At 39.4% G+C, this 127,022-nt stretch overlaps 3 protein-coding genes and 1 non-coding gene across 5 annotated transcripts; 2 read left to right on the forward strand and 2 right to left on the reverse strand.

Annotated features, from left to right (window-relative positions):
• Positions 1-17,039: 17,039 nt before the first annotated feature.
• LOC135474115 (ETS-related transcription factor Elf-3-like) lies at positions 17,040-78,272 on the reverse strand. Of its 2 annotated transcripts, XM_064754130.1 has the most exons (10): positions 77,955-78,272; positions 63,065-63,185; positions 57,609-58,104; positions 30,692-30,823; positions 24,644-24,724; positions 23,879-24,010; positions 19,480-19,608; positions 18,878-18,937; positions 18,337-18,529; positions 17,040-17,693 (listed from the first exon to the last, which is right to left on the reverse strand). In XM_064754130.1, the coding sequence occupies exons 2-10, from the start codon at positions 63,152-63,154 to the stop codon at positions 17,585-17,587; spliced, it is 1,422 nt and encodes a 473-aa protein (XP_064610200.1). In that variant the 5' UTR covers positions 63,155-63,185; positions 77,955-78,272; the 3' UTR covers positions 17,040-17,584. The 2 variants fall into 2 exon arrangements, with proteins under 2 accessions (XP_064610200.1, XP_064610201.1); XM_064754131.1 differs by lacking the exons at positions 57,609-58,104; positions 63,065-63,185; positions 77,955-78,272 and adding an exon at positions 36,011-36,713.
• Positions 78,273-78,541: 269 nt separating this feature from the next.
• On the forward strand, positions 78,542-78,613 carry Trnaq-cug (transfer RNA glutamine (anticodon CUG)). The gene has a single exon. It is a non-coding gene; the product is annotated as a tRNA-Gln (tRNA).
• Positions 78,614-79,194: 581 nt separating this feature from the next.
• On the forward strand, positions 79,195-95,149 carry LOC135472769 (probable phosphoglycerate kinase). Its single transcript, XM_064752437.1, has 12 exons — positions 79,195-79,339; positions 80,101-80,151; positions 81,129-81,281; positions 81,769-81,913; positions 82,375-82,478; positions 82,759-82,878; positions 84,277-84,391; positions 84,696-84,875; positions 85,849-85,925; positions 91,122-91,222; positions 92,526-92,624; positions 94,073-95,149. The coding sequence occupies exons 1-12, from the start codon at positions 79,278-79,280 to the stop codon at positions 94,111-94,113; spliced, it is 1,248 nt and encodes a 415-aa protein (XP_064608507.1). The 5' UTR covers positions 79,195-79,277; the 3' UTR covers positions 94,114-95,149.
• Positions 95,150-98,527: 3,378 nt separating this feature from the next.
• LOC135472741 (uncharacterized) lies at positions 98,528-106,365 on the reverse strand. Its single transcript, XM_064752402.1, has 2 exons — positions 106,252-106,365; positions 98,528-103,748 (listed from the first exon to the last, which is right to left on the reverse strand). The coding sequence occupies exons 1-2, from the start codon at positions 106,337-106,339 to the stop codon at positions 100,966-100,968; spliced, it is 2,871 nt and encodes a 956-aa protein (XP_064608472.1). The 5' UTR covers positions 106,340-106,365; the 3' UTR covers positions 98,528-100,965.
• Between the last annotated feature and the right edge of the window lie 20,657 nt (positions 106,366-127,022).

A 127,022-nucleotide genomic window follows, 5' to 3' on the forward strand; every position in this document is an offset into this window, starting at 1 on the left:
TTGATATCCTTCGCTTTAATGTCTATATTGACATATTTTGCTGAAGGTAACAGATGTGAAAGCAGCCAATGTAATTTTGGCTATAATGTTGGCTTTGACTGCTGGCAACCACATTACTTTTGGTTGATTCGTGCAAATGTCATGGTTATTTTTGACCCTATTCTGGAGAGCATTAAAATTCAACCCTAATATTCTGGTCATTTTGACAAGTCTTATTATGACTTGTCAAATTAAGGGGCCTAACGTTACGCCGGCCCAATCACCATGACGCGGCATACTGACCGCATACACCACATTGGCATTTGTGACCAGCGTAACGCTACGATCCCTTTGAGAAACAGCCCCCAGGGTAGTAAAATAGATTCTACCACCTACTGCCTTTGTTGAGACCGCGACCTTACCGTTTCACCGGGCCGTCTTATTTTTCATCTTTTGAATCACACATTCCTGCATGTCTGTCATTGGTCATACCCGGACCGAGGACAGCTCATGAAATCAAATGCATGGACGCCCTTTTTCTATGTTTGAAAAGCATGATAAAAGTGTACATATCAGTCAATTTGTGGTTTTGAATTAAAGACATCTACATGCCTTTATATCGATTTACAGGCTTGAATGTTCCTACATGTGGCAAATGTCGCTGATAGTCAACGAATCAGCACGCGCCTAGCCAAAACTTTGCCTGGCATGGCTCATAAATGGACTGCTCATAAATGGACTGCTCATAAATGGACTGACAAATGTGTGATCAGATGCTAGAAATTCCCTTGGAAGTAGCTCATGCAACTGCTCACAGGATGGCGCTAACTCATATCAATAGATCACGCCTGTCTACGTGGGACTTGTGGTTGAGGAATTCTTTGCTTTAAATGGAGTTCACTTTCACAAGATGGCACTGGCTAGATTAACACCAAGGCTAGTCGTTTGGCCTGCCATTAAGGATTTAACCTCATAGCTTGAAATTGACCAGTCTGCTGTTTACAGTATCCCTCGACATCCCTATCCAGCCTTCGTTAACAACTTACATTATTCTTACTTCAGATGAGATCGGAATTGGCTGCTACATTATGTTGAGAGATTGGTGGCTTGGGAATGGCAGGGAACAGTTTACCAATCATTGTCCAGCAATGGTTATGACATGTTAATTAAAGGATCTAACTAATGCAAGTCCCTTTTCAACTTTATGAGATAAATCCGTTCGACCTCATGGGATGAATCCCTTAGGTCTTAGATCTTAGATAAAACACTGTGGAACAAGACCATATAATTTCGGAAATCGATTTCTTCAGACCATCAGGTGGCCGAAATGTAAAGGATAACACATTTTATTACATTCTATAGCCATACTGGACAAAAAGGACGCACGTTGCTAAATAACACACACAACAAAACAAAAGTTCTTGGGATATAAGAATAGAACGAAACGTAACAGTAGATTATGTGTACATATTAACCTTCCCATTGTTTTCGACGGAGGATAGCAAGCATGGCACCGCCCTACTATATTACTATTATAAGAGGATTCCATCGCAGTTTAACGGATATATAAGTCTATCAATACCTTTAGAATCGAAAATCAATTGGCGATAACTATGAACAAAAAAGTATATTTTTAATATTTCACATCTTCTTAATTTACCTTCGGATATTAAATCAATGAGATGTGTGGTTCCTTCTGCAATTCCCAAGAAATGTCTTTTTATTTTCTGCATACATGGTAACATTCCACGCGAATTCTAGAGGAGAAAGTACGTCAGAATTGTATCGGCAAAAATGCTATAATGGGTTTGAATCATAATGGCCACTGTATTGATTTTCAAACGAACTGTAAACAAATGATAAGTGAGACAGAAAAATGGCTTCACCTACTGGATATTATGATGAAAACCAACAGCTGCGTTGGATATTTTCCCACAAAAAATAGTACAATGGATTTAATTCTGAAGTTTCAGGAACAAGAAGTCAGCGAATTTCTTTGTAACGAGTATTAGAAACCCAGGACTTAAGACTCAAACTGAACGACCTCATGCACAATCTGTAACGCCAACATAGGACGAAGGGCCAATCACAGAAACTTTCAATGAAACCTTGAAGGGATAAATTTCAACCAAAATAATGGTTTGTTGGACAGCAAGAAGTATGGCTACCAAACCGCCAACGACCACTCCTCAATATAAACAAATTTACATTTGGCAGCCAACATGAGTGGCCTCAGCCGCCCAGTAATGAAGTCATCGTTATACACGCACCTGTGTTTATCACACTGCGATATCAACTTGCACAAGAAGAATTTTAACTTGGCTGCTTTGCCAACGTATTCCGATAGCGCAATTCATCTTCTCGCGCTTCTTTCCACCTCTACAACACTATCTGCTTTCTGGAATGTTGTACTGAAGTATTGCATAACTGTTTCCTCAGCTGATATCCAATGATGCTTAAAGCTATCAGATAAGGAATGAGCGATTAAGGTTTAATGGCACTTCACCAGTACTGCGTCCGTATCGCGGCGATGGACCAGGTGATGACATTGTTACACAATACGCCCACCGGTACTTAGTGGCAGGTGGACGTGTAAAAGGGTATAGCCGGAGAATATATCTGAATGCAAGAGAGCAATCGTGAGGGTAATAAACTGTGTACATGTGAAAAGGGAGCATTTCTGTAGATAATAAAGCATGTACCTGCTGGAAGAGAACGTTCATGTTGATGATAAACCCAGTAGGTCTACATGGTTTTAAGTATATGAATGATGTACTATGTACGGGTGGATAGTGTAGAAGAACAAGACAGTGGAACGGAATTTTTGTGAAAATCCAAATGTCGGTGTTGGCAAAGAAACAAACGCATTTGCAATATGGAAACTAGAGAGTGTAATCTAGGAGTAAGTCACCTTACAACATTTGGTAAAAAGAGTAGGCCTACAACGTAACTATTGGGAAGCTTTTTAAGCCTGTTGCATGGGGAGCCTTAATAGCGAGTTCCAAAGCACAGTCGAACGTCTTTTTAAATACGACAGCCACGAATCTGAGAGCCCTAATAAATTTAGGCGGCATTGTGTAGGATATACTGGGATCTTGTCACACTTTTAACATTCCTCGTGTTAATTGTTACTTGTTTCATGACACATTATGTGTGCATACACAAGATGTAAAAGTTTGGAATATGCCGTGACAATGAGTATTCCCCCTGAGGTTACTTGTGACACTGTGTGTATACAGGATGTAATACTGTAGATAATGTGAGATTGTACAGTTGCTTGTATGGCGATATCTTGTGTGTGTGTGTGCGTGCGCGTGTCTGCGTGTGCCTATACACAGAGAAATGATAGACTTCAAATGAGCCTTCTACATCTTTGTAATCTCTGAAGTAGAATGCATTTTGCATTGAGGAAAGTCATCGTCCACGCCGGAATAAATAGGTATAAAAGTAAGATTTTTCTCATGTGGAGAAATGATAGAATAAAAAAAAAAACAAATAAGCCTTCTTAACTCTGTACATCTTTGTAATCTCTGAAGTAGAATGCATATGTATATCGATAGACAGACAGATAGACTGGCCCAGATCTTATCTGAAGCTGATTGTCACTCATGTAGTTACTTGTACAGCTAGATATCGTGTGCAAAAGTGTATAATATTCTGTTCTCACATCACAACCTCGATATTTCCACTCCCGAGCGATACGCTATTGTTGTCATAATCAACTAGTGAAATTATGGGTTCTGACTTCAAGTATCCAATCAAAACAAAGCTTTCAAAGTGGCGGAGTTATAATTCTGACCTACATTATGACCTCTATTCCACACAGCAATGTTAATTGGTATATGTCATAAAGTGTTAATCAATGAAAATGACGTTTACAAATTAGGACTTTTTCATGTAAAATAGCAGGCCTTGACCTTTCCGCTCGGAGTCACGACCACGTCGCTTCCTTTTATAGTAAATGGTTTCACGCGCTCTATTCCTTACTTGGCAATAATACTAACGCTATCGCATAAAACTTAAACATTGTTTGTCTGTGTATCCCCCACTGATTTCGAGGACTGAAAACACTATTTTATTTGAAATTGTGGATTTTAAAAAGAAGATTCAAAACTTCAAGAAGATAATAGGTGGTCATTGTATGAAGTGTGAAGTGAAATCATCTCTGAATTTGGTTATTATCAAATTTAATGGAATGATTCAAACCAACATTACTTTGCATAAGAAATTTAAAAAACATTATATAGATAAAAGCAACTCAAAGATTGCTGAGATTATCGTTAGTGAATGTCTGCACAAATCAGTAGGCCTACTATCAATGAAAAAAAGATGTTATACATTCATTCAAGAAAGCAGATTTCATGAGAATAAAACTGAACCTCATTCAGTAGCCCCTCCCCCTTCCATCTTGAAAAAAAATTATGATTATTTAAATTATTCCAAATAAAATTTTCACAACTGACTACATAAAGTAAGTCTTGTATGCTGTTACCATGGGGACTGCACGTTCAGACAAAAACAGGTCAGACAGTGTACAAATTATAAATTAACAGTGAGTGTACACAGGTTGTAAAACTTTTGAATATGCTGAGATCTTACCATGCAGATGTTGACACTCTGTGTGTGCACAAGATGTAAAACTGTAGGATATATATGCTGAGATCTTACCATGCAGATGCTGACACTGTGTGTGTACACAAGATGTAAAACTGTAGAATATATATGCTGAGATCTTACCATGCAGATGTTGACACTGTGTGTGTACATAAGATGTAAAACTGTAGAATATGCTGAGATCTTACCATGCAGATGCTGACACTGTGTATGTACACAAGATGTAAAACTGTAGAATATATATGCTGAAATCTTACCATGCAGATGTTGACACTGTGTTTGTGCACAAGATGTAAAAGTGAAGAGTATGCTGAGATCTTACCATGCAGATGCTGACACTCTATGTGTACACAAGATGTAAAACTGTAGAATACGCCGAGATCTTACCACTCAGAAGCTGGCGCCGTGTTTGTGCACAAGATGTAAAACTGTGGAATATGTTGAGATCTTACCATGCAGATGCTGACACTGTGTGTGTACACAAGATGTAAAACTGTAGAATATATATGCTGAGATCTTACCATGCAGATGTTGACACTGTGTGTGTACATAAGATGTAAAACTGTAGAATATGCTGAGATCTTACCATGCAGATGCTGATACTGTGTGTGTACACAAGATGTAAAACTGTAGAATACGCTGAGATTTTACCACTCAGAAGCTGGCGCCGTGTTTGTGCACAAGATGTAAAACTGTAGAATATATATGCTGAGATCTTACCATGGAGACGTTGACACTGCGCATGTACACAAATTGTAAAACTGCAGAATATGCTAAGACATTACCTGGTGTTGACACTTATGTATAGGCTAAAGGAGTCGTAAATATGTAGACTGACTATGATGAGATGTTATACCTGATGCTCGATCTGTGATTGTGTACTTGTACATGAGATGTAAGCTTGTAGAACATGCTAAGATCTTACCGGATGCAGGACAGTGCACCTTTAACCAGCTGTACTTGTTTTTTTTTTATTTACTGGTCTTCTTTATAAAGCAGTATACACGATATGATCACGTGTCTCATGGGAAGCTGTTTTTTTCCTTCAAACCTAAATTGGGTCAAATATAATAATGGAAGATGTCATAAGTAGCCTACAGCATTGCGTTTACATATGACTCATTCGATCTGCATGACCTACCTGGAATGAAAAGAACGTTTTGTTAAGTGGAGCTGGTATATTATGTAAACATACTGTTAGTTTTGCACAGTTCTAGTGAGCGTTTCTTGTTCAAGCACACTTAATTCACAGTTAGTTATGCATCTTTGATATATATTATTTATACGAAATATTGTATACTATAAACCGTATAAAAGTGTGATCATGGTTTTAAACCCGAACCATATATAAATGTGATCATGGTTTTAAACCCGGACCATATATAAATGTGATCATGATTTTAAACCCGTACCGTAAACAAGTGTGATCATGATTTTTAACCCGGACCCTATATATGTGTGATCATGGTTTTAAACCCGAACCATATATAAATATGATCATGATTTTAGACCCGTACCGTAAACAAGTGTGAACATGATTGTGAACCCGGACCGTATATAAGTGTGAACCTGATTTTAAAATCGGACTGTATATTAGTGTGAACATGATTGTGAACCCGGACCCTACATAAGTGGGAATATGATTTTAAACCTGGTTGGTTGATTTTGGTTTATTTATTTATTTGATTGGTGTTTTACGCCGTACTCAAAAATATTTCACTTATACGACCGTGGCCAGAATTATGGTGGATGGAAAACGGGCAGAGAGCCGGGGAAAACCACGACAATCCGCAAGTTGTTGACAGACCTTGGCACTCACCACCGGAGAGGAAGCCAGCATGAGCTGGACGAACTCACAGCGACCGCATTCGTGAGAGGCTTCTGGATCAATACGCTGCGCTAGGGTGCTAACCAACTGAGCCACGGAGGCCCTAGCATGATTTTCAACATGATTTTGAACCCGGACCGTATATAAGTGTGAACATGATTTTATATCCGGACTATATAAGTATGAACATGGTTTTAAACCCGGGCCGTATATAAGAGTGAACATGATTTTAAGCCCGGGCCGTAAACAAGTGTGAATCTGATTTTAAACCGGACCGTATATAAGTGTGAACATGATTTTAAACCCGGGCCGTATATAAGTGTGAACATGATTTTAAACCCGGGCCGTATACAAGTGTAAACATGATTTTAAACCAGACCGTATTTAAGTGTGAACATGATTTTAACCCGGATCGTATAAAAGTGTGAACCTGATTTTAATCCGGAGCGTATGGAAATGTGATCATAATTTTAAATCCGAACCGTATATAAGTTTGGTCACGTTTTTAAGCCAGGGCCGTACACAAGTGAGATCGCGTTTTTAAATCCCGTCCATATATAAGTGACATCACGTTTTAAAATCCGGACCACACAAAATGTGAACATGATTTTAAATACGCAAGTGTGATCGCGATTTAAAGCCTGACTTTAATAACTAAGCTCACATCCGTATATATACATATAACAATGCCTTCGGATCACATGCTTATATACAGATATGGCCACGTTGTTAACTCAAAACATTGCATAATTATGACCACGTATCTGAATCCAAGAACATGTAAGCAGGATCAAGTGTTTAAATCGAAACAGTGTAAGCTTGAATCCGTCTTTAAATTACGTCATGGTCGCCATATGAGTGAAAAAACTTGTTAAGTACAACGTTAAACACCAAGCACTCACTCACTCACTTAAGTTACATCGGCAAATAAGGAAGATCACGCGTTTAAATTGCAACACTGTATTAGCATAACCCAGTGGTTATATAAGGCACGTCCAATTATAATTTGTGCATCATACCCGTGGTTAAGCAGGAGCATGTCTTTAAGTCATCTATGTATATGTAAAATCACGGCATTAGGCTGTTCATGGCAATTTTTGTTCCCAAAATTACCTTTCAAAATCCTTAGCAATACTTGCAATGTATAAGGCACATAGCCTTCGTATATACACGTATTCCATCCCTACTTTTACATTCCCATGTATACAGTTTTCCCAAAACACATGATAAATTACGTATCTACATCTGTATAGCCCTCACTATTATATCCTCGCCCGCATGCAGGTTCGTCACTAACAATGAGAAACTACACTTAATATCGCCCTGTACAATTTAATTCTCAGTTTCCCCTATAACACTCTAACAACTTAAAAGATCATTTATGTCTTCATCATTAAATTAAGGCAAAAGCGTCTTGTTTACGGTTTACAATGGGTCTGTTCCATTGAAACTTTTTTCGGCAGCAATGGAAACGACTAACTCTGTTCGTCATATATCCTATGTCCCCGTGAGAGGAAAAACGTGCACCAAACAAGTGAAAATTGTCTCCCCTGCACTGTACACATGGGGCCGTGATAGGCATATAACAGGCCAATGTTTATGGTTAGACCAGCGAATTGATGATATTCGTTATGATTTATGATGTAAATTTGTCAACTTCAATCTCAAAATATATACGCCGTAACTTGCACTTTTCTCTACAAAAATCTAGCATGACCACCATTTTTGACATGTGGTTGCTTAAGTGAAGTCATAACATTTTGTCACCTTGGTAACGTCCAGATGAGTTGGAAATAACAAAACAGACAAAACTCTGATATATTTTAACTAGATGCAAAATAGCAACGCAGAAGTCTACAGTGTATCAACAACCTGAAATGTCTGTGTGGCAGTTTTATCCATTCAGTACTCTTTTACTGTTCAGTTCAGAAAGCAAATCTTGAAGTCCAGCTCCTCGGCCATTGTTACTTCCCCTGTTCTGACAACATGTCGCGTGTGGACTAGCAATTCTGCCACCCAACTGCCCGACTTGCGCATGTGTAATTTCTATGGTACATGAGCGCATTGATTTTCATTACTGTTTATGTAGTAAATTTGTCAACTTCAACACCCACTTAGGCCCTATCCCCAACTTTTGAGCGGTGCCATATCATACCACAACATGCAACTTTCACTTTTCCCTATAACATATCAAAAAAATCAACCTAACATGACTTTCATATCATGTCACTCGGCAAAACAGACAAAATTCTGATACATTCTAACTAGGTGCCAAGGAACAGTGCAGAAATTTATACTTATCAACGACATATGATGTCTGTGTCACCGTATATCAGTGCCCCAGCTCTCTTACTCTGAGTTCGGAGGTATATCTTGCATCCCGCGCCACCAACTGCACATGTGTAACCTAGTTACATGTATGCATCACCCATACTCCTTACATCGCTTCCGTGGCCTAATGGTTATATTAGAGTATCCGATCGAAGTAAGGAGACCCGGGATCAAACCTGTTGAGTCGGATGAAACCAAAACGTGGTAAAATAGCACTTGTTGTTGCCTCGCTTGGTCCTCAGCACTGAGGGGGTTAGAGCAAGGAAAAAGGACTGGTTGGCCTGGCGTCACTGTAATATGACTGGGTTGGGTGTCATGTCTGGTGTCTTTGGCATGATACTTCAGTGGCGACGGCATTTGGGCGGCATGGACTCGCCCTGACAGAAGAAGACACATTATATGTACACACACCTAATGACTCTTCGTCGTCAAATATGACTGAAATTGTTAAGTGCCATGTAAAACCCCAAGCATTCATCATTCATTACTCCTTACAGCGCATGCTCCGCTCTCTACATTCGCTTTACATCACTGCCACCACTACAAAATTTTGTACAGAAATGTTGAAATGTAAAGGTATCTTTTTTATAAGAGTCTTCACAATTGCCATATGCCATATATATATACTTTTGTCATGCATGTACGAATTTCGATGAATCTTAATTTGTGCACAGATTGGTCCAATCTATTTTTGATGTTGATCCGTATCCATAGTGCTTCTTGTTTATAACTAGGGTATCTTCTACTTTTTTATGAAGAAGAAAATTGGAAAAGAGTAGAAGGACTGTATAACTATAATTAATTGCCAACAAACACCTACAAACTCTGGGGATTGATTAACGCCAACTGGAAAAGAGAAACTTGAACTTGATGAATTCAGTTTGGATTTGGCTCTATGTTAATCTGATATAACGTTGTAAATTTCAAGCAAACAAAAAACATCGAGCTCTTTGAACAGTGGAGACGAGTTTTGAATTCGACGATAAAATACGAAATATATGAATGCTGTTTCAACGGGTCTGCTTTTTCTGCATAAAGACCTACATGTACATGTATGTGACGATATTGCATATACATGTACGTAGGGCCTTGTTTACTCTCAGCTGCACGCTGTGTAAGGCCGAGCTGTTTATTTACGCCCGCAACAGGCTTATGTAGTGACGTCATTTCCTCGTGCTTCCTCATACAAAAGAGCGAAGTAAAAATATAGCGTCTGTTATCACTACCAGAATGACGTCACAGCTAAACAGGATCATGATATGGTGGGCCTTTAATGAAACTGGACAAAGTCATTTTCTGTATCACATGGTAATTACACGTCTACGTGCCCTGTACCCGGTGGAAAGGGCACAGTGACATTTGACAAAAAGCATACATACAACATCAGTGGATATAGACAAAGCTCTGGCCGATTTCACTGTTTGGTAACTAAGGCTGAAGTTCAAATCCTGATCTCGAAGCGTTTTTTATTATTATTACGGTATTATTGCATTTATATACGCTTGTGCTACAGCTGTAAAAATGTGAGAGATAACCTAATAGTAGAATTAATAAGAATCCACGCTTTTGCTGCAGACAAACCGAATTACTTTTATTCTAATTCTGCACTGCGACTATTTTACATCAGGAATGCATTTTTCGGAATATATTCTGAACTTTCTGTTACCTTAGCTGGTAAATTTAAACCATTTCAAAAAAACCTTGAACACTCATTAGCCCGAATTACTCCCATATAGCAGTTTTTTTGTTTTGTGTTTTTCTTTGTATTGTCACCTGTATGCTTGTCGCGTGATTGCTTTAAAAGAAAAAAAGGTTTGGTTTTTTGCAGCACAGTAAAATGCCCTCAATGCATGTATGTAGGAAACACCAGCTGAAGGTTTTCACTCGAGAGCATTAATTACAGTGCTTTATACCACACATTTTGTCAATATAGTTCATAAAAATACCACCATACACTCAAGACATTTAACTGTATTTAAAAATAAAAATAAAAAGAATTATCATGAAAAATACAAATTTGAAAACATAAGTAAAAGTATTTTCTTACGGAGTTTTCCTTTGCCTTTCTACTGAAGCTTACTTCATTTTCATAGTCTCTTTCCCGTTAATGTATGATGTTACATATTCGAACTTAGGCTCTTCAGTGGGAAGCAGACCTTGCACCTCACCGAACATTATGTAGTGCCCTCTACATAAACGATTTTTAATAGCAATATATACAAGTGATCATGAATAACCATATAGCTGAGATGATTATTCAGGTAGGCAGATGACATTCTTGATTTTGGAGTTACATTCTCTAACTTTTTAGGGGGCTGGTCACATTATCATTGGGAAGAAAATTTATATTTTTTCCAAAACAAGTCCCGAGATATTTTAAACGCATAAAAGACTAAATGGAGATTTATTCTGATAGTTTCTGCTTGTAGATGTTCTATACAAGAACATATATAATCAGACATTTCTGTTCTCGTCAGCAAAAAGTTTTATTTCTTTATTTTGCTTTATGTTTAACGTTGCATTCCAGTGCAGCAATTAACAGTAACTACATGGGCCTGTGAGCTGATCATTTTTCACAACATTTGGTATATCGATCACTCCCTCACGTATTGTCATGAACAAAAGGGGCAAAAGCCCTGGCCGACGGATGCATGGAAGGAACAACAGTACAGCTTGAGACTTGCTCTGTCGTAAATTTACAAAGTATGGCAAGCTAAGGGGAGCGGAACGAGAAAAGTGCACTTGCAACTGTCACGATTTATTTATTTCAATAGAGTTTTACACCGTACTCAGCATTATGGTGAAAAGAAAAAACCCACGAGCATCCACAGGTTTCTGGCAGACCTTCCCACGTACCACCGCTTCGCTGGCCTAGTGGTTAGAGCGTCCAAAGACTTTAAAAATGGTACTTCTTGCTGCCTCGCTTGGCGCTCAGCACTGAGAGGTGACAGCAAGGAAACAGGACTGGTTGGCCCGGTGTCAGTTAAAAGTGATTATATCTGGTGTCTTCGACATGATACTTCAGTGGCGGCAGCACTTTGGCGACATGGACTTGCCCTGCCACAAGACACAGTATATGTACACACACCTAATGACTTCTCGTCGTCATATGATTGAAAAATTGCCAAGCATAACGCTAAACACCAAGTTTTCATTCATTCATTCCCAAGGTACGACAGGAGAGGAAGCCAGTTGTCAGGAGCTATAGTGATGTCAACTGACTCCGCTTCAGCAGTTTTCGTTTAAACTGACTAAACGCCTAATAAAGCAATTTGTATTTATCACGCAAAACAAGCGCCTGGACCATTGAACCATGACTAATGGGGACTCGTTCCAAGTCGGCACACGCCTCTGGAGTGAGTGCTGTCCCATGTCATCAGGATGTTTGTCAGACCTGTCTACAATGGGCGTTGATGGTCTCCTCTGATTTCTGACATGTTCCCCCATCCATTAACCCGTCACATAAATGAAATAACTTAAATGTAACATAGACTAAAATTAGTATTCCTGAGTACTATTCCATGAGTTTATCCATTGATAAATTGATCATTTTTCACTGAGTATTTCAATAATTTATTATGTAATAATCATGAGTATACCCCTGAATGTTCGTGATGATGACATAAGAAAATGTTGAAATACTGATTTCAATCGGTTACATTTTTCTGAATAAAATTCTTGTGTTTTACATTAAGTTATAAGAAATAAAATCAAGATCTGTTCAGGAATGCCACGCACGTGTCGGTACGTCAAGACACGCAACATATAAACAAATGCTTCCGCACGTTTTAAATTATATTTTTATATATATATATATCTGTAGATGTAAATTCCAGGTTAATTTATTTCCTGAAGTTTGTGTGTTATTAAAGGGCAAGTCTTAGTAGCAAAGTGTGGTTCGTCCGGAAACGTCGGATTCATGGAGCTGTATATGTTGAAACCTCTGCACCACTGAGCCTACTCAGGTGTGACTTCAGCTCTTCATTACACAGTGTACTGAAAACGCCAGAGTAAGGTCGAAATAAATTATATTTCCACATATATATTTTCATACTTCTTTAGATTACTATATTTTTGAAACCTAACAGTTATTTAAAACAGTATAGGAAGAAAATTACAGATGAGTCATGGATCTTTTAATAATTCGACTGTTGTTTCACGACATGAGCATTATCAAAACTTTTTCACTTGTATACTATGGTGATCAGTATAATGGGTTGAGGACGAAGTAAATCAGCTACCTTAGGTGCGTTACTGAGGAACTTTCCCATGTGTGACAGGCTGGTACGCCATAGTCATATTGGAAGACGATTGATTTGCAACCTAAGTTGCACAAACGGACATACCACCGCCATCGATCGCCTCCTTATCAAAACAGCTACTGCGAATTTTAAAATCGGGAGAATCTAGAAATTCTTCGTCCAACTTATTAATTTATTTACTTGATTGTTGTTCTACGCCGTGCTCAAGAATATTTCACTTAAAAGACGAGAGCCAGCGTTATGGTGGGAGGAAACGGGTAAACCCACGACAATCAGCAGGTTGCTGGTAAACCTCCCGACGTACTGCTGGGGAGGGAGTCAGGATGAGCAGGATTTGAACTCAGAGCGACCGCATTGGTGAGAGGCTCCTGGGTCATTGCGCCGCGCTGGCATGCTAACCCCATCGGCCACGGAGACCTCCCCCTATCCAATGCCGACACTGAACCCCACGTGTCCGGCATGTGACTAGACCATCTGCGTATATACATCGATGAAGTATTCTATACAGAAAGTTTAAAAGGCATAACTTTTTATTTTTGTGATGTTCCACGACCCAAATATCGCAGTTCTTAGTGAGCAAAATCACACACACAGACACAGTCGAAAGCCTTGCCATGTTATCCCTTTATTTCGGTCAGGCGCGAGTTATTTCTATAACCTGAACATGTCTGTTTCCGCTTAAGTCATCCGATTCCTGTTTTGTCTTTTAACCATATGTGCGTGCGGCACGAGTGATGCGACATTGTGTTTTCGGTTACATGGCGCTTCCCATACACTCGTAAAAGTGTCTTATTAGAAACTGATTTTCAGAGTTACCAAGCATGTCAGAAAAAATATCACCATTTAGATCTGTTTTCTCCCCTCTTCCGAAATAACTCAGGTTATATTATTTGTTGTCTTTTATTTTAAATAATTATTGCGCGCGTAAGCAATTGCCTTTTTGCATTTCCATGGACGAGAACGGTGGACTAATCAGAACCGTTTTAATTTAGGCCACTAAACGTTCCCATCCCAGAGCCATCAAAGTTTCCTTAAGTAGCAGTGGTTCTAGCTTTCTGTGAACAGCCAATTACCTCTTACGAGCGTGATTCTTCGGTCGACTGAACCAACGAATGTCCTCCCAACTGCACTGACGAACTTTCTCCAAGGTTCACACGACGTATCTTACATAAAAGTCAAATTTCAAACTTAGACTTGGTATCAAGGCTACCAAAGAACTCGACCCGTAGAAGACATTAGGATAGTTCAGCTCAATACATGAAGTACTAATGTCATGAATTATGCACACAGCGCAGTAACAGTGGACACCCCTCCCCACCCCTCTAGTGTCACTGCGCTTTGTATGTATGCAAAAATGAGCTCAATACATGCAGTAATTTACGAGATACCACCCCTAACATTCACATTATTATGGCTTTTCCTGTTATCGGAAGCCAACAATGGGGGCATGACATAAGTTACGTCGACTGTACCAAGAGACGGTAATAAAACAAAGACAATTTTTTGTCAAAATACGGCTCTAACTTTATTTCATAAAGTTTTGCTTTCTGGTATATCAGGTAACAGTATCTAGGAATTGACAAATGTTGCATATATACAGGCCAGTATATAAATACATGAGAGAGATCATCAGTGCGGGGAGCCTCATACCGCTGGAGATGGGTCCACGCTATCTTTACAAATCGTATGTACGGTCACACACAAGTCACAGTTAAATCAGTTATTTAACGTAACACAATCTTGGCTTTGGAATATCAACTAAAACGGAGCTTTTTGTATATTTTTTTCTTTCTTACAGATATCCTGAGAGTCCATTGAGAGGTCTTCTATATCGCCAGTTTCTGGGCATGCATTCACATGGCTATATGTCAACGTTATACTTTTACTTACATGGTCGGACAGCCAACATAAAAATAACTGAGCAATCCAGGCATTCATGGTATCCGTGTGTAAATTTAGTATTAAATACATTACAGTAGCCCGCAAATGTGTGCAAAAAAGAAAAACATTAGAACGTTGACTACATTTTCCTACATGGTTAATGTAGGTGTGACGAACATCCTTTCCTACTACAAAATTGTGCGCATGCGCACTGAGACATATTTACTGGAAGTTGAAAGTTGAATCAGAAGCACCGGATTCTAAAACAAAACTGAAGGACAAATCTAAAATATGAATCAGGTCGTACATATGCCATATGTCGGCCTCTAATCCATAATAATTACTTATTAAACTATGCCGATTAAAAACACTAAACTAAATACAAAACAAACCACTACGATATATAACGTTTAAAGGGCTTGGCTATAATAATGTGCAAATTATTAAAACTGGGGATTTGCAAGCTCTCTGGTGTGTGCATTGTGTCTGTTTCGTCATAAAAAGAAAATGATGTCGCTCTTTTTTAGAAAGACGGGTAGTACATCACATAAGAAAAAAAAAAAGACTGTCTGCTACAAGTCAATTCCTGAAATCTTCTGCAGACTGTATTCCTCATTCAACTGACAGAAAGAAATGAATTGCCTAAAAAACAGAACTTCTGATGAACACAGCTGCTTACTTCATGTTAGGTCAACATAAATGTAGCACTTAACAGTCAGTTAGGTTGGCAATATACACGTAGCACCTCCTGTGATTGTAGCACCTCAATAATGACACTATGTCCATATTTCGTACCTATCCAGAATATTTCGTTTCTTAAAAAGAAAAATTCCGCATAACTGACCATTTGAACAGCTTGGTGACTTGAAAACAAGCTGTTTTCTGTGTTACTTTGTTGTACTTTTTTAGTTTCGCTATAATGTTCTATTTGCAACGTAATGGAAGCATTACTGACATGCGAGAGAGACTCTAACCTAGATGTGCAATCATCTGCAATTTCCCGAAAAGGTTGATTTCTAACACTAGCATCAGACATGCATAAAACGTTCACCATATTACATTGTGGGTTTATTATGTAGTTAAAATAAAATGAATATCGAAATTTTCTATTAACAGTTAATTTGTGTTCCAGATTATTACAAAAGTCAACATAAATTTGGTGGCTTCAATTAAAATGCACTATTAATGAAGTGATATTTACCTATTAAGGGAATAAGCGTTCCAAATGACAGGACAGCAGAGGGGGGAAACGTCTAGATAGGTCAGGTACATAACAGGTGTACCAAGACTCAGCATCCAACCAACTGAACTTATTTTAGTCACATCATTGTTATATTTTTTCTAGCATTTAATCAGGACACTGTTACTTGATACACAGTTTAATAAAATATCCCTGCAATATACGACGATTAAACTTTTTCCTTAAAACGCTGTATAAAGTCTATATACACAATGTTCAGCATTTGTCTTTATTAAAATAGAGAGGAGTTGTGCAACTCAGATGATACAAACTTCATTTTATATAAATATACAACAGCTTCAAACATAACAGAGGAAATAGATACATATATCTATGTAAACTTTAACAATAAAACAGGCACATTTATTCATTCACGCATGCCTTTGATACAAGTACAGTACATCTGTGTTAAGCTTGGAAAGAAACATCAGTACTCACCACACACTCTGACTGCAGGATTCATTTGGTCAACCTTATTCTCAAACTCATTTGATCAACCTTTTTCTCAAACTCATTTGATCAGCAATTCATTTGGTCAGCCTAACTCTAAAATTCATTTGATCAGTTATACTCTAATTCATTTGGTCACCCTTACTCTCGAACTCTTTTGATAAGCCTTTTTCTCAAACTCATTTGATCAGACTTATACTCTAATTCAGTTGGTCAGCCTTACTCTCGAACTCATTTGATCAGCCTTTTTCTCAAACTCATTTGATCAGACTTGTACTCTAATTCATTTGGTCAGCCTTACTCTCTAACTCACAAAGCCAGCCTACACATCACTGCACGTGTTTATAGCAAATGCAGCAACTTTCTGACTGAAACATTTTAATACAGATCAGGGCAGAAAACATATAGTTAGTAGAACAAAAAAAACGTCAAAACACACCAAAAAAAAAAAAAAAAAAAAAACTGGTGACTTGAAGTTGTACTGGCCTCCAGGTGATATACAATTGAGTCATATCTGCCCAATATCTGCCCAATCTTGTGTACAAGGACTTCTACACAAACTGGCATACTGATGCAGCGTTAGGTGCCTTTAAAATTGAAAACAATTTTACTGGCACATTTTTAACCTGTGTTACGATCACACAAGATACTGATTCTGAAGTATTCAGGCATATATACAATTCACAATGTATATACATAGCACTAAAAATTCCTCGCTCGTTCACTGTAGTAGCCTAGTATCACACTCACATGCTTCCACACTAATCATGAGTAATGAATCTGCTGCCCATAGTGTGCCATGGCCTTGTAAGTTCAGTCGTACAGAATATGGATGTGAGGGGGGAGGGGCGGTGAGAATTGTGGGGAGGGGCGGTGAGGGTTGTGGGGAGGGGGGGAAAGGCATTATGACATTGCTGTGTCCACAGGCCTAAGGCACTAAGGGTGATATGATGAAGTTTATGTACAATGACCAATGAAAACTTGAGGTAAGGAGAGTTTCTATGCATTGCAGCAATCAATTTCTACTATTCCTTGGGGTACTTCTGCAAACTGATACACCAGCCGCTGGCCATCCACCTTATTCAAAATTCCCCGCGCGTAGTAGTACCTGGTAAAAATAAAACCCAATCATCAGTCATAGAATACATAACAGATTCACAACATTGGCATTCTTCAAATTATCAAACACTTGCAAAAATCTATCCTTCAGTGGTACAGAAAGTCTCCAAGAAAAAGTACTCTCCATGGACAAATGATACTTTAATAAACCATTAACCCTTAAAAAAACAAATTCAAAATGGCTGGCTGCCATGTTAGTGGGTCTCTTTGTTGCTTTTCTGCACAGTGACAGCCTGTGTGTTACCGTTAAGCTATAAACCTATCACAAACTCATTTGACACAATGCAAAAGGAACTCATATCCTTTGTATGAAATTGGTGTTTTCTCATGAAAAGTTCTCATAATCTCTTAAACACTTGTACCAATTAACCATGGTATAAACATGAATGTATTGTTGTTGTTATATAAGAAATTGTGGCTCTGATAAAGACATTCAGAAACTGACCTGGCTGGCTACTTTTTGTTGAAATATGTTGTCAGCATGTTAATTAACCATGATTCTTTAAGAATATGTGACTGATTATGGCTTTAATAACGAGATTCTTTAAGACTAACGAATCTTAAACAAAGGGTGCTAGTAAGGCATGTACATTCACATATATGGTATTCTTCTAAACACAATCTAAACTTACCTTAACGCCCTGCCCATTGTTTCGTAATTCATTTCAGGTTTGTTTTTATGCTGGCCCCACAACTTAGACACAGCTTTGGAGTCAACAAGCTTAAAAATTCCCTTCTCCCTGTTTGTCCACTTGATATACCTTGGGCAGGTGTCTCTGTTTTGTAAAAGTTGAAGCAAGAACTCCCACAAATAGATGGTACTACCTGCAAGACAAAAGAAAATTTGGGACTGTAACTGTGGTGTACAAGATAACAGTTTATAAATTTTTGATCACCAAAGCAGTTTGTAATTAGATTAAACTGTGGCTGTATTGCAAAATCTACATGTATGTAGCAAGGCAGCAATTCGCACATATATGTGCAAATAACAGAAGTTTCATGGCATGTAAGCATGTATTATCACTGACAGCACAACTGTCTTTCTCTGGGGAATAAAGACATCGAGGGATCACTCCATTCTACCAATCCGACATCTAACACCCAACATTCTATGAACACAGCATATTAATATTATTGTGATAAATATACATGTATGTAAAAATGTGAACTTACTTTCTCGTTTCCTTTTAGGTTGATTTATTGGGCAGTCTAAGAGGTCTTTGGGTTTTCGACCTGCAAGAGAGAAAAGATATGTCCATGACCACTAGCTCTCAATGCTGTTATTTATTTATGTGTAATTCACTGGTGGGTAATGACATACTTTACATGTTTTCACATCTACTAGTATGGGCCAGAGAAGGCCTTTACGACATGTTAAACCCAAATGTATCAGGTATTACACCACATGATGTACACTGATTGTATCAGCAATGCACTTCACAAATTGTTGAAATGCTAGGCCTTTCTGCTACTACAGCAGTATTTCCAGGCCTCTTTAAGAGAAAATAATGCACTGATTTTTTCTAACTACATGTATCTCTTAAGACACTGTATGTACTTTCCAAACATGAGGTGAAGTTCTTAAAACTTCACCTTGTTTATTTATTCAGCACGTATTTCTTACATATTGAAATGCTACCATATATCAGAATAGTTTTTTTCTTTTGGATGTCAACCTAGAATAAAAGAATATACAGCGCATCAATCTTAATGCCTCCTTTCGCTGTTCAGATGATGTGCCTGAAAACCTGAAAAGGTTATCATTGTGCGTTTACCTTTTTTACTCTTGTGCTTAAGTGGTGAGTCCGAGGGTGAACCTGGGCCTGACTCACTTCCACTACTGTAATGCATCACAGAGGAGGGAATGAGGGGGGTAGTGCCACTGCCACTGAACACTGTGTGTTCTGTCAACAGAAAACACATTCATTGTATTTCAGTATATTTGTTTCATTGGTGTTTAATGCCGTACTCTTTTCACTTACTTGATGGTGGCAAGCATCATGGTGGGAGGAAACCTATTTCAGTATATTGCCGATGAATACTGCTCCCATATTTCATAGTTTGATCAGTACTCTCTATGTACCTAAAGCGTACGTAGAGAGTACATGTAGCTGAAATAGATGTCTGTGATTGGTGAACTCTGAGCATAAATGTACATGCTGATTACTTCTTTACCTGCGTTTTACACCTTCTTTCTAGACCTGGAGAACAGGTCAAGAGCATTGGGGTCTAATGGTATCTTTATATTGTCCAATGCTCTAATATCAAGCACGGCTGTTTTACTTTGACTTTAGAAGAAAAATAACACTACATTCTACTTTACCAGTAACACCGAATGTACTCACAAATGCATGAATGTATGTGGCTGTGAATGCAATTTCAAATTCATGACCATACAGTTTCCTCACATATAAATATATGTAGATATGTAGCCTGCAAAAACTCCAATAAACTAAAAAAAAAAAAGAGAGAAAAACTTAAAGGAAAGCCTCTTTGAATTTGATAGATGCTTTATATAGAAAAGAAAAGAGAAATTCACCAAAATCATAAGGAAAGCTACAGAAGACCTGCAATGTTCAACAGATGTTCCACTCTGCATATGCAGCTGATTCTATGAATATGTCAATCTGGATTTGAAAGCTAGTGACAGCTAAATGCAATATAGCTAAAGGTTCCTTTCAGTGACAGTATTAGGCCTTTTGAAAAACTGTACCTCTACACCTGTATATAGGTAAACCAGGACACGTCAATGTCTATACAGGTAAGGACTTGTGCTATTCAGAGCCACACCTATGTTTGCTGTGTTCAGTATTAGCTGTGGTTATCTAGTTCCTTCCCTGCCCACTGTCCGTGTCCTATGTAGGGATATGACTGTCACTACAGGCAGGAACTTACTCCTAAACATGTGCACACAGCCACAAAAGCAAAGCCAATCCTGCTAAGCCTTTAACTTTTCACCCATTATGAACTACAGGAAATACGCCATACACATTGGAGAGTCGGAAATGAAGCATATCCTTCAGTAATGTAACACTCAGGCCTTTTGCCCATCAAAAAAAAAAAAATTTATTTTACTGTAGCTACGTAAATAACCCTACGACTGCTACTGTGGAGTTTACACAGGATTTTGTTTTTAATTTATTTTTGATTTATGTGCACAAGGAAGTAAATCATGTACATGTAGGACTAAACATGAAAGTGACAAGTTTGTAATTACTCCGATTCATGGTAAATCATTCTGTGTACTGTATAACACAGAATAGGTTACATTGTAGTATTTTAACAGCCTTCATACATCAAGTATAACTACAGCATTAAGTCAGTATTCAAGGAGAAGCTAACATAACTGGTTTACTCAGAAATTTAAATCATGGTGCCAAACAAAGATTTTCATTAAGTTTTCATCACTCAGAAATTTAAATCATGGTTCCAAACAAAGATTTTCATTAAGTTTTCATCACTGAGATGGGTTCTTAGGAGATCTGTCCATGTTAGACCCAGACAACTTCACCAAATGCAGCAAATCTAAGAAATTACTGCTTTCTAAACTGTAATGATAATTTTTTTTTATTTTGTCTGTTTTATTTTTGTATGTTGTATCATGTGTACACATCTACCTGGACTATGAACAATAGTTTCACTACATGTAGGTACATGTACATGTGCATCTTCCGCTGGAATAGAGACAATATAAAGCTATCCACTATCTGATTGGGCATCAGTGTTTTTCTTGTGTTCGTTTTACACAGGCTAGGTCAGTTGTGTTTCTCTATCATTAAAGCGGCTAACAGTGAGGCTAACATTCAATTATAACACCTATGTATTTGCTGCTGAATTTATCTGTCTTGTGTTTTATGCCGGCCTCTTATGGTGAGAGGAAACCGGGCAGTGCCAGGAGGAAACCCACAACCATCTGCAGGTTGCTGCTTGCCTTCCCACATATGGCTAGAAAGGAAGCCAGCATGGACTGGACTTGAACTCACAGCGAACCCATTGAGAGGTGACAAGCTCCTGGGACATTTCATTTTGCTGACACTCTGATCACCTCAGCCATGGAGGCCCCTATTTGATATTGAATATAGTGTGATTTTCTGAGGACAACCAGCCAGAAGTAAATGTAAATGTATTTTATAATCCAACACGACACCCAAGAGCCTAAGATAGAGAGAGGTTTTTATCAAATTTGAGATTAAAATCAACACAGAATTGAAGCCAGAGTGGGGCTGATAATGTTACACCTCATTCCCTTTCCTTGCGTTATCAGAGTGCCTGGGAGATGTCAAGGTCTAGTCCTAGATAGAATACAGGTAGTCAGTCACACAATGACTACTCGGACTTTACCAAGCCTACTTCATCATATATGGTCACTAGTAACTGGGGCATGCCGTTTATAACTATAACCAGCCGTCAGATTTTAACACTTAACATATACATGCACAAACATGATTAGGAATGTCATACACTTTTACATGTACAAACCTAGGCTCTGTCCCACCAAGCCACTGAGCACTATTACACTAACAGTTGATGTTACATGCACCTTAATTTTATTTATCTATTTATTTTATTGATGTTTTACCCCATACTTAAGAATATTTCACTTATACGAGGGCAACCAACATTATGGTGGATGGAAACCGGGCAGAGCCAGGGGGAAACCCACAACCATCCAAAGGTTGCTGGCAAACCTTCCCACGTACGGCCGCAAGCACTTTAACTACCAGTGCCCAAGTCTTTAGCATGTGTTGCCACTGTACATGAAGGTACAATCAATGATGATAGCTATGATACCTCAGCGGATTATGGCTGTGTACACAGGCATTTTGTCAGAAATGTAGCTCTGTCCATTCGAGACCAATACATGCGTGTATGAATATATTTACATGTCTGCACCACTGGTACAATTCATGTATGCCAATTATGAACAACGAGCACATACATGTGTTCATATATATATATATATATATATATACACACACACAGTTTATATATCACGTGAGTGTACTTTATACACCCATATACACACATATATGGAGTTGTCCAAATAATAGTGTTATACCCGGTCAAAAACAGGTATTCTTTTTTGAGCGATATGTGCAAACGAAATCTACCGCTACACGTCACATGTGACGTGTGTTTCAGCACCCAATACTTTTGGGCCAAATTTCAAAACAGTTGTGGAATTTCACATTTTAATCTTCAGTTATGCATTTTTCTTTAAAAAGGGCATTACGTATCAAAGCCCCTGGGTCATGTGTACAAGTGGTGAAGCTTTTGAGCAGGAAGAAAAGAAAATTAATTATTTCAAAACCTGTATCCATGTACATATATGAACATGTGTATGTACTTGTTGCTCATAATTAGTCGACCTGAATGATAAAAACTCAACAAGGGATAGGTGACCCATAATAAACGTTTATCTCCTCAGGTAAAACACGAAGCTTACCCTGCCTCAACGTCAACAACACCACATCGCTTCGCTGCGTAATGTGCAAGTACTATCAGGTGATGCACTAAACGTCATGGAAGAGCACCATCCCTGTTTTCTCAAATCCTTGTTATACATGTATGCAAATCACATTCAGTGCTTTGTCAAGATATGAAAGATTATATACATACTTCTGCCAGAGCCCTGGGGAGTGGCAGACATAAAATCGAAACACAGATGTGTCGCTTGTGCCTTCTGGAGCACCTAGGTGAACTAACTGTTAACAACATCTACCACACAAACTCTCTCTCAACCATTCTATCCTTCTAAACAGACAGTGTCATTTCATACAAAAGAAAGTACACATTTCTGACCTAGTTTAATAGCGTGGCAGCTTAAATGCTGCTTCAAAATGTTTCGAATATCATCTCCAATATTTCCCAAAAATTTTAAAAAAATAAAAATAAAAAGGGACCAAAAATGTTGGTTGGTTTATTCAGTTTTTTCTACACATTCCAACACTAGTGTCTGTAGGTTTTACTTGATCCACACTCAGCATTGTGCATGTGTTTTTTGATATATAGGCCCAGTGCTGACATCACACCTGGTCAGATCAAAACATTACAGTTTATGTCCAAAATAGGCCAAGAAATTGAATGTGTACCTGCCTTTAACACGTGCTAGAGGGTTAAGAGTGGGGTCTAAAATGTAATGACTGTGTATTTTAGCTTGAGCTGTGTGCTTACCTGGCCTCATGGCTATGTGTGTGGCTGTGTTAAAATGAGCAGGTAAGGGTTGGTGAGCCGGTGGGGGCTGACAGAATGGTGCAATGAACGGTCCAGGGCTACCATGAGCCACAGGTGAGATTGGAGAGATAGCTGAAACAGGAGTACCATAAATCTTCATACAAACACATCACCAGGTAAGCTTTTATACACAAAATGGTAAACACAACCGCATAAATAAGTAAACCTAAAACATCACACTATGTATTCCAGAGCGAAGACATACATGTACACGGTGCAATGGTTATCTCACACCCAATAAATACTGTACAGAGTCGTGAATCAGCTAAGAGTGAGAACAAAGTCTAAAAGTACATGTAAATTTACACAGTAAAATTCAAACAAGTTTACACACGTATTGTAAACCCTCACCCTTTTCACCCACTAAAGCACTTTTTGTAGTGGAACTTATGTACACATTTACACAGAAAATGATGCTAAAATTGATCTGTCTGTATCACTAAAGATGCAAGCTTCATAAAACTAAGCAAGTTATTTCTCTACACCTCCTAGTTCTCTCAGAATGTTTCAAAATCATGGTTGCAGGGGTGGTTGAAAAGGTTGAAGAAGTAGGGTATATAAAATTTGCTAATACTAATGCTAATGAGATTTCGCTGCAAATGTACATAACACCTAATCTGTAGCATGTAATGTCCATGTTTAATTATAATATGAAATTATGCGGCAGTTGGTAACAGTAAACCTGGGACGTAAGACTGGGTATACCTTGTAATCGAAGGCGAGCATCGTCAGAGTTGCTGTCCAGATCTGACACGCCACTGTCTGCGGGACTTGGTGGTAAACATGCTGAAAGACAACAAACACAATCACAGTTAGAAATGTGTACCTGTCATACATGGTGCCTTTATCCCATCATTAACAGATGGACATGGGCAACCAATGAAAGGCTCCTTTGTATTTAACAGCAAAGAAACAGCCTAACCAATGTTCAAAGATTACCAAGCCCCAGAGAGAAATGTGAAGAAAAGAATTGTTATACATCTGTGATGTTGAGTAACATGCATATATGTACACGTATAACCAGTACTTATTTAATGGACAACCAAGTTCTTCACAGTTTTGAAACCAAGGTATTCCATTTTTTTTGCAAAATCTTCAGATTTTTAACAGAAGAATATTGATCTGAGTGTTTAGATTTTTTAACAGAAGAATACTGATCTGAGTGTTTAGATTTTTTAACAGAAGAATATTGATCTGAGTGTTTAGATTTTTTAACAGAAGAATATTGATCTGAGTGTTTAGATTTTTTAACAGAAGTATATTGATCTGAGTGTTTAGAGCAAAATAATGACTACAGTATTAAAAATACACTTAATTAATTAATTAACTGTAAAGAAAAAAGCAGGCATTATTAAAATCTGTTAATTGAACATAATGGTTAACAATGAACACTCTGACTTCATAATATTCTACTTTTATGTTTTGCACGTTACTTACGCTTTGCTTGATGATCACAGTATATGTACAACATTTACATATAGCATACATTCTAACATTCTATATTGTACTATATACATGCTGTACATGTATTAATAATTATCCCTCTAAACAATAATTATAAATATTTTCTTAAGGTACATACACCTGATTATTATAACATGAACAATATATGAGCAAAGAATAATTGAGATATCTGGGAATCTGTGACTCCATGTTAAGACTATTAGTCTCAAGCAGCAACTTATATCGAGAAAACGTTTTAATTTCCAGGAGCAAAGCAGAAAATTTGTAATTTGTTGTATTCAAACATCTCAGCTCATACAATTACTCAGTTACTTAAAGCAAGATACTGGATTACTGGGCCAGGTGTTTAAGCTTTGTCGTATTCATCATTTATGATTCTTCAATTTACTATGAAATATGTACATGTAATTGTACTAGTTGCATACATTGTGCGTGTCAGTGGTGTATTCAAATAAGTCATACGAAGGTGTGTACATATCGCTTCAGGGGAAGTGAGCATAATCAAGATGCCTAAAAAGCTTCCTTTTTTGACAAATGTTCAACGTAGTGTTAATAAATGCCCGATGTTAACTGATGAGATGTACCACAGGGCCTCAGACACAGAAGGTGATAAGCTGGAGCAAAGAGGAATCCATCCTGAGCTCATTAAATGTCTATCCATGCTGAAAATGTATACAGGTAGTACTAGTTCTGTTACAGGTGAATGTCTCACCTGGCCTACTTCAACTCAATGAAGCCTGATTAATGTAAATAACACCTATCATTAGAAGAACAGGATCTCTTCACCACAAAAACAAAAAAATTCACTAACATCAGCAAGATGTATATCTCCCTACATTTTTTAACTGTTTTTTCCATTCCTAAATGAGGAACTCAACCGTTTCAATGTAAAAGTACCCCGGAAAAAATTGTGCTTACTATTTCAAACATTTGTTTATAATTAACAAAAACTGCATAAAAGATTACAGAATGCTGCATCCCTTGGGCTGTTCCTTTTTTTAAAAAATGTAATCAGGGAATAACGTTAGTAGACTAACTGTAAATTACATCCATGATGTATGTACACATGGTTGTGTAGTTGTACATGTGCTTAAATTTCCCTTCCCAAATAACCTTGTCTGATGGTATCACCAGGATCTACTTAAACAGGCCGAAACCCTGCAGGCTATGAACACATATGTACATGTACACTGTAAAATTGGATCTAGGCCGAACTGTCTGCCTCCCTGTGCGTTGGTGGGGGGGGGGGGGGGGGTGGAAGATGGGGGTGGGAGGGCACGGGGCTGGGTTGGGCAGGGTGGTGTGTAATGTTTTGGTGATCACTTAATCAATACGCCCACATGTACATACACCTGTCTATTTGCTGCTTGTGCAGGTAGTCTACACGTAGGAGCCACATATTCACAAACAGGAACTTCTAAAACTGATACTACATGTTCTTTCAAAAGTGACCACAGCAGAGGACTCCAGACATTACAAAAAAAACCAAAAAAAAAAAAAAAACCTCTAGTGTCAGTTCATAGGTTGAAGCTTCAATCTATGCACTGAATATAAATGTTTCATACACTTTTGATATTATGTCAGTCTATGTACAGGTATATGTACCTTGGCAAGAAGAACAGAGAATTAGCCCACATTGCACAGTCAGCAAATTAGATTATTATTCATGACACAGGTAATGCTTGCATTGTAACATATTGCTTATAATGAATGAATGATTTCAGCTTAACAAGGCCATATGTCAGCAATACTTCAGCCATAGTGTGGTGAAATGTTGTTTGAAAGATTTGGCGATATGTAGATCATATCCAAAAAAGCTTAGTGACAGTACAATTTCTGATATATTTCCTAAGGAAGGAATCATTCCAACACTAGCGCTCAAAATGGAACATGAAGATAAACACGTCCCTAACATATGTGTGCTAATGCAAAATGCAGTTGGTGCAAGTTTTTAGGTAGAGTTCATATGTGACACTGTCTGACCAGTTGCTTCCTCTGCACGCACTGTCTGCAGTGTACTCTCTGACCCAGAGCATCTAGCAGACATAGCAGCATCCAGCAGTCAGCTGAAACACACTGCCAGCACTCTGAAGGAAGTCCACCTGTGTGTGGGTGATAGAGTGCTTCCTTCCCTCCCTGTTCCTCCTGATGAGAACAAATACCTTAGCAGGGGACAGTTCACTTTGGCCATACAAGGAAAGGGGAAGCACAAACAGCCTGGAGTACAAACAGTGTGTCTACACTCCGCACAGGTGTGTGCTGTCTGACCTGTCCATCAGTATCACCTGGATACCTGGACTGCTCTGACAAAGTGTACCTAGTCAACAGACTCCCACTGCCCCTACTACCTGGCCTCAGCAGAAATACAACCAATATAAAGCTGCTTATCTAAACGCCTTGCTAATAAAGACAATTCGACTTTTGACTTGTCTCCGACCAAAGAAATATTTTCCTGATAATACAAGCAAAAATTATTTACATAATAAAACATTGGAGAGGAGATGGTTGGAGTAAAGCAGTTTTTCCTGAATGATTGTTTTTCTGGCTATTTCAGGTGAAAAAATACACAGAGAACATACAGCTCATCCTATAATTCCAGAATACCCAGATGAGCTGTCAATAAGGGTAGCCTGCTGCATACTGAGTGCCTCTGAACGCATCCATACAAACATAACTTCCATGATAAATATGCCTGGTCAGATGCCCCCTGTGAACTTCAACCACAGACTCGACGTAGATTTCTAATGCACCTCATGTACTGGGGTTACATCCTGATAAAAACTTCTCCGGATATCATCATTATAGCCCATCAGCATACAGCCGCTGTAATCCCACGGAAATTAGTTCATCACTTGTATATAGGCAGTGTATGTAAACCACTATTCTCCAGCTAAGTACACAAAGCGCTTCTCAAAGAAGACATAAAAAATAAAACTCATTCATATTTTTAATGAATTAATAAAAAGGAAAACAAAAGAATATAGAAAAATGTGCTTTCTTTCAATGTTGTATTTATAAATGAAAGAAAAAATATGAGAAAAATGTATGTTGTACCTTGAGGGCAACCAAGGGGGAATCTTAGACAAAAATCATGCAAACTAAGCTAAACAAAAACTAATCATAAAAAATAAAATATAAAATACATGTAGATATATGTACGTGTAGAAGTGTATTGACATATACATGTAACTACACAACTACCAATTCTGTCAAATAATTTATTATACACTGTAAACCTTTCCATAACCATTTAAATTCTCTGCTGATCATCAACTTTTTCAAGCAGAATTAAATAAGACAAAATCTTTCCAGGGGGTTTGAAAGCATAAATATAAAAATATTTTGGCATATAAAAATATTAACTAGTGATAATGAAAAAGAATGATAGCTTAAGTTTTTCTTTCTTAAGTTAAGAAAACAAAAGAAAGAAAAAATGAAACAGCCGTGAAGCCAGCAAACAGAACAATCAGAGCAGCGTATCTTGAATGAGCTACTTAATACACATGTCAACAAAGTGTATGTCATGTGGCGCTCCATGTGCTATTGACAAGAGCCATTGACAAACAAATAAAGAGCATGACTTGCACTTCCTTTAAGGCTGGCTTCCTGACTGGCTGGTTGACAGAGGCCGGTGATACCCAGGCAATTCACGTTTTGGAAACTGTTGATTGTTGACAATGGCACGACACGTGGTTTGCTGCCTGGCCTGGCACTGACATAGTTTACCCTTCCGTAATCTTGACATTCAAACTCAAGTGTATACAGAAAAACACTTTTCACAGAGTTAAGCAAAAATTACACTTACTTTAGCCTTTGATATTTATTCCAAATCAAGCAGAATTTTTTTATCAGGCACACTTTTGCCTCAATCAAAAAAAACCATATTATCAAAAAGTTTTTATATAATTCTTATTAACTATGTGAAGTTTTATCCTGCTCCAAGCATGGCGCACTAAATAAAGCCACATCATGCACAGCTATATATTGTGCTCTAGTCTGATACATACATGTAATTCTGCAACAGGAACGGCTTTGTGCACAGCAGGAAAGCTAAAACAAGCTAACAGCACCTGTTCACCATAAAGGAGAAAAAAGTCCTTTTTTTCCCCCCCACAAGAACAGACAAAAGCATGGAACTATGACGGCATAGACTCATTCTTAGCATATCCTGACAAAAACATGGCTTGGTGAACAATGGACAAGGCATCTAACAAAACCACAAGCATGAAATTCAGCAGATGTAGCCATGCATCGAGCAGAGCATCTACCGCCTTTCTATATATTCATCATGGCACTATGGGTATAAGGCCATGCATGCTGCTATGGACAAGTGGTCAAAAGTGGATTCAATCCCAAACACTACAAAACTGCCAAGATTCCCAGCCCAAATCACGACACAGAACATATTACATACACTTGTCAAGTGTAATACCCAGCATGAGGACGATCTTTTTCTTCTAAATTTATCAGTGGTTACAATATTAGTTCATTGCACAAAGAGACACGTCGACCCACATTGGTCAATAATGGAAATGGACCAGTATGATTACTCAGTTTGAAATTTTAGACTAGCTTCCATCCTTACTGAAAAAACCTCCTAGCACAACCAGAGGCCAAACAAATATTACATCTGCTCCATGACTTGTTGGTACATGTACATGTACATAAGGTTTTAAATACAGTCTGAAACACTGTACTAACTGAACATGGCACTGTTCAGTAGGTATTTACATTCCTGTTCACAATCACGGACACCTGAATCTTTGCCTTACTTGGACAAGTTGTGACCCCAAATATGAACACTATGTAAATTAAATGTTCACTAGCAGGAGCTGAATGCCGTATGCTTACGCATGTGTGTGTGCGTGTGAATGTGTAGTTTGATATGAGCGTCATAGAAAACTGATGCAATAGTGAAACATAGCACCAACATGTAGCATTAATAGGAACAAACATGCAATGTCATGCTTGTCATCCAACAAACACGGGACACAGATACCGTCATAGTGGTCAGCTGTCCTAAGGTATTTAGGCCTACTACAGAGACAAGAGACCAAACCGATCTACACAGTACATGTATACTCTAGGTACTTGACTAGAAAATTACCTTTCCTTGAAGCCAATTTTAACACTGATTCAGGATCATATGTGTCCAGGCTTATAAAAGTGGGTACATGTACTTTTATACTTCAAACCTCCTTTTTCGCACACCCGCCACCCAGCCAGCAAGGGGAATTAACTAGCACCTGGGGTAAAAATACATGTAAATATGCGGTGAGTGGACTATACCTTGGTGATGTAAGTTTAAGATGCCTTGTAAGAAGGTTTTGTTTTCACTACTGGTACTGGGACTGTCCATACTAAGAAGAGCCTCTGCTGCCACTTGTCTCCCATTGGTCTGCTGCTCCTCACATGCATCCACTGCAACAGACAAGTATAGACATTCACATGTCAACAATGAGCTTTACACAAGATCACCATACATATACACTATAAACTGTTGATACATTCATGTCTCTAGGCCCGATGGTAGCACTTGAAAAGTGTATTACAAATATGTATTCTTCGTAATAAATTTATATATATATATATATATATATATATATATATATATATATATATATATATATATATATATATATAATTTATTAACATTTGTGGTTAAACATGTTCAACTTATATGCAAAATTATGCTAAACTTTTATGTCTATGCATCAAAAGACATTCTACGGTGACATAACGTAATGCTTTGAGGATTGTTGCCCACATTACACCAACAATGTGCATATGTTCTGGTTGCAACCAGATAGGCCTGTTACCAATGCTGACATTACACCATCAACATTATTCTCTGGCTGCCACAGCATGCCAGCTGTATTTCACACAGTAGTTAGACTGGTTACCAATGCTAACATTACACCATCAACATTATTCTCTGGCTGCCACAGTATGCCAGCTGTATTCAGCTGACCAGACAGGCTGGTTGTTGACACTGACATTATACCACCAATGTGAATACCCTGGCTGTAATGTCAGGCTTTTCATTTTTATTATTATCCAAGCAGAGCTGTTGGTCTGCTGACATTACACCACCGGTGTTATCTTCTGAATGCATGGTATGCACAGTGTTATTTTAAGTCTGCATCCTGGCAACTTTCCCTACTATAGAGGGCATGTGGTGAATAGTTAGTGGTGTGTATGTGCACACCTTGGCTTACAACCACCAGAAATAGACCAGTGTAGTAAGGGAAAGTTGGCAGGGTTTAGAGAAAGAGAGAGAGAGAGAGAGACAGCTTCGTACATTCAATACTGTCACATCACCACAACCTTGTGTGGCTGGCTGGCTGGCTGACTGACCCACACTTCTATTACTAGACTGCTCCACACCTACCTGTATCATCACAGTCATACACTGGGGATATACATGTTAAAGGCATGTATCTCTATCTTCTAATACTATATAGTCATGCAGAGTTTAATGTCACAGGTATAAAGCCCTGTCCTGTTCAGGGGTACATGTATGAGTGAGCTGACATGCGACAGCTGTAATAGTTACCAAGGTGTGCTCCCTCCAACCACCCCTTGATTACACACATGTTTATAGCACACTGATCCTATCAGCCCGGCACATCAGGTCATCCTGTACATCTACATTTCCTCTTCCTGCCCATCCATTAGAATATATAATCAATACAACAGGAAGTATGTTCATGAAGAATAACAAGCAAAGTCATCTCTAGGGATAGGCATAATACAGATACAAAGGGCAAGATGGCTGCCCGATGAGGAAGTATGACTAAATATCATGGGACTCACTCGATTAATAAAATCAGCATTTATTTCAAATTATACCAGCTAAAGTGAAAACTTTTTATACACTGTATCAAACACTGACAAGTCGTGATTAATGTGTGATTTTTAGCTAATCTTAAAGTACAATGACAACCTGAAATTCAGAAGTTAGCTAATGAAATTTTCATTCAAATGAAAATCCAGTAGTTCTTTTAGTACTGAGAATATCTGTTTCCTGTGTATGAGAATTGATATATTTGCTTTTCCTGCATAATTTCTCAAATATTCTTTTGGAAAAAAAAATCACAAGTTGCATTTAAAAACTGGAAGAAGGAATTTCTTGATGTATGTACATGTATACCGTTCAATTTTTCTTCACAACCGTTTATCCAATCAAACAGACACTTGCCCAGTGTATTGCTGAAGAATCAAGGAAGTGCAGTGTGAAGTATTTCAAAAATTGTACACTGCATACGCAAATAAGGCAATGATAGCATCACATATGGAAACCAGACACTAGTACATGTAAATGTAGTACATACATGCTGTAAATGTATACCACGTTAGCACAATAGTTATGAAGAGTGACTTCTTCTTTGTAGAGAGCTATACGACAGACGGAAATAATTATAAGGAAGGAAAAAGTACAGTATATTATGCATTTATGTATCCACTACCTGTCTGGTGAAAAATCAAGAAATGCTTTGATGACAGTTTTCTGTAGGTTAGTTTTCCTCTTTCTCCTCAGATGCTATGTGACATGTGTAACTAGAAGCCCTTCAGTCCCCACAAGGGACTGGTCTTGTTATGTTCGTTTTGTCAAAGCAAAAGAAAGGCAGAGAGGAAATAGAAGTGGCTTGAATTCATGGTTCAAGACATGCCCCATGGTTCGCTAAGAAGCTCGTCTGGACGGTATACAAAAGCTGTGACATGCACAATGTACATCAAACAGAGCTGGCTTGAGCGGATGACAATTGGCCGGGTCTGTTTGGTCACTGAGAACAGTGAACAGCCTTGGAAGCTACGCACAGGCTGACAATTGCTCACTATTATACCATACAAATATCTCTCTACAGGCCAAAAACTACCAGGACTGGTTTTCCTACTTCCTTGACATACATGCCTGGGTATATATGTTAATTTTGGTAGTTTACCAAACAAGGGTCTCCTGGCTACCAATCTCCAGATATGGGCATGGAGAAAGGGCCTAGATACCAGCCAGTTATCTCAAGGCTTTAGGCTCAGGGCTTGCAGCTCCAGGGGAGTTGTCACTTAATGTCCAGGTACACAATGTAATTGTACCTACGTGGACGGCCACCCATACCTAAAGCTTAAGATGCTCTAGTTCACATATTTACTTCTGCATCTTATTACAGTATTTTTTCTTTTTTGTTGTTGTTGTTAACATCTTTTTTTTTGCATCTGCTCTAAAGCACATTGTATAAACATTAGGAAACACAAAATTATTAAGGAAATATAACTAATCAGAGGACAAGTAAAATGTTGGCCACTTAACAAATGAGGAAGCATGTTTTCAAAGGGATTTTTTTTTCCTGCTGGCCAAGCAATGTTGTTCTGATCAATATTGACACAGTATTGCAGGCTGCGATCATTAAACATTGACCCTAGTCACATGTTAAAGCACATGGATGAGACTGAGGACTCGACCCAGCCTAATCTATCTTCCCACTCTTCTAGGGACTTTGGAACAGGCTTTGTTTATACGACACCAGCCAGTATTTTACACATGACAATGCCCTGATACATCACTACATTACCTTCTATCCCAAGTGCCACATCGTATTTATGACACACATACTATGTATCTATAGCCCTGGCCAAAATACATGACTGTTTGCAAGGGAGGGGTCTTGTAGGGATATGGGGTATGGCCTACCAGACACATATATGAGCATCAATAGATCACCATGGAGAGATGATATTATGTTGCGCTGACAGCAGCTATATCCAGCTATTCTAAAAACCCTGCCAGACGCCGGCTTCAAGGCTGCCACCATTGACGTCACAACTATAGCCTGAAAACAACTGTTACATCTGCATTTTTCATCGTCTACATGTGTACACAACGTGCCTCGGGAAAACAGGTTCTACCACAACAGTCAGGGAAAATGCCAGGCAGAAGGGATCAAGAGGGAGAAAAATCTGCTGACAACATTTTGTTGTTTTTCAGAATAAAATGAGGCTATACAAATCTCCTAACAGTGCTACTCATTAACATCACTATCATTTAGAGCATCGATATGTGTGAGGAACACAGTGGTGAAGGTGACAGCTGAAGCTGGTCATCAACAAATTTGTCAAAATCCAATTATATAATACACGTAATGTATTTCACCTAAAACTATGTCCAAAAGTGCTTTTTTGGAGAAAAATATGTGTCACAAAATATAAGTTTTGTTGGTAAAGCTTAGATGTTTCCAGTAGAATATCATATTAACCTCCCCACACAAACCTAAAAACAGATTTCCCAGAAAAGATGAGAATCACGCAAAATGATAAACAAGTCATGGACAAAATTTGGGGTCAAGAATAGCAGTTGATCCAGACCCAGATGTACATATATGTTCTAATGAGTTATACTATAATACTTCAATTGCATACTGGATGTCACGCATTAAACAGCTGGCAAAACCACACCCTTTATAACATATCTACGTACTAACAGAAGACCGCTAAGGACTGTGGTCTATACAGCTGTCAAGTAACAAAGCTTTATACAGCCAGATTATTATGGATCTATAGATATGTGCGGGTATCAAATCATCTAAGGTTATTACACATACTACAGACAGCAGACAGGATATAGGCAGGTCATTTGCCAGCTAACATGTACCCCAGCCCTCCTAGCAGGACAGCCTGTGGCTCTGTGTACAGGAAATCAGTGACATTTTGCCTGGTCCACATGTAGGAGTGTAGGAAGTACATCCAGCCTCAACTTAACACATCCTGTTAAAGCTCGTTCTGATATAAGATATGTACAAGGTACATGTAGCTAGCTCCATGGGTAAGGGAATGCATGTCCTTAGCCAGGAAATCCAGGCCAGCACAACAAGCCTGGGCCGAGTGGCTGACAAACACTTACATGTAATGTAATGTAATGTAGATATCGGGTCCAGCAGGACCTAGTTCCCTTGTAAGGGAATCCTGACCATACAGGCCCAGACAGTTCTGATTCTGGTTTATGCTCACCCTAACCTACACAGCTATAAAGCCTCTAGTCTAACAGTAGTACTGGCTGCTCATCCACCTGTTGATCGGATGTCAATCTGAACTCACTACTCTGACATTAGAGCTGTACAGTTATCAGACAGTCTCACAAGTGTACACGAGTCTGGCTGGCTTCCATCTACAGTTGTATCTGTTCTGGTTTCACATATTAACTACATATACAGTCCTATACACAGACAGCATAATATACCTTGAGATACATTTGTGAACATGTGGTGATATTGAAAACAAAGATCCTAATACAGGGCCAAGACTTCCCAACAACTATCCCAGAAAAATACCCAACTGTACGTCCTGATATATTCAGAATATGCAGCTCCTTGTACTCTCAACTGAGCTCTATATGTAGAATGTATACATGATATTAGTAGACAGCGTATCACTTCCTGACAAGGATTTAACAGTATAATGATGATCCGAGTCTTTAAGTCAGAAGAGAGTCAGAACACATGTAAACAGCTTTCCTCTTCCATGCTGTAACAGCTCATACGCCATTACAAGGAATACCAACACATTCTGAATGTAGGTGAGAAAACCTTTGAAGGTGCTTCTATAATATATACTTACAGTATCGTCTCATCATGGTTTTTTTAAAAGTGGTCGGGTAGCCGTTTCCATTGCCTGTACTGGCGGAGCAGCTGGAAGTATCGCTGTACGAATCCTCTGAGTCTCGCCTTGGTTTTTTCATTGACAAGTCTAGTACTGGTTCATCCGTGTCCATTTCCATCTTAATGTTGAGCTGTGGGGTGGTGAGGAGGTGTCTACTCTGAGGGTAATACTCCATTGGAGATAGCAGCGGGGACACCGGGCCCAAATGTTCCCTGTCCACCCGGCCTCTCTCTACTGCTAACATGGTTAACATACTGGCTCAGCCACCACCAACTGTTTAACACAAATCTGGGTCACACTATATAATATGTCCTGATGTACCCCTGGCCAAGGGAAGTCTGGTGGGTAGAATCTGCTCTGATTAGCCGGAACTTGACTGCCTGTCAAATACACAGCCTTATACACACAGCGGTCCTCAGTCTTAGCCGCTGCAGTCTGGGGCTTCCCAACTGTCACATTCGTTAAGGTAACCTGAACAAAATGTTTTATCTCTGGTCCTTTTCCCCATGTCCATCAACCTCTAGTGACGCTGGCCATCTGATCCTGGCCTAGAGGAAATCCAGACTGTCACTCAAAAAATGTGTGCTGTGTAGGCCAGGGGGGGGCTATGGAAATGCAAATAGATCAACTAAATAGAAGTGCCCTGGCTTCCAGTGTTGGAGCATGTCATGCTGGGCTAGCATGTGACTAAGGGTCATCCACTCAGAGGTCAACCTTCACTGTGATGTAAATCAAGATCCTCTTTCATAATTGCTAACACTGCTCAATAGAGCTTTTGAAAGCACTGAGCTCCTGGTGTTGTGGTCCACTATAAATAGACTCAGGTTTACTGCCACGGAAGTCAAACCTGCTCTCAAAGAAGCTGTACAATGAACGCTGGCAATCTGCATATACCTGGAAGTCTTGAGTAGCTAATAATGCAACTCTGCACATACATTTACAGCTGTGGAGGCCTCCAATATGTACATGTATACTTCTGATCCAAACAACCTGTGTATATAGGGAATAGAATGGCAGCATAAAGCCTAAGCGGTAGACCATGTACATGGATGCCTACACTCTGTTATGCTGCATGCAGTAGGGTATAGGGTGGTACCAGAGCCTGGGGCTCAGTCAGCATGATCACTACACCTGTGATACTACTATATGCAACACGTGGTTACAGGTGATATTAAAAATTATAGCTTAAAATATGGATGCTAGCAAACCATTTCAACTAATTCAACTAGTTCAACAACTAATTCCTGGACTGATAATTTCCTGCATGATGTGCAAAAGACAAAAAAAAAAACATGTCAGAATTATGAATATCCACGCATACATAACAATGCATAATGGCTATTAATAATTTCTTCACATCTACAATACACCACCATATGTCACTGGGAAAATGTCATAAATGTACCTACATGTATTTGATAGCTATACTGCAGAGTTACACACATGTAGATGTACATCAGTGTAAATCCCACATACAATCTCCACAACTGCTAGTCAAATGGATACATATACCTGCAAATGTTGCATTAAAATGGCATCAGTAACATTTAGCGCCAGAGGAAAATTAAGGCATTAAGAAAACTGCATGTATTCGAATTTCAACAGTAGTTGCTATACTACCACACATGTACCCATGTATAATTCTGGCATAGCCTTAAAGCAAATTTAACCTAAATTTACATTCATGTACCTATTCATGTACCTGTTCATGTATCTGAAAGATCTTTTGAATGAATGAATTCTTGGAGTTTAACGTTATACTTAACAGATTTTCAGTCATATGCCAAAGAATTGCTGCCTCAACTGAAGTATGATGCTTAAGACACCAGATATGACATCCTACATAGTCTTTCGTATGACCTGGCCCAGGTATGATCCCAGGTCTCCGGACTGAAAGACCGTTGAAATATTCAATTACCATTATATACAATAACAATGTATCAATGAACAGTTGTTGTTGCATGAAATCTATTAAGTTTTCAATGACATACTGCCTCAATGACCTTTCCCTCTCCCCCTTGTAATATATTGGCTTCAACACTTTTCCAGTTGCTAGCAACTAGGCTCAACACGAAATTGTGCATGTGAATATCTCTGAATTTGCTCGTTTTTCAGACATACTTGTATGTACATCGTAGCTTTAATATGAAAGTCATTTCAGCGATAGGAAAAGAAAACAGAAGTGTGCATGAAGGTGTCTATTGTCAAGTGTGTATGACGGATCCATGGGTAATTAACCTGGAGATGATCAAGCAGGTGGGAGGCTGCTAGACTTGGGGGTTTGGGTTGGGGGTGGGAGCATACAAAATGGAGTATTGCTTATCCCTGCACAGTTTTTGTGTGTGTGATTCTCTGAATGGTGTGGTCAAGAAAAGTAAACAGTGTCCAGGATAAGCCCTGTCTCCTCAACATTGTAGCAGACTTGTGGGGCTATAACAAGCAGCCTGACAAAGTGGATAGAGCAGCCATTCAGGCTGTCCTGGCCACTGAGCCTTATCCTCTGACACCGTACATGTACTGGGAAGATATGAACTGTCTTATGCATGTATATATCTTGATCATATCTTGTGTCTATGCAAATCCTAGTCTTCATGCCAAAATGGAACAGTTGCTAATGGACATATTAAGAGATTATTATGAGCCAGGTTATTTACTATCACTTCAATAGTTATATTTAACTTGTTCTACAGTCTAGTGTTGCCTAGAATCCACTGAACAATCCCGAATTAACAGAAGTGTGAGAATTGGACACTTGGCTATAAACAAAATCCTATAAACCTGTGCTTATACATCAAGACAATGCTGGAAAGATGAATATCTGGTTAATTACATAACGCTGGAAATATGTACATCTGGTTAATTACATAATGCTGGAAACCTACACATCTGGTTAATTACATAATGCTGGAAAAATACACATCTGGTTAATTACATAACGCTGGAAACATACACATCTGGTTAATTACATAATGCTGGAAACATACACATCTGGTTAATTACATAATGCTGGAAACATACACATCTGGTTAACTACAAAATGCTGGAAACATACACATCTGGTTAACTACAAAATGCTGGAAACATACACATCTGGTTAATTACAAAATGCTTGAAACATACACATAGGGTTAATTACATAAAGCTAAAAACATACACATTTGGTTAATTACGTAATGCTGGAAACATGCACATCTGGATAATTACATAAAGCAGGAAACATGCAAATGTGATAACAACACTGGAAAAATGAACACTTAGTTAATTACACATAGTCGGAAACATGCATACCTGGTTAATTGCACAACAATTGAAACATGAACATCTGCTTAATTACATAAATAATGCAAGAAATGTGTGTACACCTGTTTACAGCTGCATGATGCTGGAAACATGCTTAAAAATGACCTGGAAACATGCATGTACAATGCTGGAAACATGCCCACCTGGTCAAATAGACAACACTGGAAACATGCATGCTTGGTATTAACACAATGCTTGAAACATGCACACCTGGTCAAATAGACAACACTGGAAACATGCATGCTTGGTATTAACACAATGCTTGAAACACGCACACCTGGTCAAAAAGACAACACTGGAAACATGCATGCTTGGTATTAACACAAGGTTGGAAACATGCACACGTGGTGAACAACCCAGCTGAATGGATGGACAGATAGACTCCTCTCTTTTTTCCAAAGATACGACGATATACAATAGGAATAAAATGCCAGGTTTTCATGCACTAGCACCAGGAAATGCATTTACATAAAGCTTTATATAGTGGGGCTAAATAATTGTGCTTCCTCATATTTTACATGGAAAACTTAGGGATTTGTTTATTCTACAGGCCATTGTTTGCAATGTGTTTATTCAAGCATATTCTGAAGACGTTATATTGTGAAGATTGATAAATTATATATATTTTTTGCTGAAGCCCTGAAATGTAGTTTTGTTGCCAAAATCAAATTATAAATGTGTATAAATTGCTCTTTCATCTGCAAAAAGGTTGAGGAATTAGGGTATATACATGTACTGTACACTTCCAATGACGGCCCAACAATTATTAACTACTGTGTTAGTCAAGAAACATATCCATGAGGTTCTAACAATTCTGTATCAACTTGTGCAAGCACTTGCTCATGGGGATATATTCTTAATGTATCTGAACTGGTTTTCTGCACACAGCACAGAAAACCAGTTTTACACTAGATAACAGAATGATTTTTTTGCTTATTTCGCTGTTGTTGAATGTCACTCTCAGGAATTTTTCACTTACACAATGGTTATCCCGTTTTATGTGTGGAAGGAACCAGAGTGGTAAACCATCAACCATTGGTAAGTTACTGCTGAACCTTCACATGTGTTATATATTTGCATCTGCTGTACCAGAGTTGTTGACAAGTGATCTATCCAGTTTTATGTGTTGAGGGAACAAGAGTGGTAAACCATCGACCTTTGGTAAGTTACTGATGAACCTTCACATGTGTTATATATGTGCATCTGCTGTACCAGAGTTGTTGACAAGTGATCTATCCAGTTTTATGAGTGGGGGGAACCAGAGTGGTAAACCATTGGCCTTTGAGAAACTACTGACAAACCTTCGCATGCCTGACATCCGAGATGTTGACAATGGTCAACTTCATGCGAGACCACACAAGTGAGCGCATTTGACCACTCACATGGATGTAGAAAATGTGATGTTAATTTGTCAGTTTGAAATCATTATTAAGATCTTTGCAGATGCAAACCTACAGCAGGACTTTAACAGCCAGGACATGATGTACATAGAAACACTTTTGAAAAATCTTACGTGCTGCTCAGAGATGCATCAACATCGAACATGTAGATACACAGGCTTAATATCAAACAAAGCAGTATAATGATTTGACACAACACATAACTATACATTAAATTTAATACGCACACAAAAGAATATGAAGAATTTGCAAATGTGCAAAATTTTTACATCGTGGATTGTTTCTGAGCTTGCATGTCCTGCGCCAATAAAACTGAACTACTTGGGAGTCTATGATAGCGAGAGCACACCTGAGTAAGTTTGTGTGGGCAGGTAAAACTGGGTTAGTGATCTCCGGATTGGTTCCAGATCTCGGCCAGTTCACTTATACCAGGGTATATACAAGCAAAGTATAAGAAATACCAGTAACACTATCTAGTGGAAATCCGAAACCACCAGGCACTTGTTTGCTTTTCTACTAGATATCTCTTCACGGTTCAGTCACTTTTATAGCAGCACATGTACAAGAAGAAGCCTTTTCTAGGATGGACAGAAGAACACCAAGTTTGCTGTTTCTTAATCTGGTGATACATACGCATGCCTGGACATGTTCTACAGTTCACTTCCCATAACTGTTTCAAGTGCAAATACTCTATGACAGCTGACCGAGTTTTCTACAAAGGTAGGACCTCAGGAGCTTACTTAACGGAAATGCACAAGTCGGAGAGGACGTAACCACAAAATCATATGAATTACACCATTTTTTTTTCAATTGGTGGCAGATGCAACAGAATAGTATACAGTTTATATAAAAGATCAAATTTTGTACTTATAATTTAGTTATGGACACTGTGACCTGTTTGTATTATATACATGTAACCACATTTACCACCTTCAGCCTAAAGGGTAAAGTACATCCAGCGTTATTCAGTGCATGCAGTCATTCATGTACATCTTAAACAGGATATACATCAACAATACATCCTGCTTTCTTCATGAACTGTATCATTTTTTTGTCCTCAATTAGTAAAACTGAGACGTGCCTTTTACTTTAAATGCAAAGGGAGTGTCTTATTCAGGATGTTGTCTATAACTATAGACCAGATGTAGATGCTGAACAAGGTGTTTACAAAACACATATCCCATCCCCCTTTCTGTGTTGTAATGGGAAATATCAAGATACACAACCAGGTGTATACTGAGTGTAGCTCACACCTGCACACCTGCTCATTCAAACCTTAAGTCTAAAATAGCAAGGTGGGTATTGTATATATATAAAAAAAAAAAAAAAAACACCATCTGGAACCTAAGATCATTTTTAAGAACATAAGACATTCTCAAATTTTTTTCATTTATTTGATGATTCTTAAATTTAGCATGTTTATAAGTGGATGAAACAAGACAGAGCCTGCAGTGATAACCATGCATGTGCCCGATTGCCAGAAAAATTAGTGATCAAAAAATTGTATATGACACCTCTTTTTACGTCTTCAGAATGTATATCAAACAATGCTCATCAATATACGCCATAGCATACCCCCCTCCCCCATCCCCCCCACCAAAAAGAGAATAAATATGTGTTTGTTTATTGACATAGACATGATGTGTGTTTGTGATAGTGAGTTAAGGATTGAGTTAGGTCTGGGGTATCGTGTCAGTGACATTGTCGTTGCCGCTGCGGCTGTTTGCCTAGATCAGCCCCCAGGTAATAACAGCTTTGGCTGTTTTCTGGCCAGGTGAGAAGAAAGCAGTGAGGAAGTGTCTGGCAGGCTGCCCTGTATCAGCGCCATCACATAGCTGACGTGGGGGTGGGATTACTGTCACACATCACATGGCCGGCCGCATGGAGGAAGGCTGTTAAACTGACCCCACTGCGCAGCAGCCACACTGTTTGCCTGGATCCTGAGCCAGGATTTCTCAAACACTTCAAGTTTACCTGAAGCACTTCATGTGGGCTAAAACAATCAACTACATGTACAATCCACTCTCGTCTATAACCAAACTATACAGGAGGGATCTTTCCAGGAATGATGACATGGCTTCCTTATAGGAAGGTTTAAACTAGTTTATATAAAGGACACTAACTTCCGTAAATCTTCACAAGATGCGTATGTCAACAGAAAAGCACTTAGCAAGCACGTACAATTCAGCAAAAAATTTCATCTCTCTATCCCCAAGTGCATTTGTATCTCAAACATGTCACAGGGGGGGGGGGGGGGGGGGAGCTTCAACCATAAGTCCCAAAGATAATCATGGTATTGCTATTTGGTTTCTTAGGGCCATTACTGATTCAATATTACTTTCAATAAGCACATAATGTACCTGCAGGCATAAACTGGAATTAGACTCTCTATAAACAGAAAATCCGTTTTAAAATGATCTGTATAAAAATGAATAATTCAGCAGCGTTTAAAGCTCAGAATCAGGTTTTTAGTAAATGCCATGCTACACATGGTGGGGCAGAAATTTAGAGCATATACACGTATAACTCGTCTCAAATGCCAGGTACATGAGACATTCTCAATGGCCTTTGTGAAAACGTGATATGCTTACATGTGTAAGTATCAGTATTGAAATTATATACACAACTATTTCAGGTAGAACCAGTCCTCTCGAATGCTCTCTATTTATACCATGCAATATACAGCAGCCCCTGAGGTATAAACTGACATGATGTTACCTTCCCATGTACACAAATACACACCTTTGTCCACTGACCGGGGGTTTACACTGATGCTAAATTCATCATCCATTTCAACAAAGTCATCTGCATTTATAGGGAACTCTAAGCTCTCTTTGTATCATCTTTTTACCCAGATACTTTTAACATACCATGCAGTTTAAGGCAGTTAAGAAATTGAAACGGAGTATTTGTACAGGTACATGCATAGATTGAGCTGTCAATGATTCTAGAGCTAAACACGACCTCAGGCCAGATTAAATGTTACACAGCTTTTCTGGGGGTTCTAGACAAAGTCAGTCTGTATCTACAGATTACATGTATGACCTGTAATACTACATGTACATGTGGCATAAATACCTCAAATAACCTCACCTCAAACATTTTCCATTTTCACAATTGCAGTCAGTTATTTATTTATTTATTTGTTTGGTGTTTTATGCCATACTCAAACACATTTCCCTCATATGACAGCGACCACCATTACGATGGGAGGAAACCTAACAGAGTTCAGTGGGATCTACCAGTTTACATATGGATGGGGGAAGTGACCAGGAAAATCCACAAACATTTGGCTATTATTAACATTTTGATTTTAATACCTTACATGTATTGGTGGAACAACAGTGTTCTTAATGCTAAGGGTTGAAATGAAGAAATTTAGAGGTTGGTCATTCTTACATTAGGCTCCCAAATGTCTAAACCTTGACGGAGAAACCACCATTTACATAAACACGTCATTGGAAGTGGCCCAGTTCTATGGTTTATTTTACTTACAGTTCTATACTGAAATCAAGAATTTCTAACTGGGTAATGTACCTTTACGAACCTTCACAATCATAGTTGTAACTGTGCCAGCTAGAGCTGGATTTGAGCACACAACCTCATTAGTCTAGGAAGGACTGGATGGAGAAAGAAAAGATTTGGCACAATGAGCCACAGATAACCCCAAAGCTCTATCATACAGAGATTCTTACTCTACAGTTCATGTACATGTATGGGGAAATATTTTTAAAAAATCTAATAAACTCAATATTATGAGTTTCAAAACAGAAATAATCAATATCTTGAAATAAAATAACTGTGTTTTTGTCCCCCAATGAGCAGGTGCATTTGGCATTTGATAATGGTACATGTAAGCTACATCTTTCAATAAATAGATGTACCCTAAATCCTTGTACAGTGTACTGCAAGAACTGGCGTATTATACGAGTAGTATCTGATCTGGATATGTCATTTTATAATTTCTGTGGAGTTCAAATATGCCCCAACATGACCAATAAATCTATGAATTATATTTTCAAACTGCATCTGAAATTTTAGTTTAGAGGTTGAATTTGCTGAGGATTTTGGGTAGTTAAAAAAGACACTGAAAATAGCTATCAGACCTTTGAGGTGATTAGTATATCTGTAAGAAGGGTGGTAAAATGTAATTTGTCCATGGGGTCATTATAACTGTGACTTCTATGAATCCCTTAATACAGTGATGATGGCCATAAGATGGCATTACATGTATTATTCCAGAATGCTACGGCCAAAACAACGATGAAATTCCTTACAGCAAAAACAAAGGCCAGTCAATAGCTAGTCAGAACAAAACATGTACATGTAGGTACAGAAAACAATGCAATATACCATTTGTACTGGCTTTGTTGATCAGTATACACAAGGGAATGGCTGGCAGCTGAGGTAGCCATGTTGGCCAACCATTCTCTACAAACGACTATTCTGGAGCAAGATTATTGCCATATGGGAAGAACACGAAGGAGGAGAATATATCAAGAATTGGTGCCCTTGTTACCTGACCACCTCAATTGTTCTACTGATTAACCATTGTTCTTAAGGCGTAAAACAAGTTTTTGTTAGCAAAACACAATATTATATGTAAATATCACAAAGGTGAGTATAAAAGTCAGTTCCAGATTGATGTTTATCTCCTTGAGAGAATATAATACAACCATTTGAATATACTCTCCATTAAACCTTGTAATAAATAGGTACAGTTACCATCAGCAGTAATCTCATTCTTTCATTTTGAAAATGTTTGATTACATTTATCTAACAGTCACAGCTGGCCTCAGTTCCCTTCCACCATGATCTTGGCCCCTATGGTGTAAGTGAAATAGTTCTCAGTACAGTGCAGAACACTAATCATATAAACGAAATAAAAATAAACAAACAAAAGACAGCTACAAAGTACTGCTTGTGCCAACACTGAGAAGAAAGCCCTTGTAGCCACTGCTTCAGGCACATTCTCCTTACAGAAATAAAAAATTTAAGACAATAATCATCAGATATACATTTTCATGTTCACAATAAAACTATTTCCATCTAGAAGTTGTATCTAAGGAATCTATTCTTGAATAAATTCAGCCCTTTTGATAAATGGCTACATGTAAGGACAGTTCTAGTTTTTTTGCCATTGTAGAGAAAAAAATGCATAGTGACATGTAATTTTGCTAAAATTGGTATGGAAACTGCAGTACATCCAGTTAGGTCCCGTTATTTACAATGTACCCTGTAGATCTGAGCAGGGAGAAAGCCAGGATGGCACGCTTGGGGAAGCTTCCTCTGGCCCCCCACACCACTAAGCTTCCTCTTGACATTTACTGTCACACAGCAAACCCACTCACTCACAGGAAAGGCTAATTGTTCACAATTTCAGAAATTGCTCTTCCTGTTGTGTTTTTTGTTTGTGGAGAAAGAGAAGGGCACAGGCCTACTGTGCTGATATTCATAAAGCTGATAATGTGTTGTGCATGTCTGTGTTTATACACGGACATGTTTTCCATGCCACTGGGGACATATTTGATGCAAGTTTTGTCATGCATGCATCATGAATTTTGTACATTTCTATCATCAGAGATGGGCCAACTAATGACTCAGATTCCAAGAAAGCAATGTATCCAAACTATATCATTTAGGGTTGAAACTCAAATAAATGTACCCCAGAATGCTAAATACACATCTGTAAACACAAATGCTTTTATCTATGTACAATGAGTTGTAGGCCACATGACAAGCTTAAAGGAGAAGAAAACTTAACACAATGACATTATAGCCTGAAAAGAGCACATTTTTTTTCTATCTGGTGGTGCCTGCTGCATAATTTTGCGATTTTTCCTCGCCATACACGTGAAGTTTGAAAACGAAAAAGCTGGGATAAATCAATGAGTTCATCTTTAACACCCTGTAATTTATGCTGGAGGTGTGTTGCCTATCAGCCAATGAATGTTGTTAAAACTGCCGGCTTGTTCGTATAAACTTGGAACTTACGTCCAACATTCCGGTTCCCCGGTTGTCAAATGGAAAACAAACTGTACTGTTCGCTATCTTCTGGGAGAAAGAGTTCTACCAGAAATGTACAAACTGTACATCGGCAGTTTCCGATGGCTATTCTCCTCCTAACACAAAAGACTTCAGGACTAGTTCTTAGGGAAAATGGAGTCCCCCACAGGCGACTATGGCGCAGACTTTATTTATAATTTATTAACTTGAGGTACTTGAGAATATTTTTTTATGGCATGCGAGGCAATACATACTCTTTTTAATGATATTTGTGTGATATTTAAATATTCATCTCCTTCAACTTGAACTATGAAAATGGCATAAAACTAGTATACAGCAAAGTCAACACAAATAGAAAACTTTGCCTGTAATATGCAAACTATATTTTTCCATTCCATTTATCCACCTATAATGGACAGACTACAAGTACAGAGCAAAAATCATTACAAGAGTAGGTCCAGGCACTGAAAAGTATTTATACTGAACAGGGCATTAAGTTTAGCTATATTTCTAATATATATAGTTATATATCCTTTCCTTTAATGTTGGATGATGTCTAGATACATTAAACCTGTGAACTATATACATGTATAATTATAGGATTTTAAATGAAGTTATTTGAATATCTCTACCTGTCATACCCATCCTCAAAAACACAGTGTTGGTGAAGTCAGGTGGACAGGTAGAAAGCACTTTAAGAAAAAAAAAAAACCCTTGGCACTAGTGTTGAGATTTTATCATACTGTCATGACTGCACAGTACAGATTATCATTTGCCATATATATGTTGCAAAAGGGAAGTGGTAAATCCCCTTCCTACATGTATCAAGAAGGGCCAAATCTGTGAACTCATGCAATTATCAGTGCACGTGTCCTCATAAAAAGAACATTTGCACTGCAAGGTCACAGAAAAAAAAAGGTTGTGTTCTACTGTCATTTGGGCCCTCTGTGTAGCTCGTCCTTAAGTCTCCTTTTAAAATAAATGATTTTAGTACATCCCTTGCCTAACATCTAGACTGTTATGTTGGCAAATTTGGTGTTTGCCATGTTTAGCAGTTAAAGCTTTATGGACACCAATGTCCACAACAAGGTTCTTGTACTTCATAAAGAGTACTCCTTAAAAACATGTGGTGTGATCTTAAAATTAAAGTGATACCTTAGTTTGAGGACAAAGTATGTGAAAATATATAAATGGTATGAATGAACCCCTATGAAAAAGAACTAGCACCATCATTGCATGTTTCAAAAGAATTTACGATGAATAACACTATTTAACCGTTACATATATGAGCAGTCTTCAAAAACAAAATCTATTATATTAAGCTAGTTTACGTAAAATCTTCATGTAACATGATAATATTCTGTGTGTGATGTAGAATAGGAAGACGTGACATTGAGTCAGGCAACTTTGCTGGACACTGAAAACACAGCATCCTTTTGGCCGATATGTCAGAAATTACTCCAGCCAAAAATGGAAATGACAGAAAACTTTTACTCCATGTGATTCTATGTTAATTTGGCGATTTTAATGCAGTGAAATTTTTTTTTAGCAAAACATCTCTGATCCTTATCATTTGACCTTGCTTTTCATAGGATGCAGAGAGTCTGACACTTGTCAAGCTCTTTAAAGCACATTTGCACATGCGTCAGCAATAAACATCTTCTAGGAACATAAACAACACGCAGACATAAAATGTCGCGAGTGAAATTCCTTCTGGTTCTTCATCAATAGCCAAGATGACGTACAACAATTTCATTCCTTACTGGGTGTTGACCGTTTCTAAAACTGTTCAAGGATCAAAACTGTAGCATTCCTATCTACCAGACCCAAGCAACTAACGATCAAAGCCTACAAGTTCTGTGATGATTACATGCCCCCAAGGCCAAATCACCTTAGGCTATACATGGCTTTATTACATTAACAATAAACACGGTTGAAAAGCTAATACCTTCAACAGATGGTGGCTAGACGCCAGGGCTAAATATAAAACCAAATTTAACACGAGTAACACTGACCATGCAACTACATGTACTTGCTTAAGATCTTTTAGAGCTGCCTTATTAAAAACACAGGAGAAAAAGTTGTCTTGCCCAGGTTGAAAGCTGCACGTTTTCCTTCATTTCCTGGTCATGACTTACCAGCTGGGTAAAAAGTTCGCCATCACAACAGCCGGATGAACAATGGTGGACTGTCCTCCATTGTCTAATGGCCATTGTCTTCAAGACGCATACTTCTGTAATTAATATTAAGCCTGAGCACGGAAGCTGAAAAAAGGCACCTTTCTAAAATCAGAACATCTAAAAGGAATTTGTAGCTATTGCTAGGTGTAACTATAATACCACCTTTGTGACTGCATGACAATGTCTTCATCATTATCTCATGCTGCGCTTAATCTCCTCTAGGTAAACCCTCCCTTAGTAATGATTCACGGAAAATGTGTTACACAACCTGGACTTTCACCACAGGTAGGGTCAGTCATATCAAAATGTCCAGGTGATGAGACTCTAGACTATACTGGTGCTACATGTACTACTAGTTTCATGCAATAGCTGTGCAATTTTCGATCTTTGTGCTTCATGGATATGTACATACATGTGGATCCAAACTTTTAAGTTTTGGAGTTGTATTTGATAACACTACATGGAAATACTTACCTGCTAACTACTACATGCAGGTTACCTGATGAAAAGTAAAATATGGATGTGTACACATTCATGTATTAATTTGATGTATTATTTGCGTCTCTCAGTACAGTGTTGATGGGAGACTCAAGGACGACCTACACAAACGGTCCAAATGACAGTAGAATGCAACATTTTCGTATGTGACTTTGCAGTGCATGTGAACTTCATACATGTTTTACGAGCATATGTGCACTGATAATTTTTATGTAATAAAGGAAAGAACAAATGAGTTCACAGCTTTGGACCGTCTTGATAGAGGCGGAAAGAGTTTTACTAGATCTCTATTACATGTACAGTCCACGACCCTTTTCCAAAAAGTAATGCTAGGCTAGTAAAGTTGACTATACATGTAACTGGAATGACAACTAAAGGCTCACTGGTACATGTCTGCCTTCATGATCATGACCTGAACTGAAGCAACCAGGTGGGTCAGAGAGTAATTAATACCATTGTGGATTATAAATGTTTGGACAGTTCATGCAAATTTAAAAAGACACTTACAACGTGAGACAAAGTTTTAAGTAATGGTATTTATTGGTGGAATTGCCTTGTTATTTTGATTGAAATCTGAATCTAAGCCACTCTGTAAGACAGGTCTGAAGTTGGGGGTCACATGACCACCCTTTCGTGTCTAAAACAAAATACCCATCCATTGTTAAGGCATTGGGGAAAAGGTCACTTTTTGCCACGTCACTTTTGTGGCCTCTAGCTTCCGATGTCTTACAGAATACTAGTTTACTTTCTGAAACAAAAATTCAAGGGGACATAACCCAAGCCACTGACAGGGAACAGTTTCAGTTTACTTGAGAGTTACTCCCCTTGAACTGGATATAAACGGGAACACACACACACATATATATATATATACACATATACATATATTTATTAACTAGTGTGAAATCCTTCTTTAGCCCCTACTTACTTTACATTCTGTTATAGTGATGTCTATTTATTTCAGAGATAAAGTTTTCCAGATAGGGCACAGACTCATTTATTTCAATACATGTTTCTCTGATAGCTAAAATTCACTTTTTGATATCTCAAAACATTCCGTCCTGCACATACCACGAAAAAAAAATCAGATGTGTAAAAATGATTTATAGATACATGCATTGTATATCAAAATTCAGCACATCTGAAACAAACAATAATTAGACAAATGTGGAATTCTTTTTTGTGATATCCGCCTCTTATGAAAAAAGGTTCTCCCTAAATTTATAACTAGGTGAAATGGTTTTCTAGGACAGTATGCATACATGGACTACTTCTACTTCCACTTTAATGTAAAAGAATGATAACTGCAATTTCTATAAACCGCATAAATTCTAATACATGTTGCTCTTTAACAAATATGTTGATTACAATAGTTTTTCAAGACTGTTCAAAATAATTTCAGGTTTCTGAAAAAGATTTAACGACAGCTGAAATACATCATCCATATATCCATGAAAGCTTGCCATTTATTTTCAGTCAAAAACATCTGGGAATGTATTTGACATACCTGAAAAGACAAGATATCTTTAAGGGACTTCCTAACAAACGAAATTCAGAATTTTTCAGTTGGTTCACTTAAATAAACAAAAAATATGAGCTGCATTTGCCTCGTAAATGTTTAAATACCCTGGGAACATATTTTCCAAAAAATGAACCTAAAGAACTAAAACGGGAATCTGTCGCAAATCTAAACTGTCAGCATGATGAGATAACATGCCAATGAGGCAGCACAAAGATTCCCACAATGCGCTGGTTACTCAGGAATTGCATATAAAACCATACGACAGAGTCAAAGTAAATTATAAATCTACTAAATCAAATACGATCTTCATTTCTACTGATCGCGTATTATAAAGTACTCATAGTTCCCAATGATCTGTACAAAAACCGTGATCGACACTACAAGGGGAGGAAACCAAGGCAAAAAAGTCAATCTCTGCCATGTTTCTAATATAATGACCTGAGTGTGTCAATAGTCAACAGGAAAACACTGCGTAAAACTGAACATTTGATTGTCCACTTAAAGTTGGACACATGTCAGTAGACATCTAGAAGTGTTAACTTTATGTACAACTATTAAAATGGAATTAACACATTGAAGAAACAGAGGAATTAATAATACCAAAAAAATAAAGCGTGAATGAAATTTGGAATTATTAATATGGGGAAACAAGATGACCATGGTAAATGTCTGAGTCACTGCAGGTTGATCCTACTCAAGAATCTTAAAGCTAGAAATGTGTTGAGAGTTGTCTCCCTTGTCTAACAATGCATAAAACATGAAAGTTATGGAACAAACAATGGAAGTAGGCATTATGGTGGGAGTAAACCTGAAGGAAACCCACGACCATCCGCATGTTGCTTTTGGGTACTAAACCCACATTTGACTGAGACACTGCTCATTAGAAACAATAAAGTCAGGTTCAGCAGTCCACACCTACAAATATAAATCTGCATCTTGCTCACCATCAAATATTAGGTCCATTTAAGAAGACCCCAAACTGGTTGCAAGAGAAACCATTTTAAATTAACTGTAGAGCATGGCTATATCTGACCAAACAGCATTAACATCCCAACTTCACTGTTAGTACAGGACATTGACTGTACAAAGTATGTACTAGCTAGATCACTATCCTTAGTGACTACAGGCAAACACGTACTTCAATCCTTTTGTATATAAATTTATTGATTTAAAGGACATTCTTATGAAAGAAAGAAGAATACATACAACGTAAAGTTTATACAAGCGATTAGTCTCAGATTTTGTATGAAGCAATTAACCATATCCCCTGGTGAGGAAATTCAACTGAAATATTCTAAAACATATGTAGCAAGAAGATTAGGCTGCTGGTGAAAGTGAAAAAAACTGACCACTATTTAGCCCGTAATTATGAGAATTGACTGTCCCACAGCATTAAAGCAAGGACAAATAATTCAATTATTGTTTCATTCTTGCATTTCTGTGGAGGGTGGGGGACTGGTGTTAAGAACTGCAATATAAGAATTTTTCACTGGTTCACACAGAAAAAAAATCTAAATATGCTTAATGTATGAAAACAAAAAAAATAAAATGCTTAACTAAAAAAATATTTCTTCGACCTTTTCACATACAAAAGAACAACTTTCAGTGCAATTTATGCACATTTTAAATTTGATTTTGGAGACAATGGCTGAATTGGCCAATTTCAAGACTTCACAACAAAATAATATTACCAGTGTGCACAGAACAATTCATTCATAATATGCTTGAATATATACCTTGGAAACATGCGATAAGGTTGAAGTAATACCATAATATAAACAAATAATGTAGCACGCATTACTGTATTTTTACACATCATCAATCACCGTGCACAGTTATCCGTTTTGTAAATTGAAGGCTTCAAATACCGAGTAAAAGTTTGGAAAATAATGTTGGGAGCATACTTGATAACACAACACCCCAAAAACGGTGAAGAAGCAGTTATTATAAAGATCAAAGACTGCATCATAATGTCTGCTATGGAGATTGTGGACGCCTCCTCCCCACTAAACAACAAACGGAATGTGCTTTCACTGTATTTTAACATTTCACACCTTCACAACAAAATGTGCTAATAAATATGTTTATGTTTTTCCTGAATGAGCACTTTGTGATGACCCATTATGACTGACAGTGAGTGACATTGACAAAGGCGGAAATGCCTTTCGACTTTTCGTAGGCTCTGCCATCTAACTCACCGCCAGTTTTAATGAACATTTACTTATGTCATCGAGCTGTCAAACACAATAGTGATACAAATGACAAAATTTGCTTTATTATAAGTAGCTATTAATTCGCAGCAGTCATCAAAATCCATTCGTATAATTACAAGTTTATATCAGTTCGTTCCTAGTGCAGACGATGGTTCAATAATAACAGGAAGTGAGTCGAAAACCAGCATGTATTGTCACTTCCTGGTATTGAGTACTCAGGAGCGAGCGCTTATCTGCAGCTGGCAATCCTTGATATTTTTCCGATGTGTTAGGAAAAGAACTACAGACCTTAGTTGCGACCGAAACCCTATCCTAAATTGCTTGCATTTACCTGCCTGAAGCAGAACATCGAGATTATTCTGCCGCTTCATCTTCGCCTTCTCGGCCATATTGGGCATCTCCCGTAACCATGCGCACGAATACTACCCTGGTGAGAAAGCCGGAAGCGATAGACACAGAAAATCTAGTACGCTGAACTATCTCGGTTACACGACAGAAGTAGGTCACCATTGATAAACCGTTCACTCCATGTTCGCTCAAAAGTATTAAATTCTGACAAGAAGACTTGCTTTATTGAGAACTTCTGCGTATTGTTACTGTGCAGTGCGAAATCACCTAGGTTAAGTGGTACAGGGTCGATGCGGAAGCGCTTGGAATGTTTACCACATGTGAGGATTCCCCTGGCACGTTGCCAACACAGCGGGCGCTGTCAGTACTTGCACGTTTCACTGGATTTATAGGGCACGACTGTGTAACGGGTTAACTTGACGGGGTTATGCGAATTTAAGAAATTAAAAAAAAGGTTTTTTTTTTGTTTGTATTATTGTTATTTTTTATTTTTATGATTTTTTTTTCTTTACACTGGTTAAATTAAGGATGAATAATGTTACAATGAATGAAGTATATACGTAATGGTTCAAACCAGGACAATTAGAGAGTATTTATATTGAGAGACCCATTATTGTACACTCTCCATGGCAAGCCATTTAAATCCATTAATTCCATGCTCATCAGTGAAAAATAATGAAATTCGTGTTATCCAATGAATGCTCTGTACGAGCAAAATAGCTTGAGTACATAAGTTAGTACATACACACAAATTCTTCAAAAGGTTTTAAGTAGCTTAATGTGCATGTAAGACAGCTGAACTTACTAACCTTACATGTTTTCATCCATGTTACAAGAGGTGGTTAAGTTTGTTTATATATATATATATATATATATATATATATATATATATATATATATATATTTTTTTTTTTTATATGGGCAGGGTGGGGTGGGGGTGGGGGGTTGCTTTTGTGGTGAACTACTGGTTCAAAAGCAGGTGTGAAACCCATTGTAGTTCTTACAAATTTGTATTTAGGTAACTCATCATAGGCTAACCTTCTGCCTGTCTTCACATATATTGCTGGGTAAACATGGCAAACACTCTCATTCAGCTTAAACTGATTTTGTGAACCAATAACTGCCTCAACCATTCTTCATATATTCATGTACCTGCACTCTTTTGGAGTCAATTACCAATATTTGTTATTGTAATGTAGAAAAGGCATGAAATGTTTCATAATTTTCTGTTCATTGCACCAAAGTATACCCTATTAACTCCACTTTTTTCAGACATGAAAGAGCAATTTATGCACAATTTTAATTTGATTTGGGAGACAAAGCTACAGAGGTTGGATTGGTCAGTTTTAGGGTTTCACAAAAAGTAGTTTGATCAGTCACACCGAATGATGCCTTCAGAATATGCTTGAATAATCAACTTGCAAACATGTGAAAAGGTTGAAGAATTACAGTATATACCATTATGCTGCCTAGTTTCTGCCAACCACAAAGCTGGCAGCCTCGAAATAAGTGAAATATTCTTGAGCATGTCACCAATCAAATAAATAAATAAAACATGCCATTATGTCATCTTCCGGTTTAGTAGAAAAATGCTGTTTTAGCTTATTACTTTTTATAAGCAACCTCTGTTCTTGTTCATGCATCTCATTCCAGAGGTAATTGCAGGGAAATTAAGAAAAGGGAATTACCTAAACTTTAAGGTGTTAGTCAGGTCATACAACAGGATCAACACATAACTGATTCAAGGGAAGTAAGTCTCTATTTCATAATGAAGGATTATCCCCCCTTATTTATATTGCGTGAGTGAGTGCATAGGGTTTAATGTCATACCTAACAATTTTTCAGTCATATGACGATGAAGGAGTCCTTAGAGTGCATGTATGTGTAATGTAACTCCTTGTTACAGGATAGATTTCCTGCGCTCTTTTATCTAGTGCTACTTTACTGAGACAATTTACTGAAGGCAAAGTAAGTTGCCCCACCAGTGGTTGCACTATACCCTTAATGCTGAATGCCAAGCGAGGAAGCTACATCTTCCTCTTTTAAGGTCTTAGGTATGACCCGACCCAGGACTGACCCTGGATCTACTGCCCCCAAAGGGGACACTCTACCAACTGAGCCATCAGGACTGGTTACCTTAATTACTGAATACTACCATGTACAGTGCCTAATCTCACAATATTATCACACAATATTATCACACATGAAGCATCACTAATTGTGACTTACATGTAAACATTAACACATTAAGTTGCATTTCTGCTTCCCACCATGTAGTAAACACTACAAATTTTCTTCCGTTCTGTTTTGCCTGATTTCCAGACAGCTGTTTGGAGTACGCAAGTACTCACACTGAACAGATCATATGGCAGAAAAACAGAAGCAAAATGTTATTTTCCTAAGTTTCTGGGTTTATTGTCTCTTGATTTAAACATGCCCATGCCATAATAAGGCCGCAATATTGCCAAGTGATATTAACCCTCAGTCAACCATTCATTCTTTTTAACTTCAAACTACTGACACAATTCAAATGCACGAAATTTGTTAAACCGTTTTTGATCTCAAAGGGTTACAATGCTTTAAACTTGAGAGAGTATTACTGTTTAAATACTTAAGACTGGCATGTGTCATGTGCCCCACTGTCTGACTTCTTCAGTGGGTGTCTCCCTGGCCAATTCAGCGAAGGTACTGTTTTTGTCACACTGATAAATCCCTGACCACTGGGATCAAAGACCTGAATCCAGCTCTCCCAGGTATGTATGTATGTATGAATGTACGTATGCTTTGGGGTTTAACGTCGCACATAACAATTTTTCAGTCATATGGCAACAAGCAGTCATTAGGTGTGTGTACATATATTGTGTCTTCTTGTGGCAGGGTGGGTCCATTCTGCCAAAGTCCTACCAATACTGAATTATCATGCCGAAGACATAACACCCCACCCAGTCACATTACACCGACACCGAGCCAACCAGTCATGTTTCCTTGCTCTAACCTCTCAGTGCTGAGTGCCAAGTGAGGCAGCAGCAAATACCATTTTTGCTTTGGAATGACCCGACCTTGGTTTGACCCTGGGGTCTCCCGACTTCGAGGCAGACGCTCTAACCATGAGGCCATTGAAGCTGTCCAACTCTCACTGGTTCAACTCTAACCATGAGGCCATTGAAGCTGTCCAACTCTCACTGGTTCAACTCCAGTTAAAAATCAAGATGTTTATGTGGTGCTTGATAAGGGGCAGTCCTATGATATTACCCAGATTTAGCACCCTGAGATTTGGAGACCCCAGACCAATTAAACACTGTTATAACAGACTTTCCTGGCTCCACATATACCCACAATCCGCTATACCACAAAAGATTAAGGGAAGGGTTTACAATCTGAGAATGATCTGTAACAGGTAATAAAGGCTCCATTCTGGAAGGATATTCTCGGGCATACATGAGGAAGACAGAAGAGTCCTTTTAACAGTCGCATATTTTTTAGTTGCTTATTCATTCAATTATATGTTGATTATGTTTATTCCCTCTTTTTGTTTTTTCCATGAAAATGGCTAGAAAGTTATTTCTGGGGACTTCAATACCACACAGACCATAATCACATCTTTTCATCAAGATCACAGATCACAGTTCACAGACATCCTTTACCATGTAAGCATATAGACTATGGGTAATTTCAGAGTGTTGAACTCAACAGTCAAACCCAGACGATCTGATATTATCACATGCGGGAAATTTCAATGGTGTCTTACCAAAGCTAAGTGGCTTCCCAGGACATACCAGCATCCTCCAGCCATAACACTGACAGGTATCATATAAGTAAAACAGCATAACTGTAAATCTTCAACCTTTTTAACCTCTAAAGCAATTTTTTGTGGAATACATGCATACAGTTAATATAGAAGTGAAGATAAAATGCTTTCTTTGTGTCAATGAAGGCGCAAGCTTCCTAAAGCTATGCAAATTACTTCTCTACACCCAATAGTTCACTCAAAATATTGGTTGCAGACGCGGCTGAAAAGGCTGAAGAATTAGGGTAAACAACAATCAAATGAAGCAAATAAATAAATAAACAAGGAAGCACAACACCTACCTGACTTTGACAGCAGGAGTTGTCTTTTCTTTTTGAGTTTTTGCTTTCTGCGTTGCTGGTAGGACATGCCTGGTTTCTGAAGGGTGTTTTGAGGTGGGGCTTCATTGTTCCAGGTAAGCTCGTCCTCCTCACCTTCCTCTGACCCAGCTTGTGACAGGCTGTCGTCTAAGATCACAGCAGGCAGGGAGAAGTCTTTATGGAATGTGTCTAGGGAATGTGGTTTAGTGGAGAAGGAGCAATGGTCCAGGTCGGAATGGGGCCAGCTGTCTTCCTCCAAGTCAGACAGTCTCTCGCTGACATCCATGCGTAAATCCTGGTGAAATCTCTGACACGGCTGGCTTTCTCCAAACTCATCGCAGGGCAGATTGAGCGAGGAGTGGGCCACCTCACTCCAGTCCATGTCCCACTCTCGATGAAGACCATGCAGTTGGTCTGTAAAGTTAAATTCGGCCAGGATCTTTGGTTGGTGAACAACGATCACAGATGGACCTGAATTCTGTAGAGAGAGAGAGAAAAAAAATTACAGTGAGCGACTTACAGCTCTGTTGAAATGACAAATACCACCATTTCAACCATTTTGAATGTTATGTATGATTCGCTGGCATTCAATGTACGTTTTGTTTTATACACAGCTGTAGATGTCGATGTAGCTAAATCTTAATTTTCGTGTGATGAATTGCGTTTATAGTGTCTTCAGGAAGACTTTGCCTTAATTATTATGACCAGGAGACCTGCACTGATCACCATTTGTTAATAAGTCTACTTGCTCATTACAATTAACTTGTGTTTATATTTTATATCATTCATACATTTTTTCAATGTTAATTAGTATTTTCAATCCATTTTTTGTTATACTGTAGCCTTTGTGCAAACATGGTCAGTTCACGTTGGGAGTAGCTATGGCAACTCTGCCAAGCAATCCAAACATGGACTAGTATGTAAACCCTTTTTAGACTTCACTCACACTAGTGAAATATGCACATGAAATAAACAGACATACAACTGTCAAGACATGTATCTTGAGTCCTTATTTGATATCATCAACAATTTGAAGACCGGATCCCCTGGTGACAATTGTCACACACTAATAGAGACTAATCACACATTGTTTTTAGACAAGGGGATGGTAATGCAGACTAAGCTCTTTGTATTAAGGTTATAAAATCTGTTTGACATTCTAATTTATTCACTTTAAATTGATCAAAATTACTCAAGTTCATCACAACATCTGCTGACAAGAACAGTGAAAAGTTTCGAAAACTAATACGGGCAATAATATATGTCCTGAGATCAGTTAGCCATATTCCCATCTTTCCTTCCACATTAACCCATGCATCTGAAGGCTTAGCCGCAGGGAAGTATAAAGTAAATCTCACATCTAATGGTACAACAATATGCAGCCTCGTACAAACATCATTTGGTTCTTTTCTTGATTTTGTTTTCAGGCAAGAGGTATTATCTCTACAAATCAAAGTCACCTTTATCCGTATAGTTTCTGGACTCGGGCATTTGTGCTCTTTACGTACATTACTATCATTATCTTTGCAGATATTTATCATTCTGTTGGCAAAGAAACACTATTGGTACTTGTCTCGCAATGCAGAACAAGAGCATAAGGGGGCATAGCTCTCCACACACAAATTACTGCTAATCCTAGACTAGCACAAAATGTGGTTATTCTCTTCATTTAATGAAGAAAGCAATTTATTTCATCTGAACATTTCTATCAGTTCATGCTGTTTACTGGTTCAGCATTTCTATGAAGTCAAAATTCGTTCGCAAATGGGTATATGACTGAATGACACCACCAAAGATAAAATAAGATATGTTTAGTAAAACAGACATGTATGTCATCTTTGTTCTTTACTATTTTCACCATAATACAAATAAGTAGGCCCCTATTATTAGGCTTCTATAGAAAGGTTTCCAGAAATGGTTACCATGTCAACAGAGCATGTATGTCTTGGAAATAACATGGATTCAGATGGAAATAGCTGTTTAATGTTCAGTATATTTTTAAGCCAATTTATTTGAAGACACTAACTAACCAATAAACAGATATATCATATTACACATATTATATATATATATATATGTGTGTGTGTGTGTGTGTGTGTGTGTGTGTGTGTGTGTGTGTGTGTGTGAAGTCAGATTTCGCACTGATCATGAATCATGAAGACTCTGTCTCAAGAATATGAAAACATCTTTTCTTTAAGGTGATTGCATTAATTAGCATGCATGTCCAAAGCAATGTATACTCTTGTGAGTGTTGTCATCATGACCTGGAGCTACCATTATCTGATCAACAATCCATCTAAGCCTCTGTCTGCAGGCACAGTCATTTACAATTACCTGATAATAACTACAGCTCAAAAATGTACCCGATACTAAAATATAAATAATTTGACAATTACAACATTAGCTGATCAGACATACTCACACAGACAATGCAAACACGCAGCTTATTCAGTACCTAGAGGTGGCAATGATACAGCATTGCACGGAGATTAAATGTCCATACACGCACAGTGGGCAGTTAAAGCTAACTCGCTGAGCAATAAAGTCCTATGTTTGAATCCAGTTCTCACTACTTTGGCTGAGGCTTTAAGTGAAGTGATTTGTCAGGTAGTACCTGGTAACAGTCAGTGGTTCACTTCAGTTTCTTCTACCCATAAATCGTCTGATTGCCCATTATAGGTCAAACACTCTAGCTTCCCCGTCACTGCCCACAAATCATTTTATTCCTCTTCTGGGCATTCATTATTTCATTTTGTGCCAGAAAATGACACAAAAGGTGAGAATTTCAGAAAGGAGAGCCCTAATAATGATAATGAAACTGAAAATTGTTCTGCTACCCGCACAACATTTTCCAAAATATCCTGCAGGGAATTAAGGAATCAAATGTCATGATACGTATGATGCAATAATAAACAACTGAACATATGTGACAGCCTGCAATGACATAGCTGTGATATATGTCAGCATTATTCAAGTTACAAGCTAGGTTTCAGTCATACTGCTCTCACACACGTTCATATTTGACTCCAGTAAGCTCTCACATTTCACTGTTTCTGCGGAATACTTGTAAGCTAGGAAGATAAAACTGAGTAAAAGTCATAAGCAAACGTGTAAACAACAACTGAATGAATTCAGATTTCTTGACTTTTGGAAAATTATTAAATAAGCAGATTTGAAACCACATATATGCATGTAGTGAATGGGTCTGTCCTTAGCAATGCAACCTTAAAAAATATATCACATTAAAATTTGGCCTTATTCGCTATGGTTTGTTGTTTGTTTCTATCCAAATAATTCCCCATGAATGAGCTGTTCATCAGGGTCTACTAGCCCAAACCAATAATAATGTTTGCTTATTTATGCGAACACATTCTTGGAAAACTCAGATGTGGAGGTACCAGTTTTGTCTCAGATCTGGTTTGGATATCATGCTGTTTACATGCAACATATTAAATGCTGTGAGCCATTATGGATACTAGTTGTCTGTGCCACGGTCACCAAGGTGTGTAACCACTGGTAACTGTAAAATTTTTCTCCAGCAGACACTTAGAGAGCTAATGCTGGATACCATAGCAACAAGGCATGAACCCGTCTTTACCAACAATGCTTTGCAATAAACAAATCAATGGCGTAATTACGTTTTAGGGCTTTTGGGATATTTACAGTAGTTTGATAGCCGGAGACTCAGATCTGACTAATACAGCTGCATATAGATGTACATATAGTACACTTTACAGCTATAGCTACACACTCTGCCCAAGTTTTTACCTGCACAAAGACTGCCACTGAACTATATTTATGTGTTCATTTGACTGTTAATTCACTCGCTGATCCAGGAAGCTTATCTGAATCGTGTTTTGCGCAGTACTCAAGAATATTTTACTTTGACAACAGCAGCCAGCTTTATGCTTTGCAGACCTTGCTTGATACTCAACAAGTTGGTAATGATTCATACATCTTGGGATAGAGATACAGGCATCACATCATCACAAACTCACATTACATTAGGCACAGATACAAAAGGGTCATTAAACGCCTCTACATTCATTTGCTGCATTGAATAAAATTAGAGAAAAGCCATTCAATGCTAAGCCATGTCCAGTTTCCTCTCTTAACACTCAATCAATGGTTTGTATATGTAGTGTCACCTGCATAAGTTTAATGCTTGTCTTGTAACAATGTGTTCTTAAGCAGCTAACAACCATGAAAAACCTGAAATATTTTTCCCAGTAAACTACAACAGACATGATTATCTTAATTGCATATTACATAGAGCTGTCTTCTTTATTTGTGAATGTCAGATGGTGCATGTGGCCGTATGTTTTTGTTTGAATCTTCTTATAGCTTAACCAAACTTTTTTGTCTTCACACACAATGCAGACTATTCAGGGCAAACCTGATGAAATGTTATCCTGTTATGCATAGCCTTCTGTGTCAGAGCGAATTTTTTAATAATCTTTTTAAAAATAATTAAAATGTAGGCTCAATATTTCCCTTCCACTGGGCTCTGATTTCTGCCATCAAAGTGCTGCATAGCTGCCCTATAAATGAAATGTCCTTGAGTACCGTTTGGCGAAAACACCAATCAAAAAATTAGCATAAACATTTTGCTGCTACACAGTTAAAATGCGCCATTTATATACCCTATTTCTCGACCTTTGTGCATATGAAAGAGTAACTTTCAGTGCAATTTGTGCACATCTATAATTTGACTTTCATGAAAGAAACAAGATTGGTTGGATTGCCCCATTCCAGGGCTTCACAGACAGTATAATTTTATCAGTTTACACAGAACAAAACCTTCAGATTATGTCTGAATAAACACCTTGCAAACATGCGAAAAGTTTGAAGAATTACCTATTTCTCTCTTTCATGAAGCTTTAAGCCCATCAGATACAATTTTAATCATATATATTTAAACATTTATTATATATATATATATATATATATTTAAACATTTTTTATTATTATTTTTTATTATTTACATTTATGAGTGATTATAAATCAAGGCAAGGATACAGTTATTTGAGATCTGACACTTGTAATTTTGGTTTCCATGATAAGATGGTCACATTTTCAAATGGATGAATTGCCTATTATATCCAGCCTTCCTGTACATACATGCAACAGTAAAGATATGCTCCTGAATGTGCATGGCTGATAATGACTTTACCAATTTCCAAAGATATTGTTCATGCGTGTAAGCAATATGTATATAGTGTCAATTTGGAATAAAGATGGAGATTGACAAACTGAACCATTTCACAATGTTTTGTTTATCACATTTGCTTCTTTCAGCTGCAATACATATCTGCTGTACTACAGGTAATTTCATGTAGATATCTGCATCAGACTCGATCTGCTTGTAGTACAAGCTTGACCACGGTTGAACGACCTAGCTGTATTAGTTTTGCTGTGGCCCTTGACCCTAGGCTCACCTTTTTTCGAGGTCCATACGGAATGTTGATAAACGGATCTGCCCTCAGTGTGCAGTCAGGCGACTCCAATGTCAGTCCAACTGCAGCCATAATGCAGTGAGTGCTCTGTGGTACTCCAGTCCTGCCAATTAAACCAAACAAAACACACTCTTCAGTCACATGGTAAAACCTACTGCACACTATCCACACAGGTGTCTAAGTCAGACAATACATACACAGTACATGTATTATAAAATGACATAAAGCTCCGTCAATGATGAGCGTTCTGATGATTTCAGAAAGTCGTTTGAGGCCTGTTCGGAAGGCACTGTAATTTTTGAACATTTTCACATGTAAGTAAAATGTTTGTTTAAGCATATTCTGTTGGCATTACTCTGTGTAGATTGATAAAATGATACTTTTCCTAAAATTAGAAAATCAATGAACAATGTAGTTTTGTCCCAAAACAAAATTACAAAGGTGCCTAAATTGCAATGAAAGACTTCAAAATAGGTCTTTTTCATTTGTGAAAAGGTTGAGGAAACAGGGTAGAATGATATCCTACTGGGAAAATGTAACATTAAAAGCACCAGAAGAAATATTTTATGGCATATGTTTGCCTTTAAAAATATGTTTTTTGAGATGAAATTTATGGTCGCATACATAGATGTACATATAACACTATGTAAGGCCATTGCAAAATGCTAAGAGCTCTGATATACTCTGTACAGTGCACTACACAATGCAATTTATGAAGAGCAATTCGCAATACATGTATTAAAAAGAACACAACAATGCATCTATGTTGCTGCGCATACAGATGTCTGCTGATAGGTGTCACAGCACAGATTCAAAATGATCCCGCTACAGGCTATGACAATGGCTGATTCCCATCAGTATTGTTAACCTTATGATGCACATCAAGGTCTTCACCCATCCTAATGTCTTACTTATTTGATGGACAATTTTCGTTATTATCAAGAATATGTCATTTGTATGTGACGGCACCGGAGTTAAATATGATACCGTACCACTGGGAGATGCAGAACAGAGTTAAAATGTGCACCCATGTTTTTATACGTTTTTCATTTATACATGGAACTCGTGCCTTATAGTGCCACATTTTATTATACTGATGTTTACAGGTGAAAGCTGTTCACTTGGGTTATCACCGAATTGTAATGATCACGTGGGGGACGTGTATGTTGGCGCGTTCTGCTGCCAGTGCCATATGTGTCTGCTGACTAGGTTATCTCCCTTTGTTCAGAGTTGAAAACAATGGTCGCAACTCTACATGATTCGCCTATGGATGGGTATTCTGCACTGAATCTGCAAGATAAATTCGTTGCTGGGTTATTCAGTGACGTAATACAGAAATATATGGTGTCAGTATAACTGCCATATTGGATGAGGTGTCTATAGTGGTTACTGACCCCATATCATTCTGTATCCATGACCGAGCAAACATGTAGCAAACAGTAAGTACATCCCTGGTCATATTCTTTTGTACATGGAACTATACATCAGTGTATTTTGTGAGTATTCTTCAACCTACCTACCTAGCTATATCACACAACATATACTTTATACCATACAATACTTGGAACTCAAATACCATATGTTCTAATATACGCACGCGCCCCAGTCACGTGTAATAATACACCAGTGGTATACATTACACAGCATATGTGTCTCTATATTTGTATTTAATTTTTTAATCTGGGAATTATTTTCAATGTAATGAACATGTCACTTCATACGTTACTAATCCTTCAAGCTGGGTATACACTATAGCTGTAATTCATATAAATTCTTGTTCAGCTCATGCTGGCTTCCTCTCTGGCCATAGGTAGGAAGGTCTGTCAGCAACCTGCAGATGGTCGTGGGTTGCCCCCGGGCTCTACTCGGTTTCCACCCACCATAAGACTGGCCGCCGTCGTATAAGTGAAATATTCTTGAGTAAAGCCTTAAACATCAATCGAATAAATAAACAAATAAAAGTATAAATCCTTTAACCTTTTGACATGATTTACAAGATGTTTATAACAGCATATTCTGAAGGCATTATTCTGTGTTGACTGACAAAATTACACTTTTTATTACACTCCAACCAACGTAGTTTTGTCTCCAAAGGGAAATTAAAAATGTGCATAAATCGTACTGACCTTTGATCTTTCATATGCGCAAATGGTTGACGATTTAGGGTACCTAATTGCTTTCAGCTTGAACTACATGTATTCATGTCAAACGCATAACAACATAAAGCTATAGTTCTAATCCTTAGCAGTAAGACAGCATGACCATATATAAGTAGGTGCTACAAAATGAATAAGCTGGGTACTATGTACACACAGTAAATGTTACATTCTGTCAACCATGCAGCCTACACACACAGTCTATACTGAATCACGCCACAATGATACCAGCTGATGCTCGCAGTAAAATCAGAGATATTTATACCTGTATATGTGTACCCGACAGATACATCTCTCTGGTATTTGATGGGCTCGCACTAAATGTTCCTATAGTCGTTCTTTATCAGATGTATAGACAATTTGACCTGGGCTCAAACTGCAAGCAGTCTACAGCTACAGACTTGATTTATACATCACTGTCATATGACCCTATGTTGCTAAGGTATATTTACAAAGGCATGAGTTGTCATGGCTGATAGCATGCAGTGTGAACCAGCGCAAAGTCTGCCTGTTAATTGTTGACACAGATCCAGCTAGATCTATATTGCGCAATTTTACATCCCATTTTACATTTCAACACAATAAAAAGAGGAAATTCCAGACTTCTCGGATAATGAATTTATATATGTATGTTTCAAATAATTTGACTAGTAAATGCAGGCCAGGTTATGATGGTATGTGTATAATAAAAAACGTATTATGTACTCTGCATCAAAAGCCATTTTAATATGATGCATGCAATGCCTTCCCCACAATTTTTTATTATATTTGTACATACATAACCATCATATATGCAATTGTTTGCTCTCTAAATCACGGGATTTTTTGCGGAATTTATGCATATAATTATTCTTAAAACACATAAAAATGATTTGTTGGAATCACTACAGCTTCATAAAGCTATGCACATTATTTCTCTAATTCTATAGTTGTATCAAAATATTGGTTCTAGAGGTACTAAATAATTGATGGTAAGGGAGGGTATATATATATACTTTAATGTATATTTGACTACAGAGACCCTTAGCTCAGGAGATTCTCACTCTATAGCTGTCATCCAGGACGACAACAACCTCTTGACCAATCAGATTGCATGCAATTCTGCTACTACATATCCGACTAAAGGTCATGGGATCTTTTTACTCATTTATTCTACTGACTTAGGTTTTACCCCATGCTCAAGAATTTTTTACGAATATGATTTCAGTCAGTTTTATTGGTGGTGAAAACTGTAAATTACAGACTGACAAACTCTTTAACATTTATTATTTAACACACATATATATAGGCAGATAATATTGGTGGAAGAAGATTAAACCATAGGTCTTCAGCGAACATTAAACAGCAAAATTGGTTGTTTATGAGCGTCCACATTATGAGGCCCATTGTGGAGGGGAATAATTAACTGAAGTCAACCTAATTCATAAGCTAAACTGTTATGACAGATTTGAGCAATTCCAAACCTCATACAGATGATACTATGTAACCCAATCTATATGTTGGCAAATTAATTTTTTTTGTCATACAAGAATTCTACATTCCAGACAAACACAGCTATCAATGCATGTATTATATCAAACAAGTAGTAAACGTATGTGCGCGCACGTATATGTTGTCCACGACACTGCACATTTCACGCATGCACCCGGATGCCCGATGCACTGAACAGTTATCAGACTAATTACTACATCAGGTGGTTCTGAGCTTGACTCCAGACAGTTTAACCTGGTAAAAGCCGGATATGCTCAACCCCAGTGTATCTCTGCATAATAAGATAGACAGGCCAGAGGTCATGACCTTGGGTAAAACTTTCTATAAATGTATTCTGGCATAAGGCATATAGAAATCAAATGCACTGTATACTGTCCTACCATACAACTACAACTCTGTCATAGTTTACTGACAATACCATAGTTCCTCTAATTTTTGGGACACCTGGGCTGTTCTTTTTACCAATATGTACTTGTAGCATAAATATATTTTTTTCCACATGGTTAGCTAATGAACGACATATACATATCTTCACTTTTCCCAAAAATTGTGAGAGAAATGTAATTGTTGGCTAATGAATTTATTAACAATACTGTAATTTTTCATACTTTATTTTTAAATGTTTATTCAAGCATGTGGTGAGGACATTTTTTTGTGTAGACTAATAAAATTATACTTTCTGTGAAGCCCTGACATTGGCCAATTCAAACAATGTAGCACTGTCTCTAAAATCAAATTAAAAAGGTGCACAAATTGCATTGAAAGTTGCTCTTTCATATTGCACAAGGTACCAGGCATCTATAATCAACTTCATGCAATATTTATATGTATCATCAGCAGTACAATTAAACAGAGAGGCGTACGTGACGTGACTCTGTTGATAGTTTCTCCACCTACATACTACATGCATATTAATTAGTAAAATAATATAATCACCAAACAACAGATCTCACCTGTCTAATTATAATGATATGCACCAGGATGCATTCTGGCAGAAAATCTTACAGGAAAATAACTGACAGTGTGTTGTATAGTATGACTTGTTTGTTTGTTAATTTGTATTCCCTCTGGGACAAAACTGTTTACTTTTCAAGCAGATTAAGGTACCGTACATAGTTCACTAGATACAGTTACATGGCATCAAGATCTCTCAGGACAATTTTTCTAGAGTTTTTCTTGTAAAATTTCATACCAAAATGCTTCATGATGTACTCTATACATAAAATTGTGGAATCCACCGTTTCCATAGTTACAGGCGCTGATTAATGTGAATAGGAATACATGCGCATAAATATAAAGAGACCCATGCATGTACTTTTCTACCAGTATGCAATACACCCCCAATATGCAACATTGTACCTATATCCTTCCAAATGAGCACTGCTCTGCCCGTGTAAGAAACCAGTAACTTAAATGCAGAGAGGCAAGTTCACAGAATACAGCTGTGCTGTATTTGACACAAATAATGCTTTGTTTCATATATGACCTATCAAGCAGGATTTCCTCTTTTAAGCTTTCAATCTGGTAGCCACACATGGATATATGTACATGCATATTGCTGCGTTAATATTTTCAAGATATCATATGCACACGACACAACCACTGAATGACTTTTGTACTTAAGAACAAGTCATTTAAGTCAACCCAGGTAAGAACAGTTCATAGAGGGGTAGCATGGGACGTCATCACTCTGGTGGAACAACCAAGTCTCAGCGGCCATGTTGGAGCAGTTTGACTTAATCCATCATGGCTGCCAGCTAACATCATTTCACAGAAACCCATATCTTCTTTTCCAAATTAAAATCTAACCAAAGGAATGGGTGGAGTAGAAACAAGAGGAAAATGTATCTAAACAAAGAGATCACCTGACCAACAACTTTATGCACTACATAGGATGTGATATTTAACGTGGAATGCGTGTATGCCATCTCGCCATATCATATTTATAGTAAACATTGCTGTGTGTAATTGTGGGGGACTTTGTCGCTGAGGGGGTTTGCGCAGCACAATGACCCCATAGCCTCCCACCAGTGGTCACTGTGAGTTCAAGTCCAGTTCATGCTAGCTTCCTCTCCAGCCGTACATGGGATGGTCTGCCAGGTGGTCATTGATGGTCTATCTGGCTTCCTCCCATCATAATGCTGGCCACTGTCGTATGGAATATTCTTGAGTATGGCGTAAAACACCAATCAAATAAATTAATTACTTATACATTTGATTTTTGCTGAACACCATATTCAAGAATATTTCACTTATACGAGTGAAGAAAACCAGGGTACCCGGCACATAAAACCACCAGCATTTAGCAAGTTACTGATGAGCATGGTCATCAACGAACAAGCTGTGAAATTCCCTGTCTCAGGCTGGGTTTGAACCTACACGTAGTGTGATCTAGTGACTGAAAGGCACACGTCTCTAACCAGTAAACCATGGCCCATTCCCAATTTGGGACCAAGACATGAGAGATTTTTACCCTAATTCTTCTCACTATTTTTGACATACATGTAGTTGTCTGCTCATTTGAGCCAACATTTAACAGGAATCCACAGTTTCTCTTCTGTCACATAGTTACAGTCCATCTAATGAGCAACACATTCATATCTTTACTCTTTCTGACATACAAGGTTTTTTTGGCTTAAAAGAACACACAATATACACATATATCAATAAAGTATTAAATCAGACGTCTAAAAAGCAAAAGCTTTTATTTTTTTGAAGTTGCACAATCGAGATATCCCAGATCCAAGTAAACAAACTCAACCACATTGATGCCATCGAAAGTGCGGCTATGTTATTAGTTTTAGCCAGTCATGCCAGTCAAATGCCAGTTATTTCTGTAAGCTGAGGGAGTGTCTGACTTTCAGTGTATGTCACCCAAACCCTGCTTGGGGCAGGAGTGACACAACATCACATTACCGTTTGCTTTAACGAGGCATCTCATCGCCTTGTAAAAATTCCTTATTGGAAGTTGATTTATAAAGCTACCTGAAGCCCATCAGACACTAAAAAAAAATGTCTTGCTAAAATACTTAGGTTATGTCATTCTTTTCACCTCTTTCCTTCTAAAAAATCACTACTACTAACATGAGTTCTAAAAATCATTTATTTATTTATTTCATTGGTGTTTTACGCCAAACTCAAGAATATTTCACTTATACAATGGTTGCCAGCATTATGGTGGGAGGAAACTTAGTCTGCAACTGCTCTGGCATTAGGTTTGGGAAAATTTGGGTTGACCAAGGATGACCCCAAACCAACGTCAGAGCGCGCTCCATTTAAAAACCTGATGCAGTTGCTGTGGCAGTGTGTCACAACGTGTCACAAAAGCTATCTATCACATACATCTCCAAAACACTTATGTTCCTTGTCTTTTTATTGTAAGCACAACGTTGATATGTTAATTCCTAGGCTGCATGGGTCCAACATGCCGGATGCTGAGCATCCTTGGTGACGCTCAGCATCCGGCAGCTTTGACATATTTGACAGGGGTAACAGCATCAGCTTTTTAAATTAAGTGCAGTCTGACATTGGTTTGAGGTCATCTATTGCTGAACTAAATTTTTCCAAACCTAACATCAGAGCAATCTCGGACTGGGGGAACCCACAACCATCCACAGGTTGCGCAATTTAGAAGAATTACAGTGTATAAAGAAGTCCACTTCTGTATATCTGGATGGTGTTCATGAAGCACCCACACACGAGCCATGAGTCAGTCTGCGCGTTTTATAGCCAACTGAAACATAGTAACCTCCCACCCTCCCCCACTCGCCCATCACCCCCAGTCTTACCCAACACCCCCTCTCCACAGACACTGACACACTGTCTGCCCTGCTGTCTAGCACACCTGTACACAGGATGACCCACATTTACCTGTACCAAACTTACACACCATGATTCATGCATGCTATAAACTACCGCTGCAAGCATGGTAAAAAGCTGACATGTACATTAGCATTTCAACTGAACACGCTTTTCTAAAATGTTCTCTTTCAAAAAATATGTTAATGCAGTTTATCATTCTTCACATGTTAGCTGTCAATGCTGGGTTATATACCTGTACTTTCTTTTGATACTATGGAAATGAAGAATGTACATGAAATGCCCACAAATGTTTCTTTAAATATCTTACGCAGAAATTAACATGACTGACACTTACAAAAGTCTCCATCTTTTTTGGTGGCCCCACCTGGCATTCAATAGTTAACCATAAAATATTCCAGTTAATTGAATCATTTTGTTTCTACATTTTGGCTTTTTTTGTTTAATGATAAATTTTATTTCGCAACACATATCTTCACACGCATACATATACTGCATTGTAATTGGAGTGCAGTGAGTACAAAATACAGCTATGGAATGCATGCATATGTATAAGCACAATCACATGACCTAGCTCCACCTGCTGATGAATATGTATTTACAGGTGTGTTTATTCATATTCAAAAAAGCCCATTATAAAATCCATGTGCTGTGTGTTAATTTAACAGTAGAGCTACAGCAATTGGAGTGACATGGGCAAAGAACATTGGTAATTACGTATGCATAATCAGCATTAATATCGTCAATTGATGGAAAGAAATTTATGTATGCTTAAATACCTCTGCTAAAGAATACCAACACAGTAATTACAACTTTTTCTTAAAATTCCTACTGCATAAAAAGTCACGTAGAATCAAATGAACTGCAATTTCTGCCCTAAATATTGCCTCTTTAAGAAGCCATTCATACACACACTTTACCCTTTCCCTCTTTATGTCATACTGTCAACTCAACATCATTTAGTCTACTGTCTTTTGATTATGAGTTTTTCTCCAAATATTTCAAAATGGACAAACTGGTGATACTAGTCTGTAGATACAAGCTGTGTTCATTAACCAGCTTTCAGACTATACTATACATTTATATCCTTCTCTCTGGTTATATGAACCTTGTACGAATTAAGTTTGCTGAAGACTTTCCTTTCAATACACCATATACAACTGCAATAAAACTGTCCGACATCTTATAAGAAGAAATTTCTTGATTACTTAAGGCCTCAAACAACAATAAATAAGCAGATAAATAAGTAGATAAACAAATAGAAAAATAAATAAAAATCTCACAGTTTACATGATCATAGCTTCTGTGGCTGAGGGGGTCAGCATGCCAGTGTTGCACAGTGAGTAAAGTGCCTCCCACCAATGCAGTTGCTGTGAGTTCAAGTCCAGCTGATGCTGCTTCCTCTCTGGCCATACATGGGAAGTCTGGCAGCAACCTGCGGGTGGTCGTAGGTTTCTCTCGGGCTCTGCTGTCCTCCCACCATAAATTGCCGGCCATCGTCTTTGTATAAGTGTATTATTCTTGCATATGGCATAAAACACTAATCTGATAAATAAATGAAATCTATGTGTGTATACAACAACCATCTTGAACAGAAGACTACATGGTCAAACTGTCCAATTATCCATTCAGTCAACACAACAACATACCCAGTCTTCAAACAGGCTCAGAGAAATAAACACACATTAAAAGCTTCCAGCTGTTCTCTATCAACAACTACATGTGCAGTCTACAGACCTGTTAATGACAGCATCTTGAGAGTGCACTCATTTCTATGGCAATGCACGTTAGTATAAGTAGCAGTAGTTTGCTGCCATGGAAATTTTATTGTGAGAATATACCATGTCTAAACAATAGGTTGTATAACCTGTGACCTATGCCATGCTCATAGAGTCAAGGTTCTATGAGCATATCAAGAACTGAGCATCTATATAGTCACAGCTGACATTGTTGATCAACAGCTAGATGTCCATGATAATCACAACATCACCACGGACATCTTCACAGTCACAACACCTGTCCTCATGCATACCTGATTTATATAGATCTCTTATTTCTAGTGGCCTCTAGTCCACCTGAGGAATATCGGGTGGAACATCTGATTGCTGCCGACCTGTTATTAAATGAGTTTACAATTTCCTTCATGCCTGTTTGAGGGCATGAAGAGGTTTTACAATGTAATTAAATATCTATATACTTTGTTTACAGGATATGGTCCCATTGAATTAAAAGTTAGAGTTGCATATTTCAGTTTCAGAGCTTGTTAATCTAATCATAGCATCAAAATGATGGTTTGATAGGTACATGTAATTACATGTGGTATGGCAGTAAAACTTGTCCACTGACAAGGTGGAAATACAAGATGGTAAGACGGCGTGACATGGTGGTAGGACAGGGAGACAAGGTAGTAAGATAGGGCGACAAGTGGAAGGACAAAGTGACAAGGTGGTAAGACAAGTTGACAAGGTGGTCAGACCAGATGACAAGGTGGTCAGACCAGGTGACAAGGTGGTCAGACCAGGTGACAAGGTGGTCAGACCAGGTGACATGGTGGTCAGACCTGATGACAAGGTGGTCAGACCAGGTGACAAGGTGGTCAGACCAGGTGACAAGGTGGTCAGACCAGGTGACATGGTGGTCAGACCTGATGACAAGGTGGTCAGACCAGGTGACAAGGTGGTCAGATCAGGTGACAAGGTGGTCAGACCAGGTGACATGGTGGTCAGATCAGGTGACAAGGTGGTCAGACCAGGTGACAAGGTGGTCAGATCAGGTGACAAGGTGGTCAGACCTGATGACAAGGTGGTCAGACCAGGTGATAAGGTGGTCAGACCAAATGACAAGGTGGTCAGACCAGGTGACAAGGTGGTCAGATCAGGTGACAAGGTGGTCAGACCAGGTGACAAGGTGGTCAGATCAGGTGACAAGGTGGTCAGACAAGTTGACAAGGTGGTCAGACCAGGTGACATGGTGGTCAGACCTGATGACAAGGTGGTCAGACCAAATGACAAGGTGGTCAGACCAGGTGACAAGGTGGTCAGACCAGGTGACAAGGTGGTCAGACCTGATGACAAGGTGGTCAGACCAGGTGACAAGGTGGTCAGACAAGTTGACAAGGTGGTCAAACCAGGTGACATGGTGGTCAGACCTGATGACATGGTGGTCAGACCAAATGACAAGGTGATCAGGCCAGGTGATAAGGTGGTCAGATCAGGTGACAAGGTGGTCAGACCAGGTGACATGGTGGTCAGACCAGGTGGCATGGTGGTCAGACCAGGTGACAAGGTGGTCAGATCAGGTGACAAGGTGGTAAGACAAGTTGAAAAGGTGGCCAGACCAGATGACAAGGTGGTCAGACCAGGTGACATGGTGGTCAGACCAAATGACAAGGTGATCAGACCAGGTGACATGGTGGTTAGACCAGGTGACACGGGGGTAAGACAGGGTGACCAGGCAGTAGGACAGAGTGATAAGGTTGTAAGGAGGATGGTAGGCCAATGTGACATGGCAGTAAGACAGGGTGACAAGACAGTAAAATAGAGTGACATGGTGGTAGGACAGGGTGACAAGATGGTAAGAAAATGTGTCAAGGTGGTAGGACATGGTGACAAGTGATAGGACAGAAGGATGAGGTGGTAATACAGTGTGACAAGGTGGTAGGACAGAGTAACAAGTTGGTAGGACATTGTGATATAGTGATAGGGCAGAGTGACAAGCTGGTAGGACGTTGTGACCAGATGGTAAGACAGAGTGACAAGGTGGGAGGACAGAGACTCCTGAATGTAGGACATTGTGACAAGGTGGAAGGATATTGTGACATGACAGTAAGACAGAGTGATAAGGTGGTAGGACAGAGTGACCCAGATGGTAGGACATGGAGACATGGTGGTAGGAGAGAGTGACAAAGCAATATGACAGGGTGACAAGGTGGTAGGACAGGGTGACAAAACAATACGACAGAGTGACAAGGTGAAAGGACGGTTTGACAAGGTGGTAGGACAGTTTGACAAGGTAGTAGAACAGGGAGAAAGTATGGTAGAACAGGGTGACAAAGCCCATAGGACAGGGTGATAAGGTGATAGGACATTGTGACAAGGTGATTGGACGATGTGACAAGATGGTAGGAAAGAGTGACAAGATGGTAAGATAAAGTGACAAAGTGGTAGGACATCTTGACATTGTGGTAGGATATTGTGACAAGGTGGTAGGACATGGTGACAAGTTGGTAGAACAGGGTGACAGGGTAGTAAGACAGGGTGACAAAGCAATAGGACAGCTTGACAAAGTGGTAAGACAGGGTGACAATGTGGCAAGGTAGAATGACAAGGTGGAAGGACATTGTGACAAGATGGTAGACAACAATGGTATTACAAGGTGGTAGGATATGCAATTGCAAGTCAAAAAATGCAAACTCATGCAGAGTACCATTGCAGGCATTCAATCTTTTTTTCCCCACATGCCTGACAGTGTTCGGCTGCAGGCAGTCTGTGTAATGTAGTATGGTGCAGCTGTGCTTTCTGTCCTACAAGAATAATACCTGTATACTATTACCCCCAGTTCAAGAGGTACAGCTTTCAGAACTGTGAATAATACATGAAAGGTGCACACAGAACTGGATGTTACCTACACGCTTGACTATTTTTCTTTTTTCTCTCTGCCTGCACACGCAGGGACAACCTGTGAGGTGAAGAGACTAGGTCAGTATGACACCGGTAAAAGCCTATGTACAAGGCTTGAACAAAACCATGCGCACCTGAGAAAGCAGTTCATGCCTCACTATGACCAGCCATCTATAACAAATCTGAAACGGTAGCAAACACAGATAACATGAGAAAGTATCCGCAAATAAAGTGATTGGACTGTACCTGCTTCGATCAGCTAACACCTGAGAGATCAGGTGTACGTATACATGTATATTCTGCTACAACCTGATATACTGGGAATTGTGACTTACATAAAACTGTTTTTAATACATTGTGTGCACGCATGCATGTATGACCTACATACCATGTATGATAGATACACCAGTTCATATACAATCATGTATACCACTCAATCCCACTGGCTACTTGAAACTATACCGCTTGGTATTTTGAAACACCTATGTAGAAACAGCACAAAGCCCACCTGGTGTTATGTTACCTGTATTTCAGCTCAACAGCTTATCTCTGGGGAATTTGTTCCTAAGTTTTCAAAGTGAAAGCAATCACAGAAGCAAGTAAGCATTACTGGAAAAGACCAATGAGAACTATATCTGAAAACCACACACAAATTTTTGCCACGGGTGTTAAATGCATTTAAACATTCAATCAGATTCTGGTATTTAATGTTGAGGCAGTTTGTTTATGTGCCTGAGACATGAACATTTCTAAACGTAAACATAATAAAACTTATCCCAAGAGTTATAACAAAAGTAAAAGAACTGTTATATTTGTGATAGCACTGTCATCCCATATTATCAATATAATCCACAAAGCCAAGGGTCAAGGTTCTTTCCACAAATGCCTACTTCATTTTTTGTTTATTTAAATCTGAACTTCTTATCTAGATGAGTTTATGCAATAATATCAAACTGGTATGTTATTATTTCTGTTAAAATAATAACAAACGTTCCTTTATTTAACTGAAAGATTAAGAACACCTTGCATGGTAAAATGGAGCTATAATTCCAGTACAGTTATGTATATGTTTAGTTGTCACACTTCAATCCATGCACACCTGGGCTTTCAGTATTTTTTGAGGTTTGATGGCTTGTTTGTTTCAGCAGACTTGTCAGACTTTATATCATTTGATACTGACAAGGGCAAAGGTTCTCAACACCAGCATGCCAGTACAGTAGCGCACACCTCACACTTTAGCTGGTTACTAGTAATCCATCCACCGTTAAACTGTGTATTGTTAATGCAAATGTTTTTTGATATGAAGACCATGCAGCCAACTGTATGCCGCATTTAAGCCAGGGATGCAGCCAGCTGACTGACACAAAAATGTTCAGCATACCTGATGATGTCACAGATGACACCGCAATCAGCGGTACAAATAATTCTTTCTTACGCAAATGACAAATGCTACTCATAGAACTCATTACTGGAATGTAGCTTTATACAGAACACATCAACAAGGGCAAACACACTGGGTCACCTAGTAAAGTATGTGTACATAGAAACTAACAGACCTAATTGTTCACATGTCCTAAGTAGCCATGAATGTATAATTATAAAGTCACTGATCAAGCAGTGCAATTGTTAACACTTGCCAAGAATTAATTTGCCTGAGCTTTGCTACAACTATAGAAATATGTCAATACAATAGTCTACATACATGTATGCCTACTGTATTGTATGTACTCTATGATAAGCTATTAAGTATCATTATAATATGGCATATATATATATATATATATATATATATATATATATATATATATATATATGCATATTCATGTACCAGTACAGAGACAACATTCTGTTTGGCGTGATGATTATAATTTCCATATGCGCAGTATTACAGATTAAAACATGTAGTCATGCAATGTACCGTTACTTTGGTAGAACAGATACACCAATACATTTATATTAACCATGGCAAGGTTATACTTTAGGCCTATACATACATGTACACTACCCTATTTGTTCTAATTTCTGGGACACCTCATCTGCTCTTTTTATCCAGTATACATGTAATTGTAGCAGGAATATTTAGTTCTTTATTCTCATAGGGTTAGACCATTAAATGAACAACATATCGGTACTCACATCTTTACTTTTCCAAAAAGCTGGAAAAAGAAATGTAATATTCTGCTTTCAGCACTACTTATATCTGTCCCAAGAATTTGAAGAATTAGGCTAGATATGGAGTTAGCTTTGTGTAGATTCATGATAAACTGAAAAACTACAGTATTTGTAACAAGAAAACAGTAATTAATTCATTCTCGGCTTCCGTAATGTTGACTAACCTACAAAGGGCCTACATAGTCTACTTAAATATTTCATATATAAAGGCACATCCTGTTTCCAATTCCTGAACACCCTAGATAACTTACAGGCGCAGGTTGCGCATATACGAATGTATGTATGTTCATAGTATAAATATTAGGCCTACAGTAGTCTATGTACGCGTAGCTACGGCTAAACACATGTAAACAGTCTGAGGTTCAGGGCTGGACGTATGCAGATGTATCTATAAATGTTTCAACTGGTCAGGGTTTAGGAATATCGTCTGATATCATCACACCGTCACGAGCAGTCACGACTAAGCACAGTGACTCACCACGCTAACCTAAATGCAGTGCAATACTCAACTACACGAAGCCTTCATGTAGCTGTCACTTTCTGTTTACAAAAGCCGTTTGCAATGACCTCAAATAGAGTCTGAAAAATTGGATATCCCATCAATTAAAATCTTACCTGATTAGAAAATGCTTCCAGGTGGCGTTCCTTTGGCTGCGGGTTGAGGTGGGGAAAACACAACAGAAACGGAGTTTGACAAAAGCTTGGGTTCCGCCCCGCAGTGGTCACTCGACTCCCAGCAAGATGTGGTGAACTGTAATAGAGGCCTTGAGCAACCACAACAACAACAACTCTGTTCTCGGTCCAACTGGTTGTGGAAATAAAGCCTCTGATAGCCCGATTACTGCACATCCAAGTCTGATCACACAGTCTCAAGGCCATGGACTAGAAAACCGGGGGAGTTGACGCAGATTCGTCACTGACAAACACAAGCCTTCGTGGAAATCCTCGGGGCTTTCCCGGCAGTATTCCAGCCAAACATTATCAGTGGTCCGCCGCTCAACGCAAGCCACGCCCACCACTCTAACATAACCGCCAATGTTCACGTCTAGCCAGTTCTTGTGATATACCAAAACAATTCGGATTTATGTTTGTGTTTCAAAAGTGTATTGTACATTTTAAGGTCAATGAAGAAAAACTTTTTAAAAAATCACTTGCCTTGTTGACAGTATATTAATTAAAAATAATTCCATAGGTGACCAGATGGTTCTATGGTGTAATGGTTAGCACTCTGGACTCTGAATCCAGCGATCCGAGTTCAAATCTCGGTAGAACCTAGTATTTCTTTTCTGTCTTTTTCCTCCCCGCCTTTTTTTTTCTTATAGTAGTTGGCCTGTTTTTTTACTTGACCATGCATCATCTAACATCATCCCTGTGTCTACAGCAAGACAAATTAAAAGAAACATTACTGAAGGTAACGTGAAAAGATGAAATCTCCAAAAAGTTAATGTCACAAAGTTGAAATAAAAAAATAACTTGAAAAATAAAAAAAGAAATGAAAATGTGGGTAAAAGCATGATTCTGAATAAAGTATAGAAAAGTGTAATTTATAAGAGTTGTGTAATAGAATTTTCATGGATGTCCACAGTTAACATCTGCGTGACAGGGTTAATTGCTAATTAGTGGATAATCAAACCAGACATTCATTAGTGCCTGGAATTAATAATGTAAAATAGTTCTACGATGGAGACAAATACGTATCTAAAAATAGAATATTGTACCCACTTGCTTGGCACAGCTAGTCTGAAAACAGGTCTACATGCACAATGCAAATGTTGTATTGTCTCCATCAGGCACCTTGTCTACCAAGGGAGACAATGCGATGGTCATGGATTATCCCCCTTACTCTACATTTCTGTTCCCGGCATAAGCACCCTCGGACTCAATTGTCACCGTCGTAAAGGAAATAATCTGTCGTTGTGCGTCACTCCAACTTTCCAAATGGCACTCAACAAACTTGCAATCGATTCCGTGGACCTCTCAAACAAGCGAGTTCTAATCAGGTACTTGATGTTGACTATATTGTTGTTGTTGCACATGTACGACCTTGAAACTGAGACAGACGCCGTTGACATGAACTTGTTAACTGTGTTGTAATAGGACAAGGTCATTCGATTCCTGCACTGTGGCTTGTCTTGCAGCAGAAAAACGTTTGAGCTTGTTGTGGATAAAATATATCCCCTTACCCTTCTTCGTGTGTGACCGAATAATGACGTAACACGCACAACATGTAGGCCTAATACTACACAATGCCGGTAGCAAAATACAGCGTAATTTTAATACAGGCAACATTACATATTACATCGGATTTTGAAAGCCTTACAGTCAGCAGGTTGTCAATCATCAGTGGCAATATCGCAAGGCTGTCAGCCTTTGCTCTCACAGGTGAAAGACATATACAAAATATACAATGAACTTCATTTCCTTCCATGTGGAATCTGGATGGGCGCTACATGTTTAAGAAAGAAACTTCGGCTTCATCTACTTCAACTAGCACAGCAAACAAACAAGATTCTGGTATCAGCATACTCTTAAATGGAAAAGATTGAGTTTTCTTTTTGTTATACACCTTGAAAATGTTTTTGTCAGCCGTCTAGGCATAATTTGCAACCCTCGCCATCGATTCAGGAATCCATCAAATAGATATGAATGTGACATGGTAAACAAAATATATATACATATGGCCCTTTGATCATAGGAGGAGATTGAGAGAACGATTGAATAATTTGTAGTCACTATGGACATTGTATTATTATATTTTCAGGGTGGATTTTAATGTTCCCTTAAAGGAAAAAGAAATTACCAACAATCAAAGGTATGCAAGTTTGATTTTATAATTCGTGTCCAAACTATAATCTATGAAAGATTACTTTAGAATTGAAATGATATATATTTGTGACAAATTTACTGTTGCCATTATTCAGTCAAAGGATAAGCATCTTGCTGTGGGGTACAATGGACTTCCACTGGATTTAATTCTCTATGACGTTTGTGTACTTAACTGAGATATATATATATATATATATATATATATATATATATATGTCTTTTCAGAATTGTCTTTTAAAATGCAGTGCTACATATGTAAGACAGTGTGTATAATGCAATGTTCTGTGTGTTACACAAGACCAGATGTAATAGCCAAACAGTAAAACCATTAAATTATATTTTTGTATAATTCCTTGTTTGGTGTCTGATAATGTCATACCTAGATGATTAATGTAAACTTCAAATGTTTTCATGCATAAGACAAACATTGTTCTGTACAAATCAAAAGATGAAAACAATGTTCCATATGCATGCAGGGCCATACATATGTGTTATGTAGTAAAAAAAAATGAATGTAGTGACATTAAACTTTAAACATTGTGACTGTAGTTTGTGCAGAAACTGCTCTACAAAATGCAGTTCAGATTGATGCCTTCTGAAAACTTTAATGTTAGTCTCAGAATGAAATTGCATATATATTTACATTTAAATCACTTGTTACTTTTAATACAGATTGATTAGTTGGTTAAAACAGTTGTAGATACTATCCTGACATGTCTCCTTCTGTAATTCTATAAATGTTTAATTCTACATTTGATCCTTTTCAGTGATGTATCTTTTTTCTGAATGGTTTGATTCCTGCAGGAGTCGGGGGCTGGGTTGGGGGTCGGGGAGCAGGACAGTAGTGTCAGTTTTGCTTTATATCCTTCATCCAGTGTTTAACAAGGCGAGAAGAGTAAAATGTCTCTAAAAGTGTGTATTACTTCCATACTGTGTGATTGGTATGTTATTTCCCACACCCAGAATCACTGCTGCACTGCCTACAATTAAGTATGCTCTGGAGAAAGGGGCCAAGTCAGTTGTGTTGATGAGTCATCTTGGAAGACCAGATGGACAGAGAAATGACAAATATTCTCTACAACCTGTGGCACAGGAGCTTGAAAAGCTTCTTGGAAAGTAAGTATTCTATGAGCTATGTCCAGCTCAAAGTGTAATAAACTTATTACATTTACACAGTCTTTTCTTTCATTGTTTGTGCAGGCTATTAGGTAACAGGGCATTCATTAGGTGAAAGAACTAACAACCTCTTGCAGAACTCCACTAGCTTGTGGTACATGGCATGTATGAAGTCCAAACCAAGCTGCTTCGTTTATCTGTAACAGGGCTCTCTTTACCCATAAACTTAAGCACGGTCATGTAAAGGAAGTATTCTTGAGTATAAGTAAAAAAAAAACAAAAAATCACCAATAACTAAATAGATAGAAGAGAACATTCATGATCTGTGTAAGACAGAACAAGACGCCCGTGTACATGTACATGTGTGTATGTCTAAATCCCAGACAGCATTGAGGATCTGATGATATATTTGCATAGTGTGTTTGTTATGTTCATGTTACAAGATGAGATAATAATTCCACTCTGTGTTTGTTGTGCGGACTGTCAGACCTATCAAGTTCCTGTCAGATTGTGTAGGCCCTGATGTGGAGGCAGCATGTGCAGACCCGGCCCCTGGTTCTATCATTCTCCTGGAAAACCTTCGCTTCCACTTGGAGGAAGAAGGGAAAGGATTGGACAGCGAAGGCAAAAAGGTTGACTATTGTCACTGTATTTCTTTTAAATGTAATAATGCACTTACAGGAGCGCATAAAGGCTGTAAAATGATAGTATTGATGCTAACACATATGTTTTTTTCTTTCCTTAGTTAATTTTCACAAAAAAAACACCTGAAGTAGCTCTAAGTGGATGAAGACATCAGAATCAAGCAAGATGCCTGAGTTAAAAATTGCCAAACTTTACGTGAAATACAGTTTGTGAAGAAATTTGTTGAGGCAAAAGTAAAAGTATGAATTGTATATTATTCTGTTTTGGGTGCAAATACCCAATGGATACAGAGATGTTTTTACATGTTGTGTCACTTTGATGGTTAGGGGACTCTGACTCATTGAAGAGTTTTAAAATTGGGTGAGAATTATTTGATATATGGATATTCTAGAATGATACTGAAAGCACACCTGAGTAGCTGTTTCACTTTCTGTTTGATTATGAAAAGGTTAAGGCAGAGAAGGCAGACATAGAGAAGTTCCGGAAGTCGTTGTCCTCACTGGGTGATGTGTACGTCAATGATGCCTTCGGAACAGCTCACCGGGCCCACAGGTTATTCTCATGATATTTCACTTCTTACTCAACTGTAAATGCTAACTGTAGTTATGTAAGAAAAAAAATCTCCATGACAGGCATTAAATTCACAACCTGTGCATAGTATGCTATTCTACTAAAAAACAAGCAAAATCCTAAGAGATGTTGTTTTCTTTGTATTTTTTAATAATTCCATGAAATTTGAGAGCTTGTACATGTATGTGTATTTCAGTGTGGTTTAACTTTTTTTCCTTCATTGGGTAAAACATAACCCCAGATGTATCATACATGTTTTCAGCTCTATGGTGGGCTGTCAACATGCTCAGCGGGCCTCTGGTTTTCTGCTGAAGAAGGAGCTACAGTACTTTGCTAAGGCCCTTGATAATCCAGTCAGGCCCTTCCTGGCTATTCTTGGAGGGTAGGAACATATGTAGTGTGGCTGTTATGAGTGTGTGATGTGTGCTGCATGTGAAACACTACGAGAGATGATACATCTATTATAATATTGTCATGAATGTTGCTGGAGTACTAACTAAAGCATGTTCTAAAGATTTTTGTAAGTTTGGTGATGTGAAGAGTATTACCTTTCCTTTGTAACAAGTATGTAATGTCTACAGGTGCACAAACTTTACAAGTGAAGATGCTACACTTGCTAAGATCTAGGGCTATGTGTTTTTAGCTCACCACCCTCTCCAGCTTACACACACTGTTTTGAACATTGCCTTCTTTGTACATTTTTCATTAAAGAAATATTTGAGCTTTTCTGATGAACTGTTAGGCTCCTGGGCAGGAATGTGTTACATAGCTTCACAAGAGACACTGTTTTAGGTTTGGATGATTAAGCCATTTGGGAAGAATGGATAGACTGGAGATCTATAAACTCTCCAAACCTACATGTGGCAAATGACTTTATGAAATTACACCCCAAAAGTGCATATTTACAGGCAGATAAATGCCATGAAATAATACTTTTGGTGCTGAAGCTCACATTTCTCTAGTAGCATATCGGCCTACCTTCCAGTCAAACCTCAGCAGTCCTTTATAACAACAGAATCCAGCAGAATTTACCATGCTTCTAGTGAAACAAACAGGTCCAGATACATTGGGAGATGTAAAGAATCAATCCCTAGAGATGCATATCTTGCTTTTCAGTTACCTTTCTGTTGAGATGGGAAAATAAATGTTCTGTTATGTTTTGTACATTTTAATGTTTTTAAATCTGATAATTAGAGATGGGTGTGTTTGTAGTTTACTAAATTGCACCTAGAAATGACAAATTGCACCTAGAAATGACAAATTGCACCTAGAAATGACAAATTGCTAATATGCTTTACTTTTCTTCTTTTCTTTTAAGGTAAAGGAAAGCTAAAATGTGAAGGAAGGTTCATCGTACAGACAACTGAAAACTAAGCGTAAAAATACTTTCATTTATTTTTTCAGATTTTTTAAAAAGTGTTGAAAGGCTTTCAAATGTTTGAATACTATGGTGAGCTTTATGAGCCACACTGACGATATCTTTTCCGGATGGTCATGAGAAGAAATGAATTTTGGGAAATAGTTTATCAGTAATCTTTTACTCATGGGTAAAAGAGTTATTCCAACATTCAGTGTCGTGGTTAGAGTTGAAAAAAAATTTTTGGTCCATAAAGCCCAAATTAGAATTCAAGTGTTTGAATGCCTTTATCAGTCTTCACAAAAATCTAAAAAAAAGTAAATGAAAGTATATTTATGCATAGTTTTAAGCATTCTGTTTAGTGATACCTACTTCAATTTTTAGAGATCTTTTCTTTTAAACACTGTATGTATTAACTTACAGTGCAAAGGTTGCGGACAAGATTCAGCTGATCGAGAACATGTTGGATAAAGTGAATGAGATGATCATTGGAGGAGGAATGGCATTTACCTTCCTGAAGAAACTCAAAGGAATGGAGGTATAAATCAGAAAATAACAGTACAATTTAAACAGTGAAGGCCCAAAGAATCCTTTACAACTTGTGTTCTCAGATATTTCTATTCTAGGTTATTTACTGTACTCCTCCATCTGTCCAAGTGGACAGGTGAAATATTAAATTATTGCTGTAAAAAAATGGTCATTTGGCCACCTTATTTGACATTTCTGCCTACCTGCATAGAATTACAAATCAGCTATTTTGGAGACTATGTACAACATGCCACATATCTGAATTACTCTTAGAGTAAAGTCCTTTATAAATGTGTCTGGTTTTGTAATTGCAGATAGGAAATTCCCTGTTTGACGAGGAAGGCTCTAACATAGTGGGCAAACTGATGGAGAAAGCAGAGAAGAATGGGGTAAAAATTCACCTGCCTACAGACTTCGTGACTGGCAGCAAGTTTGGGGAAGACGCTGATGTGGGAACTGCCACTGTGGAAGCAGGCATCCCTGCAGGATGGATGGTGAGTATTATGCAGAGTTATCCCCCCTTACGTGAATCAAGTTATCCAGTTATCAGTTTCTAAGAAAGCTTACACATGTCTCCTCCAGTTGCCAACAGATACAGTACATATAGCACCTCAGATTCCTGTGGGCTCTTTTTCTATTATTATGCTGGCCTTCCTAGTATAAATGAAATATTCTTGAGTACAGCATAAAAGACCTTTGCAAATAAATAAATAGATAATATCTCAGATCAGGTTACATATGAGACCCGTAGCTAGAAATCAGTATACATGTGGGCAGGATGCAAAGATATATTCTCTCTAAAAAAAAAAGGACAGGATGGCACTACTGCCATACTCAAATGGCACTACTGCCTACTCAAATAACATAGTGCCAGACAGAGAAAGGTACAATGTACACGTTGTAGGACAGGATTCAGCAGACTTATAAAAAGCCTAGCCAGGGGATTAAATATTTCTGGTGGATGAAAAATCAGACAAGCATCACTTAGCTAGAAACATTCAGGTGATTTTTCTTCCTTTTGGAGAAATTGTTGTCAGAAATGTTATGGAATAAACTTTGAAATGCTTAAATTAACAAAAGTATAGGATGTAATTTATTTTGCATGAAATTATCGGTCTGAATACTGAGGAAAGATGTCAGGCAATTCAGTGTGCATGTCCATCTATTAATCTAACTGATTATGTTTGAATGAAGGTCATTAGCCAGCTTATAAAACCAAAACTCAAAAAACCTGACCAAAAATGAATCTCGATGCTTATGTTTCTCATATACTGATGCCCATAGAACTTTATACTGTCTAAAGTCACCAACAAATATTTACCAGTGAATCATTGTTTTTAGAGGAAAAAGTCTATTGTTCACGATCATCACTGTTAGGTAATTCTTACCCAGTTTTGTTCAGTAATTCTTGAAATGACTTTGAAATGTTCCAAACTCTCATCCTTTCTCCTGTCTGCTGTGTTCCAGGGATTGGACATCGGTCCAGCATCTACAGCCAAATTTGCTGAGGTGGTGGGTAGGGCCAAGACCATAGTGTGGAATGGGTAAGTCATTAGTGACCATAGTGTGGAATGGGTAAGGCAATAGTGACCATAGTGTGCAGTGGGTAAGTCAGTAGTGACCATAGTGTGCAGTGGGTAAGTCATTAGTGACCATAGTGTGGAATGGGTAAGGCAATAGTGACCATAGTGTGCAGTGGGTAAGTCATTAGTGACCATAGTGTGGAATGGGTAAGTCAGTAGTGACCATAGTGTGGAATGGATTAGTCAATAGTGACCATAGTGTGGAATGGGTAATCAGTAGTGACCATAGTGTGGAATGGATTAGTCAATAGTGACCATAGTGTGGAATGGGAAAGTCAGTAGTGACCATAGTGTGGAATGGATTAGTCAATAGTGACCATAGTGTGGAATGGGAAAGTCAGTAGTGACCATAGTGTGGAATGGATTAGTCAATAGTGACCATAGTGTGGAATGGGAAAGTCAGTAGTGACCATAGTGTGGAATGGATGAGTCAGTCACAGTGGACTGACATTGGCCCAGCATCTACAGCCAAATTTGCTAAGGTGGTGGGTAGGGCCAAGACCATAGTCTGGAATGGGTGAGTCAGTGGGCTAGTTTCCTTGGTTGATAGTGTGGAATGGATGAGCTATTAGGCTAGCTTCCAGAGTTCATAGTGTGCCATGGAACACAGTGGCTAGATCCCAGGATTGATAGTGTGGAATGGGTGAGTCACACTGGACTGGCTCCCTGAGTCATAGTGTGGAATGGGTGAGTCAGTCACAGTGGACTGGCTCCCTGGGTTCATGGTGTGGCATGGGTGATACATTGGGCTAGCTCCCTGGGTCATAGTATGGAATGGGTGAGTCAGTGGACTGGCTCCCTGGGTTCATGGTGTGGAATGGGTGAGTCAGTGGGCTAGCTCCCTGGGTCATAGTGTGGAATGGGTGAGTCAGTCACAGTGGGCCAGCTCCCTGGGTTCATGGTGTGGAATGGGTGAGTCAGTGGGCTATCTCCCTGGGTCATAGTATGGAATGGGTGAGTCAGTGGACTGGCTCCCTGGGTTCATGGTGTGGAATGGGTGAGTCAGTGGGCTAGCTCCCTGGGTCATAGTATGGAATGGGTGAGTCAGTCACACTGGACTGGCTCCCTGGGTTCATGGTGTGGAATGGGTGATACATTGGGCTAGCTCCCTGGGTCATAGTATGGAATGGGTGAGTCAGTCACAGTGGACTGGCTCCCTGGGTTCATGGTGTGAAATGGGTGATACATTGGGCTATCTCCCTGGGTCATAGTATGGAATGGGTGAGTCAGTGGACTGGCTCCCTGGGTTCATAGTATGGAATGGGTGAGTCAGTGGGCTAGCTCCCTGGGTCATAGTATGGAATGGGTGAGTCAGTCGCAGTGGACTGGCTCCCTGGGTTCATGGTGTGGAATGGGTGAGACATTGGGCTAGCTCCATGGGTCATAGTATGGAATGGGTGAGTCAGTGGACTGGCTCCCTGGGTTTATGGTGTGGAATGGGTGAGACATTGGGCTAGCTCCCTTGGTCGTAGTGTGGAATAGGTGATTCAGTGGACTAGATCCCAGGGTTCTTAGTCAGGAACGGGTGAGTCAGTGGGCTAGCTCCCTGGGTGATAATGTGGAATGGGTGAGTCAGTGGACTGGCTCCTTGGGTTCATGGTGTGGAATAGGTGTCATTTGGCAAGCTCTTAGGATTCATGGCATGGAATGGGTGAGACATTGGGCTAGCTCCATGGGTCATAGTATGGAATGGGTGAGTCAGTGGACTGGCTCCCTGGGTTTATGGTGTGGAATGGGTGAGACATTGGGCTAGCTCCCTTGGTCGTAGTGTGGAATAGGTGATTCAGTGGACTAGATCCCAGGGTTCTTAGTCAGGAACGGGTGAGTCAGTGGGCTAGCTCCCTGGGTGATAATGTGGAATGGGTGAGTCAGTGGACTGGCTCCTTGGGTTCATGGTGTGGAATAGGTGTCATTCGGCAAGCTCTTAGGATTCATGGCATGGAATGGGTGAGTTATTGGGCTGGCTTCCTTGGTCCATAGTGTGGAATTGGTGACTCAGTAGGATAGCTTCCTGGGTTCATGGTTTGGAATGGGTGAGATATTGGGCTAGCTCCCTGGGTCACAGTGTGGAATGGTTGAGTCAGTGGACTAGCTCTCTGGGTTCATGGTATGGAATAGGTAAGTCAGCAAGCTCTCAGGGTTCATAGTGTGAAATAGTTGAGTCATTGGGTTAGCTTTCAGGGTTTGTGGTGTGTAATGAGTCATTGGGCTAGCTCCCTGGGTCATAATGTGGAATGGGTGAGATATTGGGCTAACTACCTGGGTCACAGTGTGGAATGGTCGAGTCAGTGGACTAGCTCCCTGGGTTCATGGTATGGAATAGGTAAGTCAGCTAGCTCTCAGGGTTCATAGTGTGAAATAGTTGAGTCAGTGGGTTAGCTTTCAGGGGTTGTGGTGTGTAATGAGTCATTGGGCTAGCTCCCTGGGTCATAATGTGGAATGGGTGAGATATTGGGCTAACTACCTGGGTCACAGTGTGGAATGGTCGAGTCAGTGGACTAGCTCCCTGGGTTCATGGTATGGAATAGGTAAGTCAGCTAGCTCTCAGGGTTCATAGTGTGAAATAGTTGAGTCAGTGGGTTAGCTTTCAGGGGTTGTGGTGTGTAATGAGTCATTGGGCTAGCTCCCTGGGTCATAGTGTGAAATGGGTGAGTCATTGGACTAGCTTGTTGGGTTTATAGTGTGGCATGGGTGAATTAGTGTGCCTGCTTTCTGTGAACGTGGTGTGGAATGGATGAGTCAGTGGCCTAGCTTCCTGGGTTCATAGTATTGAATGGGTGAGTCAGTGGGCTGGGTTCATGGTGTGGAATGGGTGAGTTAGTGAGCTCGCTTCCCGGGTTCATAGTGTGGAATGGATGAGTCAGTGGCCTAGCTTCCTGGGTTCATAGTATTGAATGGGTAAGTCAGTGGGCTGGGTTCATGGTGTGGAATGGGTGAGTTAGTGAGCTCGCTTCCCGGGTTCATAGTGTGGAATGGATGAGTCATTGGCCTAGCTTCCTGGGTTCATAGTATTGAATGGGTGAGTCAATGGGCTCGCTATTTGGTGTCCTTGTATAAAATGGGTGTCAGTGGGCTAGCTCTCCAAGTTCATAGTGTGGAATGGGTGAGTCAGTGGGCTCGCTTTTTGGTGTCCTTGTATGTCCCTGGTGTCCTTCCACATAGTGTGGAATGGTGAGTCATTGGACTGGCTTTCTGTGTTCATAGTGTGGAATGGGTGAGTCATTGGACTGGCTTTCTGTGTTCATAGTGTGGAATGGGTGAGTCATTGGGCTTTCTTTTTGTATTCATAGCGTGGAATGGGTGAGTCATTGGGCTAGCCATCTGTGTTCATAGTGTGGAATGGGTGAGTCATTGGACTGGCTTTCTGTGTTCATAGTGTGGAATGGGTGAGTCATTGGGCTAGCCATCTGTGTTCATAGTGTGGAGTGGGTGAGTCATTGGGCTAGCCATCTGTGTTCATAGTGTGGAATGGGTGAGTCATTGGGCTTTCTTTCTGTATTCATAGCGTGGAATGGGTGAGTCATTGGGCTAGCCACCTGTGTTCATAGTGTGGAATGGGTGAGTCATTGGACTGGCTTTCTGTGTTCATAGTGTGGAATGGGTGAGTCATTGGGCTAGCCTTCTGTGTTCATAGTGTGGAATGGGTGAGTCATTGGGCTAGCCATCTGTGTTCATAGTGTGGAATGAGTGAGTCATTGGACTGGCTTTCTGTGTTCATAGTGTGGAATGGGTGAGTCATTGGACTGGCTTTCTGTGTTCATAGTGTGGAATGGATGAGTCATTGGACTGGCTTTCTGTGTTCATAGTGTGGAATGGTGAGTCATTGGACTGGCTTTCTGTGTTCATAGTGTGGAATGGGTGAGTCATTGGACTGGCTTTCTGTGTTCATAGTGTGGAATGGGTGAGTCATTGGGCTAGCCATCTGTGTTCATAGTGTGGAATGGGTGAGTCATTGGACTGGCTTTCTGTGTTCATAGTGTGGAATGGGTGAGTCATTGGGCTAGCCATCTGTGTTCATAGTGTGGAATGGGTGAGTCATTGGGCTAGCCATCTGTGTTCATAGTGTGGAATGGGTGAGTCATTGGACTGGCTTTCTGTGTTCATAGTGTGGAATGGGTGAGTCATTGGACTGGCTTTCTGTGTTCATAATGTGGAATGGGTGAGTCATTGGGCTAGCCATCTGTGTTCATAGTGTGGAATGGGTGAGTCATTGGACTGGCTTTCTGTGTTCATAGTGTGGAATGGGTGAGTCATTGGGCTAGCCATCTGTGTTCATAGTGTGGAATGGGTGAGTCATTGGACTGGCTTTCTGTGTTCATAGTGTGGAATGGGTGAGTCATTGGGCTAGCCATCTGTGTTCATAGTGTGGAATGGGTGAGTCATTGGGCTAGCCATCTGTGTTCATAGTGTGGAATGGGTGAGTCATTGGGCTAGCCTTCTGTGTTCATAGTGTGGAATGGGTGAGTCATTGGACTGGCTTTCTGTGTTCATAGTGTGGAATGGGTGAGTCATTGGGCTAGCCATCTGTGTTCATAGTGTGGAATGGGTGAGTCATTGGGCTAGCCTTCTGTGTTCATAGTGTGGAATGGGTGAGTCATTGGGCTAGCCTTCTGTGTTCATAGTGTGGAATGGATGAGTCATTGGACTGGCTTTCTGTGTTCATAGTGTGGAATGGGTATGTAACAAGAAGCTTCTCTTGCATGGTGAGTAGTACTACGTTCTCAAGGGAGATACTGTACAGGCTCATCCTAACTCACATCCTCAGAAAAGAAAGGCCAGTGGTAAGAGGAGAGGGGGAGAGGAGAGTGGTCAGAATGTGTTACCCTCCACTGCTGATTGCTGATTGTCCTGTCTTAGTAGGTTAGCTGGACACTATCAGCAGTCCAATTTTCACCACCCATAAACCTGACTGTTTTCATATAAGCGAAACACGTTCTTGCACACAACATTAAACATCAACCAGATAACCAAACACTGAGAAGGCTGGTTCTGTTCCAGTTTTTGTTTGCATAATACTTGTCTTGGTAAATAAAACAATATGAAAATAAAAAAACGCATCAGTACATTCATGTGGGTTTAAATTATATATCTTATGGCATATCATCTTCCAGTTTCGTACCAATAACTGATAATTTGAATATCTTTTGTAAATCTCAGCCCTCCAGGTGTGTTTGAGTTTGAAAAGTTTGCCAGTGGTACCAAAGGTGTCATGGATGCAGTTGTGGCTGCCACACAGGCTGGGGCAACTTCTATCATCGGTAAGTTGTGTACGAGAAATGATAGCCATCATTGTTGTTATTATATTAAATTGGTAGTATGATGTCGTAAAATGTAAGCATATATTGGCACTGAATTTCTTTGTAATTTTGTAACACATCTGCAATTTCATAGTGAGAAGTGGTTGATTTTGATGGACATCATATTCTGAATGGCATTTGTAGCACCACATGTTTGCTGGGCTGGTTTGTGAACCATGCATGCACATCAGGTTGGTTTGATTACTATACATGTAAAAGCCCCATACATATATCCACGGACAGGTAAAACATTATTCATGAACACATCATCATTAAGGCACTGGACTGGTTTGAGCACTTTAAAATATACATATGCCCATTTAAAGCACTATAAATGTAGATTCAGTTTGTAAAGCACTATAAATGTAGACTCAGTTTGTAAAGTACTGTAAATATAGATTCAGTTTGTAAAGCACTATAAATTTAGATTCAGTTTGTAAAGCACTATAAAATGTAGATTCAAGTTGTAGAGTTATACATTTACATCTGGGGAGTTTATAGAGCAATGTAAATATATGCTGGTCTGAATTTAGCCCTTTACATGAACTTAAGCAATACACGTGTCACAGATCTGAGTGCATTTCTCACCTGTAGATTTTAACTTGCAGTCAGGGATCAGACAGCTCTGAGTGTGTTTTCTCACCTGTAAACTTTAGCTTGCAGTCAGGGATCAAACGGCTCTGTGGGTGTTTTCTCACCTGTAAACTTCAGCTTACAATCAGGGGGTCAAACAGCTCTAAGTGTGTTTTCTCACCTGTAAACTTTATCTTACAATCAAGGATCAAACAGTCCTGGTTGTGTTTTCTCACCTGTAAACTTCAGCTTACTATCACAGGGGTAAACAGCTCTGAGTGTGTTTTCTCACCTGTAAACTTCAGCTTACAGTCAGGGGGTCAAACAGTTCTGAATGTATTTTCTCACTTGTAAACTTCAGCTTACATTCAGGGGTTCAAACTGGTCTGAATGTGTTTTCTCACCTGTAAACTTCAGCTTACATTCAGGGGGTCAAACTGGTCTGAGTGTGCTTTCTCACCTGTAAACTTTAGCTTACAGCCAGGGGTCAAACAGTCCTGGTTGTGTTTTCTCACCTGTAAACTTTAGCTTACAGTCAGGGGTCAAACAGCTCTGAGCATGTTTTCTCACCTTTAAACTTTAGCTTACAGTCAATCTGCACTGATTGAGTTTTATTACCTAAACTTGACCTTGCAGTCAGGGGTCGGGCAGCATTGAGTGTGTTTTATCACCTGTTAACCTTCCATTGCAGGTGGGGGCGACACAGCAACATGCTGTGCTAAGTACGAGACAGAGGACAAAGTGAGCCACGTCAGTACAGGAGGAGGAGCCAGTCTGGAGCTACTGGAGGGTGAGTCACACAGTGGGATAAATGTATATGGTTAAGACTTTAGAATAGACTATATGGTTAAGACTTTAGACAAGACTATATGGTTAAGACTTTAGACAAGACTATATGGTTAAGACTTTAGACAAGACTATATGGTGAAGACTTTAGACAAGACTATATGGTTAAGACTTTAGACAAGACTATATGGTTAAGACTTTAGACAAGAATATATGGTGAAGACTTTAGACAAGAATATATGGTGAAGACTTTAGACAAGACTATATGGTTAAGACTTTAGACAAGACTATATGGTGAAGACTTTAGACAAGACTATATGGTTAAGACTTTAGACAAGAATATATAGTTAAGACTTTAGACAAGACTATATGGTTAAGACTTTAGACAAGAATACATGGTGAAGACTTGAGACAAGACTATATGGTTAAGACTTTAGACAAGACTATATGGTTAAGACTTTAGACAAGACTATATGGTTAAGACTTTAGACAAGACTATATGGTTAAGACTTTAGACAAGGCTATATGGTTAAGACTTTAGACAAGACTATATGGTTAAGACTTTAGACAAGACTATATGGTTAAGACTTTAGACAAGAATATATGGTTAAGACTTTAGACAAGACTATATGGTGAAGATTTTAGACAAGAATATATGGTGAAGACTTGAGACAAGACTTTTTCCGTTTTACCAAGCTCATCTATATGTTAATTGCAATCCACCCAACACCTTTACGACCCTCAGAGGTATTTAGAACCCTATGAACATACTTGCAGACCATGCAGTATTAACATGGGAGACATGTAATGCACCCTGGACTGTGGTGGCATGGTGATCGTGGATGGTATTATATATATATGTATGTTTAGATGTGCAATATCACGATTTCTTAGCTCAAGGTAGGTGATATCCCCATGTTGAGAGCTAAAAAATCATTATAGCACATACATAAACAGGCATTGTATGTGTCATTATACTGAGAAACAAAATGTGTTTGGTCTTTTGGTACTTAAGATGTATGTAACTAACTTGGGGAAATGAGTATCTGACTGTTAACAACTAAGTGGATGGTAGAGAGTGGAGAAAGGGAGATAACTATTGATGAATTAATGCACAAGATTGTTGGCAGTTAGTGAATGTCACATAAATCGTGCTTATACAATAAAATCAAATTAGAGAATGTATTGGTTTGCATATGCATAATGAACACAACTGTAACATATCCTCATTCTTCAACCCTGTCAGCCACCAGTGGAACCAATATTTTGAAACATTTTGAAAGAGCAGTTGGGGGATAGGGAAATAATCAGTACAGTTTTATGAAGCTTGCATCTTTAGTGACTCAAACAGATCATTTGTGATGTCATTTTCATACTAATTGTATGCATAAAAGTGCTTGGAGGTCGAAAAGGTTGGAGATTTACAATAATAACCTTTAATCTGTTTTACAGGTAAAGTTTTGCCGGGTGTGGCCGCCCTATCTGACGCCTGAATCCTGGGGCCAGGCTTGGGAGGGAGAAGCAAGACGTGCCATATGTGTCGACTCTAGACTACACATTTACTAACACTACTGTCCTGTTCAGTTCTCGGGACTGTAGAAAAGCAGCAGGAATGGCCTTGCTCTAAAGCATACACAGGTGATCATGATTTTGATATGATCACCATTTCTGTTAGCGCCTAGTTCTTAGGGAGCAAGACAGTTGTGGCCTGTGTAATTTTTACTCTCTGTGTTCTGTGTTGTAGAACTATTTCATTCCTTGTGCTTTCGCCATAAGAAGTGGTTGTTTATTTATTTATGATGTAGAAAGATGCTGCCAGATAAATTCCAAAAGTTTGATGTTTGGCTCAATGAACAGGTACCCCTAGATCATCCTGAATGTGGTAAAAAGTTAATCTATTTACAATACATTTAATTCAGAATTTATGGTAAAAACTGGAAAGTCAACCAATGGAAATGTTTATAATACAACAGCTCAGTATTACTCTATACAAAGTTGAACAAACAGCACACTGCAAACTTAACATTTGTAGATGTTTGTGTATTCTTAAAGGCATACATTTTATTAACATTTCTGGTTTATTAATAAACTATTTGCTCTTTCCAATTTATTGCTGTAAAAAGCTATTGTTTTGCACTAAATTTTTATTATTGTAATTGGTAGTGATAGTTTAGATGGCATATTTATGACAGGATTTAACACCATGATAATATCCCAAGATGCAGAGGAAAGAAATTGTGAATGCTCATTATGCATCAGACAGACCAATATATTTGTTGGTACAAAGTGCTCTCCCTTTAAAGGAGAAGTGCCCCGCCCCTCCCAACCACCCCCCACCCCTCCCCCCACCCCCCATCCCACTCAGTCTCAGTACAGTCTCATCATGTTGATGTGAAGGCAGCTGTGCTACAGTCGAGTGTTAAGTAGACCAGTTAACAACTGGGGCTGTTTGTTTATGATCAGTAGTGCTATACATAATTACATTGTACTTGTTATTTTCTTGTCCAATGAAAACAAGGGCTCATCTGTCACCTTTTTGTCCGTCATTTTCTATTATGTTATCAAGTTTTGCTGGCTGGTTGATTACATATTAATGCTGGGTAGTCGTGTCAAGCGTGCCTATGTATACTAGTCAACCAGATGTCAGCATACAACATACTGATAAACTCGTATGTAATTGATGAAAAGAGTTCTTATCTCCATGGCCTAGTTTTTAGTGCCGTTGCCCATTACCATGGCTCAGGACCGCTCAGTGCGGCTGCTGTGAGTTCAACTCGAGCTCCTGCTGGTATTCTCTCCGCTGGTAGGTAGAAGGTTTTGTGATCAACCTGGAGATGGCATTGGCTTGGCCCCTCCTCCCACTATAATGTTGGCTGCCATCTAATAAGTGAAATATTTATGAGAATGGCATAAAACTCAGTGAAATTAATAAATCTAATCTGGCGGCCTCTTTCACAGAGCCATGTTTGGCAAAAGTCCAAACCGTAATTGTTTGAAGTCGGATGATCAAACTTGTACTACAACAACACATAATGAGCTGTAAAAGTTTTATTGATCTGATGCATATATTTAAGAGTTTATTTTGGATGTAAATCTAAAGCTAAAATGATGTCATACATCGGTTTGGGAATTTGTCAGCATGGTAATTAGCTTCCATCAGCCTGAAAGCTGAAGCACTGGCCAAATAGAGGGTAAATACCAATCAAATGCGTGAAGTCCTCCAAAAAAGTTTACCATACATAGCAAGTGCTCACGGTTTCCTTCTGGAATGGCTTTCCCCCTCACTTTTCAACATGTGGCTTGCCCATCAAGCGAGTGCAGTGGTTTGATGGGTAAGATGAAGCATGTCCGTTATCAGTGAGGGTCACAACTAACACCCTACAATTAGGTTATGAAATGATCCCTTTTCCAGAGACACCAAGCTTGAATCTAACCCTTACTCCTCCAAGGCATGTCCATTTTACATGTACATCCATCATGATTTTTTTCTAACAGCTTCGCAAAATCGAAAAGGTGCAAAACAAAAATCGAAATTTACAAGTCAGATCATGCATTCATCCGAAAACAAACCCTTCAGCCTTGGAAGGGGAAAAATCTGAATATTCCGAAAATATTGTTGAAAACAAACAAGCGAAATAAACATGTATTTTTAGTATGTGGTGAACATTGCCTAGCTCATAAATATAACATAGGGTCTATGAGAAACATTCCGGAAGGCAGTAGATTGAAAATAATCAGATATTTCAGTTTTTATGCTTCCTGAAGGCGGCTTCAAGGGTATGCCTTGTAATTTAATTAGCATGACGCTGGATGTTTATCACGCCTTATACATGTAGCTGTTTTCTGTGAGAAGGTGCCCACGAATCTTGTCGCCCACAAAACATGACGCCCACGCAAAATTCAGACAAACAATGATGATCAAACATGTCGACATCCGAAAAATCCCACACCCGGATATATATGTATGGATTATCTAGCGAGAAACACTTTCTACACACAAGGCTATATTGCATTCAGGTCTTTCTTATACAGGTAATGTGGACAAGAGTAAATGTAACTTTTCTGCGTGTGGACACAGTAGAAAAAGATGATGAATAATGCTGACCTCGCAGGTTTATAATGGTCATAACTCTACAGCACGACAATAAGTACTCGAGTACAGTGTTAACCCGGAAAAGGATTCATATTGACTCAATATTTAGGCACTTATTTCTCCAACCGATTGAGTCAATATTAAATCGTTCTCTCTCTCTCTCTCTCTCGATTAAACATCGATGTTCCGGTGAATTATGATTGAAATGGGTATCCAATGTTTAGGAAAACACAGAAACACCTGTGCTGTCACAAAGCTTGGTATCGTATACGGCGATGACTTGTCGGATATCATTGGTGCCAAAGAATAATGGAGAAGTTAGTTTTTCCCGCTGAAAATAATTTGGACCCAAGCTATGTTGTCTACATGGTTGATTCTAGATTTTGTGTTGACATTTTTGGGATTACTGGTTACTTACTATATGTACAGATACTGGATGGAAACATTAGTCCATGCAGTTTGCTCCCGAGTTGTATTAAACTATCTAGAAACATATATTCCGCACACATGCACTCAAATTAAGACACATTGGAAATGGAAACAAGAATGAGTGGCCTAAAACCCATTAACTATATATATATATATATATATATATATATATATATATATTGAGCTGTGAGTTCAAGTCTAGCTCATGCTGGCTTCCTCTCTGGTCGTACATGGGAAGGTCTCCTGCAACCTGCGGATGGTCGTGGGTTTCCTCCGGCCTCTGCCTTGTTTCCGCCCACCATAATGCTGGCCGCCGTCCTATAAGTGAAGTATTTTTGAGTACGGCGTAAACCGTAAGCCACATCATTTTTAAACAAAATAATGCACAGGTTGTTTAATTTCATTTCTAGTCGTCGAAAGGCATATGTGACTATATATCGTGATCAAATAAATGAGACTGCGTATGGAATTCAGGAAGTATTTCCCCTGCCATAAACCTTTTCTTGCTTTTGTATATCTGGAGGTGTGCCTGGTCCCTCCATCCATAAGCTTGATATATGTATATGTATACTGTGCAATTTTTTTAATACGGTGTAAAATATCAATCAGGTAATCTGGAGGTATTGCATTCTTACGCAATACACGTCCCTTACACATCAGCGTTTTCGAAGTCCGCAAACAAAGATTGCGTGTCATAACTTTGTAGACAAAACGGTCCAAAACTCGAACTTGATGAGTAATTTATCATCGTGAGGACACTAACCAGTTTTCATTTCAGTCAGACATAGCGTTTTGAAAAGAAAAACTGAAAATAAAACTGTTAACGTCCGAAAGAGGACAAAAACAAGTGAAATATTTTTTTCTTCTTTAAATAACATTTCCAAGCAAGGAGTTGGAATTTTCCTCTGCACATATAGTGTAATGATAAAATTCATCCACTCCAAAAATTAATCTTAAATTAACAGAAAGTTTTTGTCTGAGTGATGCTAGAATATATTCTGTTACTATAACACAATGTTGTGTCATTTTCAGCATAACATTCTATTACAGTGATACAATATGTGTGTTATATTTAACAGAATAATCTTCTATAATAACAGGATACATTCTAGCGTCACTTAAACAACAGACTTTCTGCCAAATTTAACAGGTTATTATTATTTTATTATTTTTTGAGAGTTCGCATAATGCATCCATACACATTCTGGATCAATGACAAACAGACCAATAATTAATGAGCATTTTCAATGGTTTATTTATAGTTTGGAATGCACACTTCACAGTGGTCCATTTGATCAGAGAATATGAGCCATTCCCATACATCACGATATGTATTAGGGTAAAATAAACACACGTATGTATGTATATATGTATGTATATATATATATATATTTATGTATTGATATATTGTTGTATTCAATATAACAATCCATTTACACGATAAAACAACATTTAACAAGGCTTTGGCCATAAACCTGTCTGACTTATCGTACCGGGTATACTTCGTTGAGATGACAGCAAAAATATACATGATATGAACAGTATTAAAACACATGTAATATAATAGGAAAAACTTTGGCAATATTCTTGCGTTAAAAATGAAGTAGAGGCATCTGCACGTAAAGGTAAAATGTTTCACAAGCCTTCGACCCATTTGCTGGGATCTCTGTCAAGTGGCAAGTGGTTCGAAAGCTTGGGAAACCTTCTACATTTAAGTGGTGATGCCTCGACTTCGTTTTCCCCCACGGAACCGGTGTACGACTATGAGTCTAAAGCGGTATATAACGTTCTTGTGCTTAAGCAGCGACGTGAGTTGGCATCAAAACACTCCGTCAAATGCAGATTAGCTGAGGTTATAAACTCACGGTTACTGAAGTGGTAAAACTTAACCTTACCTCCAACATTCACCAAGGAATAAATGGTACTGTTGGCTACATGAACACATTCCCTGTCAAAATATCAAACATTGCTTTCACTTCACCTTCAATTTCAGGACTTCCATTATCCCATAGGATCTGTCATGACACAGACTAGTCATACTTCATGGAAAACCATGACACAATGAAAGATGGACTTTCATTCATAGTGCAGTTTATCCATTCACGAGTAGAACTGTTACGACATTGTTCACGCCAACTGCTCATATTGAGATGACATTGTTCGGTAATGTTGCACGGACAACCCCAACGCAACAAGAACTGTCAGGACACTGTTCATGGCAACCTGTCATATCATGGCTCATTCAACGCAAGTCATGTCAACTGCCGTGACATTTTTCAAGACTGCTGCCTGATCACATCACGATTCATTCATACTTCGTGGAAAACCCCAACGCAAGTCAGAACTGCCGTGACATTATTCAAGACTGCTGCCTGATCACATCACGATTCATTCATACTTCATGGAAAACCCCAACGCAAGTCAGAACTGCCGTGGTATAGTCCAAAACGATGCCATACTTTGTCCTTCCTTCGCGACCTGTCACTGCAATTCACGAAAAAACTCCAATCCCCAAACACATCGTTCATTCATGTTTCATGGAAAACATCAACTTCAGACAGAACTCATTTATTTATTTATTTATTTGATTGGTGTTTTACGCCGTACTCAAGAATATTTCACTTATACGACGGCGGCCAGCATTATGGTGGGTGGAAACCGGGCAGAGCCCGGGGGAAACCCACGACCATCCGCAGGTTGCTGCCAGACCTTCCCACATACGGCCGGAGAGGAAGCCAGCATGACCTGGACTTGAACTCACAGCGACCGCACAGAGCTGTCATGACGATGTCCACGTTTACGTTATGGTCAACCGCAATCTAGGAGAGAACATGCATGACACACTCTTTACATTACAAATATGTAACTACCATGGCGACGTCATGCGTACAAAGCTGGTTGCCATGGTAGCTATGTATACGTAACCCTAAGAAATAAGTGCATGTGGACATCATTAACTCAAAAACTGAAACTTAAACTTAAAAACAATTCTCACTTAAAGTGAGTACCATATTGTTCTAAAACATCGATTTGCATAACTTTCCCCAATGGTGTATAGCTGAGCAAACATTGCATGAAGCATACGACAAGTTATCAAAATGCCATCCAGTACTTATCACTGGATACATATAATATAAAAGAGAGTAAAACCAGAGCAGTGACGACAGTGTGATAATTAGCATGCCAATGATCACACGTTACGAGGAAAATACTACCTTGACTTTTCATGAATATGCTCAAAAAGTAGGAACGTATACGTCCCTATAGGATCATGGCTTAGGCAGAAGTAGGTAAAATCAATGCAAGCTGTTAACTGCAATTTACTTAAATCCACTGCTCTGGATTAACTCATAATGCTGAGTTGTCATTATATTTAATATACATATACAGTCACACTAAAACAATGCAAATTGACCAGGCTCCGGGGATAAGACACGCGCCATATTGTGAGACCAACAGTAGTGTGTAGATAGGAATAACCCTTTGGCAAAGCATTAAAATGAACATTTCATCACAGTTTCGTTGGCAAGAACTGCATCCGTCCACAATATCTATATCAGACACCGTCATCTCAACTCGAACAAGTTCAAGGCACGTGGTGCTTTTAGACACATCTTTCCACAGCTCGGGTGTTGACTTTGCATGCAGTTATTCTTAAAACAAGAGTATTCTGAAATAGTCATAAAACACGTTCCTCCACACCTCAGGCTGCAGACTTAGGAAACCCTGCACTAGTAGGCCTATGTAGTCGTATCCTTGACGGAATTTCCGATTGCCATGTAAAATAGAAAGATTATTAGTTACTCAAACTATGACAAGGAGGTCACATGTTCGCATGACTAGTGTCTGTGTATGGAGGAGGGTCGGAGGATACACTGGCTGTGCCTTCAGTGTCGTCTCCCGAGTAGATGGGATTCACCGAGCCGTGGAGAGTAGAGCCACCTAGACCCGGGACTAAATTCTCCGTGGATCGGTCGTGTGTGGAGCTGCTGCTATCCATGCTGGTGGATGGAAGCGCGCATTCTCCGTCACCTTTGGCAGATAAATGGCTGCCACTGGGTGAGAAGTCAAACGTCCGAGTGGTGGTGCCGAAGGAAGAGTGTTTGTTTCCATCTAACCTGATATCCCCAAGATCCACCGACCGCTCTAAAGTCGAATCTAAGTCTGAAGACTGATTGTGGCCATTGTAGTTATGCGGAGGAAGCAAAGCTTGTCCGTTAGTTTGGTAGTGTGAGTATGACTGTACCTGAATACCGTCCTCTCCATAACTCCGACGTGGCAGAGGAAACTGTGTCAGGGTATAATCATCCATTTTGAGATTAGCATGCCTCGTGTCCATCAGGTTAAAAGACTGTGCGTATTTTTTACTGTACATATGTCGGGCACATATAACGATGCCAATAATGACTAAAACTGTGCAGATAACACAAGCAAGGACAATGAGAACGATGTCTTTGTCTCCTAGATGATGCTCCTGCTCTTCTCCCTGAGTCACGGTCTCCCCTGAGTCCGCAAAGTCCGCTTCTTCTACCTTGTACGCGCGGAATGTCGAGGACGTATTTGTCTCTGAAAAGGCCATTTCAACGAGAAATGCGCCTGATGACACTAAACTGGCCAAGTTGGACGAATAATTCTGAGTAGCATTGTAAAAGATAACGTGTGATTCCACAGATCCGCAAGCAAGGCGATCCATATAAACGGAGTCTTGATCTATGACCAGGTAGCTCACAAGGACCTCTTTTACCTTGCTTTGGAATTCTCGCGCTTTCTCCACATTAGAAACCAGCGGTTGACAATCCCCGTTAAAAGTGAGGATGTATTTCTGATTGATGTACTCTGGTGTATCGGGAGCAGTCGTCACGTAAGGCGCCTGACTCGACGTTTGTATAATCATCGAAGAAATGGGTAGAGTAGTGTGCACTGAGGAAGACATTATCCTTAGAGTAGGGCTTAGAGGGACCACAGTTTCACCTCGGTCTTCCGTTGACGTATAATCCTGTTCTGTTCCAGACGTTTCGATCCACCCAACGCTTGGGGGAAGACTTCTGGTGGAGCTCAGAGGGAAATCGGGAGTATACTCAGTCTGCTCAGGAATATAACCTGTAATGGACGTGTCCTCGTAATAATATTCATCCGTATAGTAAGACTCCGTTGGAAAGTCGGACCAAGATGTCAGCAATTCATCGTACTCGCGGATAGTTTCAGATGACTTTATGAATGCCACCTCCGTTGCTGGATAAATAATCATAGGTGAAGGTAGATAGGTCTCGTTGTGAGCGGCAGAGTGCTCTGTAGAAGGGAAGGGCACTGACAAACTGGGCTTAATGGTTGTATGCACAAAGGACACTGATGGGGACACCACAGGAAACGGGTATAGTAAAGATGCAGTCGTTACATCTAATGAATACGACACAGACTCGTTCAGTCCAACCGAGGGAAGAGGTAAGGGCGGGGCGCTGTGTGAACTGTGCGTTGTGTAATCAGAGTTGGAGTCTCCCAACCAATCCGGGATAGATGTACTTAAAACTGGAGTAGGGATAGCACTACTATGGGCCTGGGTGTAGTATGGTGCCCTTGATGGACTTTGTGTTTCTGATGTGAGTAAATGATCCGTGACGAATCCAGCCGAGTGCAACGGCATATTGGTAATAATCCGTGAAACAGACAATATATCCGAACTCGAATAGTTGATATGAAGTGAATGGGAAGATGCAACTGTGGTAAACAGTTGCTTAACAGAAATTAAAGACTCTTCGATGCGCTGTGTCGAAGGTACATCCGAGAAATTAAACACAGGGCTAGGTGATAAAAACAAGGCAGGTGTATTAATGTCCCCGGTGGTATGACTAACAGAGGGGTTCACTAAACCGACCGGTGGAGAGACAGACATGGCCACGGTTGGATTGGCTGTTAAAGATGGCATTATATTGCTCGGGGGGAATGAGGAAGTTGACATAGGGTACCGAGTGGAATGAACAGACGAACTTATTACACTTATACTGTCATGGATATAGTAATGCGATGGGAAAATCGCTCCAGTTTTAAATTCTGTCTTGGCGAAAGACTGGATATGTCTAGTTGCCCAGCCGATGAAATCGTCTGGCGAATGCTGTGAGCTAGATAGGGTTGCAGGCTCGTATAACTCGGGTTTAATCGAAGGCGTAGGTTCTATTGTCAAGCTTTTCATAGGGGCTGTTCCGGACTGCATTTCTTCACCCAGAAACACTGAACTCACTGGCTCTGCGAAGAAGTCTTTTGAAACCGTCTCTGTTTCAACTTTGTAAACACTTGCCAGTTTGTATAATTCTGACGTAGGAGTCAGAACAAATGATGAATCACTTTCATATTGAGGCATGTCTGATGAGAATAGTGGCGAATGCTCAGGAATAATTTTACGGTCATATACTGATGCAGATTCTTTCATGGCCGCGTCCACAGTTTTGGTAGGCAACGGAGTATTTGTCTCAGTTGGCATGAATGAGGTTGTAGGCATTCTTGCGGTAACACTGCTGTAATTGTTTTTGGGAAGGCTCGTATAGTCAGCTGTCTGGTTACTTTCCGTGATGTTTAAAGGGCTGAAAGATGTGCTGACGTTTTGGCATGAAACTGAAACAAAAAGAAGCTTTATGTTGGTACATTTATATTATTTTAGATATATAAGTGTAGCGGTAAATTACATTTTAATGAGAGAGAAAAGGGGATTGATTAGCAATCTTTAATGAGCGCGTTCGAGTTACAATAAATAACAGGTGACTGGCTGGGTGGCCATATTTATTCATTCATTCACTGATTTTACAATTCTCTATGATGAACGTATGAAGACATGAACACTGTTATAAAATATATGATTCAGATGAAGAGAAAAGTACAAAAAGAAACCACTTGCTGAAAACGGTTTGATATAATCACTTACAGGAGGGGTTGAGATACGAATTAATTTCGATAAAAGTATCGTGAAGGATGCAACGTTTAAACAGTAAAGGACAAGTTTTGCTTTCCTTGACGTCAGTTGGGTGGATTATTTTTGGAAAGTTACTAAATGGGATTCTGTCATTTGGAAACCAACACTGAGTGTCACACATTCATGATCAATGGTAGAAAATCGACACAATAAAAGTTTTGGTTATTTAAGGGCTGACAATGGAAGACAACTGCGATTGCACTTTGCAATCTATATAGGTTATTTCAAGGCCGATCATGAGAGGCAGTCAAACATACTAGAGAATGGATAGTAACAGCATGATACAGTACGAGTAGTAAAACTATAGCAGCGATCACAGTGTGATACGGGCAGATCATCCTAAAAGCTACAAGTTCAAAAATGGCAGGTGACTGTCATTCTAAAAGCTGCATGTTACTTCCAGGTCGTCTATGGCAGGCAACTGGCATCCTGTATAAGCTACAGGTGTTTGCAAGGCCAATGATCGCAAACGGTTGCCACTTTAAACGCCACAGGTTGTTTCAGGGCTGACGTAATTTGTTATATTTAGCTTCTCATCCTAAAAATTGATGCCTGTGTTGCCGTCGGCTGAGGACAGTTGCGTTAAGACTGATATTCCTTAGCTGGGCGTGTGTGTATATATAGCGAATATTGATCGGCAGTATAGACTAGATTACATGTTCATCTGTACTCACGGGATCTAACCAGCATCACCTGCTGGGCAGTTGATCAGATATGTACATACTAATAGTCAACTACCACAGAAAGGCGAGGCGTCCGGATTCTCTAACAACGATAAAACGATGTTGATATTTGGAGCAGATAGATATATTTCAAACAGGGCTAACATCTTTTTTTCAGGGAAAGTAACGAATGTATGATGGTTCAACAAAACAGATACGGGATTCTTTCAACTCAAAGTAAGGAAAACGTAGAACGCTAGGAAGTAGAATGTCGGAATATTATGCCTACTGTACACGGACGCCGGTCCTTAGAGCTATTAAACAAGATGGTGTTAGTTATAGGCTCGTGTTACGCTGGCAATCGGTACACATGGATCCACTGGTGTTTGTCTGTAACTGGACACAAGGGTCACATAGCCGGCAATGTAAGAGTTGACAAGAGTAACTCTATCGGTCCATCTGTGTCAGATTTCCTTCATCTAACCTTGATGATTAATGGTACCGGCGGTACACATGTGTAACGACATAACAGCCGTGTGGTGAGCACGGAAATGCCAATAACATCACCGGCCTCGTTTTGTTTATGGTACTTTTGGAGAACAAGTTAATTTAAACAGATAATGGTGGAGAGTATAGAAGGACGCGTCATTGTATGGTCTCAACTATTCGTGAAAGCTCAACTAAAGCAAATAGCACATCTCCTCATGTGTCCAGTTTAGTGTAATTGGAGGAGTTTCGGAGAACCACGGAGTTTCGGCACATGATTAGCATGTCTAAATCACAACATGCACGTTTGCTTTGATGATGGCATGTGATGAATCAAATCGTTAATTATTTATGCTCGAGACATACGAGAAAATTAAGAGTAGGAATTAAAGAGAAAATTCACATATAAGCTGTATTTACGTGATGCATTCGATGGACTAAGCATTTACATCAGCTATGTACACTTTCAGAAATAGAACGATATAATTATTATAGAACATGCGTTAAAGCATTTATACCGAAGCATAATGAATATTCATGGCAAAAAATAAACAGGTAATAAATATCAAGGTGTTTAGTCGTTGATATACCATCCACTTACATGGAGGTAGGTCAGTGCAAAGACGAGCATAATATTCGAACCATAATGTAGTTGTTTACTGGTGCATTAGTGATAGCACAAGAGCAAAAAGAGTTCTGGTGACAATGGCCACACACATTAGCGATATTTGAAGTAACCGTGGTTACTCGTGACCATGTAGACCGGCCCGACAAACACCGTAGTTGTACACAGTATTAAACTTTTCATAATAATATTAATATGATGATGATGATTGAGCCGCGATTACGGACATGTAAAACTGTACGTTCCACCATATTGTACACCTCAGGCTCCATCAACAATTAGTTTAAACGTGGATATGAGGGTTAGGCTAGTTAACATGAATAACAAGGAGCATAGCTTATAATTAGCATCTTATCATCTATAAGACAAACTTACCAGTTGTAATTAGACAGGACAGAGCGAGGAACAGCCCGGTACTACCCAGTCTCTCCAGTCCGAGCCGTGCAGTGAAAAGAGCTGCCATGTTGTTTGTTACTTTCACATGTGGAATTCGAGAGACTCCCAAAAAATCAATATGAGCATCAATAAATCACTGGCGGTCTTTTGAGCGTCGACTTAGCAGGACTCCGGGTGAAGCCTGTTTTAACTGGACCAGTGTCCAGATTACACTCACTTCACACGTAATATCCACTTTCTACACGCAGCTGGCAGGCTTTGTCTTCAGAGGGGAAGTATAAACAGGTTGTAAGGCCAACGCAAGAATTGGTACGTGGAATTCCTTTCGCTTGATCCGACAACTGTCTTCAGCGTTGCTCACAAGCGGCAGTGAGTCGTGGGCCCGTCTGTGACTCGATTGGCCTTCGTTACGACTGGGAGCGCCCCCTCTCTGTCTCCTGACCTGCAGGGTTGAGATCGTGAGTCTGGTACCGCGCAACGTAATCAGCAGTTGTAATTCCCCCTCCTATAAAACGGTGGGTGATCGAGGAAGCGGAGCTGATGATGTCTGATTATCTACATAGCAATAACCTGACCCAAGAGACGTTACGATATAACCTGACTCTATAGGTTGCCAAGGGAATTCCGTGTGTCTGAAAAAAATATCAAAGCATACATTTATCTTCAGTTCAAGATATACACCAGTCTTTTCCATGCACTGTCTATTAGGCGTATGCAAGGGGGTGTAGAATATAGGAAAGAGCCTCGTGTGTAAACACGGGACTAATACATACTTAAATAAGGACATTCATATGCGCAAACATGTTACCATGGTAACTGGTTCTTTGTTACTTTATTATCAATGGCTGTGACGAGCGCACGAGATGTGTGTTATTAGGTCAGTCTGGGTTCGTTGAATCGTCACAATATGATTTTTGTTTAGAGAACCCGTCAGTCCGGCTAATGGATTTTTGTATCGACATAAACTGTACAATCATGACTCAGTATATGGTATGAATACCTTACGGGGAAGAAATATAGGCAGTAAAAACAACACCTCCTGCTACTATGGCATTCAAAACCCCATCATCGTTGAGAAAGCAATACAGAAAATATTTTTTGATCATCGATGTGTGAAGAAAGCGTTGACCGAAAATAAGGTAATTCAAATGCTGTATGCAGGAGGATATATTGCAAATGGTGTTTACACTTAACAATATGTACTAAGCTAGGAAGTACTGCGCCTATTACTATAAATCCAGCGAAACATTAGGAATACGGATTATACAGATGGAGAATTGCTGGAAGTTCGCCATTCAGTTCAGACGAGCGTTCCATCAACTGTAGCACGCGCCCGTCCGAGACTTACCCATGGCACGGAGATCCGGACAGGCCTATATAGACAAAACGTATATCTCAGCAAAGAGTAGACAAATATGGGAGTTGGTGAACACAGATTCGTCGCCTTCTCTCTGATCAGATTAAGGCAACGTCGTTCGTAATTAATTTATTCATTGAGTATATATATATAATGGTGTTTACCTCAACCCTTGCTCAAGAATACCACACCTTAGGCTCCCCCGATCAAAGCTTATGGGTGGCGGAATAAAGCAGAGACCAGAGAAAGGCACCACCCTTCACACGCTGAACCAGCGAGAACTAGACTCGAACACGCTAGGACACATGCAGGGGTCAATTAATTAGAAAATGTTGGTTATAGGTTTTACGTGGAAACCCCCCTTTTAAGAGTGTATGGTTAAATAGATGTTTGAGATGACGGAGCGGACGGTACACAGATTAAGCGCACGGTAATTCATGTACCAAATACGATAATCATAGAGCCCAAGTGAGAAGCGAGAGATCGCAGAGGTCTAGAGGAAGCCCTTCCTGACCACCACACCTGGTCGTCGTTTTACCCAGGTAAGCTTACAGCCTGCACACGAACTATAAATAACAGCAGGTGTTTTCCGGAAGCGCTCGGTGAGGGATGAGTCGAGTTATTTACGGTTTACCATGTCACGCGTCTCCTCTGGAGGCATTTTTCAGATGTATCTGTTAATGACTTGTAACGCAGGTAATAATGCAGGGTTTTGGGGGGGATGGGAGAAATGAATGTTTGTCGTGCATGTCTTTGCATCTTTTATATGGTTGTTTGGTCGAAAAATAGTAAATTTTAGCCGCTCTGGGTTCAAGTCTCGGTTATGTTGGCTTACTGTCCGGTCTGCCGACAACACGCGGGTGATTTTGGGTTCCCCCAGACTCTGCCCCATTCCTCTCATTATATTGCTGGATGCCGTCGTATAAGTCAAATATTATTGAGTATGCGGCATAAAACACCGATAAAATAAAAAAATAAATTAAATTATGAATATTTTTGTGTGAATTTGGTGCATCGCAAACTTCTGTCATCAGTCACTTAAAACCAGCATCCACTCATGTATCAGTTTCCGTTTAATTACAAACTGTGTCATGTAGGCCTATACCTGATAATTAATGTTTGTAAAACGATTTGTAACTATCCTGAAATGTGCTAAAAGTGACAGTTTTTTTGCTGTATCATATACAGGCCACATGTGTCGAAGCACATAGTCTCATTTACCTTCATCATTTTTACATCACCAGCTCAGCTGCTGCGCCAGAATAAGCGTTCATTTCAACATGTGTGTTGGTATTTTGCACACCCTTATGACTAACATTGCTTGTGGTCTGTTTCGCGCCCATACAATCACAACGCACAAATACGGCGTAAACGAAATGGCACTTTCAATAAATAGTCTGTTGAATTTAACCGAAAATCTGTTCTCTAAGAGATTCTAGAATGTATTCTGCCATTGCAGCAGAATATTCCGTTAAATGAAACACACAATTCATTTTTATTTATTTTTTTAATTCAACAGAGAGATTTATTGAATGTGACACAGTACTACGTTACAATAACAGAATGCACTATAGCATCAATCAGACAACAGATTTTCTATTAAAATTAACATGTTATCTTTTTGAATCAAAATGAAAAAGAATCTTAAGCGCCTTATGATGATTCGAATAACTGATCTACGATAAAACATGATTATCGGATGGTCTGAACTGTCACGGAAGGTCATGCGCACTCCATCCCATATTTTCTGCAAGTCGGGTCATCTGGGCACACCTATATAAATGCCCAGTTTCCACTAGCAGACAATAGACAATATCTGGGGAGAGTGGGTTAGTCGAGGTCAGATCGGCTATGCCAGATATCCCTCACAATCCACCCTCACAACAGCTTTCTGTTCTTCACCTTCCCGATCGTTAGGGACTGACCCCGCCGTGTTTAGATAGAGATACAGGGGTCCGCTATCAGACTACGGCCTCATCTGTATCGCACGGGTGGGTCGTGAGAATACCAAACGTCACACAGAACGATGTCCATGTTGGCCTTTTGGACAACTGTATGTTGATATTACTGGATGTAAACCGTTATACTTGTCAAACGGGTAGAAATGGTCTCAGTATTTTACCAGATCATAATAATTGATCATTACTGATCTGCATGCTTTAAAGACACAAAGAAAATTGCCTGCATCATGACAGAGGAGTCTAGACATGAAAAGATTAGAAACTAATATTTTTTATGCAACGATAATATGTGTACAAAAAATTTAATGATACATATGTCACCAGATATGGTGCTACTATGCACAAAACGAATTCATCCACAAAACGAATGGATGTAGAAACTATTTCTACATCCATATCATAATCGGACGGTGTTCTCAAACTGCTAAAAGCCACGAATGATCCAAGCACAAACGTAAAACAAATATATATCCTTCTGCCCTAAGGAAGCAGAATATAAAATTAAACAGCCTCCCTGGTGCCGAGGGTCCGCTTTCCCTAAACACTGCGTACCTAACTTTCGTGAAAACTTTTGCAGTATATGTACCCTGGGGGTATCACTCATGCAATATAAAACAGATATGTCAAGCTTAGTGAAAAACAAATCTCCAGTGCTTCAAACAGACAGGTCGGCACTTCAGATAATAAAAAAGCTCCCAAGCATACATAATGTACATGTAGCTTAGATGGTTTCAGTAGCATTTGCTGCGTGGATATATTTTTAGACCTCTCCTAAAGGTGTCCCAATGCCTCCAGCACAGAAAAAGGCCTATTTGGATAACACGAAAAAACATTACGCATGGGATTCGTGCTGCTAAAACTACTTATCTAGAATTACTTCCTGAACAGTTTTGTAAGTTTGTGTGACACTGTGATAAAGTTTTTCACCCCTCAGTATGATCTGCATGTAAATTCTAAAACAATTACTACTGTCAACTCTATTATGTTTGAACGACTGGGGAGAATATGATTGGAAATCTAAATGGGATGACGGGTGATGTAATTTGCATTTGAAAACGCTCGTTCTACTTCATCCCGTCAAAATAACGGTATGTTATTGATCATCAAAAATCACCAAAGCGGAACGGAGAGTTTAAAATTTCTTCTTAAAATCACAATGCACACGGTCATTACTCCAATAAAAGTTGTGTATAGGCCCCTACAGACCTATGGATATTAGCAATGTATCAAATAAGAGTACAGATCTGCTAGTTTTAAGAAAAACGTTTTTTTTTGTAACCATTGTGGTATTTATAAATACAGACCTTTTCAGTATCGATTATAAAACTCACCTATACCTCGGAGGACTTTCGCAAAATGTTCTGTTCCACTCACCAGACTGTATTACAGTAAAAGGAAATCAGGACAGATGCACCAATCAGACGCCAGTGTATACCACAGAAATGTACGAGTCTAAGGATCAATATGGGAGGTGCTGGTTTGGATTACACGCTTAATTAACCAGTAAATAACATACTAAAGACAAATGAACCTGAGTGCCACAAACAATTACAATATTACAATGGTTTGAGGCCGTTGTACACATGCATACCTAGAGTAATTAACATGTCTGTGAACAATCCCACCTGTTATTTTATATTGTGGTGGGGTGGTAAAGGGTATAACAGAGCTCCCCCCCCCCCCCCAACCACCTCCAACACCCACCCACCAACCCACCTTCCTCCACCAAGCAGAGTGAGTGATCCCGTCAGAGAAAGACGTCCCTACGCAGATTAGATTCCGCTAACCCGTCGGGCTTTTACCACGATCGCAAGATGAGAATTTATGGAGAGCAAATTAATTATAAACGACGAGACTGATTGATGAGAGTAGTAAGCTGAAACAAACCATGCACTGACCCCGTGGGCAACTCTTCATTTGTTATAACACAGCTCTATACTTGATGTGCTCATATATGGTTAAACGATCTAGACGCCAATTTAGTGTCCCAATTTAAACTTCATTACTATCGGATTTTTTTCCCAGTCTATTTCCAGCACAGATATTATAGGCCTCTTTAGAACTGGTGTCGGAAATGGTTTGTAAATTGACAAGTCTGCTAGCAAAGCTTAATATTCGGCCTGCTGTTTGTAGGACTTTTTACCGAAATCCACTTGCTGCGACATTTGTCGTAGATATGTACATTCCGGTGTACACAGCAGTATGTTTTATAGTACACCATGTACACATTTAATGTGTAGCTAATTTAGTAGCTGAAATTATGATTTCAAGCTGAGTAAAAACGATTTAACACACCGGCGCTGGTTTAACACGGGCCTAAGCCAGACACAGGGGTCCATTAACACGGAACTAAGCCAAACATAGGGCTGGATTAACACGGAACTAAGTTAGACACAGGGGTCCGTTAACACGGAACTAAGCCAAACATAGGACTGGATTAACACGGAACAAAGTTAGACACAAGGGTCCGTTAACACGGAACTAAGCCAAACATAGGGCTGGATTAACACGGAACTAAGTTAGACACAGGACTGGTTTAACACGGATATACGCCTGACAAAGGGCTGGTTTAACGCGGACCTAAGCCAGACACAGAGCTGGTTTAGCACGGACCTACGTCAGACACGGAGCTGGTTTCACACGGACCTAGGCCAGATACAGGGCTAGTTTAACAAAAAGCTGAGACAGGCAAAGGACTGGTTTAACACGGACCTAAGTTAGACACAGGGCCTGTTTAACACGGACCTAAGTCAGACACAGGGCTAGTTTAACACGCACCTGAACCAGACACCCGGCTGGTTTAACACTGAACTAATTAAGTCAGATACAGGGCTGGTTGAACATGGACCTAATTAAGTCAGACAGAGCTGGATTAACACGGACCTAAGCCAGACACAGGGCCGATTTAACACGGACCTAAGCCACAGAGCTGATTTAACACGGAAATAAGCCGGACATAGAGCTGGTTAACACAGACCTAAGCCAGATACAGGGCTGGATTAACACAGACCTAAGCCAGACACGGGGGCTGGTTTAACACTGGCCTAATTAAGCCAGATACAGGCCTGGTTTAACGCAGACCTAATTAAGTCAGACACAGGGCTGGATTAATACGGACCTAAGACAGGCACGGAGCTGGTTTAACGCTGAACTAAGCCAGATATTGACCAGGTTAAGACAGACCACAGTCAGATACAGGGATGGTTTAACATGAACCTATTTAAGCCAGACACAGGGCTGGTTTAACACAGACCTAAGTCAGACATAGAGCTTATTTAACAAGGAACTAAGCCAGACACAGAAATGGTTAACACAGACCTAAGTCAGATACAGGGTTGGCTTAACACGGGCCTAAGGAAGACACAAGGCTGTTTTAAAACAAACCTAATTCAGGCACACGCCCGGGCTGTTTTAACACGAACCTAAGCCATTAGAGGGCTGGTTTAACACGGACTCGCATGATATGTTGGGCATGTCTATGCGCGATAGGCGGGAAAGTTCATCAGTAACTTGCAAAAGGTGTGTGTTTTACCCCGGGCACTTGAGTTTTCTTCATCCATAAACTGCCCGTCACTGTATAATATTATCGCCAAAGAGGTGATCCCGTCGTAAAGATTGCTCTATATTACAAGACATGAAGAAAGTTTCACTTACGCTTTCTGGTAATTATGTCGGGGGCTCATCGTATGCAAGATAAGGGCAGCAGTGTTTTTTGCTGTCGTGGAAATCAATTCCGCTTAAACGTGAACAAAATGTCAAGCGATGAATGAGAGTGCCCTCCACCCCATTCCTCCGGGCTCGAGCCCCCTTGTGTTAACCTGACAATCTTTGTCGCCAGAATTAGTCTCCCGCACGTAGGGGAGGTGTCGCAGTTATGTCAGTCTAAGTGTTAATCACCTCCAGTTAATTACATCCCGTAAGGTTTCAGATTTCTAATGAAGCTTACCCGGCCGGACACAGTCTGGGACCTGCCGTAGAAAGTTAGACTGACTTCACTTTTATGTTCGTGTACTTCACTTTGAACAAGGCTGCAACTCATGAAGTTCATTTTCTTATTTGAACGAACCAAGTTGGCTCATGACGACTGTGAGTGCCGACAAGGTGACATTGTGTTTATTTATTCAAACATTTCATCTGTGTTTGACGTCGTGTTCTCAAGAGTTTTTCACTTTCATGATGGTGTTCAGGTTTCCGTATGGAGGGCACCGGAGTGGACCACTGCCCTTTGCGAGGTATCTAGCAAACATATGTAGCACACTGGCTGCCACTTTCTCGACAGCGGGATTCGAACACCCGACCTCACTGGTCAAAGGTCTAACAGTCCAGCACTCCAGTGCTTTGATGGCCTGAGTCTGCTATAAGGACATCTTACAAAACTATAAACTAAAACTATACGCTAAAATAACCCGCTAAACTTCCAGCAAACTATACGTTCGAAGTACCACAACAAGTTGGTTATATAATAAACTCAAAACACACTGTACACATGCCCAAGCCTCTGATTTTCTCAAGTGCCTGTATCTTAACTGTTTCAGGAATGTTAACAGATAAGCAGGGAAATTAATTATGAGATTTGTGCAAGTGAGTCACATCAACAACGACGACAGAGTATATTTAAACGACTAACACGTTTCGGAATCTTCGTATCGTTCGTTGAATTACACCAGGTTTTACAAAACTGAGCGACATGTTCAGACCAGAATGGATGCAAGTTTTTGGAATATTCCTGAAAAAGGTTTTTCCGTTGTTCGCTACATTATGAGTTACCACAATTGGGAGAAATTTTTGTATGTTAAAACTAAAATGGAAGCATATTTTTGATACGGTATCCCTAAATATCAGGTATTTTCTTTCAAATTGTTTCGCTTTTCGAAAATTCTCTGTATTACAAAAATTGTTACTTCAAAATTGTGCCAAGATCAAACTTTCTAATCACAAACTGTCCATAACAAACTGTCGACAAGGCTTCTTATATTTAGCATGCAGCACTCTGCAGGACTTCCTCTTTTGACCTCGTCGGGGCCGGTAGATCCAGGATCAATCCTTGATCGAGTCACATCTAAGACTTTAAAAGAGGAAGTTGTAACTTCCTCGCTTGGTGTTCAGCATGAAGGGGATAGTGCAACCACTGGTTGACCCGTATCAGTATAATGGCTCTGGCTTTGCGAATTACTTGCCTTCAGTAAGTCGTCTCAGTGAAGCAGCACTAAACAAAAGGGCGGTGGAAATCCGTCCTGCAACGAGGAGGCATATTGCACGTACATGCACCCTAAGGATTCCTTCGTCGTCATATGACTGAACAATTGTTGAGTACGACGTTAAAACACAAGCGCTCACTCACTCACTTTTAACCTCGCAAATGGTAGACTTGATTCTGTTAACATCAAAGTATTTAATATACGACACCCTTGCCGGCTTCGGAGAGAATTAATTGCCCAATTTGTGATGCAAATCTACGCAATTCCTGAAGTCAACTCTAGCTAACGGATGAACTTGGGGAAAAAAGACAAACAGAAGAACTACGTCTAAAGTTGGGCAAGAATTCTTTTGTATGAATCCGTAATAATTTTGTACTGTATGCACTTCCTTAGTTCTTTGGTGGTTTGTGTTGAACGTTGGTTTGGCAACTGACCTTACGAGTATTGACCTGGAACGTCCTTTTTCATTCACGTCAGATATACGAATGCATGGCTTTTTACGCTTATATTTGTCAGAACATTTGTTTCCAAGGTTGAGAATAGATGAACTCAGAAAAACAGTAGAAATACTCCTAAAGTTTAGGCACGTAGTCATTATACTGATAGTTTACCTATCCAATCTTTCATTTGTACAAGTATGCCAAGTATACTAGTATTAAGGGCACAGAATTTACATATTCAGTCATTTTAACATGTGTTAATTTCAACCAGCTTTCAGACACGTGTTCAGAATGGTGTTATAGCTAGGGTTATCCGACAAAGTGTTTATATCTGTTCCAGAAGATGTGGTAGAAAGTTTGAATTGGCTCGGCTAAATATAACTGACTGTACCTTATTTAAAAGCCTTAACAGATTGGCACTGGTAAAACAGTCTGATATAGGGTAAAGTGATAATCCTACATGAAACATTCCACATCTTGGCCTTTGGGTACTACTTTAATTAAACTACAAATACATCTCTTTACCGCTCTTGCTAGTTAAGCCTTGAAAACCTACATCACCAAATAAAATGGTTGGCTTTATAAATTTTTGGTGGGATACCATTTCGATGCATGTATATATACTTCCGGTGAATATATTTCTTTTACGATTCGATATACATGCCACCAGTTACTTCAGCCTATATCGCCATTATGCGGCACAGGCCGTGGTCTATCGTGGTTTAAGATGCTTCCATTCCAAATGCTAGGGAACACGAAGCGTTGGTTCAAACCCGACGTTTGACAACTCTCACTGTTTATTGGTCCTTGGTAACAGTAGGCATTATTTCTCATTCTGTCAACATTGCTTTTGGAAGAATTTCCGTACGTTTGAGGCAACCACAGGGTTAAACTTATAATCAATTCATGAATCAAAGAGAATATTAATCTATGTAAATGGATTTCCAGGTGTATGTATATATTATTTTGGCCTGGAGTTGTCGGGGTCAACAGTCACTTCAGCTGATCGCTGGGTCACAGCCGTGCAAATGGTCACAGCGGGTATGGTGTCAGATTGCAGGAGGACTAGGGGATGAAGTGTGGGTGGGGGGTGGGGACAATGAAGTAACAATGGAAAGTGTGTGCGATAAATAGAGGCTCAAGGGTTTGGGGGTGTACGACGTAGAGGGTACAAGTCTTCACAGACACGCCGATATCTGCGTCATGCACATCTTTATTGTCAAACAAAGCGACATTCTTTATATTGTTATATGTGGAAATACGAAGCCCCAGGCAAACAGGAATTTTTGGCTGATGTGACATTGTTAACCAGACCAAACCTTTATAAAACTTAAATACAGAGTGTTTCGTGTCAACATTGCCGCATCTTAAATCAACATGTCAAAATCCATAAATCGCTCCAGAGCTGTGAGTGAAATCGTATTGTATAACCTTGGCTAAAAACCACAAGAGCGGCGATTCACTTGGCATTCTAAGAATATAATAGCCGGAACAGTGAGTGCTTATGTGACGGCCTTTCGCACAAGTTCTCTGCAAAGCCGTCCTCGGTTATACAGGCGAATCAGAAAGGAGATTCACCACGTTTCTTCTATACATATATACACACCTTTATACTTTTTATAGCCATGCTTCACCGTGTCTAATTGTATCATTTCATCACCTGGTATATCACAATAACACACTTCAACGAAAACGACCAATAATTCGATCTAAGCTCTAATCGCAGCCGTAACAGTGACAAAACAAAACAAAAGGAAAATAAATAAAATAGCCTACATGTATTAAAGGTTTTTCACGCATGTTTTTTCCCCGTTAAATTTTGTCCCACGCGCGTTATAAATTGAACGATAGAAATGCAGATTTATGTTTATTAGATTTTCATGAAGTCATGCACACAAGATGTTTTGATATCGTGAGAACGAGACCTCAACGCGATTTCTTCACTAAGTTATGCACACGACATAACTCATTTCGTTTCCCTTTCGTCCATTTCGACAATGAGCAAATTATGACCTCTTTTTTAGCCTGTTTCTGTTCTTTACATTCTACCAAACGGTTTGTCGGACTTTGTATGTGGATTCAGATCGAGCTGAAGTTCTGCGGTGTTCTGTTTCTTTTCAACGAAATTATGTCCGGTTTGTCCCTTTAAGGACACTTTTCCGGCATTTTGTTCATAATGGTTATTTATTCTGAATTGAAAGGTACATGATTTCATGGAGATAAGTTAAAGACCAGGTTTGTCTTGGGTAGTTTTCAACAAAATCATGGCGATTTTTTGTTTTGTAGGCTTTGACACAACTTTATTATTCTGTCGCCTCAAACTGGTAGACACGCGTTGCGAAATTTTGCAACACTTCAGTTCACGGTTCCGTAGAGATTTCAGGAAATCAAGGATACTTTTTATCACCGAGCACTTTAGAATTTGGAATAATTTTCTGATAGCTCAGATGTGTGCTGTGTGGAAAGTTTTCAGACATGACGACGATTACAAGTGGTGTAATTTGCAATTACTACATTGATTAATACTTTACAGGTAAAACCCATCATGCTTTCGAGACAAATGAAACAATTACCACAGGCTGACAGCCTGTCAATTAATGGCCGCGGATGAATGCACGCGTACATTATAAATGCATTCACTGTGCTTTCAACTTTATTTCTTTGCGATGACTGTCCGTGACCCCGGTAAGTAACATTCCTCGCGCATCACAGCCATTGTTGATATATATCGATCGGACCTTTGCTTCGTAATGGCCATATACAGTGAAATTTAACGCGAATTCATGAAATGTTGTGAGTATCTTCACATGAACGTATCGCCATTGCTGCATGAAGTGGAGAATTTTCTGAAAACTATATATCACACAGTTATGTTTTCTAAGTTATACAGGCATTGTCATGTATAAGCTATGGTGAAAATTCTGTCCGTATTTTTTCTGTAAGGACAAAGTGCGAAATCCGCCAAAATGTGAGACCACTAATATCATACATACAGTGAAATGGCACATAGCATATTTCCTTATTTCATTACCTCACGGTAAATCCACTTGGGATTTGTCTTATTACACGGTGAATCCACATAGCATATTTCCTTATTTCTCGGTGAATCCCCATAGCATTTTAATTATTTCACGGTGAGTCCACACAGCATTTTCCCCATTTCGTTATTTCATGGTGAATCCACATAGCATTTGATTTATTTCCTTATTTCATAATGAATCCACATAGCATTTTCTTCATTTCCTTATTTCATTCTTTCTTGGTGAATCCATAGCGAATTTCCATACTTATTATATACCTGTTTCATGCCACATTAAAATGTACTCGTATGCTGACAGCGGCATGTAGGAAACGACCGCTCCTCGTCAGGTTTGACAAAATACTGACTTTAGGCTGTACCTTAAAGAGACATCTGATAGAACAGGCGATGGAACCCACTATACCTCTCCGCCAACGATTGGAAATTCGTTAGAAAGAAAGGTTTTAAAACCCAGAATAACACGAGAAATAACGGTAGACAGATAATTGGAAACCTAATTAAACAATAATAATCTGCCCATTGCCTATTCTAATCTGGCAACATACAACAATTAGCGCGGCACTAGCAACGGTTTTCAGTTCCAGTAACGTTACAGTCTACCATGCAGTCGGGATTTTCTCCTCACGCCCAGTTGAGGTGTCAGAGATTGATTATCCCTGCATTTTCTGAACGATTATTACTCTGGTCTGACGCTCAATGAGCTTGCATGGGTGTCTATATGGTGAATGTTGAATACCAGTTATACTACATGGCAGTCGAGATCGAGAAAATCATGCAGATGTGCGTGATCATTTTACAGACAAAACATACCCACAAACATATGTCAGGATTGTGTCATAACATGGGGTGTAGCTGATACTGTTACCAGCATCATATCAAAAAGCTTAACATAGCAATCCAGGCATTCCTAAACTATTATAGTGATAGGATTTAGGTCATGGCATTTTCTCACAATGGTTACCTCAATTGTTAGCACTAGGCAGGTTGGGGGCGGGACTAAGTCTGGGGAGTGGAGAAGTTGAAGCCTCAGAATGTCAGTCTGGAAAGGGGGTGGGGTGAGGTGGGTAAGTGATAAGGATTTGCAAAAACACACAATATACTATCATGCATCAAAATCGATACATACTAACTTCACTCACCTGTGTATGGCTACGAGCCATTCACTGCTACTGTTCCGCTTCTGATCTTGCAGATACACGAATTTGCACAGATTTCGAATTAAACAAGTGCGTGAGTAACACTTAAGCCCTTTCCATACCTTACACATGCTCAAAAAAGCTCTTGGGTTTGAGTCTGTATACCTTGTAGGTTTGAGTCGCCATCCCTACATGGCGTAGCTGACTTTGTGGGGATGAAAAGCGCAGACCGCCAGAAACTTGGGCATGAGTTTCTCAACCTCCACCCTGGTCAAACGTTCACAGCTGGGCAAAACTGAAGGTTCAGTAAACAAGAACAGCGGCTGGAGCTAGCTGTTTACCTCACCTCTCTCAATCCTTTGGATTACCTGCCCAGCTGATCGAACACGATGGCTACTTCAGGGCAATGCCCTCCGGACTGGGCTCACCGAGAATCACAAAGCCCGACCCACGCCTGCTGATTGTCTCTGTCAAACCAATCAAGCTTTCGTCGTTCACACCAAAGGAACGGCAAATTACGCTGGGGGTTGTTCGATAAGTAGACTGCCGTGGATTAGCGTAGAGCACGTCACGTATGACCACGTATGTTCATGTGTTCTCTGATATGAGATCAGCCGATGTCGATCGACGCGGATTGATGAGGGCACTGGTCAATGACTTGGAATTACAAAAAAGTTCTTATATGAGATTATACAGCGCACATAGCATAATGAGACTGGCTGTGAATAGATTATGGCCTTAACCTCTATTGAAAAGAGATACATTGGATTGTGCGCCCAGAGGAAGTGGATTTACTCTGAAAAAAAAAACAGCGTAAACAGTAAGCTATATAACGCTATATAAATATATGCAAGTTTATACCGGTGATACATGGTTTGTATAAGGGAACATAGACGTCTGTTTTGTATAAGGTGATACATGAGTGGTTTGTATAAGGTGACACAAGCATTGTTTGTATAGGGTGACACAAGCGTGGTTTGTATAAGCGATACAAGCGTGGTTTGGATAAGGGGATACAAGCCATGGTTTGTATAAGGTGATACATGTGTGGTTTGTATAAGGTGACGAAAGCGTGGTTTGTATAAGGTGATACACGCATGGTTTGGATAAGGGGATACAAGCCATGGTTTGTATACGGGGATACAAGCGCGGTTTGTGTAAGGTGATATAGGCGTGGTTTGTATAAGGTGACGCATGCGTGGTTTTGGATAATGTGATACGTGCGTGGTTTGTAAAGGGTGATACACGCGTGCTCTGTATAAGGTAATACAGGTGTAGTTTGTATAAAGTGATACAAGTATGATTTGTATAAGGTGATACAAGCGTGGTTTGTATAAGGTGATACAAGCATGGTTTGGATAAGGGAATACAAGCCATGGTTTGTATACGGGGATATAAGCGTGGTTTGTATAAGATGATATAGGCGTGGTTTGTATAAGGTGACGCATGTGTGGTTTTGCATAATGTGATACATGCTTTGTTTGTAAAGGGTAATACATGCGTGCTCTGTATAAGGTAATATAGGCGAGTATTGTATAAGGTGATACAAGTATGGTTTGTATAAGGTGACACATCCATGGTTTGTATAAGGTGACACAAGCCTGATTTGTGTAAGAAGATACATGCATGATTTGTATAAGGTGATACGAGTGTGGCTTGTATCACCTCATATATGCGTGGTTTGTATAGGGCGACGCATGCGTAAGTTGGTCACAGTAAGTATAGGGTTGACGAGGTGATACAAACCTATCCGGTTTCTATAAGGTGATATACAGGCGTGGTTTGTATAAGGTGATACTGGTGTGGTTTATGGAATGAGTATGGTTTGTATAAAATGACACAGATATGGTCTGTCTAAAATGATATAGGTATGTTCTGAATAATGTGATATGGAGATGGCCTGTATAAGGTGCTGCAGTATTGTATTCTGCTCAAGATGATGGCGCGTGGCCGCTTTGTCAGGTGTAGCCTGGTAAGGTCTTGGGTATGCTCTCTAAAACATCTAAAGGCTTTTAATTTACATTTTAAAAGCTCTCTAAAGTTGCGCATGCGGAGAGACAAAGACGTGTAGTCAGGTGGAGTAAATGTCAGCTGAATGTTACCTAACTCTCTCTCTCTCCCCATAAAAACACGTGTTGTCTATCCCTGAGGAAATTTGCAGCCAGTGAAGGGAATGGGCCGATCGTAATCCTTGCTCACATAAGCAGAGCGTGATTCTGTCCGACAACCTCAATAGTGCGCTTGTTTGATCTGCAGGCGTGTATATCGCACATTCAGCTAGGTTAGGAACTGTTTTGTGCCCTTGAATCCCTCTTAACGCAGCGTCACTCGGAGTCGACCAGGTAAAACAAGCTTTTATCCTTGGATTATAGCGTTAACAAAGGCTTCTCTCGTCAAACCTGGACACCTTGCCCGTTAACAATGGGACAGTGTGTATTCAGTAAACTCCATAACAATCGTTGATATTTACACATTGAACATACCAGTTCTCACCAGAAGTCAACCCTATCGCTCCCGGTGTGCTTTCTTAGAAAGTCACCTTGTGTACAGGGTAAGCACTTTCAACACTAAGCAATCTGCCGCGAATTCCTGTCTCTCATATTTAAGTTCTGTATTTAGTTTTAGCTGTATTGCTTATTTAGCCTTGCTTTTTCTTTAAACTGTCAGGATTCACATTCTATTTGACAGCTATTGAAAATTCGGACATGTCATTAAGAAAGACTGAGAACATATATTATGCATTCATTCGTTGGCTGACACGATAGGGCATTGTGTGACACAACTGCGACATCAGTGTTGACTGCACAGACACAAGTGCGACATCAGTGTCGACTGCACAGACATAACTGCCGCGTCAGAGTCGACTGTATAGACATAACTTCGACATCAGTGTCGTCTGCGCAGAAACAACTGCGACATCAGAGTCGACTGCACAAACACAACTGCGACATTAGTGTCGTCTGCACAGACACAACTGCTAAATCAATGTCAGCTGCCCAGACATCAACGGTAACATCAGTGTTAGCTGCACAGACATATTTGCGACATCAGTGTCGACTGCACGGACACAACTGTGGCATCAGTGTCGACTACACAGACACAGCTGCGACATCATTGTCGACTGCACAGACACAAATGCGACATCAGTGTCGACTGTATAGACAAAACTGCGACATCAGTGTCGACTACACGGACACAGCTGCAACATCAGTCTCGACTGCATAGACACAGCTGCGAAATAGTGTCGACTGTACATACACAACGGCAACATCAGTGTCGACTGCACAGACACAACTGCGACATCAGTGTCGACTACACAGTCACAACTGCGACATCAGTGTCGACTGCACAGAAACAACTGCGACATCAGTGTCGTCTGCACAGACACAACTGCGACATCAGTGTCGTCTGCACAGACACAATAGCGACATCAGAGTCGACTGACAGACACAGCTGCGACGTCAGTTTCGTCTGCGCAGACACAACTGGGACAGCAATGTCAGCTGCACGGACACAGCGGCGACATCAGTGTCGACTAAACAGACACAACTGCGACATCAGTGTCGATTGCACAGACACAACTGCAACATCAATCTCGACAGGCACAACTGCGACATCAGTGTCGACTGTATAGACACAACTGCAACATCAGTGTCGAGTACAAAGACTAGACATCATGAAGAACAAATGGATCATTACTGGCCAAAGTGTCGAATGGATTGTCTCACCAAACAATTAGCTCTTCACCATTGAGTCCTGCACCCGCGCTGGTTTGGATGTGGTTTTATTTATTTATTAGACTATATGGTTAAAATCGTTCTCACAATTACATCACCAAAATGAGGACAGTCAGCTATCTGTTCGGATAAAACAAAACACCGCCCTTCACCAGCTACCGCACTTGACAAAGTTCCTGACGTAAAGCCACATGCTATTCAGTGGCTGCTGGATCAAGTACATGGTTCAGTGGCCAAGAGCCAATCAGCTGCGGTGAGATCGAGGGCTGTGTCTTCAAGGTTGAGGTTTAGCCATGTATCTATGCGTCGAAACAACCAGTCGTCAACCAAAATGAACGTTATGAGTCAATAATCTCAAGGCCAATTGAGGTCTACCTGACGCGACACAATGGGCTCCTCCGGGCCCTGTAAGGTTTCTACACTCATTAACCCGACCGCTGTGAAGTGTAATTTACAAAGCCATTTACCAGGATCGGAGTTAACAGCAGAAAATGGATAAAAATATGTAATTATTAAAACCAAACGGCCAAAACGTTCATAAAGGAATTGGTTTCACAGATTCAACGAATTGTCTACGCACTACCACTGACCCATACTCTATATCGTGTGACCCGCACACTGTATCGTGTGACCCTCACACTATATCGTGTGATCCATATTCTGAAACGTATAATCCTTACCCTATGCGGTCTGATTCGGACACTAAACCGCATGGTGCGTATCCTACACCGCTCAATACGTCCACCAAAGTGTGCGATCAGTACACTATGTACCGTGCGATCGGTACCCTATAAGCCTGATCAGTACACTGTAGCGTGTGATCTTTACCCTATAAGCGTGATCCGTGCCCTATAAGCGTGATCTGTACACAATAGCGTGTGATCCGTATCCTATAGGGTCTATTCGTACGCTATACCGCATGGTGCGTATCCTATACCGCCCAATACATCTTCTGAAACAAGCACTATTTTATGTTCAGAGACTGTGAATGTGCAGATGTACTGGCTATTCTCTGGCACACGAAATACATGTTGACATACGATCATCTGGTTCACAAGCACACACGTGCACACTTTCCATATTTAGCATATACGTTGTGTAAAACTGTTCGCTAACAATACCTGTCATATCGACATTAAGTATAATCTTCAAACTGACAGAATTTATATGCAGACCCACAAGAACGCAATATTTAAAAACCAGCTGCGAAAGGCGATCCGCGTCAAACCAGTGTGGTCGTCAAGCGAACATACTGAAGTGATATTAACGCCCTCGAGGTAAATTTGAATAGTAAGAGCGTTACATAATATGCTAAGCTTGACCATCACATTGGGTCAGTTCGTCAACTTACTACAACAGTGGAATCGCGAGGAAATCAGACTTTGTTGAGGACATCAAATATTTATGGATTGCCACAGGAAAATCACCACAACCTCAACACTGGCAGAACAATTATCTCCGTCGTCAGACCCAATTTTGTAGCCTCATACACATCGTATTCACCATTACAAAACTGTTTATACAACTCATCCATTACTCTATTGCTCTCTCCTACCCTCCACGCAACATTTTCATCATCCAGCTGCACTTTCTTTTGTTGTTATACAGGTCTGTGACTGACAGTCACATTTTAACATGGCTATGTTCTAAATGAGAACAAGATTTTAGTTTTAAGCAGCCGGTGTACTTGTGATTCATATGTGTGCGTGTGTGGATTCTCTGTATACACAATGAAACTGTGTGAATCTGTGGCTGCATCTTAGCGGTAGGTTTGTCGTTGTGCGACTGCAGCGAAACAACGCTCGCAAATTGCTAAACGAAAGAAAAGAGAATTATATCATTCTTAACTTACAAATCCGATAAAAAAGTAAGAGGCACTTACCAAATTTCCAGCATAAAACGTGTAAAAGCGCTGAATGATTTTAATTCCCAGCTATGGGACCCCAAATCAGACATTCCTCATCTGGATATACAACTCCAGCCACGGCTTGAATCTTAAACAGTGACACAGTTCCCCTAGCCATGCGTCAACAAATAAGGGTCCGATTTGCTGAGGATATTGTCATTGGCTACACTCCGATAAAACCAGTAAACATTTAAACGTACCGAGGGCACCCATTCTCTCAAACAAGCCAGTGAATTCTCAATTCTAAAGCGGTCAGTTCGCATGCAAAAGAAACAGCGGACCATCCGATGGGAATGCTTGTGAGTGACATGACATTGAACTTGTATAGTGTAAGCTGTCTTATACACTAGCGCTTGTGACATAACACTCGATGAACTCTGCAATGTGGACTCTATGTGCACAATCGTGTACAGCATAACACTGACCAATTACAAAGTGAGTTCTCTATACACTATCGTGTAACATTGAACTGTACAAGGTGAGCTCTCTATAATCGGCAATGTGTGACATAAGTTTAGAGTGTGTGAGCTATCTACACAGTGCCGCTCGTGATATCATATTAAAGAGTATCAGCCGAGCATCCTATACAAAACCGTGTTAAATCCCTTCGGACGTACTTGCGAAGGTCAGACAGCAACCTGCGGATGATCGTGGGTTTCAAACCATAATACTGGCCACCGTCGTATAAGTGAAATATTCTTGAGTACGGCGTAAAACATCAATCAGATAAATAAATAAATAAAGTAATGATAACTTCCAGAGGCTATATAGTTTTTCATAGCTTTTCAAAGTTTATAATCATTTTTTAAATAGTACAGGCCAGTACGGGTCTGATTTTTATTCACTTTTTTAGCTTATTTTTGGTAAATTCAGAATTTTTTTGGTCTAAATCTCAGGGACTGGCCCCGATGGCTCAGCTGGTAGAGGGGGGGGGGGGGGGTGCTGTCGATCCAGGTTCAGTCCTAGGGCGGGTCACACCTAAGACCGTATAAGAGGGAATTGTAACTTTCTCGGTTCTGCTTTAAGGGCTGGCGTACGAGTCCATCCACTTCTTCAGACTAATGGATATGCATATGATGACGTTGCCCTTTTACGAGTGTGGATGGCCACGCTTTTTACATCGGATTCTTCGAAGTGGGTCTAAAACACCGGTCCCCGCGACAGGAACATCGTTAAAAGTTCACGTTGGTGGTCGCAAATCAACAGGACGGCTCAGATATATACGCTCATAAAAGGACTTTTCCTAGATTCTAAATGCATTAAAAGACGACACGCGTGTTGTTGTTGTGTGACTGTAATGATGTGTTTTGTTAGTATAGGAATACACATCCTGAAATAATCGTTACTTTTCTTTAAATCGGACTATCCACAACAACTAAGCCATCAAAATAGCCCTTAGCTAGAGAACATAGAATTTACAGCACGCCAAGACTTTACATCAATTAAATTCTTAGTAACTGCATCTTTCATCTTGTAAGACAAAACAGAATCGTCATGATTTTCTAGAACATGCAAAATCTTGTGCCACGTAGCGATTTCTGTTAAAAATTTATCGTTGAAATTTATGTACATGTACATGTCTTTAAAAAGCTGTTCCTTGGTCTATAACCATGATATTTAGGGGATAAAGCTCTAGACAGGCACGTGATGAAGATTGTTGTACATGGTAGTTGATTCATATACTAGTATAGGGGAGACTGGGGTAAGTTGAGCCAGGGGGTAAGATGAGTCATCCCTTCATAAAAACAACGTAAAACAAAAGCACCATATATATTGTCAAAAACATCTGCTCACCTAGTTACCTAGTAGCACCTGTTAACATCACGCAAAATAAACAACAAAATCAATGTTTTGTGACAAAAAGTGAATACTGTTGAAACAATTTGCAACTGTTAGCTTGGAACAAAAGTCACATTTTAGACCTTTTAATAATTTGGTTTGTGATGTAAAATCAGTTCTAGCATTACTTGATTTG

The sequence above is a fragment of the Liolophura sinensis genome, chromosome 8 (assembly GCF_032854445.1).
Source record: "Liolophura sinensis isolate JHLJ2023 chromosome 8, CUHK_Ljap_v2, whole genome shotgun sequence".
NCBI lineage: Eukaryota > Metazoa > Mollusca > Polyplacophora > Chitonida > Chitonidae > Liolophura > Liolophura sinensis.

Coding starts and splice junctions, on each gene's coding strand:
- LOC135472741 (XM_064752402.1), bottom strand. CDS start 106,339: ATGGCAGCTCTTTTCACTGCACGGCTCGGACTGGAGAGACTGGGTAGT. Junction 103,749..106,251: donor GTCCTGTCTAATTACAACTG/GTAAGTTTGTCT, acceptor TTTTTGTTTCAG/TTTCATGCCAAAACGTCAGC.
- LOC135474115 (XM_064754130.1), bottom strand. CDS start 63,154: ATGGCTGCAGTTGGACTGACATTGGAGTCGCCTGACTGCACACTGAGG. Junction 19,609..23,878: donor ACACATAGCCATGAGGCCAG/GTAAGCACACAG, acceptor TTCTGTTGACAG/AACACACAGTGTTCAGTGGC. Junction 18,938..19,479: donor TAAGCACAAGAGTAAAAAAG/GTAAACGCACAA, acceptor TCTCTCTTGCAG/GTCGAAAACCCAAAGACCTC.
- LOC135472769 (XM_064752437.1), top strand. CDS start 79,278: ATGGCACTCAACAAACTTGCAATCGATTCCGTGGACCTCTCAAACAAG. Junction 91,223..92,525: donor TGGGGCAACTTCTATCATCG/GTAAGTTGTGTA, acceptor CTTCCATTGCAG/GTGGGGGCGACACAGCAACA. Junction 92,625..94,072: donor CAGTCTGGAGCTACTGGAGG/GTGAGTCACACA, acceptor TCTGTTTTACAG/GTAAAGTTTTGCCGGGTGTG.